Genomic DNA, 144,179 nt, shown 5'->3' with positions numbered 1-144,179 from the left:
GTTGCAGGACTCCATCAGGCTCTACTACAGGAATTAAGAGTGGATTTCCTTGAATACACAGACTGGAGATTGAGGGGGGTCTTTAGGTGGTCATAAATGCCTTCAAGGCTTCAACTCAAATGGGGTATGGTCATAAAATTGATTGGTAACAAGTGCTCAATATAGATAATAAAAGAATTAGTTATGCATTGATGTCAGGCATCCTCTGTTTAGGCAGGCCGTTTCTCCTCCCTTACTTTTTCAATTTAATGTACAATTCCTTTTATATTGTATATTCCTCATCAACCCGCAAAAAGGATGTCCTCTTTTGACCACTTGCTTTGCCATAGCATCAGCAACCTATCGGCTGATCAGTGTCATAACTCATAACCCTTATTCCCTTTCTATCATTCTTATCCCCCTCATGATGCTTTTATATTGCCACAGAAGTAGCCTATCATTCTATAGTTGAAGGGTTTTATCACCCTCAAACCTTGTGGTGCTGCCATTAGGGATTGTATATTTTATCCAAATATAGTAATAAATTCCTTTTATCTTGTTGCTGATTAAAAGCAGGGAAAAAATAGTGGCCTTACCATGAAAACCAATTTTTCATGGCATTGCCATAAAATTTTGACAATTTATAATTGTCAAATTGATGTCAAAGGAGAATCAAGAGAATATAAGATGGGGTTATGGGTGTTAAGTACATCTGAGCTAATGGATAAAAGCACTATCTTAAATAATGGAAATGTGAGAAAGGGTCCATCACTGAATCCAAAGAATTAAAAAATAATAATAAATCTTTTTTTTCTTTATCTTTCCATATACATTTTGACATATATAATTAGATCATTCATCCATGTACATAACTTGATGAATGATGTAGCTCTCTTACAGAGAGAAGACTACCAACACTTATTAATTGGATAAAAAAACAGGCAAGTAACATTTATTGCTAATTGGTTAAGAGTTTTCTTCCAATCCAATCTAATAATAGCTAAAGTAAACTCAATTCAACTCAACCAAGCTTTGTCCCAACCACGTTGGGTCGGTTACATGAATCTTGTTCAGCCAATCCACTCTATTTAAGTCTATATCCATTGTTACTTCCCTTCTATGAGTGATGATCATCTTACAAGCATCAGTGCATATGGAATGGGCAATTAATTTTATAGGAGTCATCATTTTGTGAGAATCATTTATAAATTTCAATAAATGATATTTAAGTTTCAATTTTAGAAACGACTTTATGTTGCTTAGCCTTCATTGCTCTTCTCTACTTTCTTTTCGGATACAACTCGTCATAAAATGAAACTAATAGCAGGGAATTTCTGGAAGTTAATGCCACAGAAGCCAAGGCAAATAAATAAAATAAGTATACAACCAGGTGTAGCACTGTAGTTCATTGCCCCCCCCTACAGACCGAATTCTAAGTTCTTCTAATCCGATCACTACTATCTAGCAAAAAATAAAAAAACTCAATAAAGATTGATATCCAGACAGATCAACGATCAGCATGTGAGCTTTTGGAGATTGGATATTCCGTTATCTTAACACGGTTACAACAAGCATCCTCCCGAGTAAGCTAAGGAATCCCCAATAGGAAAAATTAAAATATGCTTACCATTTCAAACCAAATGGCATGCATATGACCCCAAAAAGTAATAAATTAGCAACCAGTCCAAACAAACAATGCGGACATCAATAACAGAAATGTAGAACACACGAACAAAATTGTCTTAAAGACATATGAACAAATTAATCAAGAGAAGAAATCTGAAACGAGGACTCACAGATTTCTCGTATCGGTCCCTTTCAGCGGCGGTGCAGACCTCAGATGTGCACATCAAGCGGTGTTCGTTCTTCCAATAGATATCTTTCAGAGAAACAAAACGATAAAATCAACTACCAACAACGCCCAAACCCTAATTAGAAGCTAAATCCCCTTAAAGAAAAAAGGCCAACCAGGAAAGGGAACGAGAGAGTAGACCATGGAACTAAAAACAAACCTAACAGCTGAAATGCAGCGAAGGGGACAATGCCCAACGCAGGTTGGAGGAGGATGGAGATTAGTGAGACGACGCGCGATTTCAACAACTTCGGTGCCGGAAGTGTCAGCAGAAGCGCTATGGCTGCTTCCACTGCAACCACGTAAGACAAAATTATCCACTGCAACGCCATTTCTTCTTCTTCTTCTTCTTCTTCTTCTCCTCTCACACACGCAAACGATCTCTGCTTCTGTCTTTATTCTGGCTTATTTTTCGTTTTCTCCTCGGTTTGCTTCGGAGCGAAGGCTTCTTCGGTGACTGCTCCCCGTTGAAGTCCACGAGGAGATTTTTAAGGAACGCTAGCCACACGGATTTGCGAATCAGTAGCGAATACGTAACGTGCTATATAACCTATAAGGCATAAATACGGCATCATGGAAGCCGTACCTCTGCACGGTTTCTCTTACTCGTGTCCATAGCGTTCTCTCTTGGTAGGTTATCAACTACAACCACCGTATTGATAACAACAATGGAGACAGAAATGCTCAGCAAGTACTGAGAAATCAGAAAACTGTCCACGTATTCGCGTGGAATTTGCGGAAAATAGTAGAAAGAGAAGGTTGGATTGGACACGTGGAGATTTTAACTGATTAATGGCCACGTGGCATTTGCTTTGCGTATGCATCCAAGAAGAAAGACATACACCTGTCTCCGATCGGTCTGTTAGGAATCGTTTGGGCTGAAATAAATGACTAATCGCTTTGTCTTTTTTAAATAATTAAGGGTAAACTCAGAAAAAAAAAAGACAGTTAAATTAGTGTACATTTACCAATTTACTAACTCAACTATAAAATGTTTTTCTTTGGTGAATTATAAAACGTTTTGAATACCCAAAACTTTCCAATACAAAGACTCTTTTGTAATCAAGTTCATTGATCAATGCTAGCTTTCCGAGTTTCTTTTGGTGAAAAATAATAATAATTTTTAGTTTCATTTTTTATAATATTTTATTCTATTTTTTCAATTTCATTTTATAATTTCATAAATAAACAATTATGCATATCAAACTTCATATAGAATAAAATTTTAAGATTTCTTTTGCAATTTCTCGTCTATCTTGTTACTTTAGTTTAAATTTTTCATTTTTTTTCTCAATTTTCCTAAAAATAACCGTGCTGCCCAAGGCACTGCCCACATTACACCTCTATTTTTACATTATTTTGTGCTCAGGCTTTGGGTCGGACCATTCAAAATTTAGAAAAACAAAATATTCTCATTGCTAAACAAGGAAAATAAGCATACATTAAAAAAAACAAAAACTTTCTACTAGTAGTTGTTTAGATCCAATTACCTAAAGAAGAGAAAGCACTTAAATTGAGCATCAAAAAATAGTCTTTTTTGCCAACATTCATTTATAAGATGCATAAACATATCTATACTACTGCCTATAAAAGAGTGAATGCCCTTCTTTCTGAAATTTTCATTGGATGCTTTTTACCCCTCTTGTCTAAGTATACAATGGGTATAAATGTTCTTTACTCTCACTTTAGAAATTGCCCACTTATGAATGTTCAGAAAATGTCCACGTATAATAGTCCAAAAACTATCCACTTATAACAAGAAACTACCAATGAATTATAAATGGTTTTATTTTAAAGACATTGCTATGTGCAAATGAATGTGCATGTTTACTAGTTTACATCAAGTCCCTAATAAATGGTACCATTCTACAAGCCATAGTGGCTAAAATATGGTCTTCTACGTTAACATTTCCGTTTATATATAAAAGAGAAAAAAATCATATTTGGCAAAAGATGACAAAATGCCATAACCTATTTCCATAGAAATCTTGTCTCTCCAATTACATTGTGGGATTCTAGTCTACAGTCTCCAAAAAATTTACAATACACTTAGCATCAGCAAAGGCAAATGCTTTAGCTATGTTTGGCTTGAAGGAAAAGGTAGGGAAAGAAAGGAAAAGGTATGAAAATCTATACAAAGTTTGTAAAAATTTCCTTGCCTTTCCCTACTTTTTTCCTTCAAACCAAACATAGCTGTTCATGAAAGCCCCTTTGCTTAGCTACAACTTACAAGAAGACCTTGGATAAGTACCTACCATTCAATTCCCCAGGCCTTAGTGATGTTGGCTTGATATTGCAACCACCCTGTCATTGATGTTAACCAATTGCATGATAGATGGGTTTGGATAGAGAATAATTAATATTCAGTCCCTTGTCCCCTCCTTGAGTTGGAATAATTTTCTTCCCATCTAGAGTCTAGTGATGGAAGAAAAGCCTTTCCATCCTCCTACAATTATTCTCTTCCAAGCTAATGCTCAAATTGCTGATCTTGATCCATCTACAGTATCTCCTATTTCACAACTGGCTCCAACTTTTAAATTTAATGTTGATGATGCAAATTAAAGTCCTCATCCTGCTCTAGGGTTGGCATTGTCATTAGGAAACTGGAAGGGAGATCTGATATTTGCTCAAGCTGACAAATTGAGACTCTTAAATCCAGAGGAATGTGAAGCTAATGCACGAAAATTGTGTTTTCATTCTTTGGTTCCTTTGGAAGAATGAAAATGAAAAGATCTTCAACGAAAATGCACAGAAGCCTTAACCATGATGTAGGATAGGGAAAGTGAGAATTTGAAACTGTGTCATGGAGATAACCTAATGAGGAGGAGATTAAAATTAATTTTGATGCCTTTTGTATGAGTAATGGCTCATGTACAATTGATTGTATTTCTGGAGATAAGTATGGGGATGTGTTAAAATACAAAGCTTATTACATTGGTATTACTTCAATTAATTTAATTGAAGCCTGTGCCGCATGGGAGCCTATAATGTTGCATTTAATTTCAAAAATCATCCTTTTACAATCGAAGGTGATTCGTTTCTTGTCATTTCATGCCTCAAGAGGAAGTATGAAGTGCCATGGAGAATGAAAACCGTTATGGACTGATGCAAGAAGTCTATTCATTATAGGAAATTTGGGCATTAGCAGCATTTTTTTAGCTGGCAGGTAAATAGTTAGTCTTCGGCGGCAATCATTTAAAACTGCAGCTAAAAACTAAATTGCCTACGGCTATACCAAAGCCCCCCGAAAAAATAAAATTTTCTTCCTCCTTTTCTGTTCTCTCTCTCTCTTATCTAATCTCCAACGGACGACGTGGATTCCAGCTTCTTCCAGTGAACTTTAGATTCTAGGAGGCTAGGATTCGGGACGGTTTCACATTTGTATTTCTTTGTTTCTTCAATCCCATTCTAATAAGCATTTCACAATGGAGGATTTGGGAGAACCTCTACGTCTTTGATCTTTGCAATGTGAGTTTTCAATTGTTTCCAATGCTATTTTATTTTGTTTAGAAAATTGTAGATCTGTATGCACTATTGTTGCCAAATGAAAGATTATCCTGTGAATATTTGTATAATTGATTACTATCTTGTGAGTATTTGTATTTACCTTGATGATTTAGTGTTCTTTCTGTTCTGGGCAACATTGTAATCTGAAATGCTCTCTTGCGAGGGTTAATGTTTTTATCCCTCCCTTTGTATTTTTCTATATTAATATCTCTTAATAGAAGTTTTTGTTATTTATCAAAAAAAAAATTAGTGTTCTTTCTTAGATCAGATCCATCTTTGATAAAATCATTGATGGATCTGAGTTTGTTGAACTGGATATCCCCAGGTAATTATTAAAAGCAATTGCTGAACTGGAAAACAGTCGATGCATGACATAAAACATAAATCCCCTTCATCTAAAAAGCATTATACGATCTAGATTTAATCCATTTTAACCCATTGACACCATTACGAAGAATCATCCAAATAGCCAATGCATGATATAATTCATTCGGATATCGTTATGTATGGAGGTTGCTAGCTTTTTGTGGATATCATATATATAGGTCACAGTTACAGATACTTCTTTTTGTAAGTATTTCATGAGGAAATCTATCCCTCTTTCTGCATTAATTCAAATATGTTTTCATTGACCTATAAAAAAAATAAAACAGTATCATTTGGTCTAAACTTTGCGTTGTTCTCTTTAAATATGGCAAAGGGATGTATCATCGTCTCGTCCAGATTAAAGAGAAGTAATTGTTCTTTGCATTATTACTGTGACTTGTTATTCCCTGTGAAATCTCTAGTGTTTGTCATATGGAAGTATGGAACTTTTAATTGGTTCATGTCCATGACAAGTCCTCAATTGATTATATGGTGCTCATGGTCACTCACAGCTCTTACCTAAGAAACAACTTAAAAGTACTCATAGAAGCCTATAGCTCTTACCCAAAACACAACTGATCATCAAATTTGCTTTTGCAAATTTTCTAAAAATAACCAAGGTTCAAAGTATCAACACGTATCGGTTGATACATATCATTCTGAGACCCCTCTAATACACCCCTATAGTGGGTGTATCGGGGTCTGATCAGTTCAAGAGGGTGGAGACCTGAACCGGTTCGAAAATAAAAAGTAAAAAAAAAAGATATCGATTCGTCCAATACACCCGTATCAATATTTTGAACCTTGAAAATAGCAGCATACATTCATCCTAACTAAGACCCAACCACAATTTTCTAGAGACTCTATTATGTTATTTGTTGCCCCTTGGGTCCATTGAAATTGCTCTCTCGGTTCTTGTGTTAACTGATTTTGTCCCTACAATATGTTTCTTTGTCGACATGGCCCACGGTCCTTGTTTATTATGCACTAAACATTTCGCAATTATCCAAGAGTCTCCTTCCACCTCTAACTTCTACAATAGCTATAACTTCCAACTCTCTGTTGTCTATTTGTCTTCATTAGGTAACCTAGTAAGCCACTATCAAAAAATTACATCATAACAACATTTTTCTTGATTGCTTTGCTATTTTCTTGGATATCAGCTTCCTCTGTTTTTAAGTGGCTATCTGCCTATCCATATAAAAGTTCTTAGTTCATATAACAAAGAATTGGTAAGAGAAGAAAGCATATCTTTTTATTTTTGTTTTTATTATTATTTTTTTTTTTTTGCTAAGTAACTGTAGATTTCATTAAAGAGCATCCATCAAGCAGAAAATCCAGGTATACATTTTGAGCAGGGGTGTCAATGGGACTCCGAATCTCCTGCCCACGTCTACCCATAACACACTACTCCCGTGAATTGGGAATATCTCCCCCTGCATAATACTATGCAGATGTTGAAATGTTCTCCATGTGTGGCTGTAATAAACGTGGACAGAATTTATGTGGGCAGGAAATCCGAACTGTCAATGAACCTGTTATGGATTGGACCCCATCCAAACCAAAATCAATTTGGACAGATTGGATGTACCAACAAGACATTGAATTGGACCAGTCCAGACTTCATGGTCCAAGGTATTTATTGGAATGTACCAACAAGACATTGGTTTGAACCTAGTCCATCCATGGATTGGGTTGGATTGAACCAATATCTGGTCCATTGATAGAAGATAAAAATATAGGTGTCAACGGACCAGGTTTGGGTTAGAATTAATCTAAATTAAGACAAATTTAAACATACTGAATGGTCCAGACATTGAATTTGATCGGAGCACACCGACCTAGCTACCAACAGTCAGACTAGTGAGTAGTCCGGCAACCATCAATCAGCTCCGGAAGCCACCAAGAGAACAACTAAGAAGAAGTCAACCAAATTTACATCAAAACTCACCCAAATACTGGTTCACTAGAAAATAGCTTAACATAGCGGAAACCATAAATAATAAATCAAAATTTTGACTAGAAATCTAGAACATGTAGATCAATTACAGAAAAAGCATTAGCGCATGAGGCACCATGGAGCCTCAGAAAAGCAGCTATCCTGTCTATATGAATCAATAAATCTACTAAATATTGCTTTAGCTAATAGCCTAATAGTAAGTATACTAAACAGGATTACATGATCAACAATTCCACCTATATCAAAAACTCACCTTTACAAACTTGACCCACAGTACTCCTTTCATCATACATGAATCATGAACTGTATCAGTTGGTAAGGACGCCATAGAGTAGTAGGCAGCAAAAAAAAGACAAATGGAGGGAGTTGCCTTTAAGTAAAAGGAATTAGTTCACATCTCTCGTCATCTTTTCTTAAAGCCATATTTTTTACGTTCATAGAAGAGATCTGTTTTAGCACTCCCCAAATTTACGATCTTTGGACATCCATCCCTATCCTTCTCCTGCTGAGTACACTCCTTGCAGTAGTAGGCATCAGATATCCCCACGCCTCCACAGATCACACATCGTCCCTGGAATGAACCATAATTGCATTCATCACAGACCCGCACAAGGGTACAAGGTCGAACATAAGAGTCGCATATTACACACTTCCCATCACACTTCTCACAAAGCCGTCCAATGGCAATCCCTGGTTGTTTCCTGCACATAATCAGATCTGGATGATGCTTGGCCATGTTTTCCCAAACACTCCTTTAGTTCCTCAGTTGTACCTGCAATATTTCATAGCACATCATTACACCTCCAATCATCTTCTTAACAGCATTACAATGTTAAAAATAAAAAGAAAGAAAAGGCATAAAAAAACATAGATTAGGAGAATGGGGAAGACACCGAGGAACTGAGAATTTGCTTCAGTGCTTCACATTGGCGTGACATGCCCAAGTGTTAATATTCAGATCAGGCAATCATGACCATTCAAATCTATACAGATGAACATTCATACCTATACTGGGATTCTTTGGCATTTTTGCCCGGCTTTGACAAAACCACCTTTAAAGATTACATTTTTTTCTAGGAAGAAGGAATTCAAAGAACTCTCGTTGAGGTAAACAGAATGCCAAGCAAACTGAACTAATTTGGAAGTTAGCCAGAAGATCTACCAGACCATTAGCTGATCTCCTCTCCCACTGAACTCTCACTATTAAGTTGGAAGCTTGCCATTTGAATCTTCTCATTGCTCCCCTAAAGGACCAAGCTACAGTCTCCGGCTCCTTCAACCACCAAACTACCAGTTTAGGATCGCCTTCAATTAGCAATCTCTCAAAGTTCAGCTCTCTAGCAATCTGTACTCCCTGTAGAACAGTTTGAACCTCTGCATTAACCATATTTCTCACTCCAATTGGACCAGAATATAAAGCAACAATTTGAACCTCTACATTTCTAAAGACTCCTCCAATACCAAAAGGCCCAGGGTTACCAAGGCTGCTACCATCAAAGTTTAGCTTAACAAAACGTTCTTCAGGGGGTTTCTACAGTGCTATAGGCTTGTCCTTAACCAAGGAAGAATTTGCAACCAATTGCCAGTTTCTCCAAATGTCATCAAAGGAGAAATGTGAGAAAAGATCCAAAGTTTTAGCCCAAAAGATAGCCCTGTTCAACAAGCAATCCCAGACAGTAGTCTGATCCCTTTCATTCCTCCCAAACTGTCCAAACCACAGCAGCCCTAGCACATATCCACAACACTCTACCTCATCTCTTAGGCCACCTAAAGGTGGCTGGTCAAAGAGTCCACCAATCTGCAAAGATATTGTCCACCGGCATACAAAAAGACCAAAAATCTTTTCCCATAGTCCTACAACAAAGGGGTAGGAAATACGTAGGTGGTAACAACTTTCTCCATTAGCTTTGCAAAGGAAACACCAGTTAGGAGAAATACTCATAATTAGGTCTTCTCTTTTGCAAGTTATCCAAAGTGTTTAATTTTCCAAGAGAAACCTCCCAACAAAGGGCTCCCACTTGGGGGGGAATCGATTTGGACCAAATTTCCTTACATAAGAAAGGTTGGGACCTTGGAGGTTAGAGTCAGAAAACAAACGAGAAAAGAAGGAAGCACAGGAAAACATGCCCAGAGGATTAGGAAACCAGATATGATTATGAGGTTTAGAGTGATCCAAAGAAACCGGGTCTAGAGTTTTGAGAAATAAAGCAGCATGGTCAAGCTTTGGGTCTTCAAGATCTCTTCTAAAGCCTGAGTTCCAATCGACACCTGACGACTAGGAAAGGACATAAACCTCTGAATGGGTTCAATTTTAAAAGGGTCAGAGAATACAAAGGATGGAAAAAGGTCCTTAAAAGTGGAATTACCAATCCAGACATCCTCCCAAAAAAGATCTATCTCCTGTACACACATCATACCTGATAAGGCTTATATATTGGGGAAGAATGCCATTAATAGACCTTAACGGAGTGTTCAAACTTCAAAGTGCCCATCGAGAAACACCAACATCCCAACCATTATTTACACGCCCATGAATGCTCCCTACTACCTTGTGCCAAAGTCTCTCCCTCTCTAGAAGCCATCTCCATAGCCATTTACCCAACAAAGCTACAATCTTGATTCTTCCTTTGAAGATTGAATAAGCCCAAACCCCCTTTCTCCTTGCTTCTACATACTAACTCCCACCTAACAAAGTGATCCTTTCTTACATCACTAGGCTTCCACAAGAAGTCCCTCATTATCCTTCTCTATTGTCAACACCTCCCTTTGTGGCATTGTAAAGACAGAGAGAAAATAAATTAGAAGGTTTGCTAAGGTAGGCTTTATCAATGTAATTCAACCCCCAAGAGGCACATAATCCCTCTTCCGTTCTGACAGTTTCTTAGTATATTTTTCCACAATTGGACTCCAAACCCTTCCTTCCTGTGGATTAGCTCCTAAGGGCATAGATAGATATTTTAGAGGCCAACTAGTTGTAGGGCACCCTAAGACCTTGCTACCCCAACCAGCTCCTCCTCCCCCAGATTCAACCCCACCACACAACCATTTTCAAAGTTAATCTTCAATTCTGAGAAAAATTCAAACTTTATCACCTGCTTCAAATTCCTTGCCTTCTAAGGATCTCCACTCTCATAGAAATTGATTGTATCATCAGCGAATTGCAGGTGTGCTACAATTATGCTCTCCTTCCCTACCCTCCAACCTCTGAAGAGGTCCAGACTATCAACTCACAAGATAAGTCTACACACAAAACCTTCCTTTTCCCTTCTCTTGAAACCTTCCACACACTCGTTAGCTACCAAAATTTGGTAGTTGTCTTCCTTGAATAAACATGAATACATATGTTGGAATTGACTACAAGACAGCCCAATGTTTAGCTCTATCTCTACCTAGGCCATGCCAAGATTAAAAAAAAAAACAAGAGAATCAAGAAGAAATTTTGATGTATGTCAAGGAAAATGTGGCCATTTACATTATTTTCCTAACTAGAGACACTATAGGAGGAAAAACAATCTACAAGGTGTTAATTGACTCTGATAGAACACAAAGGTTTCTCGGGGAGATACAATTGACAATGGAAAAGCATGAAGTGTCAAGTAGTTCAGGTGACATGCAGAACTAAAGTCCTTGCTTCAAGGAATAAAACTCATGTCAACAATGAGCTACCGGCAAGTGGAATCGGAAGAAGACTCTTAGGTGGTAATTGGATATTTATTAGAAGGCAGTGAAATCCCTTAAAGATTTAGACACTTGATGAGAGGATCTAGACCATAGTTGTCAAGGCAACGCCTAGGTAACTAAGCACTTCTTATTGCTTGCCTTGCCTAAATGCCAACCAATTTTTATATTATACTTTACATTATTTTACAATATTTTTATACTGTGAGCTCATAATATTAAGATAAGTGGTGATACACCGTAACATTCTCTCTTTTTTACCTCATAAACCAACATGTATTTGTTAGATTCTTGCTTTCTTAGGGTTCAAATGATAGAGAAGTTCGAAGGCTTGAGGAATGAAGACTTAGAGCAATCAGAATCGAAGACGATGTCTTCAGCTTGTAAACAAGGAGCACCAATTGTTTGCAGATATGTTCTCCTCCCTCTTCCTGCTGTCAGCACCTTCTTTTTCTAAGATAGGAAATAACCCTTTCTACTTCTTAAATTTATGATTCTTGTCCTTTTTTGGAACACAACAGGGGCTATACCCCTTCTTCTTCTTTATTTGATAACTTTTTCTTATCATCGCAATTTTCGATTTTTTTCTTCATTCTTTTTTTTTTTTTGAGACAAGTTCTCCTTCATTATTTTTTAGGGTTTTTTTGGTTTTTCTTTTTTCAGACAAAAAGAGGTGCTTTACCTTTCCTTTTCCTTATTTGTCTGATTTTTTTCTTCTTTTTTCTATGAAAAATATAAAGGTTTAGCCCCTTCTTTTCCTAGGCAATAATTATTTCTTAGACACTAGCCTTGAAACATTAGGAAGAGAAGGGTTATTTCTGAGACACAAACCTTGAAGCACTAGGACACAACAAACCTTAAAACACTAGGAAAAGCAAGGTTACATTTGATACACTAGGTGACGCCTAGGTGGGCACCTAAGTGACTAGGCGACTAAGCGTTCACCTATTGCCTAGGTGTCACGGGGGTAGACCTACAACGGAAGAAACCCATGTTGCATCCAGGCCAAGGGAGGCTAGGACAAGCCTTATATGTGCTTAGGGCTAGGAGTTGCCCGATGAGATGGCTCCACCAAGTTCAAAAGCATTGGATCATGACCTCAGTTCACATGACCGGGGCACTCTGTTGGCTCTTTCCGGTCCATGGGAGGCGTCACTTACGTGCTAAAGGGGGACGGCCAGATGAGAGGCGACTTGGCGCCGATGAGAGGGGCTCCTGTATGCCGATGATGTAGGCACCCGATGTGCTGATGATGAAAGGAAACCGCTGGTCTAGAACACACCAGTGCGCCATGGGCAACGGGGTAGCTCATTCAGCTTAGGCAAGGGGCTGGTGAGGTGTAGGGACATGATTAAGCCAAGCCCACATGCCAAGCCTCCCTTCAGTGAGCGGAGGCGCAGTGCCGGTCCATGCACTGTCCCCATGAGCATGTGTGCGCCCATGAGGAACCCTGGTATCCATGCTAGCCATTAACCAGGGCCGCCCCGCAAGGGATGTTGGTCTAAGAGTGCTAAGGTCAGGCACCCAAGGAGGTCGACCACCCCTCAAAGAGTACGTTAAGTTTTTGGTGGTCTGCCTAAAGAAGACATGAGTTTCCCCAATAATCTTACTAGCAAAAATGACAGTGATGTCCCTTAACGTAAGCCCGCCAAGCGTAGGCAAGGCTAAGCCTGTGTCAGACCGTGACATAGGGTCATCTTGGCACCTTGAAAATGATCTAATAGCTCTGGTTTCTATTCATCTCATTCAAATGGTCCAGATATCATCTAACTCTCTAGTTAGTGGGCCAGTTAGATGGGTGTAGGAAGGTTGAATTTGTATTTGGGGGCATCATTACTAAGATGACTACCTCAATAAATATATCTGTATTTTACCAACTAGCTTTTTCAATTCGGAAATTTTGTGTGTGTGTGTGTGTTTATCTATTTATTTGACTGTAACATGAAAGGTAAATCATTAAAAGAAAAGGTATACATGCAGTATATAGGCTTTGCAGCCCAAGCAAACCAACACAGCAACACGTGAATTCATATGCCAAATAACAAGAATACTTGGGCAAACCCCAAAATGATCTTCATCAGTTCTATCTACCTTCACCCAACTACAGGACATCCTACCCCTAGCACAGACTCTAAGGAAATTCAGACCCATGCGATTAAAGCTCAAGAGAATAAACAGCTAAGAAATCATGAAACAAAAACAACTGACAGACCTAGAACTGCCTCTCAACCATCTAAAAAACCAACCTCCCCACTATCAAAAAAAAAAAAAAGGGCAGAACTATGACTTGTAAAAAATAAAAATAAACAGCTCCCCAAAAAAACCAATTCTGAGACATTAACCAAGTCATCCATGGGATCATGTTCAGACAAAACTCTGGACTTATTTAAATTTTCAGAACTGTTAGTCCACTCCCTTACTTCAAGCTCCACAAACATTTTTCTAGAAAACTCATCGCCACCTAAAAAGAATAACCCCAAACTTTTGCTCACTTGACATCTTAATGAGCGACCTTCTTAATATCTGAGTTTTTTCTTTGCCTGGTGCACCTCTTCAATCGAGATCATGGGTTCAGATTTAGAACACTTCATTGAATCTATCACGTTTTCTGAACATAAACTATTGTCTACACTTGAATTAGAAGCCAAGCCCACTCCTTCAGTTAGCATCCTCTTAGTCCCTATTTCAAAGCTTTTCCCAACATCAGCCACTGTCAACATTTCTGCCACAACATCATTCAATGTAGAACCTTGATAATTGAGAACAGGCAACCACCAGGCCTAAGAAATTTGAGAATTTCTTTTAACACCCTTCCTCTTAAAGACCCTTTTAGAAGGCATACATGGACCAGCTCCCCATAAAATGGTTCTCAATCAAAACGAAGGCCTCCGTAATATTAACTAGCCAAACATTTTTAGGGGTCTTGAACCTTTTTGACACAACTATCTTCTAGTCTTATGCTACCAAATCATCTAAGCTAGAAATTGGATTCTTGATGTTTATAATAGAGCCTCGATTTTCAGGCCTGGTATGACCCAAATTCACACCCACCCTTCCAAATTACAATTTCAAAACTCTACATTCTTTTTTTTTTTCAACAAAGGAGAATTTTATTTGAAATTAGAGTTAAAAAGTTTTACAACTTTGTGTATGGGACTAGAGCTCCCACACTATTACATACTTCTATCCCTTTTTACATTGCAGCCCAAAACAATTGTTGCCTCAAAGCCCCTTGTTTAGCAAGATAATCAGCTAGCCCATTTGCACTCCTTCTAACCCATTTGAATTCAGCCTCTACCTCCTTTGCAACATTTTCCACTTCCCTTTTCACTTGTTTGAAAGTCCACGGAGTAGTTCTATTGTTTTTAGCCCACGAAATGATCACCTTGGAGTCCCCTTCAACCTCAATATGCCTCATTCCTAGTTGCTTAGCTATCTTCAATCCTTGTAGCAATGCCATTAACTCAGCTTTTAGAGAGTTGCCCATGCCAATAGGTCCAGAGAATAATGCTAGTATTCTCCTTTTGGAATTTCTGATTACTCCCCCGATACCTGACAATCCTGGATTTCCAAATGAGCTTCCATCAAAATTCAATTTAATTCTGTTACCATCTGGAGGTTTCCATTCCATCATTACTCTCTCTTTCGCTCTTGAAGATTGCGCTACTTCTGTCCAGCATCTTATAATGTCTGTGACTGAGAAATCTTGAAAAATATGCAAAGATCTTACCCAATGAGCTACTTTAACTTTGATCGTGTCAATTACCTCCTCCATTGTTCTACTCTTATCCAAGAATATTCTGTTATTCCTTTCTTCCCATATCACCCAACAAATAGCTGCCTTTGTAGCTTTCCACATAACCTTCCCTCTTTTCTTTGATTGCCTCAAAAAGTCTCGGTTGAAAAGTCCCGCCACATCTTGAGGGGAAACCCACCTGCAACCAAAAAGAAGACAAAGATTCCCAAATATGATGCACAAAGGAACAAGATAATAATAGATGTGTCAAGGTCTCACCACTTTCCTTATAAAGGGAGCACATGTGAGGAGAAAGGCAAGCAAAAGGCCTTCTTTTCTGCAGCATATCACAAGTATTAACCTTGCCAAGGAAATTTTCCCAACAGAAGGCTTGAATTTTGGGGGGAATAGGCTTACTCCAAATTTCTTTTACAAGTCAGTCCCCCATAGGGTTGCTAGGTGTGGCAAGAACACTAAAGAAAGAGGAACAAGAGAAGAGTCCATCTGAGGAGCCTTTCCAAATTCTAGAATCTTCCAAGGATGGGTGCAAATGAACTTGTCCTATTAGATCCAGCAGTTGAATTAAAGAGACACATTCATTTTCCCTGAGGCCCCTCCTGAAACCCAGATTCCAATTGACCCCATTTGGGCCAGGATTACCCAAAATGCTTATTGTTTCCCCTTTGAAGTTTGACAAAGTGTATAGGTCAGGGAAGAGGTCTTTGAGTGGACTATCTCCCACCCAAAGGTCTTCCCAAAACCGAACTTTATTACCCTGGCCCACATCGAACCAAATGGAATTAAGGAATGTTGGGTAAATTTCATAAATTGCTTTTTAAGGAGAAGATGAGGAAACATGAGGCGCAACTTTTGCATCCCAACCATTTCCTTCGCTACTCCACAACCATTAAGTGAAATATTTCCTATTCCCAAACCCCCTTTATCCTTGGGCTTTCTAACTTGATCCCAATTAATCGGGTGAGCTTTCCTTTTCTCATCTGGGTCCCAAAGGAAATCTCTCATGTATTTTTCTAACCTCCTTGCTACTCTACAAGGTATTCTAAAGGTTGAGAGGAAGTAAATAGGGAGGTTTGCCAACATGGCTCTAATCAATGTTATCCTTCCACCAAGAGAGATGAGATTCCTCCTCCACAGAGCTAGCTTCCTAGCAAATCTTTCAATGACGGGCTTTCAAAAACCTTTTGACCTAGGGTTACCACCTAAAGATAACCCCTAGTAGCTAATTGGCCAACTTCTAATCTCACACCCCAAAATCTCTACAAATCTATTAAGTTCCCCTTCCTCCAAATTGACCCCTACAATGCCTGTTTTGGTCCAATTTATCCTTAAACCTCTCATCCCCACAAAGTTATGCAATAGCAGCTTTAGGTTGACCACACCTTCCTCGTTACCTCCCTCACAAAAGAAGATTGTGTCATCTGCAAATTGAAGGTGGGTAACAACCTCTTGATTTCTACCTATCCTCCACCCTCTAAACAAACCTTGGAAATCGGCTTTCGCCACCATTCTGCTTAACACCTCAGCCACTAAAGTGAAGAGAAAAGGGGATAAGGGATCTCCTTGCCTAATTCCTCTCTCAGTCGGAAAGAAATCCTTCGCTACTCCATTAATAAGAATTGAATAATGGACAGAACTTAGACATCCTCTAATCCAAGATCTCCATTTCGTTCCAAAACCCAACCTTTCTAACATTTGAAGTAGCACTTCCCAGTTAACCATATCATAGGCTTTCTCTAGGTCCACCTTACACACCAACCCTTTTCCTCTACCCTTTCTTTTTTCTACAACACACTCATTGGCTACTAAAATTTGATCTACAATCTGCCTACCTTCCACAAAGGCACCTTGGAATGGTGAAATGATCGATGAAGCACGTTTTTTTAATCCTTTCTGAGAGAACCTTTGCAATAGTTTTATATATACTCCCAACAAGACTAATTGGCCTATAATCTTTAGGGGTTTTGGCCTCCCTCCTCTTCGGGATTAAAGTGATTGTTGAAATAGTTTATTTTATTTTGTTAGGGTTTGTTTGATTAGTTAAAGCCTTTTTATTTTTTCTGTTATTGTCTTTCACTTACAGTAGGGGCACAAGGGTCTTTTATCTTTTTTATTTTTGTTGCCCTATATATTCTAATAGAAGATGGTGCCGCCAGCACTGTTCCATTGCCTTCAATATCTCTCTTCTCTTGTCTTCTCTTCTCTCTTATTTTTCAATCGGATTTATTGCCAAGATGGTATCAGAGCAAGGCTATTGAATCTGGGAGATCAAGTTTCTTCTTCAAGTTGCTGAATTTGGGCAAAACAGAGGATTGAATCTGGGTTGATCGAATCAAATCTGCGACTGGTACAGCCCTATTTTTTTTCTTTTATTTCTTTCCTTGTTCATGTACCAAGAGAAAAAAAAAATGAATCTGAACTACTGAATGTCGTCAGACCCTTGTGAGGATTATACCTCTTTTTGTTTTGGATCGTGTAATCCTGTACCTGTGAAAAGGTGACTGTAGGTCACGGATGACCTGTTTTCTCTGCTATTTGGCTTGATTTCATGTGTAAGGATCTCTCTTAATGATCAATGCTTGTAGACCTTCTGGAAAATTAGTAGGCTGGGACTGTTATCCCGTACAGGTCTGAAAATCAGTTTGGTCACACCTTTTTTTTCTAGAAACAGGTGTTGTTCTTGTGCACAAATTAAGTCAAAAACTGAAGTGTGTGTGGACTAGTCACTTGTTGTGTGTGAAACACTTTTTTTCTGATATAAGAAGGGATCCTAAGTTGAGAGTTTAGACTAAAATTCTGTGTTGACCATGTCATCTAAGAATTCTGCTACTTCAGGGGTTTCAGGAAGTCAAAATGAAGTTAGTGGGGGAATGGATATGAGTTTCCCCATGGCTATTATTCCCTTTGACGGTCTGAATTACCTTGAATGGTCTAGGGGAATAAAAGTCAAAACCATTGCTAGGGGGAAAATAGGATACATCAATGGGAAAGTAAAGGAACCAAAAAACAGAAGTACTGAATATGATAGGTGGAACCAAGAAAATAGTATGGTGATATCATGGCTCTTGGTTTCCATGCTGCCACATGTAAGAAAGACATTTATGTGGGCTGAAACTGCTTATGAAATATGGGAACAAGCAAAGTCCACCTATTCAGAGCAGAGACACTATGCCAAGATATATCAACTGCAAGTTGAATCCCCTACTTGTAAGCAAGGGGAAAGGAGTCTCTCGGTTTACTATTCAAATCTGACATCGATCTAGAAAGAACTTGATCACTATCAAAATGTGAATTGGAAGTGTGATGAAGATGCAAAGGCATACAAGTCACTTGTCTCTCAGCAATGGGTATTTGCTTTTCTCTTGGGGCTGAATCCTTCATATGAGTCCATTAGGGTGCAGATCTTGGGAAGTAAAGACTCACCATCAGTTCAGGAGGTTTATGCCTTAGTTCAGTCAGAAGAGAGTAGAAGAAGTGTGATGAATTGTACAGAGGGGGAGGCAGTTGCCCTAACTGTCCGGGGAAGTTCAGATACTAATGTCGGAGGTTCTTTTAAGAAGGGTGATTCTCAAAAGAGAACAGATGACAAGAGTAAACTTTGGTGCATTCATTGCCAGAAGACAAGACATACCAGAGATACATGTTGGAATCTCCATGGAAAACCTAAATGGGCACAGGATTTGGGTAAGAAGTCAACAATTGATTAGGGTAAGAAACCAAGTCAACAGAATCAAAAAAAGTATAACTCAGCCAATATGGCATCTCAAGAGACCGGTCCCATGGTAACTCAGGAAAGGCATCCCAGTTCTGACCCTAAGGAAGAGATTATCAACTCCTTTCGCAACCATTTGGAGTTATATGGTAAGACTATTCGCCAGATGGATTCTAGTCCTACTCCTTCGACCTCTTTCGCATCTACACCAGGTAACACTACCACTGCCTTCCATGTGTCATCTCATACCTCTGATTCTCCTTGGGTAATTGACTCTAGAGCCTCAAACCACATGACCGGTAAGTCAAATTTATTTCAGGCATACAACATTCTCTCTGGGAGAGATAAAGTGAGACTAGCTGATGGTTCTTTCTCCACCATAGCTGGCCAAGGAACCATATCTCTCCCACTCGGCCTTACCCTTTCTAATGTACATGTTCCTAAATTACCTATAAATTTGCCTTCCATTAGTAGTATTACTCACTCCTTGAACTATTCAGTTACTTTCTTTCTATCTTCATGTGTGTTTCAGGACTTGGCCTCGGGGAAGACGATTGGTAGAGGAAGCATGGTGGATGGTCTCTACGTGTTGGAGAATAAAATTGGTCTTGTGGCTACAAAATCCTTGAGTTCGTTCAGTGAGAACCAAGCCTATTTATGGCACAGTCGTCTTAGTCATCTTTCTTTTGAGTCATTAAAAGTTGTGTTTCCAAAGTTGTTTGAGTCTTTGTCAGTTGCAATGCGAGACATGTCTATTGAGTAAACATTGTAGAAGTTCTTTTCCTTTGAGAATTAAAAGATCTGAATTTCTGTTTCATATTATCTATTCTGATGTTTGGAGCCCTGTTACTCTACCTACTGCAGTATAAGTACTTCATTACCTTGATCGATGATTACTCTAGATACACTTGGGTTTACCCTATGCGATCTAGAGATGAAGTGCCTAAAATTGTGAAAGATTTTCAACACATGGTGTTCACTCAGTTCCAAACTGAAATTCATATTTTCCAGTCGGACAATGCAAAGGAATACTTCCATAGTGATCTCACGGAATTCTTTGCTTCAAGTGGATCTCTTCAATGAAGCTCTTGTGCTAGGACACCCCAACAAAATGGTGTTGTTGAAAGAAAAAACCATCATCTTCTCGAAGTAGCTTGTGGCTTGTTAATCCATATGAATGTTTCGAAACGCTTTTGGATGGATGTAGTTCTATGTGCCACGTACATCATCAACCATATGCCATCTTAGTTACTAGAGTATAAGGACCCACATCAGCTTTTGTTTCCTACAGCTCCGTTGTCCCCCATTCCAATGCGTGTTTTTGGGTGTCGTTGCTTTGTTCATAACTTGTCCCCTACTCGGGGTAAACTTGATCCTCGTGCTATTCCTTGTGTTTTCCTTGGTTACCCTTTATCCCAAAAGGGGTATCGTTGCTATGATCCCACCTCACGCAAGTACTATGTCTCCATCAATGTATCCTTCTTTGAGAATCAACATTTCTTCTCGGTTTCTCCTTAGGGGGAGAGTAGGGTTGAGGAGAAATAGGCTCAGACTCAACTACCTCCTCTACCCGATCCTCCATTCCATGTCTTTCTTTGCCGCTACAAAAGCCAGCAAAGTTCAAGAGTCGTGGAACCTGACACTATGCAACCAACACCATCGGATTCGCTGGAGGTAGATCCTTCTCATCAGCCAGGTACACTAGATCCTATTGATATGCCTATACCTCTCAATGTTAATTCCCCTGTCATTAATGATCTTGATGTTCCTATTGCTAAGTGAAAGGGTGTTAGATCTTGTCCCACTAATCATCCTATCTCTCACTTTGTGTCCTATGACCATATTTCACCTTCATATTATGCATTCCTCTCTTTTGTTGGCAGTATACCTATTCCTAAGAATGTGGAAAAAGCTTTATCCAACTTGAATGGACAGATGCAATGAAGGAAGAAATTGATGCATTACACAAAAATGGCACTTGGGAGTTGGAGGATCTTCTTAAAGGGAAGGAACCAATGGGTTGCAAGTGGGTGTTCACAGTGAAACACAAGGCTGATGAAACTGTTGAAAGGTACAAGGCCAAACTGGTGGCAAAAGGTTTTACACAGGTATATGGAGTGGACTATGCAGAGACTTTTGCTCCAATAGCCAAGATGAACCCTATCAGGTTTCTTCTTTCATTGGCAGCAAATCTTGACTGGGAACTTCACCAATTGGACATTAAAAATGCTTTCTTGAATGGCGACTTAGAGGAAAAAGTGTACATGACCCAACCTCCAGGTTTTTGTGCCAAAGGTAGTGAACAGAAAGTGTGCAGGTTAAAAAAATCTGTATATGGATTGAAACAATCACCTCGGGCCTGGTTTAGTAAGTTCCACTTAGCAGTTCAACAAATGGGGTTCAAACAATGTCAATCAAACCACACACTATTTGTGAAGAAAGGTGAAGGAAAAATTGCAACTTTAATTGTGTATGTGGATGACATAGTGATTACAAGAGATTGGGAGGTTGAAATACAGAAACTAAAAAATTCTTAGCCACTCAATTTGAGGTGAAAGATCTAGGCCCCTTACGTTATTTCCTTGGAATTGAAGTTGCCCGCTCTCACAAGGGCATCTTTATTTCCCAATGGAAATATATACTACATCTACTAGAAGATACAAGCAAGCTAGGGGTGAAACCAATTGACTCACCAATTGAACCTAACCATCAGCTGGGAGACAGTCAAGGAGAGTTCTTGAAAGATGTGAAGAAGTTTCAGAGACTTGTAGGGAGACTCTTGTATTTGTCTATGACTAGGCCTGATATTGCTTATGCAGTGGGTGTCATTAGCCAGTTCATGCACAATCCTAAAACTCACTTTGGAGCTGCAGAGAGGATCCTTAGATACCTCAAGAAGTTTCCTGGAGCTGGTTTGCTGTTGCAGAAACATGACATTTAAAGGTGGAAGTATATACTGATGTTGATTGGGTAGGGGCAATTGATGACCGAAAGTCTACCTCTGAGTATTGTGCCTTTGTAGGAGGAAACATGGTCACATGGAAAAGTAAGAAGCAAAGTGTGGTGGCTAGATCTAGTGCTAAAGCAGAATACAGAGCTATGTCTCATGGGGTTACTGAAATCATGTGGATAAGAAACATGTTAGGTGAAATAGGTTTTGCAGTTAGCAACCCTATGTCACTCTATTGCGATAATAAAGTTGCTATCAACATTGCAGCTAATCCAGTCCTCCATGATAGGATGAAACACATCAAAGTGGACAAGCATTTTATTAGAGAAAAACTTGTGAATGGAGAAGTGTGCACTCCATATGTCAGCTCAGAAAAACAACTTGCAAACATCTTCACCAGGGGTCTTCATCATGTGCAACATAATGATTTGTGTGACAAGTTGGGCATGATTGACATCTATGCTCCAACTTGAAGGGGAGTGTTGAAATAGTTTATTTTATTTTGTTAGGGTCTATTTGCTTGGTTAAAGCCTTTTTATTTTTTCTGTTATTGTACTTCACTTATAGCAGGGGCATAAGGGTCTTTTCCCTTTTTATTTTTGTCGCCCTTTATATTCTAATGGAAGCTAGTGCCGCCAACACTATTCCATCACCTCCAATCTTTCTTCTCTTTTTCTTCTCTCCTCTTTTCTCTTATTTTTCAATCGGATTTATTGCCAAGAGCGATAAAAGTGGCATTCACCCCTTGAGGCACCTCTCCTTTGAGAAAGAATTCATTGAACACTTCCAAAATATCAGTTTTTAGCCAATCCCAACATTCTTGATAAAAGGCCATTGAAAATCCATCTGACCCGGGGGCTTTTGATCTTTCAATGGAGAAGATTGCATTCTTAATTTCTTCCAAAGTGAAGTTCCTTTCCAAAAACAGAGACTACTCTTCTGAGAGCCTATCCCCTTCCATTTATGGTAGCTCTGCTGTCACCCCACTTGAGCTTGTGAAGATTTCCTTAAAATAATTAACAAAGATCCTTGTGATCTCTTGACTCTCTCTTACTTCCTGACCCCCCTCCTCCACACTAAAGATTAAATTTTTCTTTCTCCTTCCATTTGCATATGCATGGAAAAACTTAGTATTACCATCTCCTTCAACAATCCATTGACACCTTAACTTCTGTCTCCAACATATTTCTTCCTTCCTTAAAATCTCTTCCAATTCTTGCTTGATTTTCCATCGATCCTCTCTCTCTTCTTCTGATAATCTTCTGATAGCCTCTTTCTTGTCAAGCTCCTCAATCTTCCTCACTATATTATCTTTTATTTCCTCTACCCTCCCAAAATGCTCTTTGTTTCACTCTTTTATTTTCCCTTTTATCCTCTTTAATTTCCATGCAAAGTTTAACAATTTCATACTCCCCAAAGGTCTGAGTTCCTGCCACCAATACTTTAGTCAGGTTTTAAATGAGTGATCCTCAAACCACATGTTTTCGCATCTGAATGGAATCAAGCCTCCCCTTAGAATTTCCTTCTCAATGGAAATGGGGCAATGATCTGAGGTAATCCTAGGTAGCCCTTTCACTACTATTGAGCCCCACAATTCTTCCCAATTGGGAGTAATTAGAAATCTATCCAGTTTGGAGCAGGTTGGGGGGATTGAAAATTTGACCATGTATAGTCCACCCTTAACATTGGAGGTTCACTCAATTCAAGGGAATCAATTAAGTTATTAAACTTCCTCATGTTGGTAGTGATTCCTTGGTTCAGCTTATTTGTTTCTTCCAAAAATCTAATAACATTGAAATCACTTCCCACACACCATGGTTCCTCCCAAATTCCTCTAATAGCACAAAACTCCTCCCAAAAAGCCTCCCTGTCTCTATAGGAATTGGGACCATATACATTTGTTACCACCCATTCACTCTCGTCCGAGGGTCTTCTAATTTTTAAGGAAACTGAGTATCTACCAATCAATTCCTCTACACATTCCATTTCCTCATTTCTCCAAATGGTCAAGATCCCTCCTAAGGCTCCCCATGATGGGGCAAACGACTAGCTTAGACCCCTGGCTCCCCAAATGCTTCTTATCCACCTTCTATTCAGCTCTGATAGTTTGGTTTCTTGAATCAAAATCAGATCTCTCTTTCTTTTTTGAGAGTAATCCTGATTATTCTCCTCTTTTAGCACTTCCAAGGCCTCTTACATTCCAGCTGACTATCTTCATTTCAACCTGCTTAAAACCCCTTATCGATGACTACCTATTGTTCCCCTTCTTTTTCTTTTCAGGCTTCCCTCTTCCTTCCTCTCATAGTTAACTCCGCACTTAAGCTTCTCTAGCTCGCTTTGCTTTCCTTTCTTCCTTAAATATACCTTACTTCCTTCACTCTTTCTTCCCACTCTTTTGTTTCCTTCTGACTCTTTTTTCTCCTCCTGATTCAGCCTCCTAGCACCCTCCTGGATTAAGGTTCAGGATACTAACTTTGGTTGGGTGAAGGGGTGGTTTACTCTATTTTCAATATTCTCCACTCCTAGGGCCGCGTCCAATAGGTTTTTCAGAATTTGGGACCAGATTCTAGCTTTCTCTTGTTCTAAGCTATCTTCCGAAAGGTTCTCAAAATCTTGAGTTGTGGCACAATCCATTAGAATATTCAAGGGAGGAATGGCATTGGTTGTACCTGCACAGTTCGAAACACAAAGCTTAGAGAGGTGTAAACAAGGACTCACAGACCGAAAAGGTAAACACAAAGAAACAGGGTTAGGGACCCCCTGTGCCAACAATTCTGAATCCTTCCCTTTATCAATACCCTCTGATTCGGAATCCTTGTCAGGCGACACTGATATAACATCAATTTTCTGATCCTCCTGTGCTTCTTTGCTCGGGTTGGTGCCAAGATCCAACACTCCTTTATTAGTATTGACGATGTGTCTCCCCTGGGATTTCTTCATCTTCCCTCCTGGCTGACACTGAGTTCGCCACTAAGACTGGCGCAGGACCATCACCCGATTCTTCTCTTGGAACCAAGCTGGAACAATTAGAGGGGTCTTCGAACAGCAACACTGTTCCCATCGTTTCATCTTCCCACAAGATGCACGTTTTGGTAGTGTTAACACTTCTGATGCTATCTTCTAGGTCCGATTGATATGCCTTCTCTTGCATTAGATCTTCCCAGTCACTTTCCTCTTTGGATTCGTCGCTCTCATGCCTATTAAATTTCGGATTTGTCTTATCAGGGGATGTAGAGTTGTTCGTCAACACCAGTTTCCATACCCAAGTGTCACCGCTTCCTTTTCCGACATCCCCTGGAACTTTAGTGGCGGTCCTGCTTCTCTATGTCAAAATCGCAGTGGGGGACGAACAACAGGGGTCGAGAAAGACAATGATAGACCCCTGCTATTGTCCGCCATCTTTTGGGCTGAACCGCGCGCCGGTTCACTCGGTTCACCCATCAAACTGACTAAGGGTACATACTTAGCATTAAAGGAGAATTTATTGATTGTTCCAGTTGTCACCTCCACAAACGACCGATTGGATGACGCACGTGTGTTAATAGACGGCTCAGATTTAAAGTTTTCCTTAATGCCCTGATTTCCAATTTTCGAACTGGGTGACTGTTCATTTTCCTTTGTTTTGCAAAAACGATCAACTTTCTTTAATTCTTTGACCCTTGCCACGTCATCATCTTCTACCTCCCACAAGTTTCTCCATAGTCTCTCCTCCACCGACGATAGCAGCCAAACCACAGTCTGAGATTCTCCTACTTCCAACTTCACTGTTCTTGGGACTTCTTCCACTTTAGTCTCTCTCAAACCCAGTACAGCCACACTGAGATTTGAAGTGCCCAGCTCTTCCAAGGCACCTCCGCACTGGGAAGTGATTTGCTTGAAAGTTTCAGGGGCCCATAAGTTGAACAGAAGTCCTAAAACTTTCAACCGGAATACTTCTGTTTGGTCTATGCGATTTGCACTCAGTGTCCACTGGCTAACTACCATCATGCCTTCCAAGGTCTGAATAGGGAGAGCGTAAATCTCCCCAACCATCTTACCCACTTCTAACAGGGCTTATCTGCTTGGAAAGGTCACAGATTGAAGGAACCTTCAAATTTCAATTTCTGTTTCAGTTCCTCTGCTATCGAGCCCTATTTGGCCACCTTTTTTGCAGAGACTACATATTTTTACTCCAGTCCTTACCTTTCCCGTCTTCTTCCTTTCCCAAACCTGTTTTTGATTGGAAAGCATCACTGTTGTTGGCCTGGGTTTTCCTTGATTGTTCCTCGTTTCTCCACAAGAACTCCTGTAGTTCTTTTGCAACCGTAGTCCAACCTTCACTCTGATTTCCACATGGGATGCATATCATATGTTTTTTGCCCAGCCCGAACCACTCTGTGACTGTGATGAACCACCCTTTCCTATTGAAACGTTGCTCTGCTTCAAAAACCTTACCGTTTAATTTCATACTATTCTTCCAATTCTGAGATCTTCTTGAAACTATGACTACGTCCAGAAAACCTTTTAACCATATGACCACATCCTTCGGTAGGTACACAAGCTCTTTTCTCTTCCCTGATCTTCATCGATACCAGATTCCTTGACTTCACTTCCTTGAACTTAAAAAGTTTTGCTTCAACGGACACTTCCTTTCTCCATCTTCCCACTAATTCGAACCTCTCCATTTGAACCGACATTACCCTCCCCAGAACGTCATGCAATGCCCGTTCAATATGTGCCTGAATGTTCCATGGTTCCAAAACTCTACATTCATTAACTTACTTTTTCCATAAATTCCATCTCAGAAATCTTACCAAAACTCCCTACATCCAATCTTTTTCCACCACCTTCATCCTCTTAGGCCACCCTTAATCCCTTCCATTTTATTATAAGATACCCATATCATCTTGAACCCAACCATCTTCTCTTCCTGCAGCCGGCTATCCCAACATGCATAACTCCAAACTCCTCTCTACCATTTATAACAATTACTCACCCCTCATCTCAGCAATCCTCATATCTTCCATTGATAGAAAAAGGATCAGAAGAAGTCAATCCAACTTTTAATCAAAGCAAACTCCCCCTCCCTCATCAGACCCCTTAAGAAACCAAGACGAGGCATCAACTTCAACATTAAATCCTTTGCCAGCATAGACCCCTTGAGGAGGTATTGTTGATGATTCAGAATTCAGTGCCACTCCATCTCTACCAAGTGACGCTTCTTCAAAACCACCACCAGATCTGCTTCCTTCTAGATGGGCACCGTGAACCTCCAATTTCCTCCTCCAACCCCCACCTCTGGTTCTCAAGAGGTTAACTAAAGTCTAAACCCTTAAGTAATGTTTGAGCGACTTTACATCTTTATCTATTAGGGAGTGTTGCATGCTACTTGGCCCTTCCCCCCCACCCCCCACCCCTTTCACCAGAAAACACAAAGACCACCTCCAACCTCACATCACAGCCCATGTCAGGCAACTAGAATTATCCTCCTTTTTTAAACCTCTGACAAGCTAACCCCATTCTTCAACGGTCCACAACCCCAAGTGCCAAAGAGAGACCTATAAGTTGGGTTTTCCTACGACTTCTACAGAGACCCTAATTGGCTGGCATGCTGATAGGCTGAGTGTAAAGGGCAAAGTAGCCTGGCATTTAGGGGTGTTTGGGGAAAGCCTGTACCACCAAGGGCTGAAGCATTTGCTTGGTTGATTGTGAGAGGTTGCATTCTAACCCAGGATAACCTAAAACTCAGAGGTCTTCAGTTTCCAAGTATATATGTGCTGTGTTGTGCTAGTGAGGAAGATGTGTCTCGCATTTTGCTTCATTGCAGCTTTTCATATCCAGTTTTGCCTATTTCTTCAAGTTATTCAAGGTGGACAGGAGCTCTTTGGCAGATCCGGCAGAAATTTTTAATTGTTGGCTAAGAATCTGAGATGGTGTTAAAGATCTTACGGGCCTGTATTCCCTTTGCTGTATGCTGGGAAATATGGAAGGAAAGAAATAGAAGAATCTTCGAGGAAAAAAGAGAAGTATGGAAGAGATGATAGCTGTTATTAGTTCAACAGCTATTGGTTGGGTGATATTGCTTCCAGAGTTTCAAGGACTGTGGAAAAAAGATTTTGGAGCAGATTTTTGGACTTCTCTGAATTCATAAAAAGAATGCTGATTTCTGTTTTGATTCCTTAAGTGTTGTTTCTGCTTTTTTGTGGTATTGCATTACTGTAATCTGGTGGGGGTGACATCTTGTCACCTAGTTATGTTGTACTTTTTTTCCTTTTAGCAATAAAATTTCTTTCTTTATTTATTTTCAAAAAAAAAAGTAGCCTGTTGTTTAATTCCAACGGCCATAGTTTGGACTATTTGGGTCTAAAGGAACCTTAGAATATTTGAGAATACAAAGTTTCTTGATAATGAATCGTTAGGAAAGCAATGACAAAGGCTTTCTTTTGGCTCTCAGTGCACAAAGAATTATCCAAGCCCCTCTCTTATTTGCTCCTATTAAGTAGGAAGTAGGAACATGTTCAAGATGTAATTGGTTTAAGTACTTGGAAAGTTGGAAGATTTTATTTTTGTACAGTTCCTCACTGTATATGGGTGGCTTCCTCCATCCTAGCCTTACATTTTCAGATTAATGAAACATAGCATATATTACCTTCTCCCGCAAATCAATTCAAATTCCCAATACCTCATATCAGATAAACAACACTACAGTACAATGCTAATCTTTTACAAATTTTGTTAACAATATATTCATGAAAAACCACACTAACAATCCAAAATAACTCTATTGAAACAAAGACTAATGGCACAAACACAACCAACTCTGATAAGAAGTAACTTACAATTATTGGAGATAACCTTGGATATTTAACTTTGGAAATCCCAGAGCTTCCCTAGTCTCTACACTTTTATTGGCATCAAATCAAATATCTAATCAATAGACACCATATAAAAAGTTAAAACAAATTACAATTAATAATAAGAAATAATGGGACAGTTCTGGTGATACGACTAATCTAAATCCAACTAAGCTTGCTTTAAAATCTTACAAAATTGACAACTCAATAGAATATACATCCCACCTAGCTCTGAGCTAAGTAGCTGATGACATTTTACCAGTCTTGATATAGACATATATGAACTATAGGTTAATAACCATAATGTAAATATAAACCCACATAGGACAATTCTTGACCATGTGAAATTTCATATTTATTTTTCATAGATGAAGTGTTAGGGGTGTTCATAATGTAAGTCAAACCAACCAAACTGGCCCAACCCAACCCGATTTGGTCGGTTTCGGTTCTAATAAGTAAATAAATCGATAAATTGGGTTGGTTTCGGTTTTCAAGTGTGAAAACAGAATCCAACCCAAACTGAACCGAACATGTAATGTAAAGTGTATTTCCAACTTTCCATCCTTGGATATTGCTACTTAGTCCTTAGTCCTTTCCTATCCTAGTTAATTGCTTTAAGTTTAAGTAACAACAGTCAAATAGGGAATTGCTTTTGTCTTGGGTCTTGGGATTGCTGTTTCTTTTTTCTAATATTTCTTCCTCTCTTTTTTGTACTTTGTTTTTTGAGTTGTAAAGTTTACACAAAAAAGGAAACATGGGACATGGGAAAAGTTGATTTTTATGTCATAGTTTGAATCAATTTCAAAGCCTAATTAAAGTTTCACAGAACTTTATTAATAAAGCTTATTGCTATTGATCCAAAAAAAAAATATTTCAAAGTCTAATTGAAATAAGACCCACACTTTTATCTATTGCCTTTTTGAGATCGGCAAGACTTGCAAGAAAGATCCCTAAGGCTTAAACTTGACAAAGACTTTCTTCATACAAAGTTGCACACACTACACAGCCTCTTGCTTGCCTGATGTTTGGGTCTGAGCTGCCTGGCACATCTGATATCTCTTAGGTAGATTCCCCAAACCAACCAACTATAAACCAATAAATCGAAACTTCATGTTTGGGTTGGTTTTACTTCATTGTTGGTCGTCTCGGTTTGCTGAATAAGTAACCTGACCAGGTCAGGCAAAGGCGTTTTATAGGATGTATTGGGTTCTTTTCTAGCGACAGAAAGGGCAACACTTTTTACGTTTGGAGAAAAGGCAACAGTCATAGATTTGGGCTGCTGCCATGAAGACCTGGTAAGAGCGTCCACACGTGAAGGAGTTAGCAATGGCAGAAAACTGGAATCCCTCTTGTAATGAGGTGGAACTAGAAGTTGATTCCATTCGTATGAAAGTGGTGGGACTCCGTTCAACTTGTGGATGGATGAGGTTTTTCTTCAAATAGTGGCGATTTGTGGAGGTTCACTACAAGAGGTGGATGTTTCTAACCTTCAAGTCGCCAACTTGTGTTTAAGAGCCTCCAAGCTGGAGAAGATTCCGAGTGGTCAAAGTTTTTTCCGAGGGCAGGTGAAACCAGGTTTGGATAAAGTCGGAAGTTGAATGGAGGCTCTAGGAGAGAGGAGGGTAGAAGACAAAGTTGGTGTGGCAAGTAGGATGCCACATGGCGCAAAGACAAAGGCAGGATCAGCCAGAACTGTTGATTTCCCTCCCAAGGCAACTTGACCGTCGGGCAAGGTTGAACTAGGCACCAAACTTCCCTTATTTAGTTGGTTTCTCAAATCATTTTGAATTTAAAAGGAGTGCTCATTATCCTATGTGGAAGTTTTAAAAAGGGAGAAGTTGGGTAACAAAATTGCTGAACTGGGGGTGGGCCATTCGGCTAGCTCAAGCTCCAAACCGTCTCCATGCGGCAATAAGTGTCAAGTGTGGAGTTGAAAGGGGATGAAGGGGGGCGCTAACCTAGGTATATAATCGTCCCCATCGACTTCAAATCGTAAACAGAAAGAGAACTCAGCACAAATACAGTGGGCAAAGTGCTCCCCTTCGGTGCAAGACAAACCCAACACAAGGTATTCCAGATCAAAAGAAGCTTGACCAGATGATAAAAAAGATGGTCATTGGATCAGCTGCAGTGTTTCTAAGGAAGACAATGTTTCCAACAATGAGTCCAGCATTGGAAGTGTTGAAGAAACTATCCAAGTGTGTGTGGACAATGAAGAGGACCTTAACATCTCTTCGTGGTGGAAAAGGTCAGCAACACACAGTTTGAAGAGATTCCTAGTGATAAAGTAGAAAAGCAGGGTGTGCAAGGGAGAAGTCTTTGCCAATAGACTTCTGTTAACCAGGTTGACAAGTCATCAGAAAGGCATGCAAATTGAAGGAGGTTATCTTGCAAGGGAAAGTAGTCCGACCCAGGCATAGCAAAGTTCCTCTTGTAGCCAAAAAGACAAGGGACCACTTTCACTTGAGTGGTAAAATATGGATTCCATATGGTGAATTTGTAGGGGAACCTTAATACTACAAAGGAGACTCCAACAAGGAGAACAAAACCAAGGTCAAAACATGTCAATGCAGCAATAGAACACCCTCTCTCAGACCAAACTATTTTTGTGGTTTCGCGCAACCATGATCTGGAACAGGGAAATAAACAAACTAGAATTCCCCCCTCCATCGAACAATAACAATCTCCTGATATGCTTCCTAGTAGTCCCTATATCACTAGTGTTTTCAGTTTTACCACTGACCTCTCTTCCAGTGCTCCTACAAATGGCCCAAGTCCCATTCCTGCATTGGATGTTGATGGTGTAACTGAGATTAGGGAAGAATCAGAGGGGGGCTTAAAGACAGGTATTGGAAAGCAATTAGAGTCCTCAGGGGAAATAATGAGGATTGGACAAAGCAGTAAGGGGGGAGGGAAGTGTATAGAAAGAAAAGAATTGGAGAAGAATGAGAAGGATTTGTTTAAAGAAAAAGGGAACGAGGCTAGATCTGAAGTAGGCATTTCGAGAGAAAGGATTCAGGGGGAAGAGGACCCAGTGGTGGATCTAAGGAGGTGAGTTCTCAAACAAAGCAAGCGAAAGCGAGGGGGAAGAAGGAGAAAATTGAATGAAGTTGAGCTTATTAGTGATGTTGAAGGGGATAAAGAATTCAGTGCTAGGGGAGGAAGGAGAAAGGGAGGTCTTTAGGAAGAAGGGTCTCAGGGTAAATTTAGCTCTCTCAATGAAGCTCATAAAGTCATAAGTTGGAATGTGAGGGGCTTAGGTAGTGCTACAAAGAGAAAGAGTGATTAGAGATTTGTTGAAGGAGAAACCAGATATTGCATTGATCCAAGAATCCAAAATTCAGGAGGCGGACAGGAAATGGATTAGGAGTTTTTGGGGAGAAAGGAATGTCCAATGGAGCTTTGCACCAGCATTGAGTGCCTTAGGGGAATAATAGCAGCCAAGAGAGAAGATTTGTTTCATTGCAATGAAGAACTAGTGGGAAGTAGGGGTGGCAATTTTTAACCCAACCCGCTGAACCCACCCATTAAATGGGTTGGGTTGGGTTGGGTTGTGGATAACCATTGGGTTAACCATTATAGACATAAGTATTAATTCCTTAGCCTTTTTTTTATTTTCTTCATTTGAATTAAATAATTTATAATTAATGCATTAATTTTCTATTAATAATTGACTAAATTTAGTTTTGTCTTGAATCAATACACTTCACCCAACATAAATCCAAATCAAATTGATCGGAGTCCGGATCAGTTCAACGCGGTCTGACTCGATCCAGCATATACTGATCTGGGTCGACCCGAATCCAAAATAGACCCCAGGCGGGATGGTTTGGTGTCGCTTGCTCTGTCCGATTTGGGCCGTCCGATCCAACCAATATTCACACACTCTGACCCGACCCGGTACAAGTCGATCTGGGTCGACCTAAATCCGAAATAGACCCCAAGCGGGATGGTTCGGTGCCACTTGCTCTGTCCAATTTGGGCCGCGCGGCCCAACCAATAATTCACACTCCGACCCAACCCGATAAAAGTCGATCCGAGTTTACCCGAATCCAAAACAGTTTTGGGCGAGACGATTCGGCCTCTGCGTGCTTTGCCCAATCTGGACCGTCCATCCGACAAATATCCACACAACCCAACCCGATTTAGCTACATTGACCCGGTTCGGGTCAGCCAGTCCAATCCCAAACCCGTGCACAAACCTGATGTGGTCCAATCCAAGTCAATCCACCACTAACTGAACCGGTCTGGTCCAGTCCAGTCCAATCGGATTGGTCCAGATCTAAACGGTTCAATCACCCTTGAAACTAAGTTGTTTAAGTTGGTCTGACCGGTTTGAACCTAAGTGGTTGGGTCAAACCCGAAATCCGAACATAGTCAAATGGCTTCGCCGCTTGTGTAAAAATAACATGCATGTAATGTGATTTGAACCTTCACCACTTATGTAAATAATAACTACAATAACCACCAAGCTACAACCAACTTATTTGTTAAGAGAGAGAGAGTTTGTTTTTTAAGTCCATAAATATAAGATTAAGGGGTTTGGACGGGTTGGATTGGATTAAAGCGGGTTTGGGTTGAACCCAACCCATTTAATTTTATATAGCTGGGTCATTAATGGGTTAGCGGGTTAGATGGGTTGGGTTGAAACTCAACCCAAACCCAACCCAACCCGCCCACAATTGCCACCCTTAGTGGGAAGATTCTTAGTCTCGATAAAGCTGAAGAATAATCAAAATGGATTTGAACGGGTCCTCACCAATATTTACAGTCCAAATTCTTATAGGGAAAGAAATGCAATGTGCGAAGAATTAGCAAACACAAGAGGTTTGTGGGAAGGACCATGGTGCCTAGGGGGAGATTTTAATGTCATTAGGTTTGTGGATGAATCAAATGGAGGAAGACAGAGGGTTACTTCAAGTATTGGGAAATTCAATAACTTTATTGAGGCCTTTGAGCTAAGAGATTTCCCTCTAGGTCATTCCTGTTTTACTTGGTCCAATCTTCAAGCTAACCCTATTTGCTCTAGGCTGGACAGATTTTTATTGTTACTGGATTAGGAAGAATATCGGACAGGTTTGATGAGAAGAACATCACCTAGAATCACCTTAGATCACTGGCCATTCTACTTATTTAAAAGGTCTACTGTTGGAGGTCCAACCCCTTTAGATTTAAGAATATGTGGCTTACCCATCCGAAGTTCAAGGAAAAAGTTAAAGAGTGGTGGGACACCCAGAATCCACAACCTATTTGGGAAGGTCAGAAATTTCTGAAGAAGTTGTGATTCTTGAAAGGGGAAATTAGAGAGTGGAACAGAGTGAAGTTTGGGAGATTGGAAGAGAAAAAGCTAGTCTGATATCACAAATTGAGGAAATTGATAGGACGGAGCTACAAGGTGCCTAGATCCTCACGAAAGGGAAAGGAGATGGTCATTGAAGGAGTTAGAGGCTACTCTATTGAGAGAGGAGATAAATTGGAAGTAGAAATCTATAGGGAAATGGATTAAGGAAGGTGATGGAAATACTAAAATTCTTCCATGCTTTAGCAGGTAGGAAGAGGAAAAGGTCAATTACTTCTTTATTGGTGGGGAATACTAAGATCACAGATCAATGTGAAATTGCTAGCCTTTGCAAATCATTTCAAATAAATTTATCCCAATCAACAAGAGGTGGTCTTTAGATGGACTTGAATTGGCATGTTTGGAAGAGAATCAAATCAAGTGGAGCTCTTTAAAAAAAAAGGTTTGAGGAGGAAGAAATCAAAGAAGCAGTTTTCTCTTTGGTCAGATCTAAGGCTCTTGGGCTTGATGGTTACACAATGGCTTTCTTTCAAGATTGTTGGAAGATAATTAAATTTGATTTGGTCAAAGTTTTTAGGGAATTCCACAGAAAGGAAATAATCAGCCCAGGAATGAACTCCACCTTCTTAACCTTGATCCCAAAGAAGATAAAGGCTTCTCAACAAGGGGACTTTAGAACTATAAGCCTAGTGACCAGCATCTATAAGATTGTGGCTAAGGTTTTATCCCTAAGACTTAAAAAGGTGCTCCCCTCTCTCATATCCCAGTTCCAAGGGGCCTTTAATCAGGATAGTCAAATAATTTACCAAACCTTAATTGCTAAATTGCTAATGAATGTGTGGAGGCCTAGAAAAGGTTAAAGAAGAAGGGAGTAGCAATCAAATTGGATTTGGAGAAAGCCTATGATCTAGTGGACTGGGATTTCTTGATGGAGATTATGAGGAGGTGTGGCTTTGGGACTTTGTGGTGTAAATGGATCAGAGGGTGCCTACAAACAAGTCACTATTATGTTATTGTTAATGGCTCGGTAGTTGGTTTCTTTGAGGAACTTCGAGGTCTTAGACAAGGCAATCCACTTTCTCCCTTTCTCTTTACTTTGGTAGTTGAGGTCTTAAGCAAGTTGATTTCTAAGCAAATTCCTTACAGTTGTTTAAGGGATGGGTAATAGGAAGAGATGGAGTCTTGGTCTCCCATTTGCAGTTTGCAGATGATATCCTTGTTTTTTTGTGATGGGGATTGTAGAGATGGAGTGGAAAATCTGAAGCTAGTAGTGAAACTCTTTGAGAGGATATCCAATTTGAAAATTAACTAGTCTAAAAGTTTGTTGGCTGGTATCAATTTGGAAGATGATGATCTAATAGCAATGGCAGAATCTTTGGGTTGTGAGAAAGGAAATTGGCCCCTGAACTACTTGGGTTTACCCTTAGGTGGCAACCCTAGAATGACTAGTTTTTGGACCCCTGTGGTGGAAAGGTTTGAGAAGAGGTTAGCAAGATGGAAGAGAAATTATATATCTTGTTGGGAGGGAGAATTACTCTGATCAAATCCACTCTAGAAAATCTTCTTGTGTATTTCATGCCGGTTTTTAGGGTGCCCCAAGGCAAGAAAAACTGAAAAGATTATGAGAGGTTTTCTTTGGGAGCCTGGAGAAGGGAAGAAAGATCATTTAGTAAGACGGGAAAAGGTGATGCAATTGAAGGATGAAGGGGGTCTGGGTATTGGGAATATAAGGTTGAAGAATACGTCTTTGTTAAGTAAATGGCTTGGGAGATTCCCTGAAGAAAATGAGAAGTTGTGGCATAGAGTTATAACAAGTATCCATGGACTGTCAAACAATGGGTGGGACACGGGCTGCATGTACAAAGCTACTTAGGCTGCTCCTTGAAAGGCTTTTTTTTATCAACGGCTCCTTGGAAGGCTATCCATGACAATCTTCCTAGGTTCCTCACTCACATGGGCTGCATGCACAGAGCTACTTTTCACCTCTTAGTTTCCTATCCTTTTTGCTTTCTTTATTTAGGAGTGGTTTTATTCTCTTTTTGGTTGCTTATGGATCCCCCTGATAGCTTGGAGGGACTCTGGGACTATTTAGCTCTCCTGTTTTTACTTGCTCTAAAACACGAGGCAAGAATTTGGGGAGATGCACCAGAGCAATGGTAGTTTGGACACTTTTGGAAGAAAGGAATCTAAGAGCCTTTGAAGACAGGGAAAGAAGTAAGGAAGTTGTGATAGAAGTAATAACTTTAAGGGTGGCTCATTGGGTGAAAACTTTAAAGCTTTTTGCAGATTTTAAAGTTGAAGATTTTTTCAATTCGTGTGGTTCAATTGTTGTTTCTTCCTCCAAAAGACAGAATTATAGAGGCTTGGTCACCCCCACGTGCTAGGTGGAAGAAATTGAATTTTGATGGTAGTTGTATAGGTAATCCTGGCCCATCCAGTATAGGTGGGATAATTAGAGAAGAAAATGAAAACATCCTAGCAATGTATTCAAGTCCTATTCAACAAGGTTATGTGGTGAGATCAGAGCTAATGGCAGCAGTTTAAGTGGTGGAGAAGGATAAAGAAATAAGGATTGAGAGACTAATCATTGAAGGTGATTCAAAGATAGCTGTGGGCTAGCTAAAAAAGGGGGAAGGAATAACTTGGCAACTAAGGAATGAGTTCAGGCACTTCAAACAACTATCTAAAGATATGCTCATCCAAATAAGATGGATTAGAAGATCTGCAAATAGCATGGAAGATGGCCTATTTAAACAAGGAATTCAGAGACAATCCATGTTTTGGGCTTATTTGTAAATTTGGGATGGTTTTTGGGTTTGTTGTTTTTTCACAACCTCTTTTTTTTATAACTGAATTATAATTTCATTAATAAGAGAAATATAAGCTGTTACAAAACCAGAAAAAGTTACAGACCTGCCCAGAATAGCTCTTCCCTAAGTACCCCTTGTTTGGCAAGAGAATCAGCGAAAGTATTTGCCGACCTACCCACCCATTGGACTCTAATTGTCATGTGTCCAGTTAACCATTTCAATTTTTTCATAAGATCCCTATAGCTCCAAGTAATTGAATTAGGGTTCTGCAGCCAACCCACAATCACCTTAGAGTCCCCTTCAATCAGTAACTTCTCTATCCCAAGTTGGTTGGCAATCTGAACTCATTTTATAGCAGCCAACAGTTCAGCCCTTGTAGAATGGCCCACTCTCACCGGGCTTGAAAGCAGAGATAAGATATTGCTTTCCTCAGATCTCAAGACCCCTCCAATCCTTGACAAACCTGGATTGTCTCGGCTACTCCCATAAAAGTTCAGTTTAATAAAACCTCTTGTTGTATCTTTTTATTCTAAATTAATGAATCATTTTTTGTATACAAAAGAACACTAAATCCAAAAAAAAAGGTCAGATAGAAATGCTGAATTCCATGGTCATTGTATACAAAAGAACACCAACTATAACATTTACTTTTTCTTGCACAATTTCTCTTACCGCAACTTTTGCAAACAAGAAGTGCTGTTTTAATTTCTTCACAAATCAGAAACTGAATTCCATGGTGATTGCATACAAAGTTATGGGCATGATGAATGGGAAACAACCTGAAATTAAATCATAATACTGAGTAATACAGGAATGGAAACTCTAAACAAGTGTCTTTGCAAACTAGGTTTGGTCATTTAGAGAAACTATGCCTAATATCCTGCTTACATATTTATCTCCATGTCACACCCTCTTTGCACGCTGGGTTGCCCATTTTGAAAGTGACTCTATTGGACCTCCATAAGCTTTCAGAACAGATTATAAGGGATCCGTGTACTCTCTTTTCATATGTCAAATTTCAGCCTAGACCACTAGCTTATTGCCACATGGGTTGTAAGGATCACCTCCACGGCTCCACCCATGGATTTCAGCAAAGATTGAGGAAAAAAAAGTTTGGAAAGACATGTTAACACTAGAGCAATAATTGGCCCATTCCTGGAGGTCATACGTCTGATCACGGGAAGGGGCCAACCAGCCAATGAATCTGGAATAAAGAGAAAAAAAGAAGCCAAGGAATCTGAAAAAAAAATCAAAATGTTCAATTTTTTAATCCATAAAGTGGTGGAGTATGAATTCAGTCCTCACAGAGCCGTAGCCACGCTTTGCTCACAGCCTTTTGGAGCCATTCATCGGGAACATCTCTGTATTTGTATGTTTTTATCCATGGGGAGATATCCCAATGCACAGCTTCAAATGGCTGTGAGCATGGAGTGAGATGGTTCTGTGAGGACTGAATCCGAATTCAAAGCGGTGGATCATTTACAAAAGAAAAAATGAAGAAAAAAACATCCCATTAAATAACCAATAGTGAGTTGACCTTGGCTTGAAAGTTTGAAAAATCGCAATAGAGCATTTGTTTGAAAAGTTGTCTAAAAACCTGGCTTGCAAGTTGGTTTTGATATTATGGATTTGTTTGTTTGTACAGACTCCCTCACTGTTTCTTCAAAGAATACATTCATGGCAGACTTCATCAAGGAAATATCACAAGTAAAAAAATGAAAAGAAATTATTTAAGTTAGAATTTGGAAAGATATATGCAGGAAAAGAACTGCCAAAACAATGTTATGATATGAACATGAGATGATTGAAATAAAATCAACCATGCCAGAAAATAAAGCTCTGATGCAGTAAAAATAAATAAGTAAAGCTCCGAGAAAAGCTTCATCTCCTTTCAGGGTTGTAGATTACAAAGTTTAATGGTTTAGATGTTGTCATCCATCAAGTTGATTGTTACCCATTTTACACAAACAGACATATAAGAAGCAAGGGGGAACATTGTTTCATGTACAACAGCTGCAGGGTCAACTCAAGCACCATAACCCCTGCTAGAGATGAAGCAAGAGATTAGATTTGAAAGCATCCCTACCCATTAGACACTACCGCCGTGTATTTGAAAACATCCAAGTTTACATGCTTCAAGATTCAAGAACAAAGGTAAAAGGCCTAACCTTCTTGCAGATTTATCCGTTCGATTTGCTCAAATGATGTTCTGGGCTTCTCGTTACTCAACTGATAAGTCTTCACTCTTCAAACCAATCCAAGATGATTCGTTTTCTTTTTCAGTGGTCAAATGGAGAATGGAGAGAGAGACGGTGAGGGAGAAGAGACTACTCCGAGCGTGAGCTGCTGCTGAGTGAAGAAGAGCAACTCCAGCCTGATACGGTGATACACGGAGACGGAGACGGTGAGACCAAGAAGCAGAGCCGCAGGCTGAGAATACCGAGAGCACCGGTCCCCTTTCGTTTTCTCTTTCGGTGGTAGAATGGAGAATGCAACGGGCATTTCGGTAGACGCTAGGATTTTGAGCAAAATGACCATTTTGGACATCTATTAATATAAAGGGTGCATTTCTTAAACGAATTGATTAAGTTCTGATTCAAAATTGACTAATGCTACCCCTATTTTAATTGACTAATATTTCTCTTATTAATTTCCCGTAAACAAAGAAAAGATACAAGGATTTTCCCTTTAGATTTGTTTCTCTCTCAACCCTTATTTCTCTCTCCTTTTTCCCCACGATTAGTTAACGAACATAGTAAAAGAACACACAAGAAATTCGCCACTATTTTACTTTGTGTTTTAGCTAGACCAAGCGATGGAGAGTAGTGGCGAATCTACCGGCTTTCGGAGAGCTTCAGCAAGATGAACAAGGGGAGATCCGCTGTTGCTCAATCTCCCGCTTAGTCTAGCCAAAACACAGAGGACAAAGAGAGAGAGAGAGAGAGAGAGAGAGAGAGAGAGGGCAGATTTGTTGTTGTTGCCGGTGATTTTAGTGAGCATGCTACCGTAATTTCCATTTCTATAAAAGAAGAAGATGATGATGATGATGATGTTGATGATGAATAAAGGGCATTTCTAATGTATTATGGTTGTAGTTGATCTATTGTCGAGCTTTTGTTTTCCTATGGTGTTAAACAGAATCCAATTGTAAGATTGACCCAAAAGCTTTGAAGTGATGAGTTGTCACTTTTTGTATCATTAGGTTTGATCTTGAGCAGGGTCAAGTCATTGAGGAGTGTTACCCACTTGATGAGAGGCTAAAGCGAGGAAGAGAGCAAAAGTTTGTGGTCATTTTGTCTTACTATCCGTTCTTGAGTGTGTTCATGTCCTCTGTTTTTTTACATTGGTAAGAGAGCTCTGGAGCATATTGCTTCTTGCGTCTCAGCATGGCCTGCTCTTGTACCAAGTAAACTAATGGAACTTCTTATAGGGAATGCTACGCTTAAAGTAAACCTGTTGCCTGCTCATAGCTTGCCTTTGGAGTGGGGGATCGTGTTAGATGAGTCTTTCTCCTCTATGGCTCCTTCTCTTCCTACAAACCAATCAATCCCACAGGGTCTTCCAAGAGAAGAGAACGAATGAAATGTAGCATACTGGGCACAGACACTGAGAGAGAGAGAGAGAGAAAGAAAAATGTTCTCTCATTTCGTTCCTTCTCGTGTTGATACATTGATGCAGAAGTCGGTGTTGGTTTCGAACATAACCAACTTCGAGCTCCCTCTCTCTCATTCTCAAGTTGATACCAAAGTCGTCTCTCCAAAATGAAAAGGGTATTTTTTAACATAAAAGGGTAAATTGGGTATTTTTGAATTTATAACAATCACATGATGGCATATGTGAGCAGTTTATGATGGAACATTAACGATAAGGGAAGTATTAGTTAATTGTTAGAAACAGTAGGGGTAGCACTAGTCAATTTTCAAACAATAAGGGTACACTTAGTCAATTTGCTAAACCATACGGGTAGTTTGGGGAATTTACCCTAATATAAATAGAGTAAATTACAAAGACCTACCCAATTTTTTTCACCACAAATACCCCCTAAGATGTGGTCGTTAGGCAATTACCCGTCTGGTAGTGTTCTGTCAGTGAAAGAGATTCACATTTGACTGTTTAAAGTTTTTTAAATACCAAGTTATCATTTTTTTCTAAAATCAAAGATGGTCATAAGACTCTTAGACTTTCAAAGTTTAAAAATATATATATATATATATATATATATATATATATATATATATATATATATATATATGAGGGTGTTTGGAACCGTGCGCATTTATTAAATAAACACTGCCACATAAGCACTAGTTAAGCATTTGCCCAATTATGTGAATCCGTACGTAGAGACTTGCAAAAGTAGGCTTTGGTTTATTCACTATTTCAGCACCTACTGTTGATTGTAGCACTTCCCCCAATGAATAGGCATTTATTCACTACTTTACTGATGTGGTGCCTAATGGCACCTAAGTGTCAATAAACTGGTATCATTGCTTTTCTCGATTTTCTAAACAAATCAAATACGTTTAGTAAATAAACATCCATAGTTCCAAACACCTACTATGTGTCTATTACCCGAAATGAGACTTGAAAAGTGTTATGGGTTGGGGATGAACTACAGAGATAGGACTCTGCTCTCTTTACAGCTCAACGAATAGAAGAGTAAAGCAATTCACTTGCTTAAATAGAGACGAAAAGCAGGAAGAAGCCTAAAAATGAACAACTTGCATGGGTTCTCAAGCTTTATTTGGAAGCTCTGAGTATAAAAATGATAACGCAACCAATTTAACGACCATGTTAAGGAGTTCCTGACAATAGAAAATAAGACCAGCAGTGAAGTTCACAAAGCTTGGGTCACACCCCAATACCTTCATTGCCATTGAGGATGTAAGGTAAGAGTGGAAGTGTGGAACTGAATAATATTGCATTTTTTCTTCAAAAGTATAAGTACTTTCCAGAGATACAAGAGTTTGAGGCCTTTCTTCCCTAAGTGCAAGATTGTCTCCATTAGCCGGGAATTGAACTCAGGTCTGTACTGTGGCAGCATGCTATTCCACCACAAGACTGTTGGTGCTTATTATTTAAGGACAATAAACATACCTAACTCAACCATATACTTGACTGAATAGAGTAAATTGTTAAACAAGCCGTTTTTTGCTAAAACATTGTTCTAGTACTATTTTAAAATAATAAAATCAAGCCATTGAAGTATTTTCATGGCCCCATCTTAAATTAGATGAAAATGACACCTTGTTGGGACCACAATAGTACATCTAAAGCCCCTCGATTTTGTGCTGCATTGATGGATTGTTTGGTTGTCATGAAGCATAAACACAAAGCCCAACTATAGACGGTATGAACAACGAGGTTGATGGTGCTATGAATGGAGTTGAGACAAGTGCATATGCTACCTAAAGATGACGAGCTTAAACTTTCTCCTTTTCAACTTTTTTTGTTTATGCATTTTAGTTAGTTTCATTCATTTCTTTTACTTGTAGTTATATTACAACTCTAACTTTATCTTTTTTGCTTTTTGCTTTTGAATCCATTGATTGGAATCGATGGCTAGGATGGGAATTTCTAGGTCTTTCTCTATTGGACAAGTGAAACAGTCATGGGAATAAAAGGCCAAAGGAAGAAGAGAGAGAGAGAGAGAGAGAGAAAGAGAGAGAGAACCACATTCTTCTAGTTATGTTGCGATAAATCTAATTGATAAAGCCCTAGATCTTGATAGAAAATAAATTATGTAAGGAGCAAAGGATAAACCCATGATGATATTTCAGAGAAAGAAAACCCCGTTATCAAAAAAAGGGTATCGATCTTGATGATGGTGATAGACATTTACCCACCACTATTCAAAATTTTTTAGAAAAAGGAAAAGAACAAAAATCCCATTTTTCTCCACCAAAATAAGATAATGGAGAAATCCCTCCAAAATGCATACTTTGATATGAAATGAGAAGGAAAGCATATCAATATGTGGAAACCTGACATCCATAGGAAAATTTAGCACTCTCCAACTTTCGGTAAGGCCTGTAGAGGGTTGTTATTTTTCAATTGAGGTGGGATTTGTAGGAAAATCATCTAGCATTGTCATTGGTGATGCAACGAAAATACAATACTCAAATGGCTATAGTTTGAGCAACAGGAACAAAGTTAATGAAAATCTTAGTTCAACCTTGACTAAAGTATTCACGTTAATTATTAAATCCAAAATTTTAAGCAAAAACAAGATTGATGCTGAATTTTCTCATGATTTTTTCTGATATTTTCGAGTGTTAATGCCAAAATAAAGCTTTTGAAGGACTATTTGGTTTAGTGTAGCCCCGCAAGAACAAAACACTACTTACAACCTGATTCTAAGAGAAGGAATTGTACTTACCAAGGATAAGATAGACACGTCAGCCATGTGATGATCATGGGATAAGAGTCATGCATGTCTCGGTGTTGTTTTTCCTTATCAGATTATCCTTGTACTATTTATCTCTTGAAATCTCTTCATTGAGAGAGTTGTATTTGACCACAACTAAACTTTTGTATTATAACTATACTTATGGGTTTTGAGAGTGGATCATCAAACCTGTTACATCTCAGACTATTTATTAGTTCAAATTTAGTATTTGAGCCCCTCAACCCTTCATAACGGCCTCTCACTCAAACAATTCCTCCATGGTTGCTAGTCCAAGCACTAACAAAAGCTTAATATCACTATCGGCCATTGACTATTCAGTTTATTCAATGCCAAACATTACATACTACCTACCAATCAAACTCATCAAAGACTTCTTGTTCTTAAGGGCCTAATTTCTCAAACAACAAACATTTTCTTACCTAGTGGCATATCACAGTAGCATGTCATCATTCTTTGATCATGCCTAGTATCTGGATTAAGGCACTGCACACCACATGACATCAGATCTTGAGAATCTCTAATCTATATATGAATATGGAGGCTCCTAACAAGTTAAAGTTGGTAACAATACAGATTTGTCAATTACTCATTGGATTTTCACTGCTCTCATACAATGAACATAAGTTTTAGTTGAAAGATATATATCATGTTCCTAGTATTACAAACAATATTGTCTATTAGTAAGTTCACTAAAGACAATAATTTAATTTTTGAGTTTCATCCTACATTATTCTTGTTGAAGGGTCATATGGAAAGATTTTTTCTCAAAGGACCTAGTAGAGATGGACTCTATCAGTTCCTGATTCCAACATCAACTTCGTCATCTTCAAACGAACATGATGTTGCAACTTATATTGGTGAAAATGCTTCTCTCTCAACATGGCACCATAAGTTTAGCAATACAACTTTCAAAGTAGTTAAACATGTCTTGTCTAGTTTTGGTCTTCCTTATAACGGGTCTATTAAAAATAATTATATTTGTAGTGTGTGTTAATCAGGAAAGAGTCATAGATTATATTTATCTGATTTCAATACAAAGATTGTTGGTCCATTGCATTTAGTTTATTTTGATTTATGGAGACCATCCACCACAACTTATAATAAATGATCCAATTGCTATGTAATGTTTATGGATGCATACTCCAATTTTTTTGTGGTTTTTTCCTATTGTATACAAGTAAGATGTATTTAATGTTTTTTCTTGGGTTCAAAAGATATGTAAAACACTTTTTTGTGCCAATATTAGGATATTCTAATATAATTGAGGAGGATAATACAAATGCCTCTCTCGCTATCTTGACTCCAAGGGTATAATTCATCGGCAACATTGCCCACACACACATGAGCATAATTACAACACTCTCTAATTGTTTCAAATTAAAGGATCTTGGCTCGTTAAGTTTCTTATTGGGCATTGAGGCCCATTGTGATTCTGAGGGTCTTCTCCTTACTCAAAGGCAATACATCACCAAAGTTCTCAGACGAGCAAATCTTGGGGGAGTTAAACCTTTAAACTCTCCCATGGCGATTGCTACCAAGTTGTCTAAGTTTCAAGGCGAGCCTTTTTTCGGATCCACATTGTATATGAGTATTGTTGGCGCATTATAATATCTTAATATCACCGGACCAGATATCTCATTTGCTATAAACAATGTGTGCTAATTTCTTCATGCTATCACCGATGATCATTGGAACGCAGTGAAAAAAATTTCTTAGATATCTGAAAGGCATAGTCGAGCATTGTCTCTTTTTCTCCTCATCGTCACCGTTGTGGCTAAATGCTTTTTTCCGACGTTGATTGGGGTGGATGTTTAGACGATAGGTAGTGGATACTGCATTTTCTTGAGAGATCATCTTATCAGCTGGAGCGCAAAGAAACAACCGATTGTTGCATGCTCAAGTACAAAAGCCGAGTTCTGAGTCCTTGCCAATGCAACTACATACTAAGATTCTTTGGTTATAGTCTCTCTTACGAGACCTACATGTCACATTGCCCACTCCTCCCGCCTTACACTATAATAACATGGAAGCTCCTACCTTGCTACACATCCAGTTTTCTATGCTTAGACTTGCCACATTAAAGTGGACTTTCATTTTCTTCGTACTCTTCTCCAACGGGCTCTTATTATTTAGCATGTTTCCACCACACGTCAACTGGATGATATATTCACTAAGCCTTTACCAGTTCCTCGTTTCGGTCCCCTCACTACCAAGCTTCACATTTAACTACTGCCCATTCGCTTGAGGGGGCCTATTAAGGATAGGATAGACACGTCAGCCACATGATTATCCTAGGATAAGAGTCATGTATGGCTCGGTGTTGTTTTTCCTTATCATACCATTCTTGTACTCTTTATCTCCGGAAAACTCTTTATTGAGAGAGTTGTATTTGATCACAACTATACTTCTGTATTATAAATATATTTTTTGGTTCTAAGAGTGGATCATCGAACCCATTACATCTCAAATTCTTTCTTAGTTCAATTTGTACTTGAAATTCTTCTCCTGTGAATAAACAATTTCCACAACCCGTGGGCATATGGAACACACATGAGATTGATTACGATGGCCCAACTTTCAAGGACAATAATTACTTGAATAGTGATCTATCCCTAGAGATCTTGAAAATATAGATTTTAACAAAATGGATACAAACTAGATATGAAGGCACATGCATACGAAAACATGCATGTTGATACATCTCCCAAGAGAGGCAATTATTACAAACCAAGCGTCTCTTATAGTTTTTCAAGGGAGATTCACACAAGAGGAGGAATGGTTCCAAATATAGAGTGCCATTGAATAAAGAGAAAAAGTAAACGCTATAATGAGAATCGACCAATATTAAGATATATGGCAATAGCCCAATAATTATGAAGAAAAGTTTTAAATGAAAATTCGAATGGTAATTTACCTCTTGGGGCTTGGGGTAACTATATAAATGCACTCGTGAGAATGTTCAGCAACAGGGATGAGTCATTTATGACTCACCAAGTCTAAGACGGGGGTTGCCTTACAAGGCAACAATTAAAGAAAGCAAAGCATGTGGTTTTTTCTTCCCTTATAAAAATGAAAGCGGGATGGATCCAGCACCATTCAGTAATACTGCATTGACAAAAATATTATCTCTATAAGAAAAATTTACAACAATTCCCTTTTAAAGAGAGTCGAGCAAGACTATTAAATCTCTAAGCTTCGACGTGCAACTAGAGGCAACCTGGTCAACTATAAACAAAGAATAATCTTCAAGTGAGATGGCAATCTCCAACAAGGCTCGACCACTCAATATGAATGAAATTTAAAAGACAAGAAAGATCGACGATCGATGGGCACTATGCTTGTTAGGCAAGTTCTCGGTAGATCCAGAGTTGGTCAAGACTATTGCTAAAGAAGTTAATGAATAGGGGGGGGGAGAGGTTAAGAACAAAACTAAAGCTAATGGTTACTACCTGATTCTCTTTCTTCAAAATCATATCATTTTTATGAGAAAGTTTTGGAAAATGGACATTGGATAATTAATAATAAATATTTTGTAATTATCCCTTGGAAAATAGGTTTCAATCCCTACAAGACCACCTAATGGGTCCGGCTTACAAGCCTCCCTCTTGAATTTTGGCATGTGGAAGACCTTGAGATAATCGTTAAAGACGTAGAAAAGGTGATCAAATTGGATGAAGATACCAAAAGTTTGAAGCATATAAATTTCCAAATAATACGTGTTCAGGTAAGTATTTCAAGACCATTTGTCCTAATAATCCCCCTCACTAATAGTGGTGTCGAACAACCCATTAGGGTCTTATATGAGAACACATTTGATCTATGTACTAATTATGGTTGGTGTGGACACAAATTTTCCAATTGTTTGAAGCAAAATAAAACCCAAATGATGATGAATGGATCACATCTAGTAAAAAAAAAAAGAATTTAGAATAGATATTCCAAACAATGAAAAATGTTAAACTTTAAGAAGGCTATAAGTATGTTACTATTGAATAAAAAGACAAGCTAGCTTAAGGCAAAGGGACATAGGTTTGAATGGGCCATAAATCATGCAAGAATAAGTTTTTTTAATGCAAGTTATGCTAATATCAAGCCAAATGTGCCCATTAAGTCCAAAAAATGGTGGTTAAAAAATCCAATCATGATAAGACAGGTATGTTAATTGAGACAACTAGTTATATAATGAGATTAACGAGTTCAAATAAGTAGCAATTGAAAAGTGATATCATATCAACTCTGAAATGGAGGGAATGGATAAGGATGGGGATAATCTAGATGATGTAGATTGCAAGGGCAACGACCTTTTGGATGTAGACTGGGATGAACAATGAGGGCCTTGAAAATTTGAATGAAAATTTAGAGATCAAAGGACAAATAATAGAAATGAAGAATGTTTGGACAAAATGGGTTATAAAATCAAAGAAATGTTGATCCTAAATGAAACCTCAGAGGACAAATAGTGGAAATTTAGGAACGTTTCACTAGATGCTTAATTTTGGACATTACGCCTCAACTACACATGTATGACAAATTTTGATTTGAAAAGAGTAAACCCAAATTCTAAGGCCTATTTAACTTGACACTTACCCCATGTTTTTTTGTAAGTCTTACCTAGTAAGTCATCCCGAATAAGAATCAACATTGACAAAATATTAAAATCATATTTTTTGTATTTATTTAGATAGTGTAAAATAGTTATCCCAAAGTACAAAAAATGTCTAAAATAATGCCCAAATCAAACGATTAAAAATATCATAAGTTTGTGTCAATTTTTTTATGTAATGAAAATTTTTCTATAGGACCTATTGAATGTTGAGACTTGATTTTTGAAACATAAGATAGAATTATTTGCCTAAGTGACTAGATGGGTTTGGTTGGGTGCCTTGTTTGAACACCTTGCTTATATCAACCACAACATAATGACAAGGTTGGCATCCCTTATTATAATATCATTCATATTGATACATTTTACTGATATGTGTTTTAATACATTTTATTACATTACTACATATAATGTTGACACATTGTTTTGAAGCTTTAACATTTAAATTTAAACGATTGAAATGATTTGCAAAGGAAAAAATAAAGAAGATGAATATAAAGAGCATTTTTTCCTTTATTCTCTGTATTACATTAAATGAAACAATGGGTCCACCTTTGTTCTTTCATCTTTTACTTACTTTCCATAAAAAAAATTTATTATATAAAATTATAACATTCTTTGGTTATTAACTAGTGAATGACCCCGTACTAAGTATGGGGTATCAGTATTGTTAAATTCATATTTATTAATATTTTAAAAAAATATTAAAATTTTAATAAATATTTATTTAAAAAAAATATATTTTCAATAATTATTAGAATATGGATAGTTTTCTTTTGTTGTGATACGTAGAGGGTTAATGATTAATTGAGATTGATAGAATGTAAGCAAAAGTGGTTGTGGATAATCACTTTTACATTTTTTTTGCATTTTTTAGGTCTTGATAGAAAATGATGGTAATGGGTTGTAGGTTTTAACAACTTCTCAAAAAATGCCACATGCATAGTTTTCCAAAAAAATGAGATTGCCATGTGTCTGAATGGTGGGGGTTGTAGCCAAAATTTGGTGAGAGTGGGCTTTGGTGCAACTGTTTGGTTGTTCAATTGTGATCTAAATTATTAAGGTTCAAATATTGGAAACAACCTCTTTGTGTATGCAAGGGTAAGATTGTAACCGCTATGTATATTTGTTTATCTTCAAACCCCGCATTGGAGGCTTGTGCGTTGGACCACATTATATAAATAAGTAAAAAAAATTACATTAGTCCATATACAATGAGAGTTTGTACATTAGAATATACAAAAAAACTAATTAAAAAAATCATGTAAAAAATGTCTATCTTCCAAAGAAAGAGCTAAGATCGACACTTTGAAAGACCCTTTGTATACCTACCCAAAAGCATTATATTCCATTAAGTTTTCTCTTTATTTATTCAAATTCAATGTATTTATTGTAAAAAATAACATGATTCGTTTCCCTCCTGATAGAACATAAGTATTCCATAACATTTTACCCATACCGATGTTATTCATACCTTACATTCTCCGTTATTGCAACAACTATATTATTGATCCGAGAAGACAAAATTGAATTCTAATTTCCAAAGAAAAACCACAATTGGTAAGAGAATTTGTAGTTAATGAAAATGTGATTTGAAAACTCTAATATTTCATTACCAAAAAAACATAAATTATAACCAAATGCAACCCTCTTTTTATCAATTTATCTATATCAAGCATATTCCAAATGATACAGTCTAGACTAGGAAATTTATTTTCAAGGAGATGTGGTTGCACCATATTCTTCCCTAAGGCTAAGGGAAAGCATCTTTCTATTAGAGAGACAATTTGTTATAAAAGGGGTGAACAACAAATTGCTCTAATAAATACTTATATCGGTATTATTTTTCAAAGTATTTAGTCAATATGTATTTAAAATACTATGACATAATTTTCCATTTTTTTTGATAGGAAGTTTGAAACTTTTAATAAAGAAAATATCTTAGTTTTCAATTAACACAATTTTTTATTTTATCAAATTCTTATAGCTTATGCAGACACCTAGCCAATTAGGCCTTAGGTCCATGCATAATTCCTTGAATTAGATCCAAGTGTCTTTCATTTATGTATATGTTTTTAATTTAAATATTTTATTTTTTATTGTTGTTTTTGTTATACTATTTTTTTTGGAAATGTGTGTATTTTGTTTTAATTAGGTTTTGGACTTCTTAATTATGGTCCCATAATATGTTATATTTCAAATTTATTTTTCAAAATTCTTTTGTCATTAATCATTTCTTGGCACTAAGACCTAAAACATGATTGCCTTATCATAAATTATTTTTAATTAGCTTTGTTATGTTTATATCACTTTTACATTAATCTTTCATTTTCTCTTTGACATTTAAGCATTGTTGCCTATTTATGTTGATGCATATTGTATTTTTGAATTAAACCAATTGAACTTTCAAGGATTCTACACATTGTTTTAAGAGAGGAAGATAAAATAATATTTATTGCTACTATCAACATTGTTTAAAAAGGTTAAAGCTTTAAGACATGAGATGTACACTTTGATGCGAGCCACACGAATTTTTTCTCAAGCCTTAAGTCCCACAAATTTGACGTAAAGCTTAAGCTTTTGTCATAATAATGCATAAGCTTAAAGGCTTAAAGCATGAGGCGTGGTCTGTGACATAAAAAAGGCTTAAGCCTTAAACGTGAATGATTATTAGGTGATTTAATTAAAAAATATACAATTTTATAATTTAAACATATAAAAAACACTCCAATGATCATATGCCAAATAATAAAGTAAAAGGATAACCCAATATGACAAATTAAATTCTACTAGTTTTTCTTAGTGCTTTAAGCAAGTTTAATTAAAAAATGATTAATCAATTTCTTAGTTTATTTTGGATAAATCAAGTGAAATTTTCTTATTATTCTAGATGTAACAGCCCCAATTTGTTGTTTTTCTTATTTATTATTCCAATAGATCTTTTTTCTTTTTAATAACAACAATAATATTATTATTATTATGGCAATTTTATTAAACTACTCTTATTGTTTAACTAATTGATTAATAACATTGTCGTTTGTCTTTAAGTACCCTTACTATTTCTTTAAGTACCCTTACTCTTATTGTTAAACTAATTCTTAAACAACAACAATTTGTTATTTGTCTTTAAATACCCTTACTATTTCTGACAATTAACATCATCATTAAGCATTAATGAAAAAAATAAAATATCAAATTTGTCCTGCACTATTTCTCAAACTTTTAAAATATAACCCAACTGATGAAAAATTTTAGAAATCTTCATGAGTTTTCCATCATCATGCATTTGTCGTATCTCCATACCATCATCGTCGTCACCATCATTGTCAACTCTTCATTGGATATGTATTTATAATTGGGTCAGTCCAGTTGATCGTCACACATGAAGGATTATTAATCATACTTTGCACATGTTCGTAGATTTTAGATTTGACCGGGGTGAATTTAGAGCTTGTGTTATAATTTATAGCTTTTTATAAAGGCAAAAGGCAATAATGCTAAATTATGTTATAGGCTGGCCAATTCGATCAAGGGTTGGTGCTATTGCTCTCGGGCTTAATGTACAGCGTGTCACATATCTTAGTATCACAAAATTGTTTTCAATGATTTCATAGAATAATTGGCATCTAGAAACCCATAAGCAAAAAGACACCCCACTTTTTACATCAAAACTTAAATGACATTGATGAAGAGGAAAACACCCAAGCAACAACAAGGAAAATCACTTGCACAAGTTATATAAACAATATTCAATTGAATGAAAATGAGCCGAGGATTAACAGAATTCCACCTATTTCAGCAATTACTGATGGTAGAGATTCAACTCATCACTACTCATCTTTTGTATTTTATAACCCATGTATCTCTTCTCTCCATTGCATCACCTTATTTCTAATCATTAAATTTAGTTTAGCATCAGCTATCAGATCATATATCTTGAAAACTTAGAAACATTGAATGTGGGTAACTCCTAAGGGTCTCAATAAACGAAATTTGTTTAGTTTTTAACTATTGCAACAGGTGTCCTGTGAAATAGAGCTCAATTTACAAATTGAACAAATCCTTTTTAATGCAACTAACAAACTCTTCACCATGGTTTTTCACTGTATGATAATTCTCTAATGTTTTCGTACAACTGTCGGAATTCCTCAGTCTTCCAACAAATTTTGTCCGAGCTTCATGAAAACTTTGCGTTTGGGCAAAATTCTTGATGCATTGTCAAACATTGGGTTCGAAAAGAAAAATGCAATATTTGGTTCCATTGCACCTTGATTTGAAATTCTATAACATAGTTATCGCTCCCAGTCTCAGTGCCCCGATTCTCTATGACAAAAGGGTTAGGGATTTTTAAAAAATGTATCAGTAATGTGATGTCACATGTTAACGGTTTTTGATAGATAATTGTCAAAACAATTAAGGTATTTTAAGACAATATGTAAATAATAAGGGTGAGTAAGTCTATTAGGTAAACCATAAGGGTAGTTTAAGAAATTTACCCTAATAATAATAATTACCATTATTAATTATTATTATTATTGTTGTTGTTGTAATAGATAAAATCAACTAAGTTGTTTCTTTTCTTTTAAATTGGTATTTTACATAAAATGTAAAATATTTATAATTGTTAGTTGATTAATTATTATTTTATTTAATGGTTAAAGGCTGAAGCTTATTGCTTATTAATTTATAATTTATGGATATGTGTACTCTCTATCATTTTAATTTGGCCCATTATATGTTATTTTCAATAATTTATAAACTTATAATTAATTTTTCCTTAAGTTTTTTGACCTTCGCCTTGCAATGCGTTTAAGCTTATGTATTACCATTTTTGGGCCATTACACCTTAACCACACCTTTAGCCTTTTATAATCTTGTAGATATATGAATAATTTTCACTTTGTATGGTCCAATCAAAGTGTGAAAAATAATATCGAAAATAATTTTATAATGAATCATTAATGGATATCAAAGTGTGAAAAATAATATCAAAAATAATTTTATAATGAATCATTAATGGATGAAAATGAATATCCTATTTATTTACAAATGAATGATGGGTGTATCGTTTGAGGGGGAATTTTTTAAGTTGACAATAGAAGAGTTGTAATTTATAATGAAAATCTATCCATAAAATACAATGCTCATAAATTCGGAGATGTGTAGCATAAATAATAACATCAGAGATGTGTACACTTTACCTGTTTGTTTGATCTGACGTTTGGCATCTAAAAGTGCAATAATTACATTAAGAAGTATACTGGTATTAGTTAAATTTTTATTCCTCTAAACTCTGAATGCAAAGAATGTTTTTCTGAATTTTGAAAATTGTCAAATGTCCATTTTAACCCCATATATGAGAACTTTTGTTCGCTTTTTTGGGGTATCATTAGAAAACAAAAAATTATAAAATTCCACTTTAACGGATAAGAGATAATAGAAACAAACACCCATTTTCCTCTTATAGTTATAAGATTTTCCTCAAGAGATAAGAGTTAAGAGGAAATGAACAGAACCTTACTTATTGTGTAATGTGATGAATGTATAATATCAGGAATGTCACTTAATTTTCATATAAACTTATTCATTCTATATATGCTAATATTTCTGCAATTTGTTGTACTTTTTATACTTTTGTATGTTTTCATTTTTTATTTATTATTATTATTTAATTATGACATTAAATGTTTATACATTTGACCCATAATTTTGAATTGTTGGCTCACCACCAAATATGAAACAATTGAATTTTTTATGTTAGTTTGAAATTTGTATTTTATTTCTATTATATATAAAATGATTATTCTTTGTGGCACTTATTTTTTTAATATTAATATGATCAATTAATATACAATTCAATTAATGAATGTAAGTTAATACCATAAACATATAACTCAAAGGGAATTCAATGAGGAGAAATGTAGTAATTCAAATTATACTTTGTGCCCCTACAATTAGAGAGACCAAATACAAAATTGGTTGAATGATGAGAAAATTGTTGTTGAAATTAAAATTCTATCAGTATAATAAGAGAGACACTAAATTAAAAAAATTGGGATATGTTAGTCAAATAAAAGTTTCAAACTCTAATTTACACTTTTAATAATAGTATAGATAATATAGATTTTTTTTTTCATTTTTTACTATTTAATTGTGATATTATGGATTAACCTGGACTATTGAATTCTCAAACAATTTTTCGAATGGAAAACATTTTCTTTATTGAGATAATTGCAAAATTTGTATTATGATTTCACTATCAATAAAATTATTTATCATTTATTATATTTATTTTCTTTAATATGATGGCCATATAATATAAGAGACTTGACATTTTTTTGTTAAAATTTTGTATTTTTGTTTTTTTTATAGTTTTATTTCTTATTATTTAATTATAACAACATGGGTTGACCCATTTAGTTTTACATATTATATTTCAATATATCATTAATATAAATAATCACTATTTATCATACTTATTTTTTTAGTATAAATTAATATATAATATTAGATACCTGTCTAAAATTTTCTCTTTAATATAATTTTTTGTATTTTTTTATTTTTTAAAACATATTATTTAAGGGAAAATTTATGAGCAATACCTGCTCTTTGGCTTGGGTAACAATTTGGTCATCAAACTTTAAAATTCGACAATCCAATACTTGGACTTCCGAAATGTGGCAATTTGGTACCTACCATTTAATGGACCATGAATTAGCGACATCATGTGATATTATATGCAGATTAAATAATTAAAAAAAACAAATGTACCCTTGTTGATAATTTTTTGACCATTTTACCATTTCTCTTTAAACAAATAAAAGAATGGGAAAAGGCTCTTTCATCTTCAGTTATAGGTTGGAAGATCAACAAAGGAGGATCTCCAATCCCCATTGAAAATGGGTCACAGAGAAAATTTATTGTAGTGGGGGTTATTTTTATAATTTAAAAAACGAATCAAGCTTAGTTGTAAAAAATGAGATGGGTATTTACATCTTTGTACGCGTGACGATTTGTTAACAATAGGTACCGGATTGTCAAATTTCGAAAGTTTAGGTACTGGATTGTCACATTTTAAAGTTCGGGGACCAAATTGTCACTCGAGTCAAAGTACAAGGTACTGATCGATAATTTTCCCATTATTTAACTATGACATCATGGGTTTATGAAATGATTTGAATAATTGCAGCATTGACCCCCTCCTCAAGGGGGAAATGGTTTCATTTAATGACCAATTTTAAATTTTATATCCCATTTCCATCATTAATAAAATACTTTTTATTTATCACATCTATTTTTGTTTAGTATGACAAATATACAATATTAGAGATGTTCCTTTTTTTTTTAATTTATGTATTTTTATATTTGTTGTATTTAATTATGGATTGGTGGATTCGTCTATCCCAAGTGGTAAAACTACTTCCACTTAAAAAACTAGTTTAGCTTTTACTTGATTTTAATAATATACGTTTTATAGTATTAATATTAGTGTTCATGGATATAATTAGTGAAATTTAATGATGATAGATAAGAATAACCTAATTAAAAGATTCCATGAGAGACAAAGAGGATTAATGCCTTATAGACTTAATAATAAGGGAATGAAATGCATTAAAAAGTAATATCCCAATTACAATTTATGCCCTCATAATGGAGATCCACAAAATTCAATAGAAAATATATTATATTTATTCTACTCTAAAAATTTCACAAGCCATGAATTACAATAATATAGATATAGATGTAGATGTATAAATGAATCGGATATTTGAATATGATTTGTCAAGTCTTATAGGATATACGGATCCAATATAAACAGATCATCGGAATCAAATTGGGGCGAATCACAATTCTATCCATTTGCAACTTTAATTTTGCAATTCCAATTAATCATTAATCGACCCTAAAAAACGCAATAAGTAGAAGGCGATTGGGTCATCAGGGTTCGTATAAACTATAAAGGAACTGTAGCCTCGTGGGCCTATTTTCAACGAAATCAAACAGACACGAGTACAACTATTGATTAAAATATCAATATAGTACGCCCGATGGGCATATCATATCGGTGTCGAGTCGGTATATGAAAGCGCATAAAACCTCTCTTTGACAACAACTAACATGACTTGAACCAAATACCACAACTCACCTAGCACCCAAGAACAATGCATTTTTAAATACTAAGCCAATTTTTATTTCATGCCAATAAATGGAATATATTAACTTTTACTACTTAATATCAACATAAAATCCCAACAACCAATATACACTTATTTTCAACAACTCCAATTACCGATTAAAAAGAATAACATTTAAAATTAATATTTTATAAACCAATTAAATAAATAATTTATCAAATCCACATTTGTATCAAAAAGTTGATTTTTAATTTAAAGAAAATTTTAAATATTAATAATAGAATGGTTATTTTAATACTTAAAATTTACTAATTTGCACACGATATATATCTTAATTTTTTTATAAATTATTAATTAATATTTTAATTTGCATTAAGTAACCATGTATTTATTTTTTACAAAAATAAAAATATTATTTATAAAATATTTAAAAATATAATATAAATTGAATCTATCAAATCCACTAATCTATATTTATATTAAAAAATATTTTTATTTAGAATTTTATAAAAAATATCAATAATGAAATAATTATTGTAGTAATTAAAATTTATGAGTTTTCATATAATATGCATCTTTGAAATTTAAATAGATTTGATATATTTTAAGTTAGGATTATATATTTTTATAAATTATCAATTAATGTTGATTTGCATTTCATAATAACACATTTATTGTTTATAAAAATGAAAATATTGTTACCAAAATTTTGAGAATTAATTTTAATTAAAAATTTGTTTAATGTTAAAGTTTATTAGTAAAATAGAAAAAAATGATACAATAATTGAAATATAATAATTGCATATGTTTTGTGCCTTAAACTTTAATATAAAATAAGATAATAATGGCTTTGTACATGTATTAATTTATAAAAAATGTATATAATATGTTTTTTAGAATCTTGATTGATGCATATTAATAAAATTATATGATATTTATGCATTCTCCTATATTAATAGTAATATATTTTTTTCATATATATCATTAAAATATACATTTCTTATATATTTATATATTATTTATAATTATTTTGATATTAAACCTATTATTAATAATATATTTATAAAATTAATACTCATTTTATAGCATATCTAATTGTTTTTATGTTTTTAATCTTTATCCATGCGTTTCCGATACGCATTGATATTCGAATTTTCCGATTCAATACTAATACTTTAATCCTATATTTTTTTTAGAAAATCCTATATGATACAATACCATTACTTTAATCCTTCAGCAATCAGCACCAATGAAGCCGATTTCACCAAACTGTAATTTTATTGACAACGAAGGGTGATTTTCTCCAGTGGCGTGCCCAACTTCCCGCGGCCTAATACGATCCTCTCCCTAAACCCCAAATTAAAAAGAGAAGAAAAACTGGAACAGAACGAGAAAGGGAGAAGACCCTTTATCAGACCTTTTTAATCCTTTGTCCTTCGAACCCTAACTCGTTCTATCTCTTGAGTCATGAAAATTTTTAAACGCTCGAACGTAACTCTTAGTGATTTGTATATCTGAATCAAACTTGCTCAGAATCGATAGACTCTAGGGTTTACTTTCCGCTGCTCGATTCGTAAAGATGTCCCTTCCTCCCATAGAGTGTAAATATGTTACAGAGGAGTGTCTCCGGGAATGGAAGAATGGGAACACCAATTTCAAGGTACCGAACCCGGTCCCGGCGCTTCGGTTTCTCTACGAGCTCTGCTGGGCTATGGTGTGTTCCTCTACTCTTTCGTAATACAAAATTTTTCCCCATGTGAAATTGTATCTTTAATGCTGACTTACTTATCTATGCATGTGGATTTGATTGTGAATTGTTTTGTTAGGTTCGTGGAGAATTACCGTTTCCGAAGTGTAAAGTAGCATTGGATTCAGTTGAATTTTCTGAGAAAATTTCGAGTGAAGAAATGGGTTCAAATTTAGCAGATATAGTGACCCAAATGGCTCAAGATGTGAGTTCCCTTTTTCTCACCCCCTACTCAATTGCTTGATCACAAAAGCGGAATGCCAATGTTTGTAGTTTGTTTTCTCTTTTAATGTTTACATGTTTTCTAATGTTGGTTTTTAGACTCATTACTTCAAAAGACAATGGAGAACTCATACAACGGCCCATGGAGAGGCACAAGCTGTAGCCTCTCTCAACTGATTACAAAGTAACTTAAAAGATAAAGACAAGCATTACAGCTGGGCCCAAAACAAGACTTCCCTATTTGCCCCTTGCTTAGCTAAGCCATCAGCCAAAGCATTTGCTAATCTCCCCAACCATAGTGTACTAACAGACATATTCCTTGTCAGCCACATAAATTTTTTGACTTCATTTCTGTGGCACCATAACAACTATCCCACCACCACCCTGGAGTCCCCTTCAATAATAAGCTGCCCTACACCCAATTGATTTGCAAATGGCTGCTAATAGTTCTGTTCTGATTGAATCTCCAATTCCCAAAGGACTTTTATAGAGAAGTACAATATCTCCAACCTCCCCCCCCCATTCTAGAGCGCCTTGGATTGCCCCGGCTGCTCCCATCAAAATTCAGCTTCATTGAGCCTTCAAGTGGTGGAATCGATCTTGTAATTGCCTTAGTCTTCCTAGATGAGCACTTTTCTACTGTTGACCAATTTCTCCGTTAAGTTTGAAAAGGAAAAGTGATGAAAATGTTCCAAACTCTTTAGTCCATGGATTGTCCTATTCAACACACGATCCTTCAGATCTTGGCTGCTCCTCTCCTTGTCTTAGAAGATCTTGGAATTCCTTTCTTCCCAAATTGTCCATAGCAAGGCAGCTCTAGCACATATCCACACGATTTTCTCTCTTTTTTTGGGCCAATTGAAGGTAGAAGGGTTAAAGATCATGCACACTTCTGCTGACATGTTCTACCTGCACCCAAACAACAAAAAAAAGCCAATTCCATAATTCTGTAGAAAAATGGCAAGACATTAGTAGGTGGTGACAGTCCTCCCCGTGAGTTCTACAGAGAGTACACTAGTTGGGTGAAATACAAAGGAAATGTCTTCTCTTAGGTTATCTAAAGTGTTCACTTTCCCATGATACACTTCCCAACAAAGAGTCATTATCTTAGGGGGAATTGGCCTACACCAAATTTCCTTTGCAGGGAAAATCTATTGAAAGGAAAACTAACAAAGGGACTTAAAAAAGGAAGAACAAGAGAAGATCCCTTTGGATCGGTGAACCCAAATCCTATTGTCTGGCTTGGATGGATCCAAACAGACTTGATTCAAGAGACAAATCAAATTGGAGGGAGAATTGATTTCCTCATCCCTTAACTAGTGTTTTAAAAGCGTAGAGCGCTAAAAAAGCGCAAGGGCCAATTTGCGCTTGAGGCACAAGGCGAGGCGCGCGCCTTTTTAAGCAAGGTGCAAAATTACAAAAAAAGGTAAAAATTAAAAAAGTCAGAAAATTCAAAGAAAAGCCAAAAAATAAAAAAAATGCAAAAAATTCAAAAACATTAAACATAATGTTAATAAAAAGTATAAACTTAAAATTTAAAATAAATGTTTTAAAAAACATATTATCTAAAATTAAAATACATAAACATAACATGTAAAGCGTATTCGAATGAAAATTTAAAAACAAAAGCAAACATATAAAGTATTTTCAAGCATGTAAAACCCACAATCTCTTTTTCTCGTTAATTGCATTGCTTCAAGTAGCTACTGTGATGTAAAACATTTTGCTTCAAGCGCAAAATTTTAAAAAGGCGCACGTTTGGGCTGAGGCGCAAGGCGCACCAGGCGTGCACCTAGGACTTGGGCGAGGCGCATACCCCAAAATGCGCCTCACCTGTCCGCCTAGGCACGCCTCAGGTGCGCCTTTTAAATCACTTACCTTAACCCCCTATGAAAACCAAAGTCCCAATGTGGAGCCAAAGGGGTTCCCTGAAGGGTGATAAAGTTTGAGATGACCTCATTTTTATACAAAGAGACAAAGAAAAGTGAAGGGAAAAGGTTCTTTAAAGGAAATTTTCTGATCCAAATGTCCCCCTAGAACTGATAATGTTCCCAAAACAAGCATCATACTTGACAAACCTGAGAAACCGAGGAAGAACATTGTGAATGGCTTTCCAAGGTGTTGTCAAAGTAGACTGCCTTGATACACCAGCATTCTCTAAACTACCATGAATGCTTCTCACCACTTCATGCCATAATCTCTCTCTCTCTCTCTCTCTCTCTCTCTCTCTCTCTTTCTCTCCCCCTCTCCAAAGGCCACTGCCACAACTACTTTGTCAACAGCGCTAGGTTTTTCTGAATCACCTTTCCTAGACCCAACCCTCCCTCCTCTTTATTTCTACACACAATTTCCCACTTATTTTCTTTCTGTCTTTAGGATACCACCTAGGGAATTTCAAGGGGTATTTTACATCATAGAGCCCGCCCATTGCTACTCTCCGCAAAAGTTCTAGAAGGAACCAGAGGTACAAGCAGTACTTCATTTAAATGGAAATGTACTCCCAAATCAATTCCTGTCTAGGAATTCCTTCACTAGCTACCTTCCCTGATCTGATGTTGTGGATGCCATAGACCAGCTGCTACTTGTTTCAGCAACCGATTTTTTTTTTTAAAGTCTCCTTCCACAACCAGATTTGCGTATTCCATTGATAAAAAAAAGAAAAAACAGATATGGCATTGAATTTTCCGGTCTTAGTCCTTGCAGTGCCACTAAGAATTTCACTTTAATTGAGCTTTGTTTTGATAGATAATAGTGGTTTTATTAATTAAAAAAGCACAGTATACATCATACAACTCCCCACAAAGAGGTGCAAGATGCAACCTCTAAACTATATCATAAAGCTTACAAGTGAGCCCAAAAGAGCCGATTCCTATGTGCCTCTTGTTTGGCTAGAAAATCTGCTAGCCCATTTGCCGATCTTCTTTCCCATTGACTGTGACTGAGGTATTTGATGTTAGCCACTTAAATCTTCTCAAAACCCCCCTGTAGGTCCAGGCTGCAATCTCCGGCTCTTTTATCCGTCCAATAACCAATTTAATTCACTTTAAATGAGCTTCATTCTCTTATTGAGCCCGAGTAAGCCACTGGGATATCACCTTAATGATTTCTGATTGTCCTGCCTATTCTGATTGTCTAGGATCTCCAATTCTGTTTCCATCAAAATTTAGCTTTAACATGTTCTGCAGTGAAGGATGACCAATCTGGTGCGCTTCTATCCCTTCACGTGAGCATTTATGCCACCATAAGCCATCTTATTGGATGCCATCCATGAAGAAAATAAAAAAGTCCTTCCTTGTCTTTATCCAGTGAATGATTCTGATTTTTGTCGAGCCTATTATACCCTCCACGGTTCCACCACAAGAGATTGATCAAGAAATATCCTGCTCCTTTTGTTCATCCTATGAGGTCTATGGAGTTTCTGCATGTATGCATCTTCACAGGATGCACCTTAGATTCATGTTGACACTTTCTCCTTATATTAAATGGCTGATTATGGGCATGCAAGTGAAAATTCAATGTTTGCAAAGATCGGCTAATTGCATGACTGATGTATTAACCAAACAAGGGGCAGTTAGGGACTGATTTTTTTTGGGCTCATAAAAAAAAATTTGGGGTTTGCAATGTGCCAATGGTACTGCCACAACAATGTGGATCAGCGATACAATCAAGCCCTATTGCCTTATACTGTGCTATTTGAGATAACTTCTCTTGTTAAATTCCTTATGGGTTCAATAATTTGTGGTATTTCCACCAAAAACATTGGCTTTGCATTCAACTACATTGCTAAAAAGCTCCAAAATCCTGGTTCTATCACATTAAACCCCTTTGAACAGAAAACAGAAAAGAAGTGGGTGAGAAAAGGTATACACCTTGTTGATTCATATGAGGTCAGGTGGATGGAGGTTTTAGGCTTTTGGGAAGTAGGTGATATGTTTTGACAGTGTAAGGTGGGAGGTGAAGTTAGGGGGAGGAAGAAGACGATGATAGATTCAGAAGTTGAGTGACAATAAAGAAGTTTGGATTGATTTTGATGTTTTTTTTTTTGTTTTATTTTTTGGGTTGGGTGAGTTGGTTTCTAATTTTCTATGGATTGATTGGAGGTTATTAGACCTGTTCATTGGCTGGGCTTTGGGCTCAACCCATGGACGTTTTACACTGCTTCTGGCTCCATTCAAATTTTGGCAAAAGCTCAACTCGATCCCAGCCCATGAACATGTCTAGAGGTTGTGGTTTTTATTAGTGTATAGTGTTTCTTTATCCTTTCAGGTGATTCCTTATCACCTTCTAATGTACTTTCTGTTTTCTTTTTCAATAATTTTTGTTTTAATATAAAGGGACAAAAAAGTTTACAAACCTTTGCAGATTGAGATCTTTCTAAAATTGAGAATACATAAGAGGTGTTTTTTTTTTTTTCCATTGCTTATAGATTAGTTAGCTTAGTGTTGATGGCTTAAACTTTTGGTGCCTCTCATGTACATCTCTATCTTTCTGGTTGAATGAAAACGTTACCTTTTCTAAAAAAAAAAAGAACGGATAATTGTGTTGTTGAATTTACTTTTGAGAGTATGGTTTTATGTATCACATTATATGAAAGGCCTATTTTCATCTTTCTTACTCATGGGATTGCATATTTTGCAGCTTACTCTGCCTGGAGAGCATCGTGCTCGCCTTATCAAAATGGTACATTATCTAATTTCACAACCTTTGCATGTTCTGTAAGTTTTTAAATTGTATTTTACCATGATTTGCTTTATGTTTGTTTTTTATGCAAAAGACAATGGGCAATGTTAATATACATTTTTTTTTGATCGTGTACTGTCAAATGTTATTAGATATGTAAAAAAAATGTTTATGCATGCAAAAGATTGCTTGCCAAGTATCAGAACCCCTGGTAGCCCCTGCAACCACCCAAAAAATACACCCTTTGGAGAAACATGCTAGTTAATGGTCTCCAATGGTAGCTCTCCATTATGCATTTTTTGAAGAACAATAAGAAAACTCACTAAACAGAAAAAAATGGATACAATCCAAAGATGATAGGTGACAAGATGGCACCTAGCAATACAAAGCAAAAATAACTCTGGTCTAGAATACATAGACTGATGCAGAAACTGAAATAAATTACACAGATTGAATTTCCAACACACTCCAGAATTTCTCCCCCAAGTCTTATCTACTACTAGCTTGATCAAAATCTGGAAGCACCCAAACGGCCAAACCCAATCCGCTACTAGCTTCCGCACCAGAGAACCCAGAGTTTTAGTACTTTTACCTTTGTTTTCGAAAAGCCTTCTATTCCTTTCATTCTACAGGACCCAACACACACCAAAGGGGATGCGTCTCCAAACTATCCTTGCTTTCCTGCTTCCTCCAAATCTTGGCCAAGAAGAAAAAAATTCTGCTGTTCACCTTGGCTGAAATCAGCATGATATTAGTGTACTGTTTTTGTGCTATCTAAGAGTTTGAGATTTCTAATGTAACATTTTTCTATCATCCAAATATTTTAACATGTTTGTATTTGGGGTCATATAGTGAACTGGTTGTTTAAGTGTAGGAAATGTGGCAAACCATGGGGCACCAGACTGTCTACAAATCTTGTGTCCCAAAGCCTGAGCTTTGGCTGCAAATATTGGTCTGTAAGCAATAGTAAATGTTCAGTGAAACATGTATTTTCTTGTGCTCCTTCTTTATTCTTTCTTCAGTTTTTGTCTTCTTCCCTACTCCCACTCGTTTGTCATGTTCAATTGATTGGATATCATTACCATCACATTGTTGTGCATGTTATGGGTGCTTATAAATCTTTCATTTTTTTCTTGGTATCTTTCATCATATTTTTCTCATTCAGGCAAAATGGCTACTGGAGTCTACACTGGTCCCATTGAGGCTTTTCCAGGAACGATGCGAGGTAGCTATTCCTCTTTTTTGAGTTAAACAGTCTTTTTAGTCATTGTGTTTTGCTTCTTCTCAATTCATTTGTTTGTTTTTTAATATGTTCTAGGAAGAATTTCTATGGGAGTCTGAAATGATCAAGATAAAGGCCCAGGATTTAAAGGCAAAAGAGGTATCAGATTAATAACTTCACATTTTAGTTTCATTTGTGATTTTTATTGACGTGGACTTTCACTGCATGATTTACATGTTGATTGGGGAAAGTATGTACTAGTCGTCTTTGATACAACATCATGAGGGTGCACTTGTGAGTTGTTGTGATCCTCAGAGATTTTTGAGGTTCTTAATGGCTCTATTGATGCAGTTCCTTGTGTTATGTACAACTGTTTCAACTCTGTCTACTCTTTGAGAACAAAATTCAAACATAGATATTTCTGCATAATGTTGGAAGAATGCTAAAATGGTCTTGGCTTTGGAGAGGTACTTCTACCATCCTAATACTAGTGCAAACTACAACCTGGGTTCAAACCCCTCCACCCATCCCCATCCCCACCCCTTAAAATACCTTTGATGCAAATTAAATGACAACTAGGAGACAGAATTAGGATCCTGTATAGCAACAGCGATATATACATTTTAGATATACATACAGGCATGCCAATGTGCCCATTTGTTGGATTGTTAAATTCATATTAAAGTTCATATCTTGATATCTTAACTATGACCTGATGATGTGACAAGGATATGGTGCTATGTTTCAATGCAGATGTAGGATGTTGGATATAGTAAATAAAAAATTAGGAAATCTGAACAAAACTGTATGCTTATAAGCAAAGTTTACTAATATGTGCTTATGGTGCAATTGTTTTTATCTTTACCAAAGAACCATGCTTATGGGTGTATGTCCTTGTGTGCATTTTGTTAGTTACCAAATGATAAAGGAACATAGTGGGCTTTACATACTGTCAACTAATAGGAAAGAGAGTAGTAAATCAAGAAGAAAATAAGAAGAAATAGAGAAAACACCAAGGTTTAACTTGGTCTGGCTCGTTAGTCTACATCTATGGGAAGAGAGGGAAAAATGTCCACTATGAGAACAAGAGGTACATGACTGAACTCTCTGTAGACTCGCAACAAAATATCCACTCTCACTCAACGCTAACCCCATACAACCAATGGCTTTAATAAGCAAAAGACCCACTTATATCAAAATTTCACACGAGCCCCTCTTCCTCCCATAAATACATGCAGGTTTTCAAATTTCATCAACATTACAAATATACCCTGTAACCTCCAACACCTTCCTTGAAAGAAAACTCAAATACGACCAAATACAATACTATCTCTCTACACCCTCCCTCAAACTCAAGTTGGGGAAACCAGTTTGAGTTTGCAAGTAAGGATGTTGAAGCAACCTCAATGAAAATAGGTGTATTGTTGAAGCAACCAACATGGCAATAGGTGTATTGTTGAAGTAACAACCATGAAACTTGGGATGCTGAAGGGGCCTCTTAGAAAATAGAAACCAAAGTTGGATGTTAGAAAGCTGAATGAACTCATGTTGGAAAGCCAAGTAGAGCCAAGTCATGATATAGTAATCACCAAATTGAAGCTGGCCAATAGAAAACCAACACATATCATGCCAAAGAATCGAAGTTTGCCATCAAAAGGCCAATCACAATCACCGAATTGAAGAACCATGTCCAACAACTAGATATTTAAAAATTCCAATAAAATCACCAAAACATAGTTGGCTAGCGGAAAGCCAACTAAGGTGAACTTCATAAACCAACACAAAGAATCATAGTTGGCCAACAGAAAGCCAATTATGAACTCCATAAACCAAATTGAGGAATTGGAGGTGGTCAATCGGAAAACCAACTATATAAAGTGAATCAAAACCCCATGCCACCTAAGGAGATCAAAACTCCAAGGATTTCCTCAACATAACTCAGAATTGATGAGCATACTAAATGATCATTGCTGAAACATTTTTTTTGGATGAATAATAATAAGTTTATTGATTCAGAAGCAAATTAGAGTGAGTTCATACATCATCCCAACGAGAGGCGCGAGCTGCAGCCCCTCCTTGAAACTTACAAGTAAACTAGGAAAGAAAAACAAGAATCACAACTGTGCCCAAAATAATTCTTCCCTATTTACCCCTTGCTTAGCTAACACATCTGACAAGGTATTTGCTGATCTCCCCACCCACTGTACAGTGACCAACATATTCCTTGTCAACCAACTAAATTTATTCATTTCATTCTTGTATCGCCACATAGCCTCTTCAGAAATTTTCAACCAACCCACCACCACTTTGGAATCCCCCTTGATTATTAGGTGTTGTACCCCCAACTGGTTTGCAAATTGGACCCCTTGTACAGCAGCTAAAAGTTTTGCCCTGATGGAATAACCAATTTCCAAAGGACCTGAGTAGAGCAACAAAATCTCTCCCTTCTCATTTCTCAAAGCACCCCCACTCCGGATAATCCTGGATTACCCATGCTGCTTCCATCAAAGTTCAACTTAATTGAGCCTTCGGGTGGAGGAGACCTGCTTGTAATTGATTTGGCCTTTAGAGATGAACACCTTGCTACTGCTGACCAATTTCTCCAAATGTCATTAAAGGAGAATTGATGAAAGATTTCCAAGGTCTTCAACCAATGTATCGCCTTGTTTAACGCACAGTCTTTCAAATCTTGGCTATTCCTTTCCTTATCTTGAAAAATTCTGAGATTCCTTTCTTCCCAAAGAGTCCAAGTCAAGGCAGCACGAGCATATCTCCACATAATTCTCCCTATTTTTGTAGGCCAATAAAAGATAGAATGGTTGAAGAGCATGTGAACTTCTGCTGGTAGACTCCAACTACCCCCAAACAACGAAAGTAGCCAAGCCCAAAGGTCTGCAGAAAAGGGACAAGATACTAATAGATGGTAACAATCCTCACGGTGAGCTCTACAGAGGATACCCCAATTAGGAGAAATACAGAGAAAATGTCTTCTCTTTTGTAGGTTGTCTAAAGTGTTTACTTTCCCATGGAAAACTTTACAACAAAAAGCCATAATTTTTGGGGGAACTGGCCTACACCAAATTTCTTTTGACGGAAAGGGTTGGTGAGTAGAAAGTTGAGAGATGGACTTGAAAAAAGAAGCACAAGTGAAGGTTCCATTGGATCTAGGAGTCCAAACCCTCTTATCTGGCTTGGAGGGATCCAAACAAACCTGATTAAGACACCCAAGCAAAAAGGAAAGAGACTCAATTTCAGCATCCCTAAGTCCTCTAAGAAACCCAAAATCCCAAGTAGGATCTAAGGGTGTTCCCAAAGGTGAGACAAATTTTGAGACCACCTCTTTTTTGTACAAAGAAATAGAGAAAAGCGAAGGGAACAAATCCTTTAACGGTGAGTCTCCTACCCAAATATCCTCCCAAAAAAGGATAGAGTTGCCAGAACAAACATCATACCTGATAAAATTGAGGAATAGCCTTCCAAGGTGCTGCTAGGTTAGCTTGCCTCGATACACTAGCATCCCATCCATTCTCTGACCTCCCATGAATGCTTCCCACCACCTCATGCCACGATCTCTCTCTTTTCAAAGGCCATCTCCACAACCATTTCCCTAACAGAGCTTGATTCTTTCTAATTACCCTCCCAATTCCCAAACCCCCATCTTCTTTACTTCTGCACACAATTTCCCAATTAACCAAGTGATCATTTTTCTCTTGTTCCGACTCCCATAAGAAGTCTCTCATCAACTTCTCCATCTTCCTAGCTTCCCTAACTGGTATCCTAAAGACAGACAAATAATGGGTAGGTAAGTTAGCCAAGGTAGCTCTTATTAGGGTAATTCTTCCTCCTAAAGAGATATAGTTCCTCTTCCATGAGACTAATATCTTCTCAAACTTTTCTAACACTGGGGTCCAAAATCTACTCTCCCTAGGATTTGCCCCTAAAGGAAGTCCTAAATATGACATAGGCCAAGTAGAGGTGGAACACTCAAGACACTCCGCAATAGCCTCGACCTCCTCTACCTCCAAATTTATACTTGCTACGCAACTATTTTCCAGATTTATTCTCAAATTAGAGACACTTTCAAATCCTTTTATTAGCTCCTTCAGGTTTGCTACCTTTTCACTAAGACTTCCTTCACAAAAAATCATTAGGTCGTCTGCAAACTGAAGGTGGGTGACGGGGACTTGGTGTCTCCCTATTCTCCAACCCCTAATGGCATCTTCACTGTCAACCTTAGTAATGATCTTACTAATCACATCAGCTACTAAGGTAAAAAGGAAGGGTGAAAGTGGATCCCCTTGCCTGACACCCCTGCAAGCTGGAAAAAAGTCCCTCACCGTACCATTTACCAGGATAGAGTAGTGACAAGTACTGATACACCCAAAGATCCAACTACACCACTTGTCCCCAAATCCACCATTTCGCATAACCTCTAATAGAAACTCCCAGTCCACCAAATCATAGGCCTTTTCAATATCCAATTTACAAATGAATCATTTCCTACTAGATATTTTCATTTCCTCCACACACTCATTCGCAATTAAGATCTGATCTGTTATTTGTCGCCCTTGAATGAAAGCCCCCTGAGTTTCACTAATGATGGTAGGGAGGACTGTTTTGATCCTCAATGAGAGCACTTTAGCCAGAATTTTATAGATGCTTGTCACCAGACTAATAGGCCTATAATCTTTTGGGTGGTTGGCATCATTCTTCTTAGGTATCAAGGCCAAAAAGGTGGCATTAATTCCAGGGCTTATAGTGTGATTGTCTGCAAATTCCTTGAAGACTTCAGCTAGATCCTCTTTCAACACCTCCCAACAGTCTTGATAAAAATCCATTATAAAGCCATCTGGACCCGAAGCCTTGGATCTATCCATTAGAAAGACAACTTTCTTAATCTCTTCTTCCTCGAAATCCCTTTCCAGCCACTCCTTCATTAATTCTTGGCCAATCCACCCTTTCCATGACTGTTCTCTCACTCAAAGGCCTTCTATAAATCGATTTGAAGTGGTCCACAAATTTTCTGGCTATGTCATCCTGGTTGGTAATCACCTCCTCTCCTAACTCTAGATTGGTCACAAAATTCTTTCTTCGTCTTCCATTTGCCAAATCATGGAAGAATCTAGTGTTCCCATCGCCTTAATCCACTTGTGTCTAGATTTTTGTCTCCAACCGATTTCTTCCCTCAATAACACTTCTTCCAACTCCTTTTTTAATTGTCTCCTTAACACTCTGTCCTCCTCGGTCAGCCCATTGTGAGATTCCTTTACATCCAAATTCTCTATTCGAGAGATTAGGCCCAATTTTTGCTCCTCAATTCTACCAAACTGATCTCTATTCCACTCATTTATTTTGGCTCTCAACCTTTTTAATTTCTTATGAAACTTGACCCCCTTCCATTTTACCCCCCTCTCCTCCTCACCCCACCACTCCTTCACTTTTTTTCACAAAATCTGGATGGGTAAGCCACATATTTTCGAATCTAAAAGGTTTGGGTCCTATAGGAAAAGACTCAGTTCCTATTTGGATAGGACAGTGATCGGAGGTGACCCTGGGTAATGCCCTAGCAACCAAGTTTTCCAAACTATTCTCCTAGGCAAGATTAAAAAGGAATCTATCCAACTTCGAGCAACAGAGGTATTTCCTTCAATTCACAATCTTCAATAAACCCATTAAATTTCTTCATGCTTGTTGAGATTACCTATTGGGGATTACTGGTTTCATTAGAGAATCTAATGACGTTAAAATCCCCGCCCAGGCACCAAGGACCATCTCATAGCTCCTTGATTGCATATAGTTCCTCCCACATCTCATTCCTCTCTCTATAGGAAATAGGGCCATAGACATTGGTTAAGACCCATACACACCCATTTTCTACATTCTTGCACTTAATGGAAACTGAGAATCTGCCTATCAATTCTTCCACTACTTCCACCACATCTTCCCTCCACAATGTTACAATCCCCCCCGAGGCTCCCCAAGAAGGAGACGATCTCCAACCTAAACCTCTAGCCCTCCAAAAACTCCTCACCCATCTCCCAACTAATTCCATCAGTTTGGATTCTTGTAACAACACAATATCAGGTTTTTCCGTATGGAGTAGGTCTTTGATTGCCCTTCTCTTCTTTGCACTCCCTAACCCTCTTACATTCCAGCTAATAATTTTCATCGATACAAAATAGCAAAGGAACCCAATAAGAGGCCATATTCTCCTCATTTTAGGCCCTTTCTCCTATCCCCTTTACCACTGAATTCTAAGTCCCCCTCAATGTCTGAAATTAACCCTTCCACTTCAAATCTTTTTTTCTTATTTCTTCTTCTTCCCCCCCCTTCCCAATTTCTCCATCCTTTCCATCCAATGTTTGAGAAAGAATTTTACCCTTCTCACACTTATTTTGGCTACAACATCTTTCTACGAGTCCTTCCTTTTTATTTTGTTCCTCCATCATTGTACAGATCAACTCCCAAATTCTATCCGCCTCCCCCTTACTACTTCCTTCCAACACCCTCTCTCCTCCTTCCACTATCACCCTCTCTCTTGCATCAGAAACTCCTGGATGGGAAGCTGGGATATCTGTTACAGACATAGCAAACAAGTCAGTACCTAAAACAGAATTGACACCCATACCTGATAGAACGGGGGTAGGACTAGAATCACTGGAAATGACTTGCTGACAGGCGACAAAAGGTTTTAAAGCTTTTCTCCTTTTTGGACAAGGTTGTGAAGTAGACATGGTGAAAGATTCACTTCCTGACGACCTACCCACTTGGAAAACCTTTCTTTGTGTTTTCGATACTGGAATACCCGCATCCATCCTCACGGCCGATTCTTGTCCATCTCCACCAACATCCTGTAATTCATTAGTCTCACGGTCAGCTCCCTCGATGAAGGGAGGAGGAGTTTTAACAGCTTTAGAACCAATTTCTTCACCATTCCTTGTCTTCCCGCCACCTGCCTCTTCAGTCTCTTCCTCTAAAAACAACAACTCTGTATGCAAACTTTCTGTTTCAAGAAGATCATTGTTGCTTTTTGGAGACAAACTTCCCAGACTTAGCGTTTCGTCTCTATCAGAATCGTCATTGCTGTTTTGTTCACTCAACCAATCTTCAAGCCCTGTTTTGTTCTCAACACTAGGCTTCAGGTATCTTGGGTTGCGCCTATCTGGTGAGAGACGGTTCGCCAGGTTGGATGGGACCCACTGTAGAGAGCCTCAAGACTGCGAGTCTTGAAACATTTTTGTGCCTGATCTGTTCGGTCGAGAGGAAGGGTTCGGGGTTGAAGAAGATAGACACTTTATCTCGTCTATCAGCTCATCCCTCCTCCCATTCACGTACTTACCTAACATGCCCCTTGGCCCATCTGTCTTATAATTGGGCTCAAGACTATAGGAGCCCAACTTTAAGTCCTTTACTTGAGAAGCCTTCTCCAGCCCACCATAAAAGGGATCCACTCGATTGGGCCCTTCTTTTCGTCCTATGTGACCACACAGAGACAAAGCTCTCCTCTGTTCGTACCTCCACCTTTCGTGGAATTTCTTCTGGCTTCACACCACTTAGCAAGATTGCTACTGAATAGAGATCGCCCCAGAAAGCACCTTTCAAGATTCCTCCACACAACACAGCTATAGATTCTGCTATTTCTTGTTTCCATAGATGGAACGACAAGCCTATTACATGCACCACCACACCATCTTCAACAAAAAAATCCTTGGAGTTGGATGTTGGATTCCATTTGAAGACTGTGAATGATCCGAACTCAGCCTGAACATTGATAGCTAATATTTCCAAATCATTCTCTAATGGATCTAGGATGACTTTACAGTTATCGAAGGGGGTTACTATGAAAACACTCTTCAACTTCAACCTGGTTGCCAGTAAGTCAGCTACCCTCCTCCAATCATTAACCTTTTCCTTGACTTGTATCACAAACTTACTATCCCACTCCTCCTCTAGACCTCCCACCATTCTGCAATGGCCTTTTGTTTTTGCCATGACCACTGGCCCTTGTTGTACCCTGCTGTTACTGAGATAAGCCTTCTCCTCCCTGGAGGCTTTTTTCTCATTTTCTACTCTTTGAACTAAGAACTCTTTGAGCAACCAGTCAACTTCCCCCCAGCCTTGGTTCTGTTTTCCTGCTGGTAGACACACTGTTGCCTTTGTCCCTTACCAAAAAATTCAGCCAAAGCTATGAAGAACCCCTTTCTATTCCTCTTACATTCAACAGCATATCTTCTCCCTTCTAGCGTACTAAAATCCTGCCAGTTTATCTGCTTACCTTTTGAACAGGCTCCAGCTATGAACTTTCTTAGCCACTCGATCACTTCTAATCCTTCCAGCAATATTGTACCCTTTTTCGCTTCCCTTACCTTCAGGCTTGCCTTCCCCTTGATTCTCATTTCTTCGAACAGGAGATTTTTTGCTTCCATCTTCAAGGATCTCCTCCACTGACCTGCCTGCACGAACTCCATCTCCTCCATTTTCCCTCCCATCTCAGTTCCTCTCAAATGATCATTTCTTAACTTAGCAGATTTTACTGAAAGATCATATTTTTAAATCATTTGTGAAACATTTTATCAAACACCTTCCATGCAAAACATGTATGAGGTAAACAAACCAGATATTGGCCAATGATAATAGATCCGTCGTTCACCAAAATAGTCTAAATATCAAGCTAAGCCACAAACAAGATCAGATTAGAACCGATCATAACAATGGGGAACCATTGTAGAAAATTTGTAGCTTTGAGTCATTTTCTCGAACACCAAATAGGTCACCTTGAGATCCAATATCACATGTTGATATTGATAATCATAAATAGACCAGAGAAGTTGCAGAATTTCTATAACATTTCTTTGAAAAGAAAGAACTCACAAAAAAAAAAAAAAGAACGCCAAGCTTGACCAAATAATCAACAACCAACCTTTAAGATAATTAATCAAACAGTTGATATGCAACATAGAAACCAGAATCTGCTTGAAGATATGAACTAGTTCATATGCTAGGGAGCATAACCCACAAGACAAGAAGGAAAAATATAAATCTTTCCATTTATATATATATATACCTCCGGAAGAGAATAAAAAAAGCTTTAATAGCATTAAAAATAAGGACTGGAAGACACCCTAATATACCTCCAGATCAGATTTTCTTGCCCAAATGACCCTTTGATCTTCTTTCTCTTAAAAAAATGACCTGAACTCTAAAAAGGTCATGTCTAAATTCCAAATCTGATCTTACTTTTTCCTGGTTTCTGAAAGAAGCAATATCACCCCTTGAGGGGTTTAGTAAAATTCTAGAAAAATGATGGAAGATACTCGCAAATATTCTTCATTGAATGGTAAAAGTCCCTATCAGATTGCTTCACAGATTCAAAGCACTACAGACCTTGTGTGAACAACTGTGAACAGTAACTCGATTGCTAGTCTTCCTTGGTTCACCAAACTAATTTCTACACTATACCTGCTCTAATACCATGTCAATTAACATGAAGGAGAATAGTAAATCACGAAGAAATTAAGACGAAGAAATAGGGAAAACACCAAGGTTTAATGTGGTTTGGCTTGGTAGCTTACATCCATGGGGAAAGAGGGAAAAATATCCACTATAAGAACAAGAGATACATGTCTGAACTCTCTATAGACTTAAAACAAAATATCCACTGTCACTCAACCCTAATCGCACGCAACCAATGGCTTAAATAAGCAAAATTCCTACTTAATATCAGAATTTCATACAGGCCCCTCTTCCTCCCATAAACACATCCAAGTTCCCAAAATTTATTAACATTACAAACTTACCCCTGTAACCTCCAACACATACAATAGAAACTGCATACTACATGCCTTTTTTTACATTCTGAAAGTAAATGAATGCAGACTAATTCATCCATCCAATCTGCAGTTAGAAACATTTTTTATGTTTGACATATGTTTGATATGCTGGATATCTATATTTGGGAATTCCCCATATATTTTTGTAGTGTAGCATCTTTAAAAGTATTTTGTGAATTGCAGGTCAGGGTAAACACCCGCCTTCTTTATCAGCAAACAAAATTCAACCTTCTTAGGGAAGAAAGTGAGGGTTATGCTAAGCTGGTATGTTTCAAATTTGAATTGCTTGTGTTTATTTATGTAATGGGTTAGTGGGTTTGTTATTTAGCAATATTGGTTCAGAGGCATGCCAAAGGGATTCAATTTTATAATTCCAAACTCTAGGCTGTTTCCAGGAAGATGATTGCTCTTTTCAATGTCTTAAGTCTTAACTAGACTATACAATCTTAATGTACGAAAGTTTTGGTACTTGCAGGGCCACTGCCCAATCCGGATTCCCACTATCTGGGGTCTTGGGGGGTAGACTGGGTACAGACCTTACCTTTGACTTTCTTGCAATAAGTGGCTGCTCTCAAACTTTTTTTTTACACTTGTCACTTACAATTGCACTGACCTATTCCCCTTTACCAAATCTTGGAATTCATGTCCTTTACCATGGTCTTTTTAAACATTTCCATCTGTTGACTAAAAAAGGAAAGAAATTTAATTTCTTTTTCCAAGCTCAAACTATTTCAAGTAGTGCGATTCTCATTGTCTTTCTCCTAGTTAAACTGTGTTGCTCTTTAAAGTAGGAGGTTTTCTGTGGTGGTGTCATCATCATCATCCAAGCCTTTTTCCCAACTATTCGGGGTTGGCAACATGAATCTTGTTTCGTCATTCCATTCTGTTTAATGCCATATCCATTGCTAGATTATGAGTACTTAAAATAATTTCTAACTACTTTGAACCATGCCCTTTTTGGTCCATCCCTCACCCATGTAACCTCTTCAACTTGTAACAGATCACTTCGCTTACGGGTGCTGTTGGTGGTCTTCTATGCATGTGACCAAACTGTCTTATCTTCTTTTTCTCATTTCATTACCTATTGGAGCTACTCCTAGATTCTTTCTAATGATTTCATTTCTGACCATATCCTTTCTAGTTTTTCCTCTCATCCATCTGAGCATATGCATTTCTGCCACACTTATTTTATGGACTTGTTATTTCTTTACTGCTCAACATTCTGCCCAATACAATATAGCTGGCCTCACAACTGTTTTGTAAAATCTTTCCTTTCAATCTAAATGGTATTTGTGTATCACATAAGACTCTAGATGCACTCTCCAGTTTGCCCACCCTACCTAATTCTATTGGGCAATATTCTCCTCAATCTCTCCCTTGTTATGAATTATTGAACCAAGGTACTGGAAAAGGTCACATTGCATTATCTCTTGATCTCCAATCCTAAGTGTATCCTCATTTGCATTCTTCTTCTTCTTCTTCTTCTCATTATTAAAATTACATATTATATATTTTGTTTTAGTCCTACTTATTATGAAATTGCTTGTTTCTATGGGTCCATAAACTTAAATTTTCCTTTAGTCTTTATTAGTTTCATCAATTAAACAATGTCATCAACAAACAACATGCCCCATGGGTCCTCTTCTTGAATATGTTTAGTCAATTCATCTATGATAAATGCAAATAAGTAAGGGCTAAGTGTTTAACCTTGGTGAAAATCCATTGTAATTGCAAAATCTAAGTTCTCTCCTACAAGCGTTATAACATTGGTTATTGCACCCTCATGTGTGTCCTTACTTGGGCCATGTCTGGGAGTGCTTATGTTAAAAATAAGTGCTTATTTGAATAAGCACTTATTTCATATTGGGCGTTTGGTAGTCTTTTTTATCCAATAAGCACTTAAATAAGCATTTGTGACCATTTTGTCCTTCATTTTCTTTCAAATTTTACGAAAGCACTTTTATAAAAGTACTTCTGTAAAATTCAACTAGGGATAGTTTTATAATTGGTATTTTAAAATTCAATTAGGGATAATTTTGGAAGAAAAAATTGAATAAGTGCTTATTGTATAAGCACTTAAAAAAGCTGGAAACTTGGGCTTAAAAAATAAACCCTTATTTTTAAAATAATCACATATTTTGGGCTTATTTCCCAAACACCAATAAGTGCTTAATGGTGTGGTCCAACCCAAATAAGCACTTATTTTTAAGCACTCTAAAACATGGCCTTAGATTTATATACCTATTGGGGGTTCCTTTTTTTCCCATGACTTGCCTTCATATTAGATATTACCTCTCTAGGGATTCTATCATATGCTTCTCTAGATCAATGAACACCATATGGAGATCTCTCTACTTTTCTCCAAACTTTTCAATCAATTGTTATAAAAGAAAGATATCTTGCATGGTTGATCTCCTTGGCTTGAACCCAAATTGGTTTTCTGATATACTTGTTTCATGCCGTAGCCTTTGTTCAATTGTTCTCTCCCAAAGTTTCATAGTGTGGCTCATGAGTTTAATCCCCGGATACTATTACAACTTTGTATATCACTTTTGTTCTTAAAAGTAGTCACCATATTGCTCTTTCTCCATTCATCAGGCATCTTCTTTTCATTCGTTACCTCAGCAAATGGCTTAGTTAGCCATAATAAGCCAATAAGCCTACCTCTTCCATACCTTTCCGCACCTCTATTGGAATACCATATGGTCTTAATGCTTTTCCCTTCATCTTATATATGTCTCTTTCACTTTAGCAATTCTAATTTTATGAAGTTACATGTTATTTCCAACATTTATTAGTATGACTAATCTCTCCTCTACTAGCACCCTTTGGATGTTGTTCATTTAATAATTTTTCAAAATATTTTTTTTCATCTTTTATTTTTGATCAGTAAAGGTTGGATTTATTAAAAACTGAGAAATGACAACTTATACAACGAGCTTCCCATAGTGAGGTGCAAGATGCAGCCTGAATTACAAATAAAAATACAATTGAGCCTGAAATAGGTGAACCCTCTATCAGTGTAGTTTGAGCAAGAGAAGGATGAACAGTTTTGAGGTGTGTCTAATGGTTGGCCACACCAAGAAAAAAGTATTTATATTGAAAGAGATAAAAAGGAAACTCGACCCTTATGTTACAAAGAGTAAATGTACACAGTAAGAACAGAAAGAGTGTGTACAAGATATAAAAGAGAAATAAAATTATAACTTTAACCTTCACTATCTTTACACCCTTTGCATTCCTTGCTTAGCTAAGTAATTTGCTATCCCATTCACCGATCTCCTTTCCCAAAGAATTCTTACAATCATGTTAATGGCCAACCATTTAAACCTTTTCATTGCTTCTCTGCAAGTCCAAACTACAGTGTCCGGATTCCTTAGCCCCCCAACTATCAACTTAGAGTCCCCCTCAAGTAGCAACTCATCAATGTTCAGCTCTCTAGTAATCTGTGCTCCCTGCAAAACTACTTGCAAATCATCATGGAAAGAGTCTCCCACTCCTACAGGACCTGAAAATAAAGCAATTATATGGCCTTTTGCAATTCTGAATATACTAATTTATTTATTTATTTTTTGATCAGCATCAACATCAAATTTTATTACTTAGATAAAGAGAAATGTACAAATTCTAAGGCAGCCTCGGCTACCACCAAGAAAGTTCAAAGACAATTTAATATTCAGTCTTACAACTGAGCCCAGAAACACACTGCCCTGTTTACCCCTTGCTTTGCTAGTTGGTCAGCTAGACTATTTGCTGACCTAGGAGTCCATTGAATTATCAGCTGCTTATCCCTTGAGAGCCTCTTGAATTGTTTGATTTTGTTTCTAAAAAACCAAGGAGCCTTCTCATTCTGTTTTAGTCAACATATTACTATTTTGGAGTCACCTTCAACTATTAGCTTTCTTACCCCCATCTCCTTAATTTTCTGCATCCCGTAAATCACTGCATTCAGTTCTGCTGTTACAGAATCACACAATCCAATGGGGGCTGAGTACATGCCCATGATCACTCCGCTTTCATTTCTTAAAACCCCTTTAATTCCAGATGGACCCGGATTCCCAAAACTACTTCCGTCAAAGTTTAATTTCAGGAATCCCAACCCTTTAGTGACTTCCGCTTGGCTGAAGTTGGGGCTACAATTGTTCTCCAGTTCCTTATTATGTCATCAATAGAGAAAGCTGAAAACAACTCCAGTGTCTTTGTCCAGAAAGCCACTTTTGCCATAATCCCTTCAATTAATGCTTCTTTGCTCTTTTTCTTTTCCTTGAATATACATTTATTTTTCTCCTCCCATAAGGTCCTGATTACTGCTGCCCTTGTACACCTCCACATTAGTCTTCCTCTCCTTTTTGATCAGTTGAAAGTAGAACCATCAAACAACTATTCCTATGGGCCCTGGATTACCAAGGCTGCTACCATCAAAGTTGAGCTTTATAAATCCTTCTTCAGGAGGTACCCAAGCTAAGGCAAGCCTTATCTTAATTTGGAGAGGAAGAAGCTGAGCACAGGGAGGAAAAAAAGAAGCATAAGAGAAAAAGCCCTTTGGGTGAGGGGTCCAAACCCAACTATCTGATAAAGAAGGATCCAAAATAAAAGAATCAAAGAGTTTCTAAAGCAAGGCAACCTGATCTAACTCATGCTCTCTCAAGTCTCTTCTCAGGCCCAAATCCTAACCAAGACTCCTTGATCTTCCCCTTCAATACACCTAATATGGTTTAAATTTTTGCGTTTTCTTTCTTTCATCTTTGGTAGTTTATAAATTCCTTTTTTCTTCCTCATTAGTGCCTAGTTTATGATAAAGCTCATTATATGCCTTAAATTTAGCTTACTTTCTTTTTAATTTCTTCTCTTGTGGTTTTATATTCTTCCAAATTTTATCTATTTTTAGATTTTTGCCAATCTTTATAATATGCTCGTTTTAACCTGATCATATTTTGAACCTCTTCATTCCACCACAAGTTTCTTTAGCACTTATCCAATTCTCTTTAGATTCTCCTAGAACCTCCTTTGCTACTTTCTTTAGATTTCCTACCTAATTCTTGGACATTATTTCCTTCCCCATTTTTCTTCCATTTTCTAATGCACACATCTATCATTGCTAATTTATATTCTTAGACATCATTCATTTTGTTCTCCTAGTAAGGAAAAAAAATCCATTTTTCTGTGGTGGTGTATTCAGTATTGTCTCATAATTCATTCCCTTGATGATGTAGTATTTCTGAATATGTTCATCTATTGATTGTTGTTTTGACTTCTATCTATAGTACGTTTGTTGTTCATCCCCCCCCCACCCCCCCCCCCCCCCCCACCCCAAATGCTTTTAATATATATATATATATATCGTGCTTATCCCCTTTTTCATTTGACATGTATTTAATATTTTTTCTCATCTCTTTTTCTATCTCCCAGAATAACATTTATCATGGAAGAATCCTCTAAACTCTATATAATGAAAATTTCTAAACCTGTATTTCTTGGATGTTGCGTTTCTCTTTAATGTCTAACCTCCTGTAAAGTATTTACAATGATGCGGTCTGTTTACATTTATGAATGAGTGAGCTAGTTGACTTTGTACCTTGGCTGGGGGGGGAGTACTCCTATTGTTTGCACTAAGACTTTCCTAACTTCGTGGTTTTACTTCTAGCAGTGACTGCCGATTCAGTTAATTATAAAAAAAGAAAAAAAAAAGAAACAGGAAGTTACAAGCTTGCCTTCTTGTTATTCATTTTCTTGTAGGTTACACTTCTCTGCCGAAGTGGTCCTGAAGCTTCAACTAACAATGCATCAACAGCAATGATCAGCATCATTAAGGTTTTTCCTTAAACATAATAGTCTTGCAAATACTTATTCTAAACTACTATAATCGTTATTTATCAATTTTGTCGCTATATTTTAACTTCTGCAGTCACTAATTGGACACTTTGATCTGGATCCGAATCGTGTTTTTGATATTGTAAGTTGGTTGTTATGTTCCATATTTTTTGCCTGTTTTACTCATTGTTGTATGTGTATTAGGTCTTACTAGATAGCCTTTATATGTCCAGAAATGAACTTAAAACTCATGATTCATTATATGAAATGTGGCTCCATCTTTGTTGCAGTACTCATGGACCTGATGCTCTTTTTGTTATGTGATTTATTAGGTTTTGGAATGTTTTGAACTTCAGCCTGACAATGGTGTCTTTTTAGACTTGATACCTCTTTTCCCAAAGGTATGGAAAGATATCCTGTAGGCCATAATATTGCATAAACTGCTTATATAGGTGTGTTTTTTGGTTGCACAATGATTGCAGAATGAAAAATTGCCATTTTCACTCATTATGTTTCCTACTTTACAGTCTCATGCTTCTCAAATCTTGGGCTTTAAGTTCCAATATTATCAGCGCATGGAAGTAAATAATCCTGTGCCTTTTGGACTCTATCGACTTACAGCTGTGCTTGTGAAAGCAGAGTTCATTGATCTTGATAGCATGTGAGTATATGTTTTTTGATTATGTTCCATGATGATATTGGGGTTTGTTCTTTACTACTTTTAATGTATTTGTTATTGTATGTTCCCAATACTTTCTACTTTTGTTTTGACCTATGTTTCATCTCTTGTTATGTCCTGTTCTTTTAATTCCACCAAGCATATGCTTGTCAGTGTTGGGATTCTTGTCAGCTGTGATATAAATGCTTTATTTTTGAGTGCTTTTTTGTTACTGACAGTCACATTTTGCTATGTACATTACTGGGTCCTCACCAATTGGTATTAGCTCTCTTGTGGCATTTGGATACCTGAAGAAACTTGGGTTTAATGATTAAGTAAAGAAAATATGAGATGAAACGTTGGTTTTGATCTTGATCATCTCCTAGTTGGTCTTATTTGTATTTTGGTCTTTGTTTTGGTATTCCCAGTCGATTTGACCATTTGACACAGTGGAAGAACAGATTTTTTGTGAAAATGAGAAGTCTAATTATTTACTCTTTTACGTCTGAGTAAGAATTTAAGACGAAATTTATAATTTTTTTTGACAAGGTAAGGTAAACTTTTATTAATCAGAGGAAAGCAAACAAACTGCTCACTGTACAAGAGAATGTACAACTGAAAACAGCTTTAAGAAACCTCAAAAAAATTTACAGCCACACAAGAAGCCAGAACATCTCCCTTGAAAAGCAGATTGGACCTCAGCCACCCTGAGGTCATCTGCAATTAAATTATCACCCTTTCAACCTGAAGCTGCTTCTGGTTGAAAATCCTTCTGTTTCTTTCCCTCCAAATTGATCACAGCACTGCTAGAGGAATTACTTTCCACAGAATCCTGCCTTTTCTATTCATGCCCCCAACTTTCCAACCTTCTAAAAGGCCCTTTACTGAATTAGGCAAGCAGGTAGAGCGCTGAATAGCTTTGAGAAAGTGGGCCCAGATTGTTGAAGAAAAGTCACAGTGAAGAGACAGATGGTTTGGAGTTTCTTCCCCCTTCCTACATAGAACAAAGGTTACATCTGGTAACACTACTTCTTTTCTAATCACCATTATCTTTGTCAAACACCTTTCTTCAGCAGCCACTCAGACCAAAAACTTCACTTTAGAGGGGGCCACACTACCCCACACTAGAGGACTGGGGAAAGAGCTAAGGAAATCAGGCACCAAACTGGAGTAGAAGGATTTCACTGAGAATACTTTAGCCTTTGACCAACCCCAAAAACACTGATCTGGAACTAAAGGATTTAGCTTGAAACCCTGCAGCCTTGAAAGCAAATCTATAACCTGTGGAATCTCCCACTCATTAAATCCTCTTCTAAAAGAGGGAACCCAGACTAAAGAGTATCCTGGACCACCAAAGCAATTTGCCACCAAGGCTTCTTTATCAGTTTTTTTTTTTTTTTTTCCTGATCAGCTTAAGGCTTCTTTATCAGTTGCCAGCTCAAATAAGTCGGGAAACAATTCCTTCAAGGGAAGGTCAGTGCACCAAGGATCAGACTAGAACTTCAGCCTGGATCTATTCCCTACCTTAAATTTAATACATTTCTGGAAAAGAGGGTAGGCTTTATAACCCCTTTCCACACCCCACACCCATAAGAGAGGTTGGTTCCACCGGATCCCACCCATTGCTGTGGAAACCATATTTCTGCACAACAACTTGTCTCCAGAGGGAGGATGGATGGAGAGGAGAGAAGAGAGGTGGTACCAGAGGAGAGGAGGGAAGGGCAGGTGGGCAGAGATGGAGGGGATTCTGTAGGAAGGACAGGGGTGGAGGACTCGGTGAGAGAAGACATGTTAGCAGAATTTGTAGGGAAGTTGGATTGTAGGTTGGAAGATTTGAATGTGCTGAAAGAAGGCTTACAGAAGAGGAAGAAGGAGATCAGAACAAAGAAGAGGAAGTTGAGTGAAGTAGAGAGGCTGAAGAGAGATGTAGAAGGTGACAAGAAGTTCGAGGTAAAAGGAGATAGAAGGAATGGGGGAAAGTAGTGGGTAGGTGGCAAGGGGGTTTAAGAAAGAAGCGGAATGAAGATTCTTAGTTGGAATGTGAGGGGAATAGGGAGTGCAAGGAAGAGAGCGACGATAAAAGAGGTAATAAGGAGGTATGACCTAGATATTGTGCTGTTACAAGAGTCTAAGAGAACGGAGTTTAATAACAAATGGGCAAGGAGTGTATGGAAAGCTAGGGGGATTAGTTGGGTGGTTGCTCCCTCGTGGGGTGCTTTCGGGGGGATTGTAACAATGTGGAAGAGGAATGTGGTTGAAGGTCTGGAGGAGTTGATCGGAAAGTACTCGGTTTCCTTGAAGTTTAAGCAGCAAGAGGATGATTATGTGTGGGTGCTCACAAATGTATATGGACCAAATGACTATAGAGAGAAAGGAGTTGTGGGAGGAATTGGCCGATGTTAGAGGGCTATGGGATGGGCCCTGGTGTGTGGGTGGGGATTTCAATGTGATCAGATTCTTGGAGGAATCCAATAAGATTAATCAGAAGGTGACAAAAAGCATGAGGAAGTTTAACAGTTTTGTGGGTGCCTTTGAGCTTAAAGAGATTCCCCTAGCCCACAATACATTTACATGGTCAAATCTCCAATCTAGACCAATTTTCTCTAAGATGGATAGATTTCTATTTTCTTTGGATTGGGAAGAACATTGGGGAAAGTTGGCTTCTAGATCTCTCCCAAGGGTGACCTCGAATCATTGGCCTATAGTGTTATGTAAGGAGGAAAGAAGGTGTGGAGGACCTACCCCCTTTAGATTTGAAAATATGTGGTTACTCCATTCAGGGTTTACTAACAAAGTAAGGGAGTGGTGGTATGAATATAACCCAATGGTGGAATGGGAGGGGATGAGATTCCATAAGAAATTACAATTTTTGAAAGCAAAAATCAATGAGTGAAATCTTGTGGAGTTTGGGAGGATATAAGAAAGAAAGGGAGCTCTGATGGATCAACTTGAAAGACTTGACTCTAAAGAAGAACCGGGAGAATTTGGAGAGGAAGACAATGAACTTAGGAGAGGTTTGAGGAGACAGTTAGAGGACTGCTTGCATAAGGAGGAAATTAGCTGGAGGCAAAAATCTCGATGTAAATGGCTGCAAGAGGGAGACGGAAACACTAGGAATTTCCATTCTTTGGAAGATGGCAGGAGAAGGAGGAACTTTATCTCGAAATTGGTAGTAGATGGAGTCGAGTTAATACAACAACAGGAGATAGCCGGGGCATGTGTGGAGCACTTCAAATCCATTCTAAGAAGGCCTATGAGTAGAAGGGTGTGGGTAGAAGGATTGGAGTGGCCAGATGTAGGGGTGGAGAACAGGAGAAGATTGGAAAGAAGCTTTGATTTGGAAGAGATCAAGGAGGCTGTGTTTTCTATGGATAGAACAAAAGCTCCAAGGCCGGATGGGTTCACAATGGCTTTTTATTAGGACTGTTGGGATATTTTGAAAGATGATCTTTTGCAGGTGTTTGAGGAGTTTTTCAGGAGAGGAATTGTCAATCCGGGTGTGAACTCTACATTTATAGCTTTAATTCCAAAAAAGAAAGTTGCCTCCCACCTGAAGGATTTTAGGCCAATTGGCTTGGTAAATAGCCTGTATAAGATCATTGCAAAGGTGTTGTCTTTGAGGCTGAAGGAGGTATTGCCAGATATCATTGCACAAGATCAAGGAGCTTTTGTCAGTGGAAGACAAATTACTGATCATATTTTAATTGCTAATGAGAGTGTGGAGAACTTTAAGAGGGATAAAAAGAAGGGAATGGTCTATAAGTTGGACTTGGAAAAGGTTTATGACTTGGTGGACTGGGAATTCTTGAGGAAAGTTTTGACCAAATTTGGGTTTGGGGCTAGATGGTGTAATTGGATCATGGGTTGTGTTCGGAATTGTCATTATTCAATGCTAGTGATCAGGACAATGATATATTTCTTTCCAGCCAGTAGGGGTATAAGACAAGGAGACCCTCTCTCTCCTTTCTTGTTCATATTAATTGTGGATGTCCTGGGTAAACTAATTCATAGAGTTGACTCTAGGGGGCTCATTAGAGGCTGGGGAGTTGGGAGGGTGGAAACCCCCCTCGCTCACTTATAGTTTGCTGATGACACGGTTCTGTTTTGTGAAGGCGGTAATGTGAGCTTTATTAGGAACTTGAAACTGGTGATACAATTGTTTGAGCAAATGTCCAACTTGAAGTTGAACTTCGGGAAAAGCTGTGTAGTGGGGGTGAATATGGAGGAGGGAGAGATCAGGGAGAGTGCAGAAGTGCTGGGGTGTGAAGTCTCGGGGTGGCCATTGAACTACTTAGGGTTGCCATTAGGTGATAATCCTATGAGAGCGAGCTTTTGGAACCCGGTGGTGGAAAGGTTTGAAAAGAGACTGGTATCTTAGAAAAAGAACTACCTCTCTCTCGGTGGGAGAATTGCACTGATTAAGGCCACGCTTGCTAACTTACCCATCTATTTCCTGTCGGTGTTTAAATTCCCAATGAAGGTTTCTAACAGATTGGAGAAGTTGATGAGAGATTTCCTATGGGAGCCGGGAGAGAAGAGGGATCGTAGAGTTAGCTGGGAGGTAGTGTGTAGTAGTAAGGCTTGTGGTGGTTTTGGGCTTGGGAATATTAGAAGAAGGAATATGGCTCTTCTGGGGAAGTGGTTGTGGAGGTTCCCTTTGGAGAAGGAGAAGCTATGGGCTAGAATAGTGGCAAGTATACATGGGCTGGAGCACAATGGTTGGGACACTAGAATTCAGAGCTAGGATCACAAGCAATTCTCCTTGGAAAGCCATTCATGATCTGCTACCAGTATTCTCCTCTAATATCAGGTATGATTTGAATTCCTGTAATTCCATAAAATTTTGGGAACAAACTTGGGTGGGGAGTGCCTCTCTAAAGGACCAGTTTCCTTCTCTGTGTGCTTTATCTGATTTGAAAAATGAGCCAGTCTCATCTTTCATCACCCATCCTCTTCTACGTCTTGGTTTGGGTGGAACTTGGTCTAAGAAGGGCTTTGAGGGACTTAGACTTCGACAGTATTTCGAGCTTTACTGCACTTCTTGATAACTTTGTCTTAGACCCCACTAGGGTGGACTCTAGAATTTGAACACCTACCCTCAATGGCTTCTTTTCTTGTGCTTCCTTCTTCAAAGTCTTAAGTCAGTCCACCAGCCCTGCTTTCCCCCCTTTCCCTGTTGATGAGGTTTGGTGCAGAGCAATACCTCATAGGGTTGGTAGTTTTTGTTGGGAAGCCTATCTGGAAAGATTCAACACTGGTGATCTACCTCAAAAGAAGAGACCCAATACTTGCTTGTCACCTCATTATTGTGTTCGTTGTAAAGCGGGTGGGGAGACCGGTTTTCACCTACTGGTGTCTTGCCATTTTGCGAGGTCAATTTGGGAATGGGTTTTCTCCCTTTTTGGGTGTAGTTGGAATCCTCCATCAGACTTGCAGGGCCTTTTTTCCCCTTCTTTTTTTAGGTGGCGTATAAAAAGGGGAAGGACTATGTGGAGAGGACTGAGGGCTGCAGTATGTTGGACACTATGGGAAGAAAGAAATTCCAGGATATTCTCAAGAGCTGAGAGAGGAGCAGCAGATCTGAAGGCTATCATACACATTAGGGCTGTATAGTGGCTGAAATCTTTGGAGTTATTCACAGATTACACTTTGGATGACATGTTGAGGACATGGGGTGAAATAGCAAATTGCACACAGACCAAGTCAGCAATGAGTGTGTGTCTTGGACCCCTCCACCTGCTGGATTCTTGAAACTAAACTTTGATGGGTGTAGTAGGGGAAATCCGGGACAATCGGTGATTGGGGGTGCTTTTAGGGATGAGAATGGGGTCATTTCTGACATGTTCTCAGGCCCAATTGGAGTGGGTGGCTCCCTTAGAGCTGAGATCTTTGCACTTATGGAAGGAGTCCAGAAAGCTAAGGAGATGAACATCAGGAAACTCCTAATTGAAGGGGATTCGAAGGTGGTGATAGGGTGGCTGAATAAAGACACCAATGGCTTATGGAATTACAGCAACGAGAGGAGGAAATTTAAGTGGTTGGTGCGGGAGATGGAGGTTAAGATATGCTGGATTAAAATATCGGCCAGTTCTCTAGCTGATGGTTTAGCCAAACAAGGGGCAGAAAGGGATTCACTGTTTTGGGCTAAGCTGTAACTTTAATGTCTTTTCTTTTTCTTTTTCCTTTTCCGGGACAATCGGTGATTGGGGGTGCTTTTAGGGATGAGAATGGGGTCATTTCTGACATGTTCTCAGGCCCAATTGGAGTGGGTGGCTCCCTTAGAGCTGAGATCTTTGCACTTATGGAAGGAGTCCAGAAAGCTAAGGAGATGAACATCAGGAAACTCCTAATTGAAGGGGATTCGAAGGTGGTGATAGGGTGGCTGAATAAAGACACCAATGGCTTATGGAATTACAGCAATGAGAGGAGGAAATTTAAGTGGTTGGTGCGGGAGATGGAGGTTAAGATATGCTGGATTAAAATATCGGCCAATTCTCTAGCTGATGGTTTAGCCAAACAAGGGGCAGAAAGGGATTCACTGTTTTGGGCTAAGCTGTAACTTTAGTGTCTTTTCTTTTTCTTTTTCCTTTTCTTGAGGTCCTTTGTTGTTCTTGGAAGATAAGTGTGTTAGTCTTCCTCTTGTAAATCTTCTATTGTTGAATTAATGAAAGTGTTGTTGATAAAAAAAAACTTGTCTCCGTAACTCGTTAGGCTCCTGCAGAAACCTCCAAAACCACTTCCCAAGATGAGCCAAGTTGAAAGGCTTCAGTTTTCTGATTCCCAAACCACCAGAGTTGGAAGGTTTACAAATCTGATCCCAACTTACTAGGTGAAACTTGTTGGAATCTTTCCACCCCACACACAAAAAATCTCACATGATTTTCTCCAGTCTTGAAGCTAACTCCGCCGGCAAAGGGAACAAGGACATGAAATACACAGGAATGCTGTCCAACACACTTTTTAACTGCACTAATTTACCCCCCTTAGACAAATACCTTGCCTTCAATGATGCTAACTTGCTAGTCATTTTTTCAGCCACCAGGGACCAAATGCTTTTGGAATTGCACTTAGCCCCTAAAGGCTGCCCCAAATAGGAGGAAGGTAGAGTTTCCACCCTGCAACCCAACAAGTTAGCTAGGGACTGCAGATTACTAACCTCTCCAACAGCCATCATTTCACTCTTTGCTAGATTAGCCTTTAAGCCTGATACCACTTCAAACCAACAGAGGATTTATAATTTTCATCCCCCAGAAGTATGAATCTCTACAGTTGAGCTATAAGCTATTTGAAGGAGGTCTTGGACTTCTGAATTGATGGATGGTGGAACACTTGGAAAAAAGGGCAGCCCAGTGCATGAGGCTCCCGCCAATGTGGAACACTTGAAGTGCATACTAAATACAGATCTCATTTGTACCCTCTCCCAGACATGGTAAGAACCACTGTTGCAGGGAAATTTGGTTTTCAAATACAACTCCCCTTCATATGGTGAGAACTCACTTTGACTAAATTAACCCTTCAGAACATTTAGTAGATATGGGTATCTTGCATCCTTCAACACCTCTTTCCTTGTGTTGCCTCTGGGAAATCAGGTTCTAAGGTCATCACCCCATCTTTTATCAATGTGGGTTTCTCTCCCTGTTCTGGATTTGCCCTTATTGTATTGTTTTGTTTCAAGTCATCCTTTGCCTTGTGTATGGGAGTTGTCTGGTCTAATGCTACAGCCCCTAGTACCATGTTCTTATGCTACACTAACCTGTTTTACTCTCAGACATCAGCTATTGAGAAGGTTCACCTAAGCACTGATTTAGGTGCCGCTTTGACCTGTAAAACTTTTATTGTGTTCAGTTTGGCAGCAAAGTTGACATGGCAGAAAGTCCTCAGTAACATGAAAGGAAAACATGGACTTGCAGGACTAAAATGTTGCCTTTATTGTCAAGAGAAGTGATCAGAGAATAATATCAGATTGCAAGGGCTATTTTATGAGATAGCAACAAGGCCATCGTTTTTATATGGTGCAGTGTTAGACAGTCAAATTATGTCCTAAGAATTACTCATGGTTTGACTTTAGACTTCTTAGGAAACTGTTTCCACGCTTAGTATAACTGGGTAAGAATAACAGACCCTTTCAGAATTGCTATGAGCTTAGTGGGTAGAATGTTGTTTGTACAAAATCCTGCACTTTGTATTCTTCATATGGATTCTGAGGTTTGCCAACTTGATGACTGATAGCCTTACCAGAGGAGGAGTAAGCTGCATTGGTATCATCCCCTACTAGAATGACAGTACCATTCTTAGTAGCCTGGTCCTTTTGTATTTTGTATCATCTGTTTTGCTGAGGCTTCTGAGTTCTGCTGGTCCCAATTCTTGATTAATATTTTGATTAGTAAATTCTTATTTATGGTGCAAGGTTAAAAGAAAGAGAGGAACTAATGTTGCTTGTCTATCAAACATGGTCAACTTCCATATAGGAGGTTCAGAGAATTGTGGGGAACACTTGACTTTGTTTCATATATTTTGTTATGTTGTTGGTTTTACCACTAAATTGGTTACTGTTTTTTCCTTTTAGATGAACATGCTTTTATTGTTACTTCTGACAATACCTTGTCCATTTCAGATATGCACATTTGCTTCCTAAGGATGATGAAGCTTTTGAGCATTATAATGCATTTTCTGCCAAGCGGTTTGAAGAGGTATCTTAACCTATTTCAAATATGTGCATTTGTTAGATTCCTGACACTTTTATTTGACAGGACCTTTTTTACTTTTATTGTCTTTTAATTGCTAGTTGTATTATATGCATAACTTTTGTCAATTCATATGGTGCATATCTTTGTTTCTTTTAGCATTTTATATTACTCACTTGAATGTACTGAACCACTTTGAAGAACACACAAAATAATATATGATATGAGTTGCACTGGCTTGTCGCCTTCTGGGTTCTTGGAGTCACAGTTTCTAGCACCTTTGTATCACTATCTTGTTACATACTCTGCAACGAACTTGCAGAATGTTCCCTTTTTTTTATGCCCTAACCACATAAAAAGTTCTTTATGGTGGCAATTACCCATATTAATCAGTGGCTTGAATATTTAGGCTTTCGATGTGTTTGTCTATGTTTGTGGAGGTCTTAGTTTTTCTTGTTGAATGTATTTTTTCTTAGTCTTTTTCTTTATGATTACATACTGATTTTTGAACTTATTTGTTCTATTTTACACCAACAGTTGTTGATGTTTTCTTTGCATTGAAAAGTTTGAAGAAGGATTCAGCTGAAGTGACCAATTATCTTTTTTATTGGGCTTGACTTCTCTATTTTTCTAGGCTAACAAAATTGGCAAAATAAATCTTGCTGCTACTGGAAAGGATCTGATGGAAGATGAAAAACAAGGGGATGTGACAATAGATCTTTTTGCTGCTTTAGACATGGAAAGTGAAGCCGTTGCTGAACGTTCAACTGAGCTGGAAAATAACCAGAGTCTGGGTTTGCTCAGTGGGTTTCTTTCTGTTGATGACTGGTAAGTCTGGTTCTATTACGTGTGGATGTGAGGAGGGATAACCTACTGCACTCCAAACAACTTAATCTTGTGACACCAAATAGGGTAGGTCAGGTGCTGGATAGTTTCATCCAGAGCACCACATAAATAGCACCTATTTATAATGATCATTCCTTTGTACTGGAGACTGTCTATTGTGAGAATCTTGCCTTTGATGGCTAACCAAAGAAAATAAGATCCCATTGATGGAACTTTTTGCTTCCAAATCCAGCACCAGGACATCCTCCTGCTCTGTGGCAAGGTTCACAGTCTTGACAGTCTGATACATAAGATGGTGTGTGTTGGACTTTTAAATGATGCACTTTTAATCTGTTTTAGTTTTTTTTTTTCTTTCTTTTTTTTTTAAATGTTTAGGGGGGTCAGTATAAGGCCTGGCTACTCCCTGAAGCTGTTCATACCCTGAAACTCCTCATATTTTGCGTATCTTTGACCCATCGATACAATACATATTGTCTGATACGTTGTGAAAGTTTGGTCCTTGCTCCGAGGCTCCAATTTCTCAAATTAGGACTTGATTGACAACCTACCTGGCTTATTACCAGTGCACCACATTTGATCACCTGAGCCTGGTTTTAGATTGGTTCTTTTCACCTCCCTCAACATTTCAATGAGTGGTTTTAGATTCCAGTCATCCAATTTCTTTGCAGTCTCGGTGCCCATACAATTTGATTTCCAATGAGGCATAGGGGAGCATTGCCACACCAGTGCTCTGTTCAAAAGAATATATTTTCACCATTACTTCTAAATATGGCTGCAGAATATGGACCTTTGACTCTTTGGGTTTGTTCACTTATGCTCCTTTTTCTTAAAGCCATTTCTTCTACACCTAATCCTTTGCAGGATAAGGCTTCTAGCAGGAACACAAAGACTTAGTAGATGTTTTTCTTTGCCAAAAAAAAGATGATGGTTTCTCTCTTTTCCACATAGATGTCCTGTCCTATATGTTCTGTTTGACTTTATTTTATTGAATGCAGCAGTCTGGGACCAGGACCAGCCAGAAGGTTAAACTGTTAGATCTTATACCTAGACTTTGAACTTGGGTTTGAAATAAATGATTCTCCAAACTATGACGGAAAAAAAAAGCTATTGACATGTCAAAGCTTGCATATGTAACCATATTAATGAGCATTATGCTATGTAGTTTTCTGACTGGTGATAGGTTTAAAATATTAATTATGTTTTTTTTTTTCAATTTTGTTTTTATGTTATTATATTTTCTTTGAATTGTCTGATGGTGCTGCCTGAATGTTTGGACTCTTTGCCCTTTATCCTACCAGATTATTGTTGACAGGCACTAAAAAATGATTGAATGTGGATCTCCATGCTTTGTTATAGTGTCCATTTTTTTTGATAATTGAAAGAAGTTTATCAATCAGCAATGATAAATAGTACAATGTCCCCAAGGAGAGGCATGAGATGCAACCTCTCCAAGCTAGTTAAGTACAACTTTCCAATATACTAGAACAAGTTACAATGTAGCACAAAAAAGATCCTCCCTGGAAACCCCCTGTTTGGACAAAGAATCAGCCATAGCATTAGCTGACCTTTTTACCCATTTTACCTCAACTCTCATATTACTGGTTAACCACTTTACTTTTTTGATGAGGTCTTTGTAGCCCCAAATGGTAGCATCCGGGTTTAGAAGCCACCTTGTTAACACCTGAGAGTCCCCTTCAATTAGGAGATTTTCCACCCCAAGCTGGTTAACGATCTGACTTCCTTGTACAACAGCTAGTATTTCTTCCCTTGTAGAGTCCCCACTCCCACTGGTCCTGAGAATAAGGAGATGATGTTGCTATCCTTATTCCTTAGGACACCCCCTATACTTGAAGGCCTAGGGTTACCTTGGCTGCTCCCATCAAAATTTAACTTGATGACACCTTCTGGAGGCGGATCCCATTCTAACAAACTTCTATTCTTCTTTGTAGAAGTATTATCTATTACTAACCAATTCCTCCATGGGTCATCAAAAGTGAAATCAGCAAATATATGCAAGGTTTTTGGCTATTGTATTGCTCTTGTTAGAATACAGTCCTTCACTTCATTCAAGCTTCTTTCCTTCTCTAAGAAGACTCTTGCATTCCTTTCCTCCCAAAGAGTTCATAAGGTGGCTGCCCTGATACATTTCCATATGAACTTGCCTCTTCTAGTGTGCCATACAAAAATAGATGGGTTAAATAACAAATTCACATCAGATGGCAGAGACCACCCACCTCCAAATAAACTAAGGCTCCAACACCATAAGGCTGTAGCAAAGGAACAAGAGATCAACAAATGGAAACGGTCCTCATTCTGGGCCTTACACAAGGAACACTAGTTCGGGGAAAGACAAAGAAAGGGTCTCTTTTTTTGCAAGTTTTCCAAAGTATTGATTTTCCCGTAGTAGACTTCGTAGTAGAATACAACAATTTTTGAAGGAATAGGTCGCGCCCAAACTTCTTTAAAGGGGAGCACTTGGGAATTGGGGTTGGAATTGATGGATTTTAGAAAAGAAGCACAAGTAAAGGTACCTTTTGGAATAGGAGTCCAAACTCTTTGATCAGAAGATGTGGGATCCAAACAAACTAACTCAAGTAAATGAAGTAGCTTAGTGACATAAATCAACTCACCATCCCTTAATCCCCTACGAAATCCAAAGTCCCAATTTAAAGACATGGGAATAAACGGGTTTGGAAGAAAATTTGCAATTGACTCATTTTTGTGAAGGGAGAGAGAGTAAAGCGAGGGAAACCGATCTTTGAGGGGTTGATTACCCACCCAAACATCCCTAGAATCAAATAGAATCACCAGAGCAAGCATCATACCTGATAAACCTGAGGAAGCGAGGGAGAATACCATGTATAGCCTTCCAAGGTGTTGTAAGGGTAGCTCGATGAGATATCCCGACATCCCAACCATTTATTGAGCAGCCATGAATACTTGACACCACCTCATGCCATAATCTCTCTCTCTCTCTCTCGAGGCCATCTCCATAACCACTTCCCTAGGAGGGCTTCATTCTTCTGCATTATGTTCCCTATCCCTAGGCCCCCTTCTTAGTTCTTCCTTAGGTTTATTAACTATCTCCCATCTAACTAGATGGTCCTTTTTCACCTCTCCTTGTTCCCACAGAAAGTCCCTCATTACCTTCTCCAATTTCTTAGCCTTCCTTGGGGGAGTCCTGAAAACTGAAATGAAGTAGGTGTGGCCCTAATCAAAGTCACCCTACCCCCTATTGAGATGTAATTCTTTTTCCAGGCCGCCAAACATTTAAGAAATTTCTCCACAATAGGAGCCCGTAAACTACTTTCTTTAGGGTTAGCTCCTAAGGGGAGAACTAAGTAGGTCAAAGACCAAGAAGAGGTGATGCAACCTAAACACTCTGCAATGGATTCTATCTCCCAATCCTCCATATTTAATCCAGTCACACAACTTTTATCAAAGTTTATCCACAAGTTGGAGGCAAGCTCAAAGGCTCTTGTTAAATTCTTAAGGTTGTCCACCTTGCTTAAATCATTCCCTTCGTAGAAAATAACAATATCATCAACAAACTGAAGGTGAGTTACTGAAATGCCTCTCCTCCTTATTCTCCAACCCTTTATTTGGCCCTCCACATCTGCTTTGGAGATCAATCTACTAAGAACATCAGCAACAAGCCAACAAGTGTAAAGAGGAAAGGAGAAAGTGGGTCACCTTGTCTTAAGCCTCTATTGGCTGGAAAGAAATCCTTAACCACTCCATTAATCAAGATTGAATAATGACATGAATTCAAACATCCACTTATCCAATTACACCATTATCTCCAAATCCACGCCTTCTTAACACCTCCAACAAGAAACTCCAATCCACTAGGCCGTTAGCCTTTTCCAAGTCCAATTTGCAGACAAAGCCTTTTCTGCCAGATCTCCTCATCTCTTCCACACTCTCATTTGCAATGAGGATCTGATCTGTAATTTGTCTATCTTGTACAAAGGCTCCTTGTGCTTGGCTAATGAGAGAAGGGAGAACTGCTTTGATCCATCTAGAGAGTACTTAAGCCAAAATCTTATAGATTCTAGTCACCAAGCTGATTGATCGAAAAGTTTTGGGGTGTTTGGCATTGGTCTTTTTAGGAACTAGAGCTAGAAAAGTGGCATTGATTCCAGGACTCACAATATGTTTGTCCTCAAATTCTCTAATGGCTTCAGTTAAATCTTCTTTGATTATGTCCCAGCAGTCCTGATAAAATGCCATTGTAAACCCATTTGGACCCAGTGCTTTAGCTCTATCCATAGAAAAGACAACTTGTTTAATTTCCTCTTCCTCGATCATTCTTTCTAACCATTCCCTATTTGTTTGATGTTGGCTAGTCCTCCTCCCCCACTCTTAACTGATTTTCCAAAGGTCTTTGGAAGATTGATTTGAAGTGAGCCACAAACTTACTATCAATCTTGTCTTGAGAGGTTATTTTAACTCCATCAACCTCAAGCTTAAGTATCAAGATTTTCCTTCTTCTCCCATTAGCCGTAGCATGAAAGAATTTAGTATTTCCATCCCCTTCCTTGATCCATTTATGCCTACATTTTTGTCTCCACAAGATCTCCTCCCTCAATAGAACCTCCTCTAACTCCTTTTTCAATTTCCATCTTAGTTCTCTATCTTGCACATTCATCATCCTTTGGGACTCTTTTGCATCTAAATCCTCAATCTGAGTGGTCAGTAGTCTAGCTTTTGCTTCCTCTACTCTTCCAAATTGATCTCTATTCCATTCTTTTATTTTGCCTCTCAACCTTTTTAGTTTTTTGTGGAATCTAGCCCCTTCCATTTCACTCCCCTCATCTCTTCACTCCACCATTCCTCAACAGCTCAACCTTAGACAAGAAATCCGGATGTGTTAACCACATATTCTCAAACCTGAATGGTCTAGGTCCATTTCCAAGAGGTTCTTGTCCTACTTCTATGGGGCAATGGTCAGAGGTGACCCTAGGTAAGGCCTTAGCCACCAAGTCTCTCCAATGGCTCTCTCAACCCTCATTAAAAAGAAATCTGTCAAGCTTCGAACAAGTTGGGTTTTCTTGGAAGTTGGACCAAATGAATATAGCTTGTGGTAAAGGAAACTCTTGTAACTCACAAGAGTTAATGAAGTCATTGATCTTCCTCATACTAGTCGTGATGGCTTGTCTGGGATTATTTGACTCAGTTGTGAACCTTATTGCATTATAGTGTCCATTTCAACAAGCCCTTTGAATTTAATGGCCTTTTTTTTGTGCATGCATATTCCCAGTTTGTTCTTCAAGCTATGGACAATTATTTAATCAAGTGAAATGCTTTTTTTTTTTGGTTTCATTTTTGCTTATCTAACAGTTCATAGACCCAGGTTATATTATTTGGACTTCGTATGTTAGATCTTGTGATTTGTTTTCAGGTATCATGCTCAGGTATTATTGGATCGTCTCTCTCCACTTAATCCTGTTGCACATGTGCAAATTTGTGAGGGTTTATTTAGGTAATGTTCAAGACTTTCTACTTTTTTGTTGAGTTGGGCAAGGTAATGTTTGATAATTTTTTTTCTTGTTTGCACCATTGTGCTTTAGAATGCAGTGCCTTTCAGTTTAATTTATTTGATATAGCAACACGAAACTTTGAAATGATTTCCTTATGCAACTTATAATGTACTTGTTATATGCTCCAGGCTCATTGAAAAGTCAATCTCTTCAGCATATGATATTGTTCGCCATACACATATTCATAGTGGACTGTCCACTGGATCTGTTTCTGATAATATGGAGATAACAGATGCATCATCAGTCAAGAGATCTTTTGTTGATCTTCCAAGAGAACTTTTTCAAATGCTTGTTTCTGCTGGTCCTTATCTCTACCGTAATACTGTACTGTTACAGAAGGTAGTGAATATTCTGCAGCCATATTGTCATACTTTTTCATGGTGTCATTTTCTCTTTGAGTTATGGTTGCATATGACCATGCTGAATTAACTATGTATATCTCATGCTGATCAGGTATGCAGGGTCTTAAAAGGCTATTATCTGTCTGCACAGGAGCTTGTGGGTTCTGGTGGTGAGACTACTTACCATGAGTCTGGGAATGGGGGAAGCCGAGGTCCTGGTTTTCACCTGAGAGAAGCTCAGGCAAGGGTTGAGGAAGCACTAGGAAAATGCATTCTTCCTTCTTTGCAGTTGATACCTGCAAATCCAGCTGTTGGACAGGAGATATGGGAAGTATTGAGTCTCCTCCCATATGAGGTTTGGCATTATGTTATTGCTCTTTGCTTCTTTCATTTGCAAATTGTTAAGCATTGTGTACAAACTGACTAGATGGATCTCATCTGCTTAGGTGCGGTATCGTTTGTATGGAGAATGGGAAAAGGAAGATGAGCGGATTCCAATGATTTTGGCTGCAAGACAGACAGCAAAGGTTTTTAAGTCTGCTTATTGAGACATGGACTTTTTCATAAGTGTAACCTGTTGGTGCTATGTCATCTTACCTTACTATAATTCTACAGTTGGACACCAGAAGAATCCTAAAACGACTTGCGAAGGAAAATTTAAAGCAGCTTGGTAGGATGGTGGCAAAACTAGCTCATGCCAACCCAATGACAGTGCTTCGAACAATTGTACTGCAGGTATTTCTTTTTCTGCATTATATTTTCATAATGTTTTGTGGGTCTATTTCTTCTAGAACAACACCATGTTCTGGGACCTTGTTATATGTTACAGATTGAGGCATACCGGGATATGATTACTCCAGTTGTAGATGCATTCAAGTATTTGACACAGGTTTGTATCTTCTTAATTGATTGCTAATTTTCTTCCTTCATTTTTCATTTTGGAAAAGATTCTGGTATTCTTGTTTTACCATATTAAATTTTAATCAGGCTGTGTGTGATCAGTGATGTTATTTGGAAATAAAAGTGACTTCATCAATCAGCTGTGTTCATGAAATATCAACATCTTCACGAGTAGTTCCATAATGCCTATTAAGGTTCTTGAATGTTAACCCCCTTATGAATATAAAGGTCCATTAGACATCTAGCTTGTGGATTGTAAAGTTTCAGTTGTAGGAACTAAGTTTTGTTTAAAGTTTCATAACCATAGGAATATAGGATAGGTGGAATAGGAATTATGATGTTTTTCTATAAATACATCTTTAAGCCATGTTTTAGACATAAAGGGCCTGTTTGGCAAGTCTTTTTGAGAAGGTCTTCTCGTAGCTCTGACAGTCAATAGACGCATTGAGCTTTTGACATAAGATCTGGGCAGCCCGAAGACCGTTTGGCAGACGCGTGTCTTTCCGTGCGTCACTTTGGGTCTTTCCGTGCGAGATTAAAATGTGAAAGACGTGAGAAGCTTCACTTGGAGATTCCCGAAATCAGCCCAAAATGGGCTTCATGCGTCTTTTCGGCGCCACGTCTTTTGGTGGCTAGATCTTCCATGTGCCAAACGGGAATAGACCGATTTTCGGTCTTCCCGGCTTGTAAACAGCCAAAAGACCACGCAAAAAAGACGCGCCAAACAGTGCCAAAGTTAATTGAATGTGGTTTTTTTGAAGTGGTGAAAATTTTCTGTGTTTCTTCTCAATATTAACCTTTGTTCCCTATTTTGCTCTTGTTTTTTTCTTCTATATCATCTTTCTTCTCTCATATTTCTTTATTTCACATGTAATATAGATATTCTAATTAGCAAATTTCTCCCTTCTCCTCTCTCTCTCTCTCTGCCTCTCTCTCTTTCTCTTTCTCTCTTCAATTTGCTTGGTTTTAACTTGTTCATTTTCTTCTTGGAGCATTTTTTATAATTTTTGTGCATGGTCAATTCAGATCCCTCTCAAATTTCTGCCTTCCTCATTATTGTTTATTGTAATATTTTTTTGACAAAAGGTAAGGTATTATGTATATATATATGTGTGTGTGTGTGTGTGTGTGTGTGTGCAAAAATTACAATACGCTGCACAATGAGACCATGTTCAGCAAACAGACAAATCTATAACTATAATTAGATACAAAAAGATTCCCATGATCAAAGACAGATCTACAAGGGTCGTTTTTCAAACTGCTATGACTTGCTGCCAATGAATGAGTTTTCCCTCATATATACTCGACGACAGTATCCTCTGAATTGTATTTGTCGTAATAAATTCATGCATTTCGTCTAATCCAAATTGACCAAATTAATGTCGAAGGCATCACTTCCCAAATAACCTTTCTTTTCTTGCTCAAATCCCACACTTGTCAACTCCATAAGAGAGCTTTCAAATTTGATGGTAAACAGAACTGCACCCCCATAGCACACCCTGTTTCATAGCTGCTTGTGAATTTGCAATGTATAAAAAGATGATCTACTGATTCTGACTCCACCCCACACATTTTGCATTTTCTGTCTTCTATCCCCATGCCTCTTCCATTTAAGTTGTCCACCATTGGCATTTTTCCAGTGTGGTAGTCAATAAGAAAAAGGCCACTTTCATAGGAGCTGCAGTTTTCCAAATTCTTTCCATTGGAAATCTGACTCTCTTTCAGATAGAGGCTTATAAAATGATTTCACCGAAACTGACCAGAACTTTCCCATCTCTATGGTCTTCTGTTTCTGCCTTCTCTTGAAGGTTTAACTGCATTTATTCTTTGCATCAGATCCGTTCACCACCTAATCTACTAAATATTTAAACCCTTCTAAAAATGGGGTTCCACTCACCTGACTCTTCTTGATGGAAAAATCTTCTTTAAGAGGTTGTTTTCCACCCCATATGTCCTGCCAAAATATCATTCCAGAGCCATCACCAACTTCAAATCTTATTCCTTTTCTGAATTCTTCCAAGAATTTCTGAATGCCTGTTCATAGTGCACGCTCGTAGGTTGCATTTGTTTTTGGAGGGTCCCAATCTCCTCCACAGATTATATATCCTAGGATTCATGGTTTTTATTCAACAAAATCCATTGCCTAGGCTCCCATTTAGTGCACACTCGTAGGTTGCATTTGTTTCTGGAGGGTTCCAATTATTGTTGTCATTCTATATTTAGCCAAAATTATTCTCTTCCACAGATTATATATCCTAGGATTCATGGTTTTTATTCAACAAAATCCATTGCCTAGGCTCCCATTAAGGCAACTAGGTGACAAGCCACTCCCCTGTTGGCTAGCCTTGCCTTGGCGCCTTGAAAGCAAGCCCACTTGGAATTTGTGCAATTGCAGCAAATTATTATGCTGGTAGAAGAGTATACAGCAAGATTTTATCGCTTGAAGTTCTATTTCAAATCTTAATTGCTTCAATCCTGAAATTGTTGAAGATTTGGGTGCATGAACAATAGAGCAGTGATGAGTATAAAGTTTTGTTCTGGAAAACCTATATTGATTCAACCGGACAAGCTAGAAGTCAGATTTTCTTTGTAAAAATTGTTTGAGAATCTTGATTGCTTAAGTGCTGAACTGTGAAAGCTTCATAGAATGATATTGTTGAAATTCATTTTGGTTCCATGCTGCTTGAGAAGATTTTGCCAAATGGATTGGCAGGGGTGGCGGAATGGGGGAAGGTGTATGGGGCTCATATTTCTCTTGCTATGGATGTTTCAGTGTCATTACATTATTTCCTTTATCAGGATCAAGGACTATTTAATTAATAGAAAAGAAGTGAATACAGATTACAACCATGGTCGAGTCAACAAACCATCCCTGTACAATCATGGCCAAATCAATAGATCATCTCTGTTCTTTCAAGAAGGCCATACTTGTACAATGATTTTTGTACCATCAATCTCAATGCTTTTTGGGGTATGACTGAACCGGTCAGAGGCCTGGGTCACGGTTCAACTGGTCCAACTGACCCGTCCAGTCTGGTTTTCTAAACACTGTATCTGATAATATTTTACTTCCTGGCACCATTTCCTTGATGGATTTTGTGGTGTCTTAGTTGACTTTTTTTAATATCAAGTTGATTGTTTTTTTTTTTTTTTTGGTGAGTCCCTACAGCGAAATTGGTCTCTTGGTTTCTTGTCTCTAAATGGAATTTATTTGCTGGACTGCAGCAATAGATCTGAGTGCTTCTGTTATATCCATTTTCATATTAAGTGAAATGAGTTTATAGATTTTCATTCTGAGTGTTCTTCAATTGATGGTTATGAAACATTACAGATAAAATTCTTATTTTCTGCCATGCAATTCTTTTTTTTTTCCTGTAACTATTCTATTTTATTCTACTTGATGCTGGAGTGACAATGATATTTTTCTTCACTGGTTGTATTCAGATTTAAGAATATTTTTGAGTGTTAGGTTGTTTCCTTTTATAGTGGGTTTACCACTTAGTTGATGCTTTCTTCTTTACTTGTCTAATTGTTTGTTTCTTTGCTTCTCTATGAAGTTTTTTTTAATTGCTTGTTGCATGGTATCTTTGCAAGTTTTTTTTCCCTATTTTTGCTTCCAAACTTATTTTTTATAATTTTCAATGCATTTCTGATTGTAAGTTGTGATTGTTGCTTTCGGTTGCTATATGTTCTTTTGACTGAGTAGATACATTTTTTTATGCAGCTTGAGTATGATGTCTTGGAGTATGTTGTGATTGAGCGGTTGGCACAAGGGGGCCGTGAAAAGCTAAAGGAAGATGGCCTTAATTTGTCTGACTGGCTTCAATCTTTGGCTTCCTTTTGGGGCCACTTGTATGTATTTTTTATCTCGTTTATGTTTACCATTTATATGATATCTGATGTGCAGTGCAAGATGGTTGTACATAATAATCATTGCCTTTTTTTATTTCTTTTTCTACGATTCCCCAACCCTAAATGACTGAATGATCTACTGCCTGATACATACTCAACCATGGTTTTGAAGGGCTATGAGGTGAGGTAGTAAGGCATACACCTTGAGGCAAGGCAGGCCAAACCACCTTGCTTCTATGGCTTCAAATGCAGTGTAAGAGTTTTACGGTCAATTTGTATTGGCTGTATGCTTCATTGCCTGACCTCTTATTTTATATAGACACATGCTTTAATCGGCAGCCATGCCAAAGATGATAGGACATTAGGTAAGGACTTTTATGGGCAAATGTATTGTTGGCTCATCAAGTGGGAATGCAGTTAGAAAAAAAGTATTATGATCCTAGGATTTGTAACATCGTGTCTAATATTTGGTTGAGAGTTGAAACAGAAGAGGTTTAGGTGAGAACTGAAGAAAATGGAGTTCTATGCAAAATACAAATATATAAACAAAGTCAATATCTTGTGCATTTTTTTTTCGTTTATTTATATATAAAGAAAGCCAATGATTGTGATCCATTTTGAGGTGGGGATTATTCCTCCAATTCTTGCATGTGTAATATTGATATCAAAACAATGTAACCATGCTTCCTTCAGGAATAAATTAAATTCATTTTTTATTTGGTCAGAAACCTACTCTTAGACTAAGTTGTAAACTTGGTTTCTGCTCTAAGTGAGTCAAAGTGAAGAAATGATTGTGTTGCAAGAGAGACTGGAATAGGCACCATCTGCCCCCTACTCCAGCCTTTAATTAATTAAGGGAAGAGCAGTGTATGACCAAAATGTCCATACTACAGTACACATTTAGTTTCTAAATGTGTACATGAGAGATGATGTCAATATTTAACAGGCAGTGAATGTTTGTTCTTTGTTTCACTTTGCGAAGTGTTATTGACCCATCAATATTTTATATGTATACTCTCTTTGAAGTTTATAGTTCTGTCAAAATTTAATTGATCTTTGTGCACTGTGTTTCTTATGGTAGTTTTGCCTGATGGTTATGGAGTATATTTGTTAATAGAGAAATGGAGGGGATAGGTGGAAGTGGGTCAGCCTAATTTAATTGGGGAGCCTGGACTCATTTTATATGTAATCATTCATTCTTTAAAATTGATGAAAATTGTCATAATTATGAGTAAATAAAGTTGTACCTGTAATATACAAGTAACCATGCAGATAACATTATCTTCTATGAGTTAATACCACAGTGATGATAGGGGTTGGTGACCTTTCACAATATTTATTAGAGGAATGTGCGGTGACTATGGGGTGCCATGTGGGAGAATTACCATTTACATAGCTCGGTCTTCCAATTGGTTCGAAGGCTTCTGCACCCTCTACTTGGCAGCCGGTTATGGATAGAATTAATTAGAAGTTGGCGGGGTGGAAAAAGGAATTATTTATCATTTGGTGGAAGAATTACTCTTATCAAGATTGTTCTTTCTAATCTTCCCATTTATTACTTATCCTTCCTCAAGATTCCAGCTTCATTGGCAGAGTCAATTGAGAATGCAAAGGGAATTCTTATGGAATTTGAAAGTGTGAAAGTGAAAGGATGAAGGCTTGGGCATTCAAAGGGTAAGGTTGTTCAACAAATGCTTATTGGGGAAGTGGTTGTGGAGATTTGGGAACGAGAGGGAGGCTTTATGGAGAAGAGTGGTTGCTTGTAAGTATGGTGCGGTGAGCTTTGGGTGAGATTTTAAGGAGGTAGCATCTTCTTATGGTGTGTGTTTGGAAGGGAATTATGAACTTTCATTCGAGATTTTTAAATTTTGTTTCTTTTAAAGTTGGGAGTGGGATGAGTATTATGTTTTTGACAGAAGATTGGATAGTGGTTGGTAAGCTGTGTGATATTTACCCAAGACTCCACAGGTTGAGTGCGAAAAGTATCTCACTTCCTCAATTGTATGAAGTTGGACAAGGTGCTGTGATTTGGCATTCCATCTTCAGAAGACCGTTACTTGATAGAGAATTTGGAGGAGTGTTTGAACTTTTATTGAAACTACATGCAGTTGAAATGGAGGTAGATGGGTTGGATGCAAGATGGTGGGAGGCTAGAAGGAATGACATCTTCTTGGTTAAATCCTATTACAAAGCGATGGCAAGGAATCAGGGCAAGAAATCTGAAATTAAGGGAGCTTTGGGGGAGTCTGGTTCCTCAAAGGGTTGAAGCTTTTGCTTGGTTGGTTTCATTAGACAGCATTCTTAATCAAGACCATCTCAGAAGTAAAGGGATTCAGATACCTAGCAGGTGCCATCTTTGTGAAGCTGATGCAGAGGACGTGCTTGATCTTGTTTTGGTTGCTGCTTTACAAAGTTTATTTGTGGGTTTTTCTTCAGTCTTTTTAGAGTTGAGCTTTGGGTACCTAGATCTCCCAAAGAATCTTTGAAGGTCAGTCGAAGTAAGGAAGTGATTTGCACAGTTGCTGGGAAGAGGATCTTGGATTGGATTCTGATTCTACCAGATTTTGCATGGTCTCTAAAGAGTCATTTGGTTGCAGGTTTTGGCTGTCCCTTGATTTGGAATCTGAGGAACGCTGTAATGTTTTCTGTTTCTTATTTTTTATCTGTTTCTTTCTTGTTTTAGTCGGGTGATTTCTCATCACCTCATCGCTTGTAATTTTATGAAAATTTTAATGAGATTCCTTTCTATTTATTATAAAAAAACCATAGTGTGGCTATTTGCACATGTTTTGTTGCTGCTTTTAGGATCTAATGTACTTACCATTCTTTTTCCTTCCTCCCCCCATCCTTTGAATTGCCCATTAAAATTTTCACAAGAAAACCGACTAAAAGTTATGGATGGGATTAATAGTGTACACAAATACTTTGGACAGAAATGCATACTTTAGAATTATACTTTCAAACATTTGCTGAAGCTATTGGTGCATCCTTTGCAGGTGTAAGAAGTACCCCTCAATGGAGTTAAGGGGTCTTTTCCAATATCTTGTGAATCAGTTGGCAAAGGGGAAGGGAATTGAGCTTGTTCTTTTGCAGGTCTTGTTATTTTTTTCTCTTTTTCCTTTTACATTTGAGGGGTCTGCTACTTATAACATATTTTTTTAGAAGCTTCATGGATTCTGAGTTGTGTCTGAAACAGGAGCTCATTCAACAAATGGCCAATGTCCAATACACAGAAAACATGACAGAGGAACAATTGGATGCAATGGCAGGGAGTGAGACACTGCGGTATCATGCTACTTCTTTTGGAACAACAAAAAACAACAAGGTGCATGCTGGTAACTTATATTGTGCATGAAAATGGTACTCAAAATGCAATTGTGGAACAAACAAGCACTACTTTATATCTTGACATAGATATTGATGCAGGAGCTGAATAGTCAAAATTGGAGTTTTGTGAAATTTTATGTATTTCTGTATTTTTCGATACTGGGGATAATTTTGCCATTTTACAAATTTTCTGTAGGGTCCAATAATAGGGGTTGATTGTCTATTTATAGTTTGTTTATGTTTCAAATTTTAGAGTCATTGCATAAGTAGGATTAGAGTTATTGAGTCTTCTTTGAATAGGATTGAATCTAACAGTTTGACTCCTAGGATTATTATGAGTTTAGAGTCTATTAGAGTCTATAAATATGTATGGAGTATGGACGTCTTACACAAAGAGCAATGAAGTTTATTGAGTTTTTCTTCAGCTTATGCTAATTATGGTGAGCGTTTCGCATACCCTAGAGTGATTCTAGGCACCCTGTAAATGATTCTGAGTACTTTCTCTCTTCTTTCTCTCCCTATTTTCTATCTTAGTCCTTCAAGAGGCCATTACAGCCATCAACAGCCATAAATTTTGATCAGAGAAGACCATTCAACATTTTCTAAGGACTAGAATTGAGCTGGTCCTACATCAGTTTGGTACCAGAGCTAATGGTTTATTCACTATGTTCTCACAAAGTGACTGATTCTATAAGCATAGGGTATCTTCTAAACAATCGTACAGGTCTAGAATCAATGATGATTGGATTTTTGAACCATATGAAGGGTCTTTGGTTGACTTATTTGGGAAGATGGTGGAAGCAAACAGATCTAATAATGTTGACTATGAGAGTAAGATTTTCAAAGATGTTAGTAGAGAAAGGGAAATACCATATTTCAAAGGAGATAACAATCCACAAACATTCTTTGATTGGGTTGCTGAACTAGAAGAATATTTTGATTGGCATGATATGTTTGACAAACAAAGGATTAGATTTGCATGGATGAAGCTGAAGGGTCATGCTAAAGTATGGTGGAGAACTCTTGAGCAGCGACTAGAAAACACTCAAAATAGAGGTGATAATCCTATTAGTATCAGTGTTTTAAAAGGCGTGGGAGGCGTACGCCTGGAGGCGCGCCTCTGGGCGAGGCGCTCCCAAAACGCCTTGAGGCGTATGGCAAAGACGCTGACACCTTTGAGGCATACGCCTTGGGTGCAAGAGGCGCACACCTCGCACTTTTTTCTTAAGGCGTGCTAGAGGCGTATGCCTCATGCACATTTGATATAAAAAGGCAAAAAAAAAAAAAAGAAAAAGGAAAGGAAAAGAAAAAGAAATAGAAGTAAAAAAGAGAAAAGGGAAGGGAAGAAAAGATAAGGCGTATGCCTCAAGAAAGCTCGCTTCGCTCGCCCTCCTCCGCTTCGACAAGACCCCCCCCCCTTCAACTAATGTTATGCATCTTTATTCTTCTTAATATAAAAAGATTTTTATTAAAATAAAGAAAAAATGAGATCCCCCCTTCCTCTTCATCCTCCTCCTAACCCCCCTTCTCTTAATGAGGCTTATGCCTCCTTGTGTTCGGGAGGCTTACGCCTCTTGCATTCTGAACAATGCCTCACGCCTCTAGGTAGTGGAATGCCTCGCGTCACATCTCCGCGTTTTAAAACATTGATTAGTACATGGGCAGAGACGAAGAGGTTTTTGCAAGAAAAGTACATCCCATTAGGATTGAGTCTAACAGTTTTGACTCTTAGGATTATTATGAGTTTAAAGTCTATAAATATGTATGGACGTTTTGCACAAAGGGCAATGAAGTTTATTGAGTTTTCTTCAGATTATGCTAATTATGGTGAATGATTCACATACCCTGGAGTGTTTCTAGGCACCCCGTGAGTGATTCTGGGTATTTTCTCTCTTCTTTTTCTCCCTATTTTCTTTCTTATTCTTTCAAGAAGCCATTACAGCCATCAACAGCCATAAATTTCTGATCAAAGAAAACCATTCAACATTGTCTAAGGAGTAGAATTGAGCTGGTCCTTCATCAGATATGGGTATTTTCTCTCTTCTTTTTCTCCCTATTTTCTTCCTTGTTCTTTCAAGAAGCCATTACAACCATCAACAGCCATAAATTTCTGATCAAAGAAGACCATTCAACATTCTCTAAGGAGTAGCATTGAGCTGGTCCTACATCAGATATGGGCTGTCAAGACACAATCGTCTCCAAACTTAACAAATAAGGAAACGTGTAGTTTGTACATATATGCACTTATGTGCATATAGTCCGTTTCAGGTTTCATTAGCTATCCTTGAAATGCCATGATATATTCTGTGGTTGGTGGTGAGTTGGCATTTGAGTAGCCATACTTATTTGCTGAATAAGTTGTTGGATGTGATGCATTTTCTCTTGTTTATATCATCTAGAATCAGATATGGTATTGACAGAGGCAAATAAATGGTGTTTTAAGGTAGGGTAGGAAGAATTGAATGTTAAGCTGGGAAATTGGGTTTGAAAAAGTTCCATCTTTTATTTTTCCTTTTCTTTTCTTGTTCTTGCTTTTGGACAAGTGGCAAGTGAACTAGGTTTGCCAACTTTTGGAGATCCTCAGATCCTTCATATAATGCATGCATCTCATAAGACTGAGCCATTTCTTTATGCTCAAATGGGTATTTTTGATGATTAGGATCATGCATGTTGCCATGCTTTTAGGCTGTCAAAGTGTCTTTGAAATACTCCACTGTGAAAAAGGTTTTATAATTTATGTTGCTTTTGATTTAATAGTTGTAGAGATAAGAAATTGTCTGGATGAAATAGATTTGCTAGCATATAGCTTAGTTAGATGGATACATCACGATTTATTTTGCATTTCATTAAAATAGCATTTTCTGAAGGGCTGGGCATGGGTGCTCATCACTATGTTTAATGCAAGTTCTTTAGAATACAGATTTCTTAATATATTTAATTGCAATATGTATGAGCATATCTGTTAGCATGCCAACCAATAAGCATCAGAAAATTAACTATTTGGTGCTTCTGCAGGCTTTGATAAAATCCACAAACAGGCTGAGGGACTCATTACTTCCAAAGGAGGAACCTAAGTTGGCAATCCCTCTTTTGTTGCTCATAGCCCAACATCGTTCTGTGTAAGCCGATAAAGCTTTTCTTTCATTCTTGTTTCTATTTTCCTTCTAAAGATTTATGCGCAGACACACATCACCCTAATTTTGTTGTTGAGACGGGGAAGTTGAAAACTGTTGACTGCCATTCTAGTGAAAATACTGTATAAGCAGTGTGTTGAAATTGTGCATAATTGTTCTATGCCTTTCAGGGTCATCATGAAATCAGATTCACCGTATATTAAGATGATTAGTGAGCAGTTTGATCGTTGCCATGGAACCCTTCTTCAGTATGTTGAATTCCTTTGTAGTGCACTATCACCAGCTACAGCCTATGCTCAGCTAATCCCCACTCTTGATGATCTTGTCCACAAATACCATCTTGAACCTGAGGTATATGCATTTATTTCTTTCTTTTCTCATTCCTTTTCCTCTTTTCCCCTCTTATTTTTCATAATGTTTTAAGTTTTTTATGGATACTAGCAAATGTGCACGTGCTTTGCATGTGACAATTTTAGATGGCGATGATGATGATAATGATAGTAGTAATGTATGTCTAAATTTTTTCATTTTTTTTATATTTGTGTATAAAAATAATTCTGATTACATTTATTTTTTGTTTAATATAATGAATATATAATATTAGAGATGTGCCCAAGTGTTTTCTACAAAAGTATTTTTTCATAAATATGTTATTTTTTTATATTTTAAATTTATTATTATTAAATTATGATATTGAGGGTTGACAAATTTGACCTGGAAGGTGGAATTGTTGACCTGCAACTAAACAGGAAAAGAATTTCATTTTTCGGTCAGTTTTAATTTTTTTTGTATTTTGTTTTCAATATCAATAAAAAATTATTGTTTATCACACATTTTTTCTTTAGTATGTTTAATATTAAATATTAGGGATGTGCCAAAATTAGAGAGGGACCAAATTCAAAGAAAGGGGTTATCTTATTTAATTAATAGTAGTATCGATTATATATATATATATATATATTCAAAGAAAGGGGTTATCTTATTTAATTAATAGTAGTATCGATTATATATATATATATATATATAGATTATAGTTATTTTTGTTGAAATACTATTTTTATTTCGTTATAATTAGTATAATAAGATATACTATATATATTGCGGGTCATATAAATACTACATAAACATTTTTTACAATTATTATTACACTTGCATGTGGTGGATAGATGGCTAGCTTTTAAGTTTTTAAAATAAATGATCAGGGGTAAAGTCTCTTAACTCACATTTTCTTTAAAATACATGTGTGTTAAAGTAATATATACGTTAAAGAGGCAGAAATAAATGCAAAAGATGGATTAATTGTAACAAGACAATGCATAGAAGTAAGAATTTTTGGGTTCAAAGTCTCATCACAACCATTTAGTTTCTATTCATGTTGTGTCCCGGACGGTTTCATAAAGCCTGGACTGGTTCATCGGCTAAACCTGATGGTTAGCTGGTTTTTCATGAATTTCAGGTATGACCGAACTGGTCAAAGGCTGGGGTCCCAGTTCAACCGGTCCGACTGGACGGTCCAGTCCGGTTTTCTGAACAACAGTTCTAACATTTTGTGGCATTAATACATCTTCTCTGGTTGTGTTAGAGATTAGTTAACTAAATATATATAGATAGTTAACAAGCTTTTGGACACAAACCTAAGCTAGGAAATGACAAGGCAACTAATCCGGATTTTATGAAAACAACAATTTAAGATTTATTATGAATTTCTGATGGGGTTAATTATTTAATAGGGTCATTTACTAGCACACCCCATATAGTTGCATGGATTTACTTAAACCTATCCTGTACTTTTCATTTTACTAAAACACCCCTTATAGTTTGTTTTACCATCTGAAACTTGTAAGTGATCTTTTATCAAAAAAAAATTGTAACATGATCACCTAAACTGAATGGAAAATGTTCAAGGGCATTGGCCCATTATTGTTTATTCCAAAATTACCCCCTACACTTCTTCATACAGTGAGAAAAATTGACCAAATAGAGCCAAATAGAGTGGTTTCTCATGTCTTATTAGGGGAGAAAATGATATTTTCATTTTTATCTTCTTTCTATTAAATTTGTTTAAATGGATGTTACTTGTTAGGGTCCAAACTTTCATTTTCCTTTGTCATCTAATGGAAGGTTGTTTAAGTAAATTGATTGCAAACAATAGGGGATGTTAGTAAAACACAAACTATAAGTAGGTCTTAATAAATCCATGAAACTTTAGGGGGTGGGGTGTTTTAGTAAATGACCCTATTTAATGATTAGTTGAATGTTATGTTGCTTGAAAACCTTTACTTGTCTTCTAGATTAATAATTCCTTTAATTCTTTTATTCAGGTGGCTTTTTTGATATATCGGCCTGTGATGAGGCTCTTCAAGTGCACAGGTGGTTCTAGTATCTTCTGGCCTTCTGACAATACTGAAGAGGCAAATATATTAAACACTGAAAAAGATTCTGAACTTTCAGTCTCGTCTACCAGTGAAGTTCTGGATCTTGGCTCTCATCTGAAGCCTATAATGTAATACACTATTATCTTTATTATTGCTCTTCTCATCTTCCACTAATCGTGTCTCTACTGTTGGGTGGTATATAATTGTCAACGTTTACACACTTTCATATTTGTATCACCTTTCTTTATTCTGTGATGTTTAAGTATAAGCTAGTACCTATTGACCAGGTTAATATATTTTTTTCATCATATACAGGTGGTCAGATCTTTTAGATACAGTTCGAACAATGTTACCTTCAAAAGCTTGGAATAGCCTATCTCCTGATCTCTATGCTACATTTTGGGGGCTTACTCTTTATGATCTTTATGTTCCAAAAAACCGTTATCTGTCTGAAATTGCCAAGCAGCATGCTGCGCTGAAAGCCCTTGAAGAGCTTACTGATAATTCAAATTCTGCAATAGCCAAACGGAAAAAGGACAAGGAAAGGATCCAAGAATCACTAGATCGTTTGACAGGTGAGCTACAAAAGCATGAAGAAAATGTTGCATCTGTCCGCCGACGGCTTGCTCGAGAGAAGGATAAGTGGCTTAGTTCCTGCCCAGATACTTTAAAGATCAACATGGAATTTCTTCAGCGCTGTATTTTTCCACGCTGTATATTTAGCATGCCAGATGCAGTTTACTGTGCCATGTTTGTGCACACGCTACATTCTCTCGGGACACCATTCTTTAACACTGTTAATCATATTGATGTTCTCATATGCAAGACCTTGCAACCAATGATCTGTTGTTGCACTGAATATGAAGCAGGTAGACTTGGGAGGTTTTTGTATGAGACATTAAAAATGGCCTACCATTGGAAGGTAGTCTGCACATCTGATTCTAATTTTGGTTTCTCTTATCTCATGTACCTCTTGATTTTATTCTCCTTGCTTAATTATTTTTAAGTTAATAAGCTCATGATCTAATTTGTTTAACTATTTATTGATTAGAAGTGCTTCCTTTTGGGATATTTTCTAATTTTTCCTAACATTTGATTCCTCAGAGTGATGAATCTATATATGAACGTGAGTGTGGAAACATGCCTGGCTTTGCTGTGTATTACAGATATCCAAACAGTCAGCGTGTCACATATAGCCAGTTTATTAAGGTGACTTCATGGATATTATTAGTGGAATATCTGGAAAAGTTACTCTATTGATCTTCATCCTTTTTCTCATTCATAATTCTCTGTGTTGGTAGCAGCTGTTGTAGTGCAACATCACTATAAACATGCTGATAAAAAAATAATGCAACAGCACTATTAAGGTGACTTCATGCTCTGTGTTGGTAGCAGCTGTTATAGTGCAACAGCACTGTTTGCGTGGAACTAAACAATTAATATAAATGTAACTTTTTTCTGATAAAAAATATGAATGAACATGTCAGATGCATTGGAAATTCCATGTCATAAAACTCTAAAATATATACAATAATACACAGAATCTGTATTATTGTATCTCTCTGAAATCTGAATTACTATAGTCTATAAAAAGCTAAGAACAAATGGAAATCAGATAATGTACTTACTGTTGACATAAATCCAGATTTTAAATATTAAAAGTAGATTTTGGTACCCAACAATAATATTACAGGATAATATTTTTTCTTTTGTTTTTACAAAAATGATTCAAACATAAACAGAAAAGAAAAAGGAGAATAGAGAGAAGAAAAGAATCCATGGAGAATTTAGTTAATTTTCCATTTCCTATACCAATTTAAGAATTTTTGGGTTATATGACATTGGTACCGTACTACTGTTTCAATTATTTATTTATTTATTTATTTTCTAGTTGTTGGTGTCTAAGAACATGAATCTGTTTTTCAGAATTTTATTGTTTTGTAATTCCTATTTATGGTAACTTTTGGACTTTCTATTTATAGTAATTCTCATAATTACTGTTGCGGCTAATTTACTTAGATATACCCTGTGGTTTTTGAAACTACTTCAATACATCTTGCATGTGTCCCCACTCCCCAAGTCCATGCTTTTCTATCTTACTGGGTTGGATGTTTATAAACCTTTTTTTACATGCATTTCAGTGCTCTTTTTTTGTCTTGCCAAGTTTGCCCAACTTACACACTTTGGATTCTGATTCCTGTGATAATGTTTACGCCCATGTCTATGCCACAGCGTTTAGTTGCAATGATTTAAATATTGACTGACAAACAAGCCGCTTTTCCATCCGGGTATTGGTATTGGATAAGCAGTTCAACTGTCTTGGTCAAAGAGGTCGGACATGTTGTCATAAATAGATAGTAAAAAACATAAATTTTGTAGAAAAAATGGGCATGTCTCTAATATTTTATATTCATCATATTAAACAAAAATAAGTGTGTTATAAATGAGAATTATTGTTTATTAATGATTTTCTTTTTGATCAATAACAACAAGATTTATATTATAGATTTAAAAGAATGATCCATGAGGTACAATATACACAGACATTAAGAGGCAAATAGACTTGTCTTTCCCTGACACCCTATAAGTATTACAACAGTGCCCAGAACATATTCTCCCTCTCTACCCCTTGCTTGGTTAAACAATCTGCCATAGAGTTTGCAGACCGCTTAGCCCATTGGACCTTTACTTCCATATCTTTTGTTAACCATTTGAATTTCTTTTTCAGAGTGTTAAAAATCCACATTCTCTGATTATTGCACTGCAACCAGCTCACCACCAGTTTGGAATCTCCTTCAATTACTAATTTTCTGATGTTTAACAGACTTGCTCTTTGTATTCCTTCCATTGCAGCCAGCACCTTTGCTCTGAGGGAATCTCCTTCCCCAATTGGTCCTGAGTAAAGTGCTATAACAATACCTCTCTCATCTCTGAATACACCTCCTATTCCTGAAGGTCCAAGATTACCCATACAGCTTCCATCCAAGTTGAGTTTTGTGAACCCCCTATCCGGCAGGCACCATATTGGATTAATTACTGATCTACTGGGTGGTGATTCAGCCACTGCCTTCCAGCTCCTGAGAAGATCGTCCATAGACACACTAGAGAATTTATCCATGGATTTTAACCAAAGTGCTGTTCTAATCAATATAGTTTCAAATATAGCCTCCTTGGAGCTTTCCTTATCCTGAAACAATCTTGTATTCGTTTCTTCCCATTGAGTCCAAACAAATGCCACCCTTTTGTTTGTCCATTCAGAGAATGTTGAGGCAAATAGGCTTTGGACGTTATTTGGAGGAGTCCACCTGCACCCAAATAAAGAGAAACCCCATTCCCAAATACAAGTAGTAAAGGAACAAGAAATTAGCAAGTGATAACAGTTCTCACCATTGGCCTTACACAAGAAACATCTACGAGGGGATAAACACCACTGTGGTCTGTTCTTTTGAAGTAAATCAAATTAATCTTTCCATGAACAACTTTCCAACAAAAAGCACTATCCTTGGGTGGAATAGGCCTATACTAGACCTCCTTAATTGGGAAAAGTTGCGAAGAGGACAAATCAGTATTAGACAAGGTATGGAAAAGTGACGTACAAGTAAAGGAATTGGAGTGGGGGCAAGTCCAATTCCTTAAACCCTCTATGGAAGCCCAGATCCCAACCAATACCATTAGTGGAGCTAGATGGAACAAGGAAATTATAAACTGACTTGTTTTTGAAGTGGCTCAGAGCAAAAACGAGACAGAAATTGGTCTTTTAATGGGGAGGAACCCAGCCACACATGTTTCTAGAATTTAACGTGGTTTCCACTACATAGGTCATACTTAACTAAGGGAAGGAATGAAGGTAAGATACCACTGGTGGTCTTACAAGTTACCTGATTTAGTGCTCCATTGCCCCATCCATCAGCTGAGAGCCCATGTATGCTTAATACCCCCTTGTCCATAGCTTCTCTCTCTCTTGTGGTAGTCTCCATAGCCACTTCCCTAACAAAGCTAGGTTTTTTCTTTGCAAACACCATAAGCCTAGCCTGCCTTCCTCCTTACTCCTACTCACCACTTCCCACCTAACTATATGATCCCTTTTACCTTCCCCCGAATCCCACAAAAAATCTCTCGTCAACTTCTCGATCTTCCTGCACACACTGATTGGTGCCTTGAAGACTGAAAAGTAATAGATTGGCAAATTATCTAGGGTTGACCGGATTGTGGTGATTCTACCTCCCAAAGAAAGATACCCTTTTTCCAACAATCAAGCCTCTTCGAAATTCTTTCTACAACTAGACTCTAGAAAGTAGCATCCTTTGGGTGGCTCCTAAGGGAAGACCTAAATACTTCATAGGCCAATATGAGATCGCAACCCAATATAGTGGCACAAACCTCCATTTCCCTCTCATCCATGTAAATCCCTTCCACACAACTCTTGCCAAAATTAATCTTCAAGTTTGACATTATCTCAAAAAGTTGCATTGTTGACTCGAGGTTTCCATTCCAAGCTATCACCTTTGCAGAAAAGGATTGTATCATCTTTAAACTATTTATGTGTGAGTGGCACCTTATTCCTCCCTATTCTCTATCCTCTCACTAGTTGTGTCTGCCCTTAACCTAAGTCTACTAAGGGCATCCGCTACAAGTGTAAATAAGAATGGTGAGAGTGGGTCCCCTTGCTTAATCCCACGCCTTGTAGGAAAAAAATCCACCACAGTACCATTCACTAGCACCAAATACCCACAAGTATGCAAACAACCCCAAATTCAATTACACCACCTCTCTCGAAACCCACTATGAATTAAGACTTCAATCAGAAAGATCCAGTTCACCATATCATAAGCTTTCTCTAGGTTCAGTTTACAAACCACACCTTTTTTTCCCGACCTTTTCATTTCTTCAACACATTCATTTGCAATTAGAATCTGATCAACAATTTGCCTATTTTGCACAAAGGCCCCTTGGCTAATATTTTGTAAAGGTTGTTCATCTTATAGGTCTAAAATCTCTTGGGTGAATCTCTTCCTTCCTTTAAGCAATTAGAGCAAGAAATGTAGCAGTCAACCCTGGGTTAATCACACCCCTATCAAAGAATTAATTGAACACAACTAACAAATCAGTCTACAAAATAGCCCAACAATCTTGATAAAAGGCCATTATAAATCCATTTGAACCTGGAGCTTTGGACCTATCCATATGAAAGATAGCCTCATTGATTTCTCCTTACTCAAACCTCATTTCCAACCAGCTTTGACTCTTCTGATAGCTTTGGCCAGTCCAAACCTTCAACCCAAATTCTTTTAGTTAAGGGTTTTCTATAAATTGATCTAAAATGTACTCCAAATGCCCTACAAATCTTCTTTTGTTGAGTGATTACTTCTCCTTCAATTTCCAACTTAGATATGAAATTCTTCCTTCTTCTACCATTAGCCTTTGCATGAAAGAACTTGGTATTTCTATCTCCCTCTTAGATCCATTTTGACATCGATTTTTGCCTCCAGCTAATCTCCTCTTTAAGCACAATGTCCTCTAATTGCTTCTTCAACAACCACCTTAATCCTCTATCCCTTTTATCCTGCAACCCTTGAGCTTCCTTAGCATCCACTTCTTCAATTTGATCCATCGACTCTTGTTTTTTTTTTTGTTACGAACCTCCTGAAGTGTTCCACATTCCACACTTTGATTTTATTTTTTAGCTTTTGCAATTTCTTGTGAAACATCATTCCTTTCTTATCGTCTCTTGGCCTACTTTCCTCCCACCATTCCTTCACGGTTTCACCTTGGTGACAAACCTGCATGGCTCAACCACATGTTTTCAAACCTAAAAGGGGTGGGACCTCCACCCCGAATCTCCTCTTTATAAAGAGTAATAGGCCAGTGATCAGATGTTATCCTAGGTAAAGCCCTCAATATGACATTGCCCCAATGCTCCTCCCAATCCATAGAGAAAAGAAATCTGTCCAGTCTGGAGCAATTGGGGTTGAGCTGGAGATTTGACCAAGTGAAATTATAATGAAGAAGAGGTAAATCCTTCAGTTCATGGGAATTAATGAATTCATTGAATTTTCTCATTCTGGTACTAATCCTCTGTCTTGGATTCTTGGACTCCTCGGTAAATCTTAGAACATTAAAACCACCCCCAAGGCACCACAGACCCTCCCAGAGTCCTCTAATGTCACTCAATTCTCTTCCCATAACTCATTTCTCTCCCTATTACCGTTGGGTCCATACACATTGGTCAGAACCTGTTGGAATTCGTCCTCCACCTGTCTAAACTTGATTCAGACTTAACTTGCCTACCAACTGTCAAAATCTCGAGCCTTCCATAGACTCTTGGGCCACCTTCTGTTGAAATCTTCCACCTTGCATTCCTGAAGTTTAACTATATCCATTTTTTATTTCCTTAACGCCTCCTTGATCACTGCTCTTTTCGTAGCACTCCCCAACCCTCCTATATTCTAACTTAGAATTCGCATCTCAACCTGTTTCAAATACCCCTTTCTTTATTAACCTTTATTAACCTTACCTAGAGCTTCTTCTTCCTTCCCCTGTCATATTAAATTTCTTGTTCCCCTCAATATCCTCTCTTTTAGTCTTTCTACCTCACTTAGCTTCTTCTTTCTATCTTTTCCCCCACCTTCTTTACCATCTATAAAGGCTTTCAAATCATTTTTGTCTTTTATTCTGCAGCCTAGCTTCTCAATGAATTCAGCAACAGAATCCTCTACCTCTTCCCCAGCCCGACTAACTGTGGCTCCTTTCTGACCATACCTAGAATGGTTCCCTGCCCCTCCGCATTTTTTTGGAAGCTTGCTTTTTCTTTGTTTTTTAAATCCTCAAATAGAAACTGATTAGCTCCCAAATCTTTTCTCCTTTTTCTTTTTCCTCTGCCTCTACTCTCACCCCCTCAACCTCCATTACCTTGTCAAAACCACGGCTTTCACCACATTCATTAACATGGACTCTTAGCTCAATGGAGCACTTATTTCAGACAGAGAAGAAGGATTAGTACCACAAACTGAATTGATTGGCATACCTGAAACTGAGAGGGAGAGACGCAGATTTGCCAATAGATCAGTCTTTGAATTCACAACCAGTTCAAGGTGAGGGGTGAAGCCTTCCAGACCATTTCGTGCGCTGATAGGGGAAGTTGACATGTCCTTAAACAACCTCTGTTCAGTGTTCACTTCCAGACCTCTCTTGTTCAGTCCCAGGTAGATGATCTGTGTTTGGCCTTTGGTTGACTACAGCTATCTCTTTACCAAATCCTGAACGCTGCTGTTATGTGGGTCCAGTCACCTCTTCATGCCCGAACAATAAACCTGTATTTAGATCATCAAGCTCTGCTATAGTCACAGTTTTTTCTCCTCCGATGCTGCCAATAGAAACCCTTTGTCTGAAAAAGGTGTCCCCTGTATCTGAATCGTTGCAACTCACCCAACCTGCATAACATTCTTCCTCATCCTCTGATTTGGTCCTAGAGTATCTAGGATTCGGTTGGTCTGCCCTTTGGTCACTTGGAGATTGACGCTTCTGCCATTGTAGGGAGCTTTGAAACGTGGAGAAGGACGGGAACCATAGCTGTTTCTTCCTTGAGTTGAGGAGGAAGAAGATATACCCAACTTTCGGTCCGCGATCATAAGACTCCCCTTGGACTGAACGTGTTCATTAAATTTGGCGCATGACTCTGACCCACCCCATTTTGGCCCCATTTGAAATGAGCGGTCTAAAGGTTTAACTGGTGCATTTGATTTTGGGTTCTTTGCACCACTGCAGCACTTACACGTGCAGCCAACTTGGTCAACAGCTGACCTGCTGCCGAATGACTCACCTTACACACCACCTACTGAGCATAGGATTTAAATATACCCTTCGGATTGGCTTCAGGTGGTTGGGATTGCCCAATAAAATTGGAAATCTGCCCCATGCTTTTCTGACTTCTAGGCCATTGCTCTTCCAAATTTAAGTAATTTCTTCTCTCTCTCTGCCTAGCCTCTTGCTCTAGCCCACCTGTCATTAAGGAGGCCGCGTCATCGTCTTCTCCGTCCAGTCTGTCCTTCCACCACTGAACTTTGACGGAGGAAACCAACCAGATGTTGAATATCAAACCTTCAGCAAACACCTCCATTCCAATCGGAACCTCATCTGGTTTTGCTTCCGCCAGATTGACCTCATGGCTCTAAGGTTGGAGGTGTTAAAGGAATCTAATTCTCCTCCACAAAGCTTTGCAATCTTCAGAAAAATATCCTTAGACCACAAGTGAAAAGGATAGCCTAAGATCAGGATCGTATTACTTTTCACTGGTTCCACGACTTTTTCATTGCCGGAAAAGGTAACCAAGCCCTGTTTTGTCATGACTGAGTTGCATCGAACCCTGGTAATGTTAGACAGTTTTGTATGCCCTTAGCTTCAATCTGATTTGATGTACTTTTGTTATTTAGTGGAAATAAATAAAGTGCATGTTTGATTCATGTTGTTTGGTTTAATTCTGTGTAAAACCCTAAAACTGGACATTTATAGAGACTCATGTTAGTTTTAAATGTTCACAGCCGTTGGATAAGTCTGGGGAGATTTATCCTGTCAAGGCTGATACTGGTGTGCCACCAAGTGTTGGGATGGCCTGTCTCAGCCATCAGGGTAAGACCCGAGGCACATGCAGTATGGGATTACTTGAATCCTTGAACCGGACCAGATTTCCAGTATTGCCCTGGACCTTGGAGATAGATGGGCAAAACTGGAAAGTTACACCTGACCCCTAGACTCGATTATGACATTTCACTAGGTGTTGGATCAGGCTGCCTTTGATATGCCATTCAGTGAGATCCTTAGCGGGGATCAAAACCTGGGTATGTTGGGGCAGTTTGAGAATTCATCTGAGTGGGTGATCATAGTGACAGAATCAGCCACTTTGTCGGACAAAGGGTAATGATCGGGAATGCACTCTCTCTGATGGAAACCAAACTGCCGGCAGTTGATTTCAATCGTTGGAATTTTGTTTTGCAAAATTAATATATTTATATATATATGTACGGTTTCGAATTGTTTGCAAATGGTTTTAATTCCCGGGATCCATGTGAGAGGAGAGTGCGGCACTGTTCCTTGCAGCCGAGGGAGAGGTCCTCTCTTGTCGGGCAGTGCTTGATCATTAAGGGCTGAGAGGTTAAGTGTAAGACCATTGAGGATAATACCTGATGGGCTAATCTTGCACCTGCCCACAGTCCCTGGGTTTTTATAAGATGGCTTGGCCCAGGGACCACTTAATGTAAGTGTTGGGCCCATAGGGTCCATATGATGGACTCAAGGGGTTCATTGAGTTTTTTAGTGAATTCGGCTGGGCCTTGTTTTAGAGGCTGGGCCGAACCCATGTGGCTGGTGTGTAGATCAATGCTTGGGTCCCACGCCATACAAAGAAGCCCAACTGGGCAGCAGATTGGAAAGTAATTAGACATTGAACACTTAATGGGCCAAAAGCCCATTTCGAGGTGGGCTGATATGATCACCCATCCATGGGGCGAATTTGAGATTAAAAGTTAGTAAAAGGATTGGGCCTTTAGCCTTATCCACTCTAAGAGACCAAATTCAAATTAGATTTGAATATGGTAACCTCCTGATAAGATCAGGAGTAAGCTAACTCTATCTGCAGAAAGGATTAAGATTATACCCTATCCAAATACTGATTTGGATTGGGATAACTCCTAAAAATGAGGTTTCTTAATCAAGAAGAAAGGAGGAGATTTCGAACCACCTTGAAGAGGTATAGGATATCTCCTGCGAATTCAGATAAGATCTGATTCATACTCTCCAGAAAAAAAAAAAAAAAAAAAGCAGTTCAGCCTTTTTCGTTTTTTGGAGATCTCCTCCTGCCGCCGCCATCTGCCATTGCAAGATTAGATCTTTGCAGAAAAGAAAGTCAAGAAATATGTTCTTGACATCAGTCTTGCAAGAAAGACTGAAAAAGATTCAGTGTTTAGTACTTCCAGAGGATTCTTGTGAAGGATCCAGTGTGTAGGACGCACCCTGCTGGTTCTGTTCCATTCACAGCTGTGTCATCTTCAGCAGGAACGGATCTTCGAGCATTTTTTGGGCGTGAACACCAACTTTGGGAGATACTGCTTCTCCGGATCAGGTATATTCCTCCCATTTATCTTTTGGTACAGATCTGGTTTGATTATGGTTCAAGTAGGATCCTTGAATATTGTATTCTAAATTTAGGGAATATGATTCCCAGTTGAGAGAAGGTAGGAAATTTTTGAAATTTGCCCACCCATTCCGCAACCTTTATGGCGTCCATTAGATGGATCCTACCATTCTTTCAGGTAAAGCCTGTGGGGGAATTAGTAAAGCTTTGTTTGCTTGGAAAGGACCGATCTTCATGTTGCGTTACTGACTGAGAGAACCAGAGCGTTCTCCATCGTTTCCTTAACCCCTATGGCCCACAATCTGGCTTTTTCCAATTTATAGCTTACCATGACATTGTTCGTCTGGTCACCTTCATTGTTTGACATATTGGAATAGCCCCCTGAATGTACCACTTCTATGTTTTCCTGATGAGTTGCTACTTCAGCCTTTTTAGTGGGTTCTTGCATTTGCAACTGCTCCTGACGAACAACTTCTACAGCAAAACGAAAGTTTTTGCTTCTGTTTGCAGAATCTTATTCCATCTTCTTGCCACCACTTCTCTCTGTCCTTTGCTATCTCCATTAGTGATGTTCCAAGACTCTTGTCGCCAATCATGCCTTTGACATTGATGCAGGCATGGCATACCATTGCAACCTCTAGTCCACCACCCAAGGAAAGACCATCAATAGCAGCTACAGAAGGCTTTTTTTTTCCTGAAAAGAAAAAGTAATCATTGAAAATGTTCTTATTGTTATTAATGATGGAAACAGTTAAAAATACAAACACGAAAAAGAGAAAAAGAGAATGTCAAACCAGTGACCTGCTGACGACTAGGTCCAACAGGTCAGCAGTTCAACTGCACTGGTTGCTGGGTCATTAATTGAGTCAATGATATTTTGCAAGTAAACAGTTTGTGGACTAAATGGACTAGGAAACCTGAGCAGGTGACACTGTGACAGGTCAACTAGTCTGACTAGCAGGTTGAAAACATTGTTTAGTAAGTGTTATAAATTTATAATTACTTCATGTTCTTTAATCCAATGGGGGATGAAGTGTAGGCTTGTTCCACCTTATAATTATAGACTTTAAATTACTTGATGTTCTTTAATAATGAAGTGTAGGCTTGGTTTTCACTTTAATCTTGCCCTTTATCATACAAGCATATAAAGGCTTTTTTCCTTTTTTTTTTGATAAATAACATCAATTCCATTAAAATAATGAATAGATACAAGAAGATCCCCTTAGAGGTGCGAGGAGCAGCCTCTCCAAACAGCAAATACACAAACTACAACAGAGATAACATGAATGTTGAAATTAAAACAATAGTTACAATTGTGCCCAGAACAATGTTTCCCTATTTATCCCTTGTTTTGCCAAGACATCAGCAAAAGCATTAGCTGATCTCCCAACCCATTGTACTGTTGTAGACATATTTCTTGTCAGCCATTTGAATTTCTTTAACTCATTTTTGTAGCCCCAAGTGACATCCTTCAGATTATTTAACCAATCCACCACTGTCTTAGAGTCTCCTTCAATCTGAAGCTGCTCCACGCCCACTTCTTTTGCAAGAAGTATTCCTTGTATTGCAGCTAACAGTTCTACCCGGATAGAGTTCCCAACTCCTAAAGGGCCGTAATAGATTAAGACAACCTCTCCAACCTCATTCCTCAGTACACCTCCCATCCCAGAGGGACCCGGATTATCCTGGCTACTCCCATCAAAATTCAGCTTCAAAGAACCAAGAGGAGGGGGGACCCAGCTAGTCACTGCCCTTCTCTTGTAGGAGGAACAACTTGCTACCAACTTCCAATCCTTCCAACAATCAGTAAAAGTAAAATGGTTAAATAATTCTAGAGCCTTTAACCAATGTAATGACTTGGACAAAATGCAGTCCTTTGAGGTTTGACTGCTTCTTCCTTTTTCTTGGAAGATTTTGGCATTCCTTTCTTCCCATACTGTCCATAACATGCTGCTCATGAGCATCCCCACATTTTCCTTCCTCTTTTATGGGGCCAAGAGAAGAAAGAAGGGTTAAAGATTGTGCGTACTTCTGCTGGCATATCCCAACTAGACCCAAACAAAGATAGAAGTCAAGCCCCGAGCTCTGCAGTGACACTACAAGATAAAAATAGATGATTACAATCCTCACCTTGAGATTTGCAAAGAATGCACCAGCTTGGTGAAATACAAAGGACGGGTCTTCTCTTTTGTAGGTTGTCCATCGTGTTTACTTTACCATACCACACTTCCCAGCACAAAGCCATAACCTTGGGGGGGACCAGCCTACACTAGACTTCTTTGGAAGGGAAACTCTGATGAGAGGGAGATTGGTAGAGGAACTTGAAAAAGGAGCCACAAGAAAAAGACCCTTTGCGGTGAATGGCGCAAATCCTTTTATTAGGTTTCGAAGGATCCAACCAAACCTTATCAAGGAGACATAGAAGAGTAAACAAACACTCAATTTCCTCATCCCTTAATCCTTTATGGAAACCAAAATCCCAAGACAAAGCTGGTAAGAATAAATTTGACGGAAGGAATTTTGAGATCACCTCATTTTTATACAAGGAAATAGAGTACAACGAAGGAAAAAGGTCTTTCAAAGGGAGATCTCCAACCCAAATGTCCTCCCAAAACCGAATAGAATTACCTGAACAAGCATCATACCTGACACAATTAAGGAACTGCGTAAGAATTTTGTGAATTGCTTTCCAAGGTGTAGCTAGGTTAGCCCTCCTTGATGCACCAACATCCCAACCACTCTCTGAACATCCATGAATACTCTTCACTACTTCGTGCCAGAGTCTATCCCGCTCCAAAGGCCATCTCCACAACCACTTCCCCAATAGAGCTGAGTTCTTTTTAAGCACATTCACGAGCCCTAATCCTCCCTCCTCTTTGCTTCTACTCCCAACCCCCACTTAATTAAATGGTCTTTTTTACCTTCTTTTGGTTCCCACAAAAAACCTCTCATCAATTTTTCCAACTTCTTCGCTCCCCTAGACAGTACCCTAAAGACAGAGAGATAATAGGTAGGTAGATTCATGAAGGTAGCTTTTATCAAAGTGATCCTCCCACCCAAAGAGAGATAATTTTTCTTCCACACAGCTAGTCTCTTTTCTAACTTCTCCAACACGGGGGTCCAGAACCTACTCTCCCTAGGGTTTGCTCCCAAACGGAAGCCCTAAGTAAGACAAAGGCCAGGAGGAAATGGAGCACTCAAGACAGCCTGCAATCGCCTCAACTTCCTCAAAAACTAAATTTACTCCGGCTATGCAGCTTTTTCCTAGATTGATTTTCAAATTAGAGGCTCCTTCAAAAACTGTAATCAAGTCTTTCAAATTTTCCACCACCTCACCGAAACCTCCCTCACAGAAGATCATCAAGTCATCTGCAAACTGAAGGTGAGTGATTGGAATTCGGTTTGTGCCTACTCTCCAACCCCTTATCACATTTTCCCTATCAACCGTAGTGATAATTCGACTAAACACATCAGCTACCAAGGTAAAGAGGAAGGGTGAAAGTGGGTCCCCTTGTCTGATTCCCCTACTAGTTGGAAAAAAAATCCCTCACCACCCCGTTTACTAGGATGGAATAGTGACAAGAGCTAACACAACCAGTCATCCAATTACACCATCTTTCCCCAAAGCCACACTTCCTCAAAACCTCTAGTAGGAACTGCTAGTCCCCCAAATCATAGGCTTTCTCCAGATCAAGCTTTCAAACAAAGCCTTTTTGCTTGGACCTCTTCATCTCTTCCACACATTCATTGGCAATCAGAATCTGATCAATTATCTAACGCTCTTGGATGAAAGCCCCTTGAGTCTGACTAATAATGGAGGGGAGGATTGCTTTAATCCTTAAAGACAAGACCTTGGCCAGGATTTTATAAATACTAGTCACCAAACTAATTGGCCTAAAATCTTTAGGATGGAGGTTATCGATTTTCTTTGGAACTAGGGCCAAGAATGTGGAATTAATGCCTCGACTGACTATATGCTTCTCTACAAACTCATTAAAAACCTCACAAAGATCATATTTTATCACCTCTTAACAATCCTGTTAAAAAGCCATTGTAAAACCATATGGTCTTGGAGCTTTGGACCTGTCCAAAAACACCGCCTTCCTAATCTCTTCTTCCTCAAAGTTTCTTTCCAACCACCTAACTTGATCTTCCTCCAACCTTGACCAATCAATCCCTTCGATTTCCCTCCTCTCTTCAAAGGGTTCTGTAAATGGATTTGGAATATTCCACAAACTTCCTAGCAATATCATCTGGTTAGTGAATTCCTCCCCCCTACCTCTAACTTAGACACATTTTTTTCTCCTCCTCCCATTTGCTATATCATGAAAAAACTTAGTATTCCCATCACCTTCCTTATTCCATCTATGCCTCGATTTCTGCCTCCAGCTTATTTCTTCCCTCAGTAGGACCTCTTCTTGGTCCTTCTCTTTCATTCAACTCTTCTATCCTAGAGATTATATTCACTTTTTGCTCCTCAAGTCTTCCAAAATGTTCCTTACTCCGAACTTCTATTTTGGCTCTTATCCTCTGTAGTTTCTTGTGAAATCTTACCCCTTTCCATTTTATCCCCCTCAATTCCTCATTTCACCAAAATTTTACTCTATTCACAAAATCCGGGTTGGTTAGCCACATGTTTTCAAACCTAAAGGGTCTAGGTCCACAGATAAAATCTTCCACACCTATTCTTATAGGACAATGATCCAAGGTCACCCTAGGCAAAGCTCTAGACACCAAGTCTCCCCAATAGTTCTCCCAGTCAACATTAAAGATAAATCTATCCAACTTAGACCACAAGGACACTTCCTGTAAGTTAGACCAAGTAAATCGAGCTTGCATTAATGGGATCTCCTTTAACTCACAATCAGCAATAAAGCTATTAAACTTTCTCATGCTAGTTGTGATGGTTTGTTGGGAGTTATTAGTTTCTTCAGAAAATTTTATCACATTAAAATCCCCTCCCAAACACCATGTACCTTCTCATAAATCTTGAATTGCATACAGTTCCTCCCACATGTCATTCCTTTCTCTATAATTATTAGGACCATAGACAGTAGTTAACACCCAAGTGAAGTCATCCTCTACATTCTTAAATTTGATGGAAACTGAGAATCTCCCTATTAACTCCTCCACTACCTCTACTACATCTTCCCAAAGTGTGACAATCCCCCCTGAGGCTCCCCAAGATGGGACTGAAATCCATCCTACTCTAGACCTCCACACACTCCTCACCCATCTTCTATCCAGCTCTGACAACTTTGTTTCTTGCAACATAACAATGTCAGGCCTTCCCCTTTTAAGTAAGTCCTTAATCACCCTCCTTTTCCTTGCACTCCCTAAACCCCTAACATTCCAGCTAACTATCCTCATAGGCACAAACCAATAGAACACCCTCAACCTTAAACCACAACTCCTTACTTCAACCCCTTTCTCCTATCTCCTCTACCACTAAACCCCTTCTATGTCACAAATTAATCTTTCCACCTTTGACATTTTTTTCTTTTCTTTTTTCTTTTTTTCCTCCCTCCTCTTATTGAATGTTTCCACCTGTTCACTCCTTTCAGCCCTTGCATTAGCCTGATCCCCCTCACCAAAAACCTCCACTAATGAGGTCTGAAGTTCTCCTCTAACAGGGTCATCCCTTTTCTTTCCCATGACACTTCATTGAACCCATCCATATATTCTTCATTTTGTTTGAATAACTCAAACTTTGTGCAAATCAGTCTCCAAGCTTCATCTAATTCTTTACTCTTTTCTTCCAGATTCCCTTCCCCAACTCTCCCTTCTTCCACCTCTAAGCATACTTTTGTTGTACCTTTTGGATGGGATGCTGGTAAATCTGTTTCAGGCATAGCACACTGGTTAATATCCACAAATAAGCTGACAATCATACCTGATTGGTTAGGGAGAGCATTTGAGAAGCTAGGACTGGACTATTTGCCAAAGACGACCAAGTCTGGTGTCATTTCCTTACAAGGGAAAGTTAACAGCAACATCCAACTTACTCCCTTGAAGACCCGACTCCAGTACTCCCCTTTCTGGTTCATCCTTACCCAAGTTCAATAGAGAGGGTTGAGTTTTTCCATTTAAATCCCGAGAGCCCTGAGAGATTACATTGACTTCCTCAGCTTGAGATAGAAGGAGCTGTCCAGAATTTGCAGCGAATCCTGTACTTCTTTCTTGAGATAGAAGGGTTGAGTTTTTCCATTTAAATCCCGAGAGCCCTGAGAGATTACATTGACTTCCTCAGCTTGAGATAGAATCTGTCCAGCATTTGCTGCGCCTCCTGTACTTCTTTCTTTCTTGGAATAGTGTGCAACGGTCCCCTCTTCTTCTAAGAACAGAACTTCTGTATTCAAGCTTCCTGTTTCTATCAAGTTTTGTCTTGCGCACAGATCGAGACTACCCAGACTCGAGGCTCCATCTGACTCAAAGTCCTCATCACTACTGCTTTTTTCTCCAGGCCAAACACCAGATTCTAGCCTTTCTAACACAGACAGCTTGATGCTTCTTGGATTCCGCCTCTCAGGCGACAGCTTATTCAGGTTCTTCGCTGGGATCCACTGCAGGGAGCAGCTTGAGCGTTGACTCTGCCCTCCCTTTCGAGAACGAGCAGAAGAAGTCGAGGATGAAGATGATAGACCATTAACATCGTCTATCAGAGGTTCCCTCCCACTGTTCACGTGCTGCATTTTGATCATGTGACCTCCCTGTCACGTGTGGACTTAAGTGACCATGTGACCTCCCTGTGGTCACGTGTGGACTTAAGTGATCATGTGACCTTAGCTCCTTTGAAATGGGCTCAAAATTGGGCCCAACTGAATAAGATTTTCTCTCCCTTGGCCCAGGAGAAATAATAGGGTCCACAGGCTCAGCATTCTTGTCCGACCCACCTGAATATTAGGCCCACCATTTCGACCCACCCCCAGTTCACCCAGTTTCTTTGTTGGCCCAAAAGCTGGTTTCTTAAAACTTGCCTCTTCTTTATTCCCCTCCCCAACCTTAAAACTTTTCGTGGCATTGTTCCCAACCACCTGTGAAAAAGACCTGCTGCATGTCAGAGGGGTTACTTGTGTTTTAAGCCTCCGACTTCCCAAAAAACCCTTGTTTTTAAGACTCCCCAAAAGTTGTTGGTCCATTTTAGTGTAAGACCCAGATTTTTTTGAGACTTCCAATCTGCTTCCTTCACGTACAGCTTCTTCCTCCACCTGTTCTCCTCCCTCCATTCTTGCTTCCTTCCACAAGCTTGCTTCAATGGAGGAAGCCAACCAGACTGACACGAAAACTCCCTCCACTCTAATCTCCACCTTTCTTGGTATATCTTCAGGCCTCACTCCACTGAGAAGAATAGCCACAGAGTGGAGGTCCCCCCAGTAAGCACCATCCAATCTCCCTTCACACATCACTGCAATGGCCTCTGCAACTTCTTGCCTCCACAGATGGAATGGCAGCCCTATTATCCTTATCAGAACCCCATCTTCAATCGAGAAGTTCTTGGCATTAGAGAGGGGATTCCATTTGAATACTGTAACAGTCCCCAGATCAGTCTGGAAGTTGACAGCCGAGAGGTCTACTCTGTTCTCTCCAAAATCAACTACAGCTTTACATTTATCAAAGGGAGTCACAATAAATTCATGCTTCAGTTTCAGGTTCAATATTAAATAATCTCCAACCCTCCATTCAACATTCTTCGTCCCTGCCTCTACTATAAATTTGTTCTCCCACTCTTCCTTCTTCAAGTAATCCAAAACCCTGCATTGACCATTGGCTTTTGCTAAGATTACAGATCCCTGCTCCATGCTTTCAGTTAAGGTATCTCTCTCAACCACCCCATCTTCTTTTCCTGAACTCTCCTTTGTTCTTGTTACTCCACGGAGCAAAAATTCCTGAAGCATCTTATTCACATCCCTCCACCCCTGGTTTTGTTTTCCTACTGGGAAACAAACCAGCTGTTTCTTTCCTCCACCAAAGAACTCAGCCAAAGCTATGTAGCCACCCTTTCACATTCTTTCTGCTCTCAACAGTATATTTCTTACCTTCATCAACTGCAAGCTCTTGACTGTTATTTTTCTTACCTTTCAAATTAGCCCCTTCCACAAACTTCTGCAACCATTCCACTACTTTTGTTCCAGACAACAGAACAATAGCCCTCCTTACTTCCCTTATCTTCAGACTCAGCTTTCCTCTACCTTTCTCTTCCTCAAACAGGAAAACCTTAGCTTCAACCTTCAGATTTCTTCTCCATCTTCCTGCCTCCATGAACCTTTATATCATTCCCTTACTTGCACTTCTTTTCTCAAGTCCCTGTCTCACCCGAATGATTGCAAAAGCTGAATATGATCAGCAGCTCCAAGGCATCCAAATCTCTGCTAGAGCTCTACCCCCAAGGTTCCATCAATAAGAAGGGAAGGAGATTGGACTAAGTTTTGATGGTAATGCATCGGGTAGCCCTGGAGTTGCTGGCATAGGGGGGCTAAGTTTGGACTAAGTTTTGACGGTATGTATAAAAGCTTTTCTCCTTTATACATGCACATGTGCATGCCTGCCCATGTGCATGTTGACTTGGCCACTGAGCATAGAGACATGTATGCATATGAAAATTACTTATTTTGTTTTAATGTTTACTTCTAGTTTGTGATTGACATGGTTGCCATTCTTACTTGTGCTCTCTTAGCATGGTACCATTTCAGCAAATTGTCTCTTTGTAGCTACCAGTAGGATTTCTAAACATCTAACTTGAATTCTTAATGGATGAATTTTATAGATGCAAATAGTTTTGTTAGTAACTGATTTCTAGGCCTCGATTCAGTGGAAAACTTATACTTCTAAAACCTGTTATTGTGTTATGGTGTTGTCGCCAGTTAAAACTGGACTCCAATACCCTATTGGTTGGACATTTTAGGGATCTGGCTTTCTTGACTGGATGTGTTATCTGGCTTTCCTGATAAAACCTGCTTTTTTTGTCCTTCAAACTGTTGAATGAATCTGCATACTCCAGTAATTTGTGGGATCCTGGATGCCTGGTGGAATGCTGAATCTCCTCACTAGGACTAGGGTGTAAAATTGACCTAACATCCAGTGATCCCCTTAGCAATGAAGGTTATTGTACATGGGAAAAATTTTCTTTTCCTTACTTTTTACCTCATAAATATCAAACGTTTGGATTCCCTGGAAAATGTTCATGCTGAATTTCTGTTAATTTTCATTATATATAGGACGAGGGTTTTATAGAAGTTCCTCATGTCTTTTCTTGTCCTGGAAGGTACATTGGAAATGGAGTGTGAGAATTACACGGTTGCTCATTCAATGTCTGGAATCGGCCGAGTATATGGAGATTCGAAATGCACTTATTATGTTGACAAAAATTTCAAGTGTCTTCCCAGTAACTAGAAAGAGTGGGATTAATCTTGAAAAACGGGTAATAAATGATGTTTCTATTTGTTCAGTTTTTCCCCCTAAATTTTGTTGTAGTTTTTTCCATTTGGCTGTCAAGTAAAGGTAGTTCAGGAAGACGACAACCTGTTTGAAGGGATAAAAGGGACTCAATTCTGGGTCAAGATAAGGATGGCCCTTGAAACTTGTTGAATGATGCCATTGCCTTTTTATCTTTTCTGTTTCAGGTAGCTAAAATTAAGGGGGATGAGAGAGAAGATCTCAAGGTATTGGCGACAGGTGTTGCTGCAGCTCTGGCTTCTAGGAAGGTAGTTTGAGTGATAAAACAGTGATGTTTTTACCCTGCTATTTGACTATTTTGTCACTCTAGAGCAAGTATCTTGGTTTTATCCAATCTTACAAATTTATTGTTATTCTCTTTCACTGCAGAGCTCATGGGTTTCTGAAGAAGAATTTGGCATGGGCTATGTTGACCTAAAGCCCGCACCATCACCTGCTACAAAGTCTTCAGCTGGTAATTTAGTAGGTGGATCTAATGGTCCTGCCCTTAATATTTCTCAAACTGAGTCTGTTGGTCAAAGGAATATGAGTACAGCAACACAACTTCTAGACTCTGGAAATGCTGTCAAGGATCTCACACCACGAACAAAACCTGCAGATGGGAGGGTGGAACGGGCAGAAGGCACTACAGTTAATAAACCTGATCCAGGGCAAGCAAAAGGAAAAAGTGGCTCATTAGCAAATGGGTTGGATGCTCAGATGACTGTGCCTTCTGGTGCTGTACAAGCTGGACCATCCAGGCAAACTGAAACCCAAAAACGTGCAGACGAACCTGCAAAGGGCACATTGGATGAAAACATGCCCAAAGTTGCACCAAAGACTGCTACTGAATCAGAGGTACGTCAACCAGAAATTGTGCTGATAACTGCTCTTTTTTTATTTACGTCTCTCTGGTGTCAATCTTATTTAATATTCTAGATATATTGTAAAGATCCCTCTTCAATTTGTAGTTGCTTGGCATAGCGTGATGTCTATATCAGTTGGAAATTTTTGAGTTAATAGAACATCTCAAATGGATCTTGCATAGTTACATATGTAAACATTGATAACTTCATTTGTTTGAATGCCTAAAACATTTAACTTGAGCAAATTACTGGAGCCTTCTTCTCTGTGTGAAACATTCTGCTTAAAAAGACACTGTTTAAGGGTTATTCAGATGATTACCTTCAACCCATACCATTATGCAAGCCAGCATTAGCTTTTTAATCATGTTATTTATGGTAAGCTTTGGATTTGTTAGGTGATATTCAATGGTGCTTATGTTAGTTTATTGTGAAAAAACAATTCTTGTTCAAGCATTTAATAGTTAGTGATTGATGCCTCTACTGATCTATAATCTGTTTCACCTTTCACCCAAGCGCTTCACGTATGGTTTTTAGTCACCTTAGCTTTTTTGGGTGGTATCAGTGTTACTGCAAAAGTTATTGTATTATTATGCTTTATATATAATAGGCAGCAGAACTAGTTTCATTTCTTTGTCCGATTACTTCTAACCCATTATTCTTTGTTCACAGATGAGGCCCACAGTAAAACGTTCAATTCCTACTGGATCTCTTTCCAAGCAACAAAAACAGGAGGTTACAAAAGATGATAACAAATCTGGAAAAGCAGTTGGAAGAATCCCTGGTCCTTCTAGCGAGAGAGATATTTCTGCTCATCCATTAGAAGGTAGGCAAGGTGGGGCAGCCAATGCTGCTTCTGCAGTTGCATCAAATGGTAACACAGTTCCAATTAACACTAAAGGTTCAACCACATCTGCCAGAACTTCCATGGATGTGCATGGTAGTATAACGAAGATGGATAGTATAGCTGCTAAGCCATCTGACGCAAGGATTCCTGCTGGAAAGGATGTGGATGACTCTGAAATTTCTGAAGTGGCAAGGCCCTTCTCATCCCGGCCTGTTCATTCTCCTCTCCGTGATGATTCTTTCAATTCTTCAAAATCTGCAGACAAGCAGCAGAAGAGAACTAGTCCAAATGAGGAACAGGACAGACAGAACAAACGGAGGAAGGGAGACAATGAAGTGAAAGATTCAGAAGGTGATGTCAGATTCTCTGAAAGAGATAGGTCCATTGATGCCAGGATAGCGGAGAAACCTCATTCTCTGGATCTTGACAAAATAGGAATTGATGAGCATATTCAAAGCAGGGCTACAGAGAAGCTTCTGGATCGGAAAGAGAAGGCCAGTGAAAGATATGACAGAGACCACAGGGATAGACTGGAGCGTCCTGATAAATCTCGTGGTGAGGATATCCTGGCTGAGAAGTCAAGAGACAGGTCAATGGAAAGATATGGAAGAGAGCGTTCAGTTGAAAGAATGCAAGAGAGGGGAACAGATAGGAGCTCTGATAGGGTAGTTGACAAATCTAAGGATGACAGAAATAAAGATGATAGGAGTAAACCACGCTACAGTGATCCATTGGCTGAAAAATCTCATCTTGATGATCGTTTTCATGGGCAAAACTTGCCTCCCCCACCTCCTCTTCCTCCCAACATGGTGCCACAATCAGTTAATGCTAGTCGAAGAGATGACGATGTTGATAGAAGGGTCAGTAATACCAGGCATATTCAGAGGCTTTCTCCCAGACATGAAAAAGAACGGAGACGCTCTGAGGAGAATTCAATAGTTTCACAGGACGAAGCAAAGCGTAGGAGAGATGATGATTTTAGGGAGAGAAAAAGGGATGAGCGAGATGGTTTGTCAATGAAGGTATGCTGTGCTCCTTTTCCACCATAGAGTATTCACTACATGTTTATATTCTTTTTATTCATTGTCGGATGAAATTGTAATAGGCATATCCTACTGGAGGATCATTAACCGTTGGTTATAACTAAGGACCACCTGTCTCTCCTCCCACTATTATCTGCAATCCTACGTAAAGTAGCATTACTTTTCCACCATAGTATTTGCCCCTCCTGTACTTAAGAGAAATAGGGTAAATTAAAAGATAATATCCAATTAAAACTCTGTATTTGTACTTTATACTTCCAGCTTCTAAGTGGACTATTTGTAAATCTCTAGCATCTATATGTAGAAAATCTTTTAGATTATTTATTTTTGTTGTATACAGGTGGATGAGAGGGAGAGGGACAAAGCAAACCTTTTGAAGGAGGACACCGATGCAAATGCAGCATCTAAGAGGAGGAAACTTAAAAGAGAGCACTTACCATCAGGGGAATCTAGTGAATATTCACTGCCAGTCCCTCCTCCACCTATTGCTATTGGTATGTCACAATCATATGATGGACGAGAAAGAGGGGATAGAAAAGGTGCCATGGTTCAAAGGGCAGGCTACCTGGAGGAACCAGTGCCAAGGATGCATGGCAAAGAAGCTACTGGCAAGATTACCCGACGGGACAGTGATCAGTATCCTAGACAATAACCATCATAATGTTTTTTAAATGATTTCTGCACATGCATGCATTTTGTTTTCTCTGCGCTATGTACATCTCGTTCATGTGTTGGAACGAGTGTGGATTAATGTGCTCATATTTTGCTATGCATCCCTCTTTGTTTTCATGGATCATTGTACTTCAACATTCTGCAAAATTGCAAAGCCTTAACCTCCCTTTGTCCAGGTTTCCGGATAGAGATTGGGAAGATGAGAAGAGACAGAGAGCTGAGGCAAAAAGGAGGCATCGAAAATAGCACTTGAATGATGTGCGGTCAATGTTGGCTTTCAATCTCTATCCTTTGTACTTCCAGACCCGAACCATTTACTGGAAGAAACTTTCTACAGATGCAGCTCCTGTATTTTTCAGTTGCAGGTAACAACATCAAGCAAGCTGTTCGATTTTTTTTCCCTTTTTCTTCAGTTGAGGATTACATTATAAGCAAGTTTGCTCAACTTGGTGGTTCAACGAGGAATTTTTTTTTTATTAATTCTATGTTAAATATATTTCCCAGTTAAGGTGTCCCGTGCTTCCTAGTTTCTGGTATAGATCCAGATTTTGCAGTTCTGTTCTGAAGAGGACATTGATACTGCTTGCTGTCTTCATGTATCATACAACGGGTTGTATATTCTGTGCAATTCATAATCTATAAGCTTGTACTTGTCAAAGCAGCTTTTTTTTTTCTTACTAAAACAGTAAAACCTTTAAGGCCTTGTTATTTTTTCTTTTTCCCTCGTAAAACTACCTGTGAATTCAGAAGTGGTGAATGGTGATGATAGGGAGGGGTGAAAGTTACAATTGGCAACATGCTTGTTCCGATCTACATAAAATGGTCCAGTCGTCCAGGGTCCTAATATAGTCTGTCATCTTGTGAACCTGTTTTTTGTTTCATCCAAGGTAGTGAATGAATCAAAACCCTTTTTCTTTTAACTTTTTTTTTTCGTTGACACTTTTAACAGAGGATCTTACTTCAGAACGGTGAAATACTCCCCAGAAGAGACCCTCCAAGAGCTAGAGTTTGTCATGAACCAAATGTTCCCAGTTATATCAAAACTTTTTTTTTTCTTTATTTGCAAATTCTAAAGATATTTTTCGTCCACGATTGTCGCCCTAAACCTGAAGGTACACAGCAGCGTGTGTTTGACATCAACTGCATGGCCAACATGATATTGTCAGACTTTGATTGACAGTGAAGAAAACTGAAATGCACAATCCACTGCTAAACGAACAGCCACCATTTCAGCAAATTCCATATCAAAATAATTTTGCCAGACTTCACATGAACAGCCACCATTTCGGTCAATGGGGTTTTGGTTCCCATTGATTGTGATAGCCATATTATATTCATGTGATATCCATTCTCCCAAGTGCGTAACTTTCCCACTTGAGGTGGGTGAAGTTGCCAGCACACGATGAGACAAAATTGTCCTTTTTATTAATAATTTTTTATAGTTAAAATGGTTATTATTTTATTTAGGAAACAGAAGAGCATGGATAAGTAAATTTACCTAAATGACGAAATGAAAAACAAACGGGGCTAAGAGAAATGTGCAAAAGTCATGATAAGTTTTAGACATGGTTTTCAAAACCGGACCGGACTGAATGGTCGGACCGGAAAACTGGGAACCGGTCACCTGACCGGTTCCGTTTTCCCCCAAAACTGTTGATTTTGATCAGCAAACTGCTGAACCAACCGGTTAACCGTTCGAACCATTCAAATAGTTTTGATCATTTTTCAATTTTTTTAATTTTTTTGTCAGAATGGGCTGGTCGTTTGGGTTGAATGGTTGGACCGTTTGAACCGGTAACTGGACCCCTGACTGGTTTGGTCACTGGTTCGTTTTTAAAAACCATGGTTTTAGATATCTATCCCCAAAAAATATATATATATTAACACAAAGGAATGGATGTTTTTGATGGAAAAGAAAAGATTCAAGTAGAAAGGAAACAAAAAATTTTGGCCAACGGCAAATGCCTTGCAGTCAGAACATTGAAAGAAATGAGAGAGTTTTCATAAATATGTATTCCTTCATATTCAATGAGACTAGAATATGAAGGAATCATTAGCCTTTTTTTATCGGAACCTTAAGAAACTAAAAAATTGACACTTAAGTTTGGTTTGAAGGAAAAGGTAGGGAAACCTGTAGAAGTTTTGTAAAGGTTTCCCTACCTTTTCCTACGTTTTCCTTCAAACCAAATACAGCCTTAATAAAAAATTCTCTCCCAAGTAGCGAAAAAAAGAAACACAATTGAACTAGGCCCGCTCGCTTTTCAGTAAGTTATTTACCCGGGTAAATGCATTTACCCATGTTCTTTTATTTCCCAGTAAATAATGTAATGACCATTTTAGTCATAAAATTCATTATTAAAAAGGGGCATTTTTGCCCCATTCAAGTGCTAGCAACTTTCCCCCTAGGTGGATAAATTATTTATCCACCTAGGAGATGGGTATCACCTACCTGGGTAAGTGATGCCCAAGAAAATAAACTTTCCCCGATCCCTACTTAAATCTAAAAAATGAACATAGGATTCTTGGTCAATAGGAACCAAAATCCCATTGACCAACTTTCCTCCCTCTTAAAATATAAAAAAAGAATGCTCCCTTAATCATTTTTCCTATTGGTGGCACTTTCTCTTCAGACTCGGGTTCCTATTGGAGCTATTTGTTTATCCCAATTGCTAACCTGTCTTGGTATTGTAGGGGGGTAAATCTAATCCAATCTGATTCGAATTCGAATCTAATAAGGATGTCGAATATCCAAATCTAATCCAATCTGATTTAATTTTTTTAAAATAAATTATGAAAAATATGATGATTTAAATAAAGAAAAACAAAAAATATAAGTATTTTCAACTATTTTCATCATATACATACATATTTTTTATAAAAAATTACAAAAATGTAATATAAATAGCATATTTATAAACACATATTATCGGATTGGATAAGAGTGATCCGAATTCGAATTCGAATTTGGCAAAATAGGATTTGACTTCAGATTGAATTATTATCCGATCCATTTGCACCCCTATGTGGCCCTCCCCCTACATGCACACATTGCTTCCATCATTCGCAACTTTAGGTAAATGTTGCCATGAAATCATGCTGCACAACTACACAAATTTTTTTCCCCTTCTTTAGGATCTTCTTACAATCAGTATCATTGGGCTGTTCCTAATTCTTAATGAATCCATAATTGCAAACCCTAGTTCAATTTTGTAAAGCAATAGTTAATTGCTATTCATTTGTTTAAAACTATACGATCTAAAGCATTCTCCTTAACGGTAAGGCTTAGGCCATTACCCAATGATGGCCCCAATTATCTTTGATCTAAAGGGGTTGGCTGGATACGGACCTAACCTCTCAAAAATTTTATCACAAATTGGCCTCTCTCAAATTGAACCGATATTGTCACAGTTGTCAGCTCATTTTTTCCATTAATAATAAATAAATCAATAATATATATATATATATAGATGTGGTTCAGTGGGTGAAATCTTTGGAGCTATATTAGAAGTGGCTTCTTCTGACTGCTATCAGGCCAAGATGAGGCCTTTATTATGGGTGGTGGCAAATTTTCACCCAATATCTAACCCACCCATTTACTTGGCGGGTTGTGTGATCAACCCATCACCCAATTTGTCCATTTAAATGGGTTGGGTTGCGGATAACCATTGGGTTAACCATTATAGATATAAGTACTTATTCCTTAGCCTTTTTTATTTGAATTAAATAATTTATAATTAATGTATTAATGTTCTATTAATTATTGACTAAATTTAGTTTTGTCTTGAATCAACACACTTCATCCAACATAAATCCAAATCAAATTGACCCGAGTTCGGACTAGTTCAACGCGGTTTGACCCGATCTAACATATACCGATTCGGGTCGACTCAAATCCGAAATAGACCCCAGACAGGATGGCTCGATACTGCTTGCTCTGTCCGATTTGGGTCATCCGATCCAACCAGTATTCACACAGTCCAACCCGACCCAACACAAGTCAATATGTGGTGACCTGAATCCGGATTGACTAGATTTACTTACATTGTCCCAGTTTGGGTCAGTCGGTCCAGTCCCAAACCTGTGCACAAACCTAATATGGTCTGGTCCAAGTCAATCAACCATTGGCAGAACTGGTCCGGCCCGATCTGACCAAACTGATCCAGATCTAAACGGTTCAACCACCCTTGATGTGATTAGCTTGAAGATAATCCAAATAGATAGTTCAAGTTGGTCTGCCGGTTTGTACCAGGCACTCTAACTTTTTTGCATTTTCAGATGGGATTGCCATTTACAAGAAACATTTTTATATCAAGAAATTTTCTATTTTAAGCTTCACTCACTTTCTCAAATCAAAATTGTTTGTTATACACATTTCTTAAGAAAATTAATTACATAATTTTCTGTCACAATATACCACCCAAGGCAACCAAATTTAGCTTAAGTTGTCATAAAATAAAAAACGAACACTAAAAATTAATTTGACTTTTAAAATGATAAATCATGAATGTACTGAAGTGAAAAACCTAGAGGAATTTAGGAAATTGTCTGATCTGTTTTTACATTGGCTTGCATCAATCACAATTGTAATTTAAATGCCTCTTCATCTTTTTAATTTGTTGATGTGCTAAGAGAGTTTGTCCATGTTTTACCAAGGGCAATAATGACATTTCCATTTTATTTTCTTTTAATTAGATTTGTTTGAATGGATATCTGGGTTAAAAATTAAAACCATCATTTCCCCCTTTTGGAAGACCAGTTTAGTATATTGATTTCTAACTATAGGGGTGTTTTAGTAAAATGCAAACTACAAAGCAGGTTTTGGTAAACAGATAAAATTGTAGGAGGTGTTTTCATATAATATTCCAAAATTGGCATTTTTACAATCTTTGCCCTCATTGCTTTCATAGCTATGATCAGCACTTTCACCCGCAATTGTAACATTTTCTTTTGTCCAATTTCCTCTTCATACCTAGGGGTATCAATGGGACTAGATTTGGTCCAATTTGATCCGGTCCAAAATGAATCCATTATGTGGCATGTAGGGCTGCAACTTGAGCAGACTTGAGTTTTTTTTTTGAATTTGAATGAGTCAAGCCCAAATGTCTGAACCCGAAGCAATTGAAAATGCTATTTTCTTTTATAAAACGAAAGGGGCTGCACAAAACAGGGATAACACATCCCTAAGCATCACAAAAACAAATAAAGTCTAAGTCCCAAGGAAACGCATTAATAGAAAAAGAGAACACTATCCACCTGATGAGTTAACCAACCCACCACCGGATTAGCTTCGTGATAGAGATGATGGTATCTAATATTACAATCCATCTGCACACCAAGACGATAACACTCGTCCATGATGTTCCTTAATCTACATGGGGGTTCATCTTCAGAAAAAGACAATTGATGACAAGTTTTGAATTAGCCTCAATAATAATAGGCAAACCACATCAGAACACCTAGCTAAGAGTTTTGAGTTTAATAATCGTCAATTTTCAATTTAATTGAGACTGTTTTGAGTTAAAACAGGCATAAAATATTTCTACTAGAAACAAAGGCCAGGGGTGTTGGGGGAAATGGCAAATTGATGTTTCTTCCATCAACTGCTTATTTGAAGAAATTTGTCCTTATAAAATTTGTCATCACACTGTCTTCACAACAATTGCAGCCATGCATTGGGAATATCTCAATATTTCTATGTTTTCATTCAAGGGAAGATGTCCCCAATGCACAGCTGAACTGTTGTGAGGATAGTGTAAGGACCAATTTTGTGAGGTCAAAAATTCCTAATTCAAATTCTCCATGCCTTTTATGCCTTTCTAACCTGCCATTGATTCAGATGATTCAATCATCCAAACCGTGTAGAATAGTAGATGACCCTAATATGTGTAGAATAGTACATTTAATGTGTAGAATAGTAAATATGTAAAACTATAAGGTCTGTTCTAGTAAATGGCCCTAATAAAAACACATAAGAGTACACAATTGTTTTATATTTTCAACTTTTAAAATAATTAAAAATTCTTAATATTTTATATACTACTTTTAATAATTTTTTTATAATACAAAAATAACAATAATTAATTTCAATTAGGTTTGTTCATCAACTTGATGAAACCAACCAACCCGATTAATTCAACCTGAGTTGGTTGGTTTTCTAGTATTTTAGGTTGGGTTTGGTTGAACAATTTCCCAACTTGACCAAGTTGGATCAGTTTTGCTTTGGCCATTTGTAAATCGACCAAAATCAGATGACCTGATCATTGATATATATTAATATTTTATATTTTAAATATAATTTTTAATATGGAAAAGTGGAAAATTTCCCATATTTCTTAGTCTAATATGTTTTATATCAAAATTTTAATTTAAAAAATTATTTTTTAACATTTGCATTGTAATTTTTAAGATTTAAATTTAAATTTTTAAGTTTAAATCTTTTGAACCGACTGACAAAAACCGATACAACTTGAGGGAGCCGATTTTTACAAATGCACAGTCAATTTAATATTCTCATGTATGAGAAATAACAATAGTTTAATCTCCAATAATTATTGAAAATTTATAGCAAAAATACTCAATTATTGAAAATATATTGATAATGAAAAAATACAATAAGTACTAAAATATATTAAATGGGTAAATAAATAGTATAATATTAAATAATAGTTTAATCTTTAATAAATATTAATCAATAAGTTATAACAAATTAAAATACAATAAATACAATAAGTACAATAAACAAAATTAAAAAAAAAATCAATATAAGCAATTTAATCTCCAATAATTATAGAAAGTTTTTGATTAAATAACAAAACAAAAATAAATTTATACATAATTATTAAAATGCATTTATCCCCAAAAAATAAATAATTACTGAAGTACAATAAATATTAATTTTTATGAAAGTTATTTCCCTGAATTATTAATTGATATAAGTGAAATTAGTTAATTCCAATATTATGTAAAAATGTTAAATTATTATTAAAGTTATTTCATTATTAATTTTGTAAAATATTAGATTATTATTAATTTAAATATTATGTTATAATTATTTTTCTACTTTTAAGATATATATTTTTTTAAATTTATTACATAACTTTCTTAATTTAACTAATTTAAAATCTAGTTATGTTAAATATTTTTATTTAAATAATTAGATAATATGTAAAATATTTAAATTTTAAAATATTAATTATTTATTGAATTTAATAATCCATAAAATTATAATTTATAATATTATTACATAAGTGCATTATTAATTTTGTAAGATATTAAATAATTAATAACTTAAATATTATGTTATAATTATTTTTCTACTTTTATGAAATTTTTTAAATTTATTACATAATTTCCTTATTTTAACTATTTAAAATATAGTTATTTAAATATTTAAATAATATATAAAATTTTTAAATTTTTATTTACTGAATTTAATAATCCATAAAATTATACTTTTTCTATTAATGCATAATTTTATTTTTAATTTTGTAAGATATTAAATTATTATTAATTTCAATATTATGTTATAATTTCATTTCTACTTTTAAGAAATTTTTTTAATTTATTACATATTTTAGTTATTTTAACTTTTAATGTCTAGTTATGTTAAATATTTAGTTATTTAATTATTTAAATAATATGTAAAATATTTAAAATTTTTATTATTTTAGTTTTATTTATTTAAATTTTTTACATTTTACTAAATATTTTGTTATATAATTATTTGTATATTTATAATATTTTTTTATTTAGGATATTTATTTACTGAAATATTTAAATAAGATTTTATTTTTTACTGTTAAATTTTTATTATTTCAATAACATTTAAATTGATAATCCAGAAAAATAGAATTTAAATTGTTAGTTCATAATTTAGTGATATATTTTGTAAAAATATAAATTATTTTTTGTGTTTTTTATAAATATTTTAAATTTTTTATATAATTTTGTTAGAATTTTTAAATAATTGTTAAATTTTTTAATCCAAAATTTCTTTAGATAGATATAGATAAAAAGTGGGGGAGAGGTTAAATAGGATTTAGTTAGAGATAATTTAGAAGATAAATAGGAATTAGAGATAATTTAGGAGAAAGTGGTTGATAGTGGGGGAGGTAGTTTAGGAGAAGAGATTATTTAGGTTATTGGGAAAATGCATCTCATTGATTATTTAAAAAATGACATGGAATTAAAAAAATAAAAAATTCAAGAAAAGGAGAAAAATTCTAGACTTCCTTTATATATATATATATATATATATATATATATATATATATAGATAGATAGAGAGAGAGAGAGAGAGAGAGAGAGAGAGATTAGAACAATCCATTAAACAAATCTACATTAAATTAAATTAATAATAACATAGGAAAAAACTTGAGCCCAAGAAAAGGAGCAAAATAGAGGAAAAAACCTGGTAGCTCAAAGAAAGGAGTAATGCTTTATTCAAATTGGTTTACCTATGTACTGGTGGGAAAATTTGGGTCCAAGCTAAAGTTTAGGTTGATCCTTAATCTAACCCAACCCATATAATTTACACGCTACTTTATTAGAGAGAGCCAAAAAGGATTAAGGGATGTTTGAGGGGAAAATAAGGATTTAATGGGGAGGAGAAATGTTACAAACATTGACTATTAAAGAGAGAGAGATTTATTAGAGTAAATATGAATTTTATTAAAGACAATAAAGACCCATGAGGTTTTTTATTTAATATAAAAATAAGCGTGCACATGCGTGGGGAGAAACATGTAAGCTCTGTGGTGAGAGGACCCTCACCTCCCTTCTTTCAAATATATATATATTCTACACCAATTTGGATCCTTCACGACAAGAGAATAAGAGGTTGGTTTCGAGGGTAGAGAAGCAGTAGCATTCAGGGTAGTCAAGGAAGTGGGAATGCTGCACGGTGAGGACGTGAAGGCTGAACACGGGTGTTGTGAACGAGACTGGATTCGGATGGCTCTGTGGTGGATATGTATTCTGAACCTTCAATTAATGGATCTATGGGCAGCTCTCCTAAATTGATGTCAGTGAGAGAAGTGCTAACAGGCTTTGAGATAGGACCAGCATTAATCGAATTGTGATGGATTGTTGGATCAATGAAGGGATCATCATTTTCTGATAAAGGGGTGGCAACACCTGGATTGCTGTCTGACGGTGATGTCTGTTGTTATTGAAAAGGGAAAACATCCTTATAGAATGACACATCCCGAGATGTAAAGAACCTGCCAGTTTCAAGGTTGTACACCTTGTATCCCTTTTGACCATAAGGGTAACCCATGAATATACAACGGGAAGCACGTAGGGCGAATTTATCCCTGTTGGGAGGTCGTTCTTGGGCATAGCATAGACACCCAAATGTACAGAAATTCTCATGACTAGGGATTTTGTCAAGTATTATCTTGTAGGGTGTTTTTCCTTGTAAAGGGACTGCAGGAAGGTAATTTATGATGTAGGCTACAGTCAGAACGCATTCTCCCCAAAATGATATCGGTAGCGAAGCATGGAATCGCAATGATCTGGCCACCTCAAGTAGATGCCTATGTTTCCTCTCAACAATCTTGTTTTATTGACAAGAAGCAACACAAGAACGTTGATGCATGATGCCATTATTCATGAAATAGGATTGCATAGGCCCTCATAGAAATTCTTTACCATTGTCAGATCTTACTGCACGTACATCTGTATTGAATTGCATGTGCACGATATTATAGAATGAAACAAAGAGAGAGTATGTATCCAATTTGTGTTTCATAAGAAAAATCCAAGTTGCACGGCTGTAGTCATTAACAATGGATAGGAAGTAACGAGCACCATCATGTGTTAGAGTGTGGTAGGGACCCCAAATATCACAGTGGATCAAATCAAATGGCGAAGAGGTTTGAGACGCACATATTGGGAATGGAGTGCGGGTGTGCTTGGCCCGTTCACATACGTCACATGCATGTTTTGGTGAAGTAATACTGCGGTCAGAAAGATGGCATAACTGTTTTAATTATGCATGTTTGAGTCTTCTGTGCCAAGTACTGTAGTTGTCCTTATTAGTGATTGAAAGAGCAACAGAGGGATGTGCAGGCTGAAAGTAGTAAATCCCATTGGTCAGTACCCCTTTGCTAATCACAGTCATGGATACGGGGTCCTGAGTTACACATGAAGTAGGAAAAAACACAGCAATGCAGTGTAATTGTGTGGTGAGTTTACTTATGAACAACAAGTTGTATCGAAACCAGGAACATATAACACATCATGAATAAGGAGTCTTGGGATTATCATGACCGCGCCTTTATGTGTAGCAAACAAAACAGAACCATCTAGCAAGTTTATTGATAAAGGGAAAGGCATCGTTTCATGATGCAGAAATAAAGACTTCATTGGGGTCATATGATCATATGCTCCACTATCAAGAATCCAATCAAAAAGACCAACTGTGGTGGAGAAAACCTTACCAGACATATTTGAGACACAAAGAGACTGCATGTCCGTATTCATTAAACGTAAGAGTTGGTTGTATTGTTCAGGTGTGAAGGATGTTGGCATGGCTTGGGTAGTAGGTCCACTGGTTGCTGCAGCCACAACTTGTGAACCTCTGGCAGAATTAGCCTTTGTTTTGGTTCCACGATTTGACTTCCTCTTCTCCCATCCAACAGGATATCCAATCAGCTCGTAACACCTATCCTTAGAGTGGCCTTGGCGCTTACAATGCTTGCACCATATTTTGGTCTGAGGGTTGGAATTTCAATCACCAGATCTGGAGGCAATTAGAGCAACAACATTTGGAGGATACATAGCTCTCTGAGTCATCAGAACATGATGTTTATCGTCTTGAACTATGAGCGGATAGGCCCAGTTTATGGTAGGGGTGGTTCTGTAGCCATAATTGTGGATTTGACATTATTGAAGACATCATTCAAACCCATCATGAATTGGTACAGCGTGTCTTTCTCTCAATCTAGCATCGTTTCCTTGATCGCACTATAATTGCTTCTACACTCACAGTTAGGAATGGGTGATAAATTACCTAGCTCATCCCAAAGGCCTTTCAGCTTTGTGAAATATGAGGCAATTGGAAGATCTCCCTGGTTAAGGTTGGAAAGATCTCATTTGAGTTGATAGATTCTTGTAGCTTGCCCTTGAGAGAAGTGTTCATCAAGTTCTTTCCACATATCTCTAGTCGATTCCGTGTATACAATACTTTCATGAAGCTCACGAGCCAGAGAGTTGAAGATCCAAGCAATCACCATGGAATTAACTTTGATCCATGCCTGCTCTTGCACCGTGGACGGACTCGGCCTTTGCAACGAACCATCCACAAATTCGTATTTGTTTTTTGCTCTCAAAGCAATGCACATCGCACGTTGCCAAGTGAAGTAATTGTCTCCGATGAATGAGCAAGAAACCAGAATGACTCCAGGATTATCAGAGGGATGCAAATAATATGGGGAATTTGGATCCAAATTTGTGTTCATCTTTGATTTCTTAAAAATAGAGTTTCTTGATTCTTGCAAGAACTGATTGATGCACCAGAATGTTGAACACCAGCCGATGAGAGCTTAGTCCGTCGGAAACGGGATGGAGCTCACACAGCAATATGCTGTGTCAACAGTTCTACAAATATGGATTATCCAAACAGAACCTAGGCGAGTTCATGCTTCTGCAATAAGCTATGTGCTGGAACACCAATATATCATGTGACCTAGATCTAAATGTTTAGACATAAGAAAAAAACGGACAACACCCTCGACCCAACATGAGATGCTAAATTTGCGGTCTTCAAGGCAACCGTATGCCATATGGTTTGATCAGCAAGCCCGTATATCTAGCAATTCCTTTTGCAAATAGAAGAATTCATTTTCTAATGGCCAGCTGGCCGTGAATATTCATTCCTTAATACTTCTTTGACACGTCAACACTCAAAAACCTTCGCCCACGTTGGATTGTGACAGTCATTTTGGTCAATAAAAGTATATATTATTTTGTCCCTTTTCGCAACATTTCTTCTCTGTTTAAAAGGAACCAATCCGACGGTTTTTAGACTTTTCGCACTTAAGATTAGTCTGTCGTCGTACTCGAATGGTTAACGACGTCATGCGAACCTGAGATCCTGCCCATTCACAAAATGCTGTGTGGGGTCCATACACGTATTGTGAGTTGTGATAGTATATTGTGTGCCTCACTTTAGAA

The 144,179-nt window shown here is 37.8% G+C and overlaps 3 protein-coding genes across 14 annotated transcripts in view; 1 reads left to right on the top strand and 2 right to left on the bottom strand.

Moving 5' to 3' along the window:
• LOC148855311 (uncharacterized) overlaps nucleotides 1-2,691 on the bottom strand; it is a 12,546-nt gene extending 9,855 nt beyond the window's left edge. The window contains exons 1-2 of the mRNA XM_088985848.1: nucleotides 1,992-2,691; nucleotides 1,776-1,858 (exon numbers count right to left, since the gene is read on the bottom strand). Coding sequence (XP_088841974.1) covers nucleotides 1,776-1,858; nucleotides 1,992-2,163 — 255 coding nt within the window. The 5' untranslated portion in view covers nucleotides 2,164-2,691. The remainder of the gene's footprint in view (nucleotides 1-1,775; nucleotides 1,859-1,991) is intronic.
• A 5,013-nt stretch (nucleotides 2,692-7,704) lies between these two features.
• On the bottom strand, nucleotides 7,705-39,176 carry LOC148855310 (PHD finger-like domain-containing protein 5A). 10 transcript variants are annotated; one of them, XR_016113206.1, is made up of 5 exons: nucleotides 38,869-39,176; nucleotides 38,655-38,742; nucleotides 37,373-37,479; nucleotides 28,577-28,664; nucleotides 7,705-8,436 (listed from the first exon to the last, which is right to left on the bottom strand). XR_016113206.1 is itself a non-coding variant. In XM_088985846.1 (5 exons), the coding sequence occupies exon 5, from the start codon at nucleotides 8,398-8,400 to the stop codon at nucleotides 8,068-8,070; it is 333 nt and encodes a 110-aa protein (XP_088841972.1). In that variant the 5' UTR covers nucleotides 8,401-8,436; nucleotides 28,577-28,639; nucleotides 37,373-37,479; nucleotides 38,655-38,742; nucleotides 38,869-39,176; the 3' UTR covers nucleotides 7,705-8,067. The 10 variants fall into 10 exon arrangements, 7 of the variants coding, with proteins under 7 accessions (XP_088841972.1, XP_088841969.1, XP_088841970.1 ...); XM_088985846.1 differs by having other exon boundaries at nucleotides 28,577-28,639; XR_016113208.1 differs by lacking the exon at nucleotides 28,577-28,664 and having other exon boundaries at nucleotides 37,589-38,742.
• An 18,032-nt stretch (nucleotides 39,177-57,208) lies between these two features.
• Nucleotides 57,209-132,660, top strand: THO2. Of its 3 annotated transcripts, XM_088985910.1 has the most exons (33): nucleotides 57,209-57,561; nucleotides 57,674-57,799; nucleotides 62,455-62,496; nucleotides 63,662-63,721; nucleotides 63,815-63,877; nucleotides 73,732-73,812; nucleotides 79,285-79,359; nucleotides 79,454-79,501; nucleotides 79,692-79,760; nucleotides 79,887-80,020; nucleotides 88,632-88,707; nucleotides 89,336-89,529; nucleotides 94,952-95,032; nucleotides 95,219-95,429; nucleotides 95,544-95,786; nucleotides 95,878-95,958; nucleotides 96,047-96,166; nucleotides 96,261-96,320; nucleotides 100,056-100,183; nucleotides 103,180-103,276; nucleotides 103,380-103,508; nucleotides 106,526-106,629; nucleotides 106,815-106,995; nucleotides 108,966-109,147; nucleotides 109,335-109,941; nucleotides 110,124-110,228; nucleotides 128,408-128,563; nucleotides 128,766-128,846; nucleotides 128,968-129,052; nucleotides 129,197-129,435; nucleotides 130,113-131,309; nucleotides 131,671-131,966; nucleotides 132,179-132,660. In XM_088985910.1, the coding sequence occupies exons 1-33, from the start codon at nucleotides 57,427-57,429 to the stop codon at nucleotides 132,246-132,248; spliced, it is 5,556 nt and encodes a 1,851-aa protein (XP_088842036.1). In that variant the 5' UTR covers nucleotides 57,209-57,426; the 3' UTR covers nucleotides 132,249-132,660. The 3 variants fall into 3 exon arrangements, with proteins under 3 accessions (XP_088842036.1, XP_088842035.1, XP_088842037.1); XM_088985909.1 differs by having other exon boundaries at nucleotides 128,968-129,435; XM_088985911.1 differs by lacking the exons at nucleotides 57,209-57,561; nucleotides 57,674-57,799; nucleotides 62,455-62,496 and adding an exon at nucleotides 63,430-63,448 and having other exon boundaries at nucleotides 128,968-129,435.
• Nucleotides 132,661-144,179: the final 11,519 nt, after the last annotated feature.

Source organism: Nelumbo lutea, chromosome 4 (assembly GCF_056320005.1).
Source record: "Nelumbo lutea isolate HS-2025 chromosome 4, American lotus-T2T, whole genome shotgun sequence".
NCBI lineage: Eukaryota > Viridiplantae > Streptophyta > Magnoliopsida > Proteales > Nelumbonaceae > Nelumbo > Nelumbo lutea.
The sequence above is the reverse complement of the archived record's forward strand: the minus strand, read 5'-3'. Positions and strand labels throughout refer to the sequence as shown.

Bases quoted from the DNA above. Each gene is read 5' to 3' on its own strand.
- THO2 (XM_088985909.1), top strand. From the start codon at position 57,427: ATGTCCCTTCCTCCCATAGAGTGTAAATATGTTACAGAGGAGTGTCTC. The intron at 63,722-63,814 runs GTAGCTATTCCT...AATATGTTCTAG, and splicing joins TTTTCCAGGAACGATGCGAG to GAAGAATTTCTATGGGAGTC. The intron at 128,564-128,765 runs GTAATAAATGAT...TTTCTGTTTCAG, and splicing joins GGATTAATCTTGAAAAACGG to GTAGCTAAAATTAAGGGGGA.
- LOC148855310 (XM_088985846.1), bottom strand. From the start codon at position 8,400: ATGGCCAAGCATCATCCAGATCTGATTATGTGCAGGAAACAACCAGGG.